The sequence below is a fragment of the Macrosteles quadrilineatus genome, unplaced genomic scaffold, assembly GCF_028750875.1.
Source record: "Macrosteles quadrilineatus isolate MER2022 unplaced genomic scaffold, UCM_ALF_1.0 Scaffold_16__1_contigs__length_3527350, whole genome shotgun sequence".
Classification (NCBI taxonomy): domain Eukaryota; kingdom Metazoa; phylum Arthropoda; class Insecta; order Hemiptera; family Cicadellidae; genus Macrosteles; species Macrosteles quadrilineatus.
This window is the reverse complement of record NW_026542609.1, coordinates 2,201,869-2,323,764: the sequence shown is the minus strand read 5'-3', so window position 1 is coordinate 2,323,764 and position 121,896 is coordinate 2,201,869. Positions and strand designations below refer to the sequence as shown.

At 35.5% G+C, this 121,896-nt stretch overlaps 3 protein-coding genes across 3 annotated transcripts; 1 reads left to right on the top strand and 2 right to left on the bottom strand.

The window, feature by feature from the left end:
* Positions 1-3,610: 3,610 nt before the first annotated feature.
* LOC129005150 (dyslexia-associated protein KIAA0319-like) lies at positions 3,611-51,233 on the top strand. The gene is made up of 20 exons (XM_054433968.1): positions 3,611-3,651; positions 4,502-4,771; positions 12,837-12,985; positions 16,132-16,310; positions 18,443-18,516; positions 19,095-19,227; positions 20,332-20,403; positions 20,784-20,903; positions 21,695-21,923; positions 34,248-34,476; positions 35,324-35,468; positions 38,781-38,892; positions 39,724-39,872; positions 40,480-40,670; positions 43,422-43,521; positions 45,026-45,171; positions 45,965-46,133; positions 47,520-47,621; positions 48,550-48,714; positions 48,910-51,233. Exons 2-20 carry the CDS (start codon positions 4,505-4,507, stop codon positions 49,068-49,070), a joined length of 2,892 nt encoding a protein of 963 aa, XP_054289943.1. The 5' UTR covers positions 3,611-3,651; positions 4,502-4,504; the 3' UTR covers positions 49,071-51,233.
* Positions 28,153-29,793, bottom strand: LOC129005151 (juvenile hormone esterase-like). The gene has a single exon (XM_054433969.1). It carries the CDS (start codon positions 29,791-29,793, stop codon positions 28,156-28,158), a length of 1,638 nt encoding a protein of 545 aa, XP_054289944.1. The 3' UTR covers positions 28,153-28,155.
* Positions 51,234-52,542: 1,309 nt separating the features above from the next.
* Positions 52,543-87,281, bottom strand: LOC129005116 (eukaryotic translation initiation factor 4 gamma 2-like). Its single transcript, XM_054433927.1, has 17 exons — positions 87,146-87,281; positions 83,783-83,903; positions 81,357-81,471; positions 78,675-78,785; positions 77,605-77,862; positions 67,763-67,933; positions 65,884-66,045; positions 65,333-65,517; positions 63,213-63,346; positions 62,158-62,307; positions 60,402-60,499; positions 59,142-59,381; positions 58,112-58,354; positions 57,065-57,316; positions 56,531-56,687; positions 55,570-55,691; positions 52,543-53,196 (listed from the first exon to the last, which is right to left on the bottom strand). The coding sequence occupies exons 1-17, from the start codon at positions 87,174-87,176 to the stop codon at positions 53,131-53,133; spliced, it is 2,616 nt and encodes an 871-aa protein (XP_054289902.1). The 5' UTR covers positions 87,177-87,281; the 3' UTR covers positions 52,543-53,130.
* Between the last annotated feature and the right edge of the window lie 34,615 nt (positions 87,282-121,896).

The window sequence follows — 121,896 nt, the reverse complement described above, 5'->3', positions numbered from 1 at the left end:
AAAATCACACTTTGACTGGAATACTCGTCTTTCTAGGTATGAGTTTTATTGATAGGTAAATATCATAGGTTGGATAACCATTAGATGTAACTGGTTTTATTTTGTTGCTGTAAGTTTGTTTCCTTTTTAAAATCAGAACTTTTCTTTAAATGTATGGAAATAAAATTAAGTAACAATTTAGTTCCAGTAACAATTTAACTACTGATTAAATCAGTAATTATCACGAGGAATATAGTAATATTTTTATGTGTTAAATATAGTAGGCTTATACATACAAATGTTAACACTTTTGTTAGTAAAAAATTGACTACAGAGTAAATTACATTCCAGCAGCTTTCAAACTATTTAGGTATGTAGATTTAAAATGAGAAAGAGGAAGGATCTATAAAATCATATGCTTTACCTCTACCGAGTTTCTACGCCCAGCCGTTCTCTCAAAATAGCTGTGACAAAGAAAAACAGTTTCAAATTATATAATTTGAAACGGTTTTTCTTTGTCATAGCTAAATTGAGAGAACGGCTGGGCGTAGAAACTCGGTAGAGGTGTCTAAAGAAAGGTCTTGGTCTGTAGATGAGCCATCAAAAGAGAAACGTGGTAAATTCCCTTGGAGATCTGCCCCAGTGGCCTTTGAATTCCCATCCCATGTTATTCTTATGGAGGAAAAACTGGGTTTTTGTCCCAGCTAATTTGAGAGAACGGCTGGGCGTAGAATCTTGGTAGGGGTCTCTAAAGAAAGGTCTTGGTCTATAGATGAGCCATCAAAAGAGGAACGAGGTAAATTCCCTTGGTGCTCTGCCCGAGAAGCCTTTAAAGTTGCCTCTTCAAATTTGTTTACCGTACCATATGCATAATTCTACACTAATTTTTAATGAAACGGCTGTTAATATTTAAATTGTGATTTATTGAATTTTTCAAAATGAAGTACAGTATTTGCAATGGGTTTTTCTGATTTTAAAATTGATTTTATTCTGCATTGTGTCATGTTTTGCAATATAATGTTCTATTACCAAATCAGTGGATAATCCTAATATCACAGTAACTCTTAAAATTATTTCTTAAGGAGTTAACTTATATCTATTTTGTATGGCTTGGTTTCTGCCTTTTTTTACCACTTCTTGGAGATTGTACGTAGGTGATATTCTTTGGCGTATTGCATCTGTAGACGAAACTTGGGTTGGTGAAATTATTACAATCGAAAAAAGCGAGAAATCCTGGAAATTTGATATAGGCTAAAAATAAAACTGAATTAACAATATGCTACATTTCTTGAGCAATCATTGAAACAACCGATTTGCAAACAATGGAAACATAGAAAAAGTCATAGAAGAACACAACCAAGTAGAAGAAAAGAAATATTTTTTTTCATTTATAATCGTTATTATAGACAACCTAATGCGGCTATGAGAGGGAAAAATTTGTAGAAACACTAAAAAACAAGATCAGCATTTTGAGAAAAGATATAAGATATTTACAAAAGATTTTGATTATATCTAACTGTTGTGTAGATCGTGAGTATTTCCATAATCTTCGTGAGTCGCCTGTAATGCTTCGCAATTGCTCAAATTCGAGCAACAGGTACACTAGTATGGATGAGTTCAAAAAAATCTTATTTTTTAAACACTCAGGCTATTCAATCTCTAGCCCTGGCCCTGGCCCCACTCCTGGGCACTTGGACCATGCCATAAAGAAAATAATTGTGAAGAGGGAGAGAGTTTATGTTAACATTAATAAGATTTTTAAAAGTCTGAAGTCTCCACACATTTAGCAAAAAATATTAAAATGATTTTGCTCTACTTCATCCATCTATGAGCTGCTATACACATTGTGCTTTGTTTCCTTATTATGTTTAAGCAGCTGTCCCTTGATTACAGCTATTCAGAGACTATAAGGCCAGATGTTTGAGACAAAGCATTTTGTAAGGAATTTATTCACAACAATGATGTAGATAACTGATGTTCAAAATATTAAGGCAAAATAATTTAATTCCTTATTCCTACATTCCTTTTACAACCCATTTGAAGACGTTGAGCGTTCATAAAACCAGTAATACCCACCACAGCAAACCTGCAGACTAAGCGAATTTCCATTTGCCTGATTATATTATTTTCACTAAAATATCTTCTTAAAATGTAAAAATCTGTGTTTTTTTCATAAAAGAAATTTTGATAACTTAGTATAAAATAAACAAATTTGAAAAATCAAATCTGTTCCAAACAAGGATACTACAACAATGTATTTATTATTCATAAGAAAAACGTGGGAATTATATTTTATTTCGCCAAAAATTTACTTGGACCACGGCCACCTTTAACTACAGGCCGCGGCCTGGTAGAATTGACAACGTCGCAAGTGGTGTTGTCTAGCGCCAGACGTCCCATAAGATAACATGGCAGACAGGTGACACCAGCTCAATATTTCGCGTAGGTATTATTAATTAATATTAAAATTTATAAACATAAATTTATTGAAAGATTGAAAATAAAATTATATAGAATTGAAAACCAAAACAATATTTAAATTGAAAACCAATTTTTGTACTTTGAAAGTGGAGTCAATATTTTCATAGCCAAGCAACCAAGTTTTCATATTCTTATAAAATTCACAAATTACCATTAGCTGCATTCAAACAAAACAGCTGTTACAACCCTATATGCGATGTTGCCACTTCGAAGGCCGCGGCCTGGAGTCAGTAGCGGATCCAGAGGGGAAGCGACCCGAGCGACCACCCCCCCTTCGGGCATACATATTATTTTTTTGTACTGCATGTAATACAGTAGTGATTACCTATTGCCATTTTTTGAGGGAGTCCTACCACTGAACCCCCCAGACCCCCAGGTTTACCCCCCCCCCTTGAGACTGTTTTAGATCCACCACTGCCTGGAGTTAAAGGTGGCTGTGCTTGGACCCTTTTGGAAAAGAGCTCTTCATAATGCAGTTTTTTTTTTGCTTTCCCCGTATTGTTAGGGGTATACAACGCTTTAGTGTACTAACTAAATTTCGTTTATTAAGCTGTACAAAATGGTTTGGGAAGAAATTGCAAATTCTTATGTTTCAAAGGTTAAAAATGAGAAAACCATAATTTTTACCCCATAAAACTCCCGTTCCCATTGTCCGATCATGCTGGTTCGAAATAGGTTTTCACGATATTGTACCAATTTCATCAAAATCAAGGTGATTTTACTCAAGTTATCGTGGTAACAGACACACACACGTCATTATATAAGTGATTTTGAACGGACGGTGGGAACATCAAAATTAAAAAGTAAATCGGTCCCGAGTTTAGATCTCACCATGAGAGCCACTGCCTATCTAATTGAAAGTATCCTTAATTCATGACAAAGATTTCATGTTTCGTGCGCCACAAGTTACGTGATGAAAATTAAATAATTATGTAACTTAGTTAAGAATTTGCATGAAGTAATTCAATTAGTATAACAATTAGTTGGAAACTACAATAACCTATAGTATAACAATTAGTTGGACACTAAAAATCCCTTGTCCTCTTTTCAAATAAAAAAAATGTCTAGGCTCTTGTCGGCTGCTATTTTGCAAGGGCTTGCTTAAATTTTGTTTTGAGTTTGAGTCCGTTCCGTGTTTGTGATTGTGTGGTTTGGCATTTGAGATTTGACAGATGGGTTGATGTCAATATTGTAAGTGTTTCACAATTTATCCAAAATATAACATTTTAGATTTTGCTTTCTGACCCGAAATGTAATATAATTATATGAGCATCGTAACCTTTTATTGAAGATTGCATTTATAATCGGTTAGCATCTTAAATTGTGCCTATGTTACCAAATTCCACTTTTTGCTGTGTAAGCAGGTACCTAGCCTAGCTTACTTGCAGTTGTTACTAAACCCAACCCTTTAAAATTAAGTATTTTATTAGAAGCTTATCTAAAGTTAAATAAGGCAACCTGTAATTCTTCAGATTCCTCTATTATTCCTCAAGAGGACTTCTTAAAATTTAGTATGATGTCTAGACTATGGCTTTCTAACATGTTTATATGTTGCAGCTTGATGAGTACTGAGTAACCACTCTCATAAAATTAAGTGAAGCCTTATAATAAAATTAAGTTAAAATATATACATATATCCAGTCTTCTCTATAGTGATTAAGCTTTGTATTTTAGTTTAGAGGGCTTGTATCATTGACTATAACACTAGTAAGTGTGTATAGTCGACTAGTGTTGTCCTAGTCAATGCTTTTATGCATGGGATACCCTATGGAGTATCTAACTTACCTGGCTTTAGTTAGCATTGGCCTAACTGATTGAGCATTTCTTACTTAATAACTGCATGGCCATAAAGGCTTTTAAGTTAAATAAGTTAAGCTTACATAGATTTTTACATTCATAGGCAGATGGCCATGTAACTTAACTTACCTGTGGCCCTGAAGGAAAAGTAAGGAAACAAACATATAGGCCTAGTTAACCTACAAAATATATTCAACACCAGCTAATCTCAGCCTCCCTAAGTTTACGATAATTACTGTTCCAGAAGATGAGAGGTAGTGAGCAGCTTCAGTGGTTGCTGGGGTGGAACTTACTATTCTCTGTCGTCTCCCAGCTCGACCTAGACTCACCACAGTGGCGAGAATGTCCTCAGATGCTGCCCAAGGTCCTCGTTGGCTACGCGCCGCGTGGCAACGAGTCAGCTGGCGTCTACAAGAAGAGTCCTGAGGCAGTGACTATATCAAGTTGTGTGGCCCTGTGTTGTGAACAGCCGTCCTGCAACATTGTCTTTATGTTCAAGCAAACTTGTTTCCAAGTAAGATGATTGTTTAAACTTATTCAATATACAATTTTTATCACAAATTCAATAGGCTACCTGTATGATTTTAGTTGACAAAGAGATTCAGTTGAGATGGTCCCAAATACCTAGGTCTATATTGGTTTTTTATGCATACAGAACACACAGCATAGAAAGCTCTGCCTTCGGGTCATAGCATTATCACATAGCATCCTGCCACTGATGATTTTTCGATTTTAAACCCGCATCATCAGGTCAGAAGTCACATGCTTTTACTACAGCCACAGACTGTTTCAAATCTAAGTGTTATTTTTTAATAGCAGTTTAAGACTTTGTTTAGATAGGCTTATCGTAAATTATGGTTTATGAGATCTGTTTATCTGTGTAGCTTAGTACAATTTGTTATTTATTGGCAGAAAATATTGATGCTTAGTGTGAAGAAACTAGCCTATATTTTATTTAGGTAACCAAAATGAACAAATTAGGAACAGTATTTTATCTGATAATTTCAACAACTCATCTAAAAACAAAATGTAGGTAATAATAATAATAAATAATCAATTCATCTGATCTTTTAAACATTAAACATATGGTTAATTAATATCACCACATCTCTCTTTGTACATGCATATTCTTTTAATCGCTTTGTTTTGGTCTTCTTAGGAGTCTCTGACTTCTTTGAGAAGTGTCGTGGTTTAGTTGATCAGGTAGAGGAGGGATTGTTAGGCTGTTCGGTATATACACTTTCTTCTAATGGCAATAGTGTTAGATGCCATCAATTTCTTCTAAGCCGTCTCCCATTATTTAGTGTTACCGTACCCAATATGATCCTATGGGGATAAATGTATAATTTTGATGAGATTTCACTGTTAAAAAAAGGAAATATGAAATCTGTTGTTCAGTTTTCTTTATTTTTCAGGTCTCTAATCCAGACCTTATCTTCTTTTTCCAGAGGTTTTAGTTCACTTGCCATCTCCACATCTCCTGCTGTCAAAATTCCTCTTCATTCTCTCTTTTATGTGTTGTTGTTTTGTCAAAACCCAACCAAATCATTAGTTAGGGGCCTGTTGAATTTTTCAAAATCTTTCAATGATGGATGATTTGAACTCAATTTTCTCCCAGAAAGCAACTCTGCTGGAGACAGTCCCGATTCTAGCTTTGTTTTCAGGTAAAAACTAATAGGCTAACCCTATATTTGGATCTTTATTTTTCAACAATATTCTTTTGGCTATTGACACTGCAACCTCAGCACCTCCGTTTGCCTGAGGAAAGTACGGACTAGTGGTCTTTGCTTCAAACACATACTCTTTTGCAAAATCCTTGAACTCTTGTGATGTGAAATCTTGAAAATAGGTTTGAACTACCAAGTAGGCCTACCACTTTCTATTACGGTACACAATAGATCTGCGGAAAGATAAATCCAAGGACCTTTTAGAAGTTCTGTGGGCATCAAAGGCTCTTTGTTCACTTGACTTTGTTCTATACACAGTTTTCTACTTCAGACTTCACATCTCTCGAACAACCTGGCCACCAGACTGATTCTTTTGCTCTTGAACAACATTTCACTATACTTAAATGTCCTTCGTGAATAAACAATAATTTCTTTCCGTAAACTTCTAGGTATGAAAATTTGTGTTCCTTTTACTATCAAGCCATCTTCCAAAACAAGTTCATCTTTATATTTCCAAAATATTGAGTTCTTACACCATTTATTCTCCAAAATCGACGATAAGATTTCACGGCTCTCGGGATCATACCTTGAGCTTGTTTAATTTCTTCTAGACGTTTATCTGAACACGGGAAAGTTTCTACAATGCTCCTGATGAATAGCGTATCGTCTACTGTCAGTTCATAGATTTTGTCTTTGACAAAGTCTTCTTTGAGGTTTCAAGGGCTTCGAGACAAACAATCTGCCGTGAAGTTTTCTTTCCCAGGTAGATAAGTTGCCTTATAATCGAACACTAAAAGTCTCATTCTAAATCTTTGAAGTCTAGACAAAAGCTCTGAAATAGGCTTTGACCCTAGAATTTCTACTAATGGTTTGTGGTCTATGTGCTCTTGGAATTGATTTCCCAACACATACATTGAAAACTTGTCACATGCCCAAGTCACAAAAATGCTTCCTTTTCTATTTGTGCATAGCAAGTTTCAACATCATTCAAACTTCTGGAAAATGTAGTAAGAGATAGAGCTACCGGTAGCGACATATCAATTGCAATTTAGCCAAGAGGAAGTTGGAGCCGTTAGCAATAAAGTAGATTCCATGTTGATGGCCCCTGGATTACTTTATATGACTATAATAATGGTACTATACCTCGTCAAGTAATCCAAATGTTGTTTGAGGTTAACAACCTACATGTTTCGCCGTAAATACGGCATCGTCAGGGTTACAAAAACGAAGACATCGATGTCACACGCACACAATAAATACACGAATACGAACATTTAATTACGGAAAGACAAAGTAAACATTTAATTGACATTGATAGGCCTATCACACGCACACGACACGGACGGTCCCGGTGCAGGTAGTAGACTGCAGTGTCAGACTCCTTCCTCGTTGTTGTCCATGTTATCAGTAGGACAAAGGTCAGGTGGCCGGTTATTTTGGTGAATTAGCACATTGAAAATAGAGTGTGACTGGAACTGCAATTTTTCGTTGAGGATATGTCCATTGGCAGTGTTGTCGTGGTACAATTTGTAAATTTCAAACTCCTCTAACGTGTTTAGTTTACTACCTTTACTGCATTTATGTAGCACCTCAAGACCGTCAGTAATCTCACTCATGTTATGGTTTAGGTCGATTAAATGCTGGGCAAACGCTGAATTTTGTTTGATTAAACGTGGTTTGGGCCTGTGTTCGTTGTAGCGAGTAGCGAACCCACGACCTGTTTGCCCAACATATTGGCTCGGACAATCTTGGCATTTAATTTTGTAAACACCTGTCATTTCCATTTTATCTCTTGATCGGTCAATTTGTGACAGGGTGTTACGAGTACGGTTTGTAGTTTTGAATGTTAATTCGATTCCCTGCCTACGAAGCTCTTTGGATAGGCAATTTTGTAGTGTGTGGGAATATTCAATACATACGTACTTCTTACGTTCGTCCTTTTGTTTGACCTCTCTATTACGGTGTTTGTATGATATCTATGGTTTTATCTACGGGCACATTCGTGTATAAATTCACTATGTCGAATGAGGCAAGCAAATGATGGTTTTGTATGCGCCAATCTTTAGTTTTGTCAATTAAATCATAGGAATTCCTTAGGCTGTGGTTGTTATCTAGCACTATATTATCCTTTAGGATTCTTTCTAGTCGTTTAGCGATATTGTATGTGGGTGCGTTTGTGTAGTCGACTAGTGGCCTGATGGGAACACCTGTTTTATGAACTTTAGGAAGCCCCCGTAGTATTGGGGCTGATGGGTTCATGATACGTAGATAGCGGATATCGTTATCAGTGAATAACACTTTACTCGAATTTATCAGAGTTTTGATTTTTGTTTGATAATTTTTAGTAGGGTCTTTTTTTAGTTCAATAACTTCGTTGGCAGTGATAAACTCATCAACTTTAGCGATGTAATCTTGTTTGTACATGATAACAGTGGTATTACCCTTGTCGGCTTTGCAAAGCATAGCATCATGTTCAGACAATTTGTTTTTTATGTTTTTTAGAACATTAATTTGGTGTTTTTGTGACATCGTTAGACTAGCAGAATTAGCACTTTGTTTGTATTTAGCTTTTAATTTTCGTGATAAACATAACCTGGCTTCATTCCTGCTGTCGTTGTCGGAAATTGATTTGATAGCTACTTCGGCGTTAATTAGTTCACTGAACATGCCTCGCTTACCAGTCATTGGGAGGTTATGTTTGAGACCTTTGTCTAATAAAGACATTTCTTCAGTGTCAAAAGGGATGTCGGTATTGTTTATTGTACTAGGATAGAAATCAAAATCAAACATAATAGCAGTTTCCTTGTTCTTTTGATCATTAACTAGTTGTGTGAGTTTCTTTCGTGTTGTGGACTTCTTTTTCCTCATGACTCTAGAAACACCTGATTCAGCATGTCGAACTAGGCACTCCAGTTCAGCAGAATGGGCTGTATTAGCTAATTCTAGATACTTTTTCATGAGCAAAGTGTTTAGTAGAGACTTCTTAAAATACAAATGTTTGATTTCATTTTTTATCCATATTTTCTCTGCCATATTCTTAGTTTTCTTTGCAGCGTAAGACTGATTTTTAATTTTTATCTGTGCGTATTTAGGGATGACATTTAGTTTTAAACAGTCTTTATTAAATTTTATGTTTTGTGTTGCGTTTGCCAACTTCATCTTAATGTTTTTGTATTGTGTGGCCAAAATTGCCTGACAGGCTGAACTATTAAATTCCATGTTGATGGCCCCTGGATTACTTTATATGACTATAATAATGGTACTATACCTCGTCAAGTAATCCAAATGTTGTTTGAGGTTAACAACCTACATGTTTCGCCGTAAATACGGCATCGTCAGGGTTACAAAAACGAAGACATCGTTCAATTAAATGTTTACTTTGTCTTTCCGTAATTAAATGTTCGTATTCGTGTATTTATTGTGTGCGTGTGACATCGATGTCTTCGTTTTTGTAACCCTGACGATGCCGTATTTACGGCAAAACTGGAAAAAATTCCAGCCTTTATCCAAAGGCACTGGACGTGAAAACAAATAAACATCAAAATTGATGAGTCCGTCCACAATAATTTAAGAACAATGGGGAAAACATGTAGGTTGTTAACCTCAAACAACATTTGGATTACTTGACGAGGTATAGTACCATTATTATAGTCATATAAAGTAATCCAGGGGCCATCAACATGGAATTTAATAGTTCAGCCTGTCAGGCAATTTTGGCCACACAATACAAAAACATTAAGATGAAGTTGGCAAACGCAACACAAAACATAAAATTTAATAAAGACTGTTTAAAACTAAATGTCATCCCTAAATACGCACAGATAAAAATTAAAAATCAGTCTTACGCTGCAAAGAAAACTAAGAATATGGCAGAGAAAATATGGATAAAAAATGAAATCAAACATTTGTATTTTAAGAAGTCTCTACTAAACACTTTGCTCATGAAAAAGTATCTAGAATTAGCTAATACAGCCCATTCTGCTGAACTGGAGTGCCTAGTTCGACATGCTGAATCAGGTGTTTCTAGAGTCATGAGGAAAAAGAAGTCCACAACACGAAAGAAACTCACACAACTAGTTAATGATCAAAAGAACAAGGAAACTGCTATTATGTTTGATTTTGATTTCTATCCTAGTACAATAAACAATACCGACATCCCTTTTGACACTGAAGAAATGTCTTTATTAGACAAAGGTCTCAAACATAACCTCCCAATGACTGGTAAGCGAGGCATGTTCAGTGAACTAATTAACGCCGAAGTAGCTATCAAATCAATTTCCGACAACGACAGCAGGAATGAAGCCAGGTTATGTTTATCACGAAAATTAAAAGCTAAATACAAACAAAGTGCTAATTCTGCTAGTCTAACGATGTCACAAAAACACCAAATTAATGTTCTAAAAAACATAAAAAACAAATTGTCTGAACATGATGCTATGCTTTGCAAAGCCGACAAGGGTAATACCACTGTTATCATGTACAAACAAGATTACATCGCTAAAGTTGATGAGTTTATCACTGCCAACGAAGTTATTGAACTAAAAAAAGACCCTACTAAAAATTATCAAACAAAAATCAAAACTCTGATAAATTCGAGTAAAGTGTTATTCACTGATAACGATATCCGCTATCTACGTATCATGAACCCATCAGCCCCAATACTACGGGGGCTTCCTAAAGTTCATAAAACAGGTGTTCCCATCAGGCCACTAGTCGACTACACAAACGCACCCACATACAATATCGCTAAACGACTAGAAAGAATCCTAAAGGATAATATAGTGCTAGATAACAACCACAGCCTAAGGAATTCCTATGATTTAATTGACAAAACTAAAGATTGGCGCATACAAAACCATCATTTGCTTGCCTCATTCGACATAGTGAATTTATACACGAATGTGCCCGTAGATAAAACCATAGATATCATACAAACAAACTTAACAAACAAATCAGCTATGTTACCAGAGGCAATAAAAGAGATTATTGACCTGTTAAGAGAGATTTTGAGGCAAAACTATTTTGCATTTAATGGGAAATATTATTCTCAAACTGATGGTCTGGCAATGGGCTCCCCACTCTCTGGAATTTTATCTGATATATACTTAAATTACATTGAAAATGAGTACATTTTATCTGACAAGAACAAATATCATTCTAAAATAGTATTATACAATAGATATGTCGATGATACAATTGTCTTGTTTGATGGCAGTAAAAGGCAGTTGGATCTACTTCTAAATTATCTAAACAAAATAGCCCCGAGATTAAAGTTCACATTAGAAACAGAAGAAGACAACGCAATACATTTCCTAGATTTAACCATCACTAAAATTAACAATAAATTTGATTATAAAATCTACAGGAAACCCACTTTTTCAGTTCAGACCATCCACGCAACCTCATATCATCCACATTCTCAAAAAATTGCAGCATACAGTTCTATGGTACACAGACTTTTAACGGTCCCCTTAAGTCCTACAAATTACAATAATGAATACAATATCATCAAACATATAGCCATATCCAACGGCTATAATAGCGGGCTTGTAGACAGACTTATAATCAAACACCGTAATAGAGAGGTCAAACAAAAGGACGAACGTAAGAAGTACGTATGTATTGAATATTCCCACACACTACAAAATTGCCTATCCAAAGAGCTTCGTAGGCAGGGAATCGAATTAACATTCAAAACTACAAACCGTACTCGTAACACCCTGTCACAAATTGACCGATCAAGAGATAAAATGGAAATGACAGGTGTTTACAAAATTAAATGCCAAGATTGTCCGAGCCAATATGTTGGGCAAACAGGTCGTGGGTTCGCTACTCGCTACAACGAACACAGGCCCAAACCACGTTTAATCAAACAAAATTCAGCGTTTGCCCAGCATTTAATCGACCTAAACCATAACATGAGTGAGATTACTGACGGTCTTGAGGTGCTACATAAATGCAGTAAAGGTAGTAAACTAAACACGTTAGAGGAGTTTGAAATTTACAAATTGTACCACGACAACACTGCCAATGGACATATCCTCAACGAAAAATTGCAGTTCCAGTCACACTCTATTTTCAATGTGCTAATTCACCAAAATAACCGGCCACCTGACCTTTGTCCTACTGATAACATGGACAACAACGAGGAAGGAGTCTGACACTGCAGTCTACTACCTGCGCCGGGACCGTCCGTGTCGTGTGCGTGTGATAGGCCTATCAATGTCAATTAAATGTTTACTTTGTCTTTCCGTAATTAAATGTTCGTATTCGTGTATTTATTGTGTGCGTGTGACATCGATGTCTTCGTTTTTGTAACCCTGACGATGCCGTATTTACGGCGAAACATGTAGGTTGTTAACCTCAAACAACATTTGGATTACTTGACGAGGTATAGTACCATTATTATAGTCAATAAAGTAGACTCTTTCAGAAACAAGTTGTAATAAATGTTGCCTATTTCATAAGTATAGGGAGTGCCCGGTGTATGAAGTTTAGTGTCTTAGTTGTGGTGTCAAGGGACATTTTGTTAGGTGTTGTACAAAACAAGGACAGAAAACAATACGGGAAGTTGAGGACAACAAGGAAAATGAAACTTCAAATTTTTCTCTAGGTGAAATTCTAGTTATGAAATATGTCAAAGAATGTCCTGTAGTGGAAATGGAAATCAATAAACAAATTAGGAACAGTATTTTATCTAATAATTTCAACAACTCGTCTAAAAACAAAATGTAATAATAATAATAAATAATCAGTTCATCACATATGGTTAATAACACCACAAGGACATATCTCTGAGCCCTTGGACATTTAAATAGAGACTTGTTACCTTGCTTAACTTTATAAAAACCCTATAATGGAATTTTAAAGATATTCCAGTTCTCTCATTAACTTGTATTGTTGTTTTGTCAGATTGAGTGTGAGAGCGATTCTCTATGTGAGCCAGTGTATAGAGAAGGTTCCCAGTTTGGCAACAACGTCCGGATGGTCTTAGTCCGTCCTGTCATCGGTGGAAGTTGGGGGGACATCACCGATGTTATGGCTCCTGTTGATTATAACAGGTGAGTAATGTATTAACAGTGTGTGAATAAAAGCGTATTAATTTGATCTCCGATGGTCCAGCACTGTCAATAATCCAAAATTGGTCTGAGAGGCTAATGGTCTATTTTTTAAATGCTGTTTCAAGTCATACCACGTTCATCAGAGTTTGGAGCAATTGACAAAAAGAGAAAGCACAATAAAATGTTGAATTGTGGGCTGTGGTCCCAGCTAACAGTTTCCCTTTGCCACTCTAAAATTAGCCATATTTCCATTAATTTTGCAATGACAGCTGTTTTTAGAAGGTGATCAATAGGGTGTTTAGCGAATTTTCCATATAGGGAATAAGCTATTACCGTAGGTCTCATGGTAAGACCTGGACCCAGGACCGATTTAGCCTACTTTTTTGTTTTGAGGTCGCCAGAGGCCAAAAACACCATCCGTTCAAATGCATATACATGTACACAGTCTAACCTTGGAACCTCGATATAACGAATTCCTTGATATAACAAATTTGTATAAATCCCCTGGAACTTTCCATAAGACACAATGTATATTTTACCTCTACATAACGAACAAACCATAACAATGACCTTGATTTAACGATATTTTCGTGATTCCGGCTAAAATAAAACACCTCAGTATAACGAATTTATCATTGTCAGAACCTCTACATATCGAATTTAAAGTCTACTTATTGAATTGTCTACGTCTTTCCCTCGATATAACAACCCCCCCCCCCATTATTGTTTTTGAAAGATCTGTTTCTTCATCAAATGAAATGGAAAGGTGATGTCATCGCTTGCGCTAACATTTGTCTGTTCCGTTTTACACATCTCTGTCTGCTGTCGCTGCGCGCTATGATACATACTGAGGACTGATTTCATTGGGGTGAAAAGTAACTATGGTGAATTGTACAATTTTTGGATGAAGAGAAACCTAAGAATGAATAGAAAAACAAAAGCTAAGAGAAAGAATAGCTACATAGTTATCTTAACATTCCTCTTACGAGTGTTTCTTTAAGTTGGCTTATCTAATATTTTTATTGTTTTGATTTTCTCTTCATATATTTTGTTGTTATTTTGTCACCAGTATGGCAAACCATAAGGCCCATGTTAATTTTGAAATTCATGTTTTCTGTTTATTGTTCAGCCTAGCGCTATTTTAATTTATAAAGGGATTCTACACATCTACAGGAAAATATCTTTCTAAAAGTACCGTAGGCTATGTGTAGATTTTCCCTGCAATGGACTTGAGCTGAAAAAAAAGTTTTTCAAGAAACATGCTTGCCTAATATATAGGACTAGCTGACCCGACAGACGTCGTCCTGTCCTAATGTGGTTTTATGTCAAATGCTCGTTCATTTTCCAAGATGAGCTTGTTCGCATGGCTCAATCATGTCCTGGTTGAAGTTCGTTTGCTACACTCACTCACCTTAAGGTTGGAGCTTGTTCGCTGCGCTCACTTGCTTTCAGGTTAGCTCGTTCGCTACGCTAACTCGCCTCCAGGTTGAAGTTCGTTCGCTACGCTCACTCACCTTTTGGTTGCAAATAAGCTGTTGTCATAAATAAAAAAATAATAATAGTGCTGCGCCCTAACCTATTAAGGTCGTTGGTAAACCTATTAACTTTTTAATGCTCTTGAACATCACAGAATCAACTTGTTTAGTTGAACCAGCTGTTAAGATTCTTTAATTCCATTTAAATATGAGTACTCAATGTTAACATGGGAATCTCCAGAGCCACTGCGGCGCAGCCCTTTTGATGGATCTGCACCAAACTTCACACAAACCATCCTTGAATAATGCTAAATAATGCCTCAAAGTTTCATTACAATCTGTCGAGCGGTTTCGGAGTCCATAAAGGACAAACAAACAAACATACATTGGATTTTATATATAGACTAGCTGACCCGGCGAACTTCGTATCGCCTAAGTTATAGGTTTCCCCTAAGACAGACCGATGGAAAGAAAGTACCGTTACGTTTAATTTTCAAGATGATCTCGTTCGCATCGCTCAATCACGTCCTGGTTGAAGTTCGTTCACTACGCTCACTCACCTTTGGGTTGGAGCTCGTTCGCTACACTCACTCACCTTTAGGTTGGAGCTCGTTCGCTGCGCTCACTTGCCTTCAGGTTAGCTCGTTCGCTACGCTAACTCGCCTCCAGGTTGAAGTTCGTTCGCTACGCTCACTCACCTTTGGGTTGGAGCTCGTTCGCTACGCTCACTCACCTTTAGGTTGGAGTTCGTTCGCTGCGCTCACTTGCCTTCAGGTTAGCTCGTTCGCTACGCTAACTCGCCTCCAGGTTGAAGTTCGTTCGCTACGCTCACTCACCTTTTGGTTGCAAATTAGCTGTTGTCATAAATGTAAAAGAAATAATAGTGCTGCACCCTGTTGGTAATCCTTGTAACTTTAATGCTATTGAACATCATAGAACAGAACCAACTTGTTTAATTGAAACAGCAGTTAAGATTCATTAATTCCATTTCTCATAAGGTTAACATGGGAAACTCCAGAGCCACTGGGGCGGAGCCCTTTTAAGAATTTCGAAACGGGAAATAGTTTACGTCCGATTCGCATACCTACAGAATTTACACACCAAATTTCATAACGATCGGTGAAGTCGTTCCGGAGGAGTTTGCAGACAAACACTGTGACACGAGAATTTTATATATTAGATTAGGCCTACCTTTGTTTTTGTTGCCTGTGTTCTTGAGTAGGTAATATGTTTGTGTCACCCTAGATGGCCTAGATACATTTAATTACCAGCTTGTGTGGTATATTCAGGGGTTTTCTTCATTAATTTATCTTCTTGTCACTAACACCATAGTCTATATGGACAAAAATATTTATATGGGGACTCTGCTGCGTGTTTGTTGTGGGGTTGTCCGATCAACCCAATGTACAATACACAATACTACTCACCTCGTATGTGAAAATATTTAGGATAACCTTAGAATTGGTTAAACAAGTTACTCTGTAGGTAACTATAATATTTTTTTAATGATTTTAAAATTTACCGTTTTTTCCCACATTTTATTTTCCTGTGAGATTTTTGAGAGGGAATGGAGACTTTAAATTCCTACAGAAGTGAATATACTTTTTCACAAACACCTTTTGTCTAACAATACTCAATACATGTATTACTTTTAATATGTGGTTTTTTCAGAGACAAGTTGTGGTTCGGCACCAATCTACAAGACTTAGATATGGCCGAGAGCAACGTCAACGCAGACAAAGTGTGCGTGATGGATTGTCCGGAACACGAGCACTGCAGTGTGGCGACGACCGAGTGTGTTTGTGATGTGGGATACCTGCGCAACAGACAGGGTGACTGTATATCTGCTGGTCAGTTTTATGTAGCCTACTAGAGTCTGCTAATGTAAAATTGGTTAATCCTTGCTAAAACAATTTTTATAGGTAGCTAATTGGTTATAGCATTGACTATTGGACTACCTTATTTTTTTCATTCATTTCATTTCAAACAATCTTTATTCTTTAAGTACATATTTACAGTACATTGAACAGTGTCGAAAAGTGATTCTTTCTTTATTATAACTTAAAACTGTTTTCTAACTTATTTCTACCATTTTTTACTATAAAAAGAAGGCTATTTATACTATTACAATAGAGATTCTCAACAAAGCAAATAACAATCATAAATAAAATAAGAAAGCAGTAAAATATTCCAAACATCCAAAAGCCCTTCAAGTCCCAGAAGGTTTTGAATTAAACTCTGGGTCAAGAAATTCTTGTATATTATACAATGCTTTAGTCGTTATAAAATCTTTAAGTTTCCTTCTTAATATTCTTTGATTCGGCTCTTGTCTTAAGGTTAATGGTAATTTGGAAAAAAATAACGCTCCAGCATAAGTAGGTTTCTTTTTAAATAGTTCCAAATTATGTATGGGTATTGCAATATTGTTCCTATTTCTAGTATTATATTCATGATTACTTCCTAACGGTTTTAGAGTATGTTCCCTTTCCTTGAAGTGGATGATAGTTTGATATATATACATCCCATAGACTGTCATTATTTTAAGTGAAATAAAATATTCTTTTACATGTGTTTTTTGTGGAAGTTTCAATATACGCCTCACCGCTTTTTTTTATATTTAAGAATTGTATACATATTATTTAAGCTTGTACAACCATATAAGGAGATGCCATAAGATATTATTGAATGTATATATGAAAAATAAACTAGTTTTAAGGTTTCAGTTTCACAGAAATACTGCAATCTGCTAAGGGCAAAGACACCTGAAGATATTTTAGCAATTAATTCTTGTACATGGGAGTTCCAGTTTAGATTTTGATCTATTGTTAGACCTAAAAATTTTGTTTTGTTTGTTTTACTAATTACTTGATTTGTTCCGATATTTAGACTATCAGATGGATATTTTGCAGCCTGTGGGGTTTTAAAATTGATGAAAGTTGTTTTTTCTTTATTTATTGCTAAATTATTCTGAGTGAAGTAACTAGACAAAGTGGTCATATTATTCTTAACTGATAGTTCTGTCTCACTAAAAGTTTTATCTGATATTTTTAAAGTGGCATCATCAGCAAATAGAACTAATTTACTTGTGCCAGTCGGTGTTGGTATATCTGCCAAATAACAGTTGAAAAACAAAGTTGAGAGTATTGATCCCTGTGGTATGCCATTTTTAATTTCTAAAAGTTGAGAGTTGTAATAATGTTTGAAGTTGTTAGAAAGTTTAGAAAGTTTAGTGTTAGAAAGTTTTGTTGCTGACATAGTTAATGGTAGGGAAGTAGGTTTGCAAATAAATAAGTTATGGGTGAAAAACAGATTTTGTACATTTAGCGTTAGCTAAGAATGCATAGCCTAACCATAGCTAGGAATCTGGCGGATAATATACATCAATATCACTACCTACTTCTTCAGGATCATCAACCAGCCCTTCAAAATCACTTAAATCTTCTTATAATGCACCACGTATATCACTACTTTTTATTTTTAACACTAAAAACAATGATAAACGTAATTAAACACATCAGTCATCGGTGCGAGGTTAACCAAGTTGTTTACAAATACGCACGTCATCTGTCTGCTACAATATTTTCGGAACTAAAATGAAAAGCCTCTAGAAACAGACATCAGGAGAAAGTTTAGAATCTGCTGAAAACAACGATACCAATCTCGATCCAGTTCAATCTGATTCAGTCAGTCCCAGAGCGTTCGCCATAAACAATGTTTGTATGTCGCAAAAGCGATGGCGGGTGTGTTGTGCGTCGATTACGCGACGCTTAACACTCGGAGGGCTATAAGTTTGCAAACAAATTTTTATGCAACATAAAATTTAGGCTTGAGTATGCATAACAGGTAGCCTCCTACTGGTTGTCTTACAGTACCTACCTAACTTTAAAGCATAGATTTTAAAAATAAAAATATACTTATTTTCAGTATAAGTTGTCTGTTAATTTTATTAATACACCTTAGGTCTAATTTAAATTTTTTTTAGGAAACATGACAGCTGTATCTGCCTTGCTGTTATCACCTTCAAGGGAATCTACGGAATCTCCTTCCTCTTCTAAGGTATGCTGAAAGAAGGGTATAAATGGTTTTAAGGGTTATTAAGTACCAAAGTATAAATTAAGTAAAAGTTCCTTGGTTTTTGTTATCACTTTGTATCGCAATAATGTTATAAAAAGTGTTCTACTTTATGTAACAAATATTTCTTTCACTGTCCAAAATCATACTCAACATGTTTCTTACCTTTCCTTAATTCTGTCTCTACATTAAAAATTTAATTGTGAAAATTATTTACCCGAACTTAGTCATGTTCTAAATAGTTGAATAACTGAGGTCTACATTATATTTAGTGACCTACACACTTCACATTATTTTACTAAATGCTATGTAAAAATCTATCAATAACTGTACTGTGTTGACAAATATTTGCTACTACTACTCAAACCTTGTAAAAGAATCAATGTCATCCATTTAACAATTTAAACCACGCTCACTGTTTCACAATCACACTCACACAATCGTTCAGTCAGTTTTAAAAGCTCCTCTGAGTAATCACCAAAGTGTTGTTATCTGTATTAAGTGTCAGCTGATAACAGGTTGTGATGTTGCTTACAGCTGTCTGTGTTTTGTTGTGTCTCCAGGTGTCTGATGGAATTGATTCCAGTTCCAAAGTTCCTGTCCAAACGCTCCATGTTTCGGTGTTGTCCAAAGTTGTTCGGTTGCCTGAAAACGGAGCAGCGTTGTCTGCATACACCATCCCAGCACAGTTATCTGGTTGGTGTTTTGTTTTGTGGATTGGGACGTTGAAATTGTGTGTTCTTGTGTTGATGTTCAGGGATAGTAAATAGGAGTTTATGGAGGGATTTCTTAATATGGGTATCCTCCTTACCTAACAGAGTTTTATTCTAAATTGGATAGATATTTAAAATTTTTAAAAAGTCATTTGACTGGTTAACAATTTTTAGTTCATCTATCTTACCTGTGGAAATTTCAGACCAGAGGCTAAAAAATTTATGATAAAATAACACAAAACTTACAACTGATATTTTGTCCTAATGTAGGACTTCTTTAGAGACCCAATTATAAATGTCAATACTCTCAGACCTAAGGACTTTATGACAAAAGGCACACGCTAACAATTAGACTTACCAGGTCTAACCTAGATTGTTAATAACTTCTAAGGGTGTTTGGTCTTCTTAACACAGTACAAAAGGCACTCATATTTTTACTTGTCTAACAACAATAAATAAAAATAATGTGTGTTGTGATTTCCCTACTTTTGATTTCCCACTGCTAACTATATTTATAATATAATTTTGAAAATAACAGTTAATTGGGTTAAGTCTTTCTAACAAGTTAAAAAGGTCAACATTAATTATATGATCTGGGTTTGATATATCACTCGAAACCCTTTACAGAATACCATTAGAGTAAATATAACCGTAATCAGCGAAGTGAAATAAGTGCATGAACAAAATTATATACAGTGCAAAATACACAAGTAAAAATTAACATGGATTTTTTTACTTTTTAAAATAAATCATTAACTGTTTATTTATTTATCTACTATCACTGTTGATGTAGTTGTATCAATTATTGTGGTGGAAACCTTGCTTCATATAGGCCAACTGATTTTTTACCTCAAAACCAATACAATTTTCGATTTACAGTCAGAAATGTTAGATTATTGTTACAATTCAAATACATATTTTAGTTGTTAAACCATTTTGAAGGGGGTTTCATTCAGTTTCCCATGCTGCAGGCTTTCAGATGTCTTATCTAGAATTACTTATCTGTTTCCTACTCCTATCTCTGTGGCCCTGACCTATAAAACACAATTTGCAATTTTACCAAAATTCATCAAGTTTTAATTTCCAGACGGAGGAAAGTACAACTACGAATGGACCTTAATTTCCCAACCAGAGGGAAGTAGCAAGGGCACGATGACAGGTAATAAAACGCCATCTTGCAGTCAGTCAATAACTTACAAAAAAACTTTTTACATGATAAAAAAAAGTTGTATATTTTTACAAATTTTATTACAAAGTCATTGGTCATGTCAGAATGTTCATCACAGTGTGTGGTGTAAATTGTGAACTTATATTTACTTAAAACAACAAAACTAATAATTTCATGACAACAGTAAAATAATTAGTCTTAATCTTGTACGTACGCCTTTGATTAGTGAAAAATACAATCAAAGGTGTATTCATAAAGTTATAGTAAAGCATGTTTGGATTCAACTCAGTCAAACTTTCTCACATAGCTTTGAAGAGTAACTCTGTTAATCAGGATTTTGATCTAATGTTGTCAAACGTAAATGTTTTCAGATAAGAACGGGGAAACACTGAAGCTAAGTAACCTAAGCGAAGGAGTTTACGAGTTCAAGGTGGCTGTATCGGGTCCTGGAGTTTACGGAGAAGCTTTCGCTAACGTCACTGTCATGCCTCGTAAGTGTTGTTTGCCTGTTACTTTATGTAGTGTGTTAGTAAAATTTTGAAAAAAAATCTTCAAATACTAGACTGTAGAGTATGTCTCCAAACAAACAGGATTTGAATGTTTTCACAATCTTTCCTTTTGAAGAACTTTAATAAACTGTAGGCTAATTTGTTTTATTTTCAACCTCCTTAATAAAAGAAATAAACAAAAACCATGATTTTCATTTCCTTATAATCTCAAATGAAATCTAACTCGGTAGGTATAGAAATGCTTAATGCTTGATATTGTTTAAACCTTAAAAGTAGTATGACTTATACTGTAGTATACAATTTTGAGAAAGACGGAATAGTTCCTTCACCAAGCAAAAAATAGTGATTTAAAAATGTTAATCAAACAACAAATTATCTGGGTAAGTGTAAATTGATATCAGTGTAGTTTATATAATTGTTAAACACAGGCTCATGTTATTTAAACCTTATTTGCATATTTTGTCAAACCAAACCTCAACCAATCGTTCACCGTACTCAACATAAAATCTTTGCTTAAATTCATTTTTAATATCACAAGCTACAATTCTCTTGTTTAAAAGGTTTATATATTGTGGTTTTTTAAATAAGCTAACTTTAATCTAAGATTTTAGATGTGTTAGACAGTAAAATGTGATAGACAGACATTTTTTACATTTTTTTCTCGTAACAACAATCACTCAGATACATTGCTTTGACTGGTGTAGGCCAAGTAAAATTTCAAATATTCATTTTGAAAAGAAGTAATAATCTGAAGTACTGCTTTGTTTTACCAGCTAAGAGGATCAACAAACCACCAGTGGCCATAGTGAAGCCGGCGTCCAAAACGGTAAAGCTGCCGAACACGGGAGCCGTGCTGGACGGGTCGTCTAGCTACGATGACGCAGCCATCATAGCTTGGCATTGGGAACTGCAGAAAGGACCTCTCGGCTACCAGCCGACTCTGCAGGACAGTCCTACGCTGGTGCTGAATAATCTCAACATCACTGGCAACTACACCTTCACGTGAGTAGCTATATAAAACATAACAGGTGTAGTTCTGTTTTGTTGCTCAAGGGTCCAGCTGATCGGAAAACTGGGAATTATAAATGTATTTCGATGACTGGGAAAAGTCTGTAAATATTTTATGAGACTGGGAAATTTGGAATATCTAATAGCCTATGGTTGGAAAATTATTAATTAACAATGTTACGTTGGTATTTTGACTTCTTGATCTTGGAAAATGATAGATGTTGCCATGATTGCTACGATATCACCACATGACCAAAAAAAGCTTATTTGAGAGCTTTCTAATCTATTTAATTCCAACATCATTGCACATTTTTATACAGGAGGAATCAACAGTGTACATAGATCACCAAAAATATGTATGTATAAGCTAAGCTTTAATGTACGTAGAACTACAATATAAAATATATACAATAGAATGAGAAAAACAATCAAAATAACATTTAAACATCTAAGAAGAGCTGATAATTTTAACATTAGTACTAATAAATACACAATAAAACCTTTGTCAAGAATTAACTAACGGTTGTCCATCACGGACATCATGATTGTCAAGACAAGTCGGCAAAAACTATTTTCTGGTTTATACTAGAAACTCCTAACAAAAATGTTTGTTTTCCTTTGAAATCTTCTTCTTGTTAACTAATCTATTACTGGAAAACTTAACTATAAACAAATATTGTATTAAAATAATAAACAACTTGTTATACAGTTGTATAAATAAATACAATTTTACACAACCAATTTGTAAATACATATTTATTCTTGGTTTGGTAATACCTTCAGCTTCAACAACACTTTTTAAAACTGTTAAAATCCATTTAACATTTTATTAGTCACCTGAGCACACAACGATAAACATAAAATCCAAACATTTTAATTTGATAATAATAGGCTTGAAGACATTTCTAATATGCCCAACACTTAAATAATTTCATCTGCTTATTATGACTTTAATATAATAAAATAATAAATAGATTCCTGTAAAAGTATAAAGAGTTCATATATTTAATGTTAAAACGTAAAAATAGTAACATTTTGACTTCCAACTTTGTTTAAATTTGTTTAGAGACTAAAATTGTAACTAAAATCAGTGTTATTTATTGTATCTTTTGCCAACCCGTAAGAAATATTGAATTATTTTATGATTTGGATACTTTTAATCAAATATAATGTTTTCACTAGTATTTCTCAAGAAAATAAAACTGAATAAGATAATTACATAAATATTTAAGATTTTAATACTCCTACCGTATTTCATGCTCTCATTCTACTCTGTGAAATTCGACTCGTCTCCAAAACCTCATCCTCTCCGGGAATAGATTGGTCTCCATTGACAATTTGTTGGTTTGAATATGGAAAAACGTCGGATCAGAGTTCCCGGACTCGGTCCATGTTATATTCTCGGCAGAGTCGTCTTGAGGGTTACTGCTAACTGGGGTTGGTGTCGGGCTACCATTTGTCGCAAAGTTGACCCATAGGTCCACAATCAGCTCTGATATGTTCAAATCTTCTCCAGTCAATGGTGGAAAAGTACCGTTCTGAGTGAACAACATGAGTAACTCATCGGTGTGAATCGCTCCTCTATGTATTGGCTCTATGTGGTACATTTGTGAGTAAGTGTACCTCGCTACATGGTCGTACAAGTAGTAGTACAACGGACCTTGGTGGTGTGTAATCGCCAACTCTGTCGGCCATGCAAACCAGGTGTCTGTTGTCAATTGTTCCAGAGACATTGCTAAATCTTCCGTCGATTTGGGGTTTTCAAAATAAAACTGATAAGTTTGATTCATTATTTCATCTAAGTTTGAATACAAATCTGCAAATTGGGTCATGAACGGACCAAAGTTTTCAAAGTCGGTTTCGATGTAGTTGATTGTATTGTTCACCCGCTGATCTACCCTCCAAAGTCCTTCTTTAGCGTTCAGACCAACAAGCCACGGTTTGTGAGTGGTGAACGTTTGTGGATGTTTGGTCAAAAAAGCATGTTCGGTGTTTACTTCGACAACAGGGCGGAATAATTTATCAGATTGACCGTATTTGGATTTGAGAAGTTTTAAAAACTGTTGGAGCAATTCAGTCGCTGTTTTGTCCTGTAGGCAGTTAAGAATTTCTTCTGAACTGGTGCTAAAACAGTTTAACTTGTCTGCTAGCTTTTCTGTGTCTCTTTTTGCTTTACCTTTTCCAATCAGTGCAAAACTACTTACAGCTGTTCCACTCTGGCTGATAGCTCTAGAGAACAGTGATTGACTTGTCGGAGACATCATATGGTAATGTACAGAAGCACTGCCCGCGCTGTTACCAAATATTGTCACTTTGTCTTTGTCACCTCCGAATGATTCTACGTTGTCCCGAACCCATTGTAACGCCTTCACTTGGTCTTTCAAACCCATGTTGCCAGGAACCACTGCGTCTTCAGTACTCAAAAAGCCAAATGGTCCGAGTCTATATTGTATGATCACCAGCAAAATATCTTTCTCCATCAGGTATTCTGGGCCTGTCCAGCCTAAAGAGGAAGAACCCATGAAAAATCCTCCACCATGGATAAATACCATTACTGGGAATGAACTGGAGGAGTTTGTGCTGTGAGTGAACACATTTAGATAAAGACAATCTTCAGAACCACCCGGTTCTTTTTGCAAACATTTGTCACTTTCTTCTGTGCAATCTTTTACACCTTCCCAAGATGTCGGGGAGAGAGGAGGCATAAAACGCAGTTTTCCAATTGGAGGAGCTGCATAAGGTATTCCCAAAAAGGCACAGAATTCTCTTCCATTCCGAGATGTCATAGGTTTTCCTCTTACTAACCCATATTGAGTCGTTGTTGTGCACCTATCACTGGAAGCTGCCAGCTGGAAAATCCTCGCTGCAAAAACCGCACTCAAAATAACAGTCACTTTCATTTCAAATGTAGGCATTGGGGTCGGTGATAAATTATGTACGTTTACTATTTGATATTTTTTTGTTAATGTCTTTAGATTTACTAACTCTCTACCATTGTATTCATTCACAAACACTAGTACACAGAATGGTACACTTACAACTCAAGCCTAGTGTAACATCTGTCAATCTCAGTGTTTTATGATAATGGAGTGATAATTAAGGGGTCATAGTATTGTTTAGCTTTACTTTACTGACTCGGCTGGTTTGATGTTTTGAATGCAGTTCTATCTTTGTGAGTTTATATATAGTTGATTGAGAATTCAAACTTATTGTGAAGTTTACAAACACTTGAATTTGATTGAATTTCTACCTATAATAATACTTTATTTATTGGTAGCCTGTCTAGGACAATTTTGTATCTTTAGTATTTAGTTTACTAAGTGTATTAATTTAATTTACATTTTTTTCTGCTGCTTGGATGAAATTGGCTACTCAATTGAACACTCAGATAATGTTAATTATACTTTAGAAACTTTTATTTTACAATTTTGAGGATATCCCAGCTTCATTTCAATACAATTGGAATTGAACACCGAATTCCATTATCATGTATAATCTCAATCGGACGCTAAAATACTGAATCATATGTGACTCTTGTCCGAGTGTGAAATGAACATTTGATACATTTTTCTACTACATCGGCCATTATAAGACTTGAGAAATTAAAAACCGTATGTCAAATTGGATGTTAGGAATGGATTTATTGATTCTTATAATAGTTTTTATGACACATCAGTTGGAATGCACACAAGTAGATACAAATACTCTATGTGAAACTTGGACAGATAATGGCGGATTGGGGGGTAAAGTGATGGTGTCACGGAGTGGAAAACAGTTTTGTGCATTTTTAGGAATTCCGTACGCAGCTGCACCAGTCGGAAAACTAAGATTCTTTCCTCCAGAACCAGTCCAAGCATGGGAAGGTGTTAGGAACTCGGAGGAAAGCGATGAATGTATACAAACCGTCGTAAGAGGTTCTGAAGATTGCTTGTATTTGAACGTTTTCACTCAAAACTTAACTCAGGATGCAAGGACTGTAATGGTGTACATCCACGGCGGTGGTTTTAGAATTGGTTCGTCATCTACAAAAGTTCTTGGACCTCATTACCTAATGGATAAAGACATTGTGTTGGTGACGATACAATATAGACTCGGACCACTAGGATTTCTAAGCACTGAAGATGAAGTTATCCCTGGTAACATGGGGATGAAAGACCAAGTGAAAGCTTTGCAGTGGATACAAAAAAACATCAAATATTTCGGTGGCGACGAGGGAAAAGTGACATTATTCGGCAATAGCGCTGGAGGTGCTTCGGTTCATCTTCACATGCTTTCCCCCATCAGTAGAGATCTGTTCGCTAAAGGCATATCTCAAAGTGGAACAGCACTAAGTGGATTCGCACTAGCTACTAAAGGTGTTAACAAAAACATTACAAATATCATTGCCTCGAAATTGAACTGCTCAAGCTTGAACTCAAGTGAAATTATCTCTTGTTTACAAAATAAAACTGTAGACGAGATAACAACTGCTCACGCTGAGATAGTACAAACCAGAACCAACAGAATTTTACTCAGACCTGTTGTTGAAGTGGAATCTGAACATGCTTTTTTGACGTCTCACCCTTTAGAATATGTTACAAATAAACCATGGATGGTCGGGGTGGTTGCAAATGAAGGAATAATTTTTATACCAAAAGCTAGATTGAATTCCCTTTTACATCTTGTCAATTCAAGTTTTCGTACTGTAGGACCTGAGTTGATGTTCTTACATAACTGTAAAAACTTAGAGGAAGTAAGTAAAATCTATGATTTTTACATGAGGAATGTTACGTCAACAAATGACGCAATAAAGTCTCTCGAAAAGTTAATTGCAGATTCATGGTTCATTTGGCCGACAGAGCGTGCGGTTTCAAAGTACAACGGAACGTTTTACTTCTACTTGTACGACCATTTGGGTGAACATTCAATGGTGGAGTATTACGGTTCACCTCAAGGATTCGGTGTTGCACACACCGATGAGCTTATTTCACTCTTTTCCAATGATGTTTTCCCTCCTCTTAACAATCAAGATGCAAATATTTCAAAACTCATGGTGGATCTTTGGGTAAATTTTGCAATTGAGGGCAATCCAACGCCACACCCCATCAGTGAAAACCCCCAAAATCTTGAACCAGGTAATTTTACATGGGAAAGATCAAATAGTGTAGATCGTAAATATCTTTATATAAAAACAGATGGTTTGGAATTAAAGCATGGATTGTTTTCCCACCGGATGGCGTTTTGGCAAGAACTTAATATGGAGACAAATTGTGGTGCTTAAGTAATTTCTGGGTTTAAGATCGTGCTTTTTTTATTTATTAATTGATAAACATTATATGTCCGAAAAAAATATTTACCTTTTGAAATGAAATTCCATATATGATTTACCGGAACAACTAAATCCCTTGTAGCCCTATTAGATATCGTAAAGCCCATTTTGGCTTCAACAAAATTATTCAAAACTGTCATTTTTCTTATAGGATGAAGTGGTTCTTCTTTTTCAATAGGACACCTGTATTTTTATTGCCTGTAAATGTATTGTAATTTTTGTTGACTTGTGATCTATACACATTCAATGTCTTATGTAAACTTTCCAGTGTTTTTTAATTAAGTAGCAATTTAGACATTGTATACACAAACTATCTTCTAGTTTATGACACATTCTGTGATTTAAAAGTAAGAAAATATAATCAAAAGGTAAAATTTTATCAATTATAATGTAGTCAGCTATAATGTAATAACTATGATATCTGAAGGAAGAAAAGGGTTTTGTCAAAAGTCTATACCTACGTTAACAAAACAAAATCACTGATTTATGTTGAAAGACTTACTTTGTGTACATGCCATTTCAATGAAAAGTTTTAAAGTACTATATAAGTTCATTATGATTAAAAGAATGCTAATGAATTGTTTTGTACATTTTTAAGACCTTAAAAATATGACATACTATCATAATCATCCTTTGTTCAATACCAAAAAATTTGTATGACCATTATTGACCGAAAAGAAAGAAAAACTTTGAGGTAATTTGTCTTCATTAATATTGTTAGGATTAATTTTGATTTCGTTTTAGAACTATGTTGTTACTAGCAAGACTGATGAAATCAATTATACTAGAATATACACAATCAGAATAATTTTATTTTGCTTTATTCTTGCTGGGTCTAGGTAAGATAACATTTGATCAAGATTCAGTTTTTTCATTTATTTAAGTTACAACTTTATGAAAAATGACCTTACTCAATACTTACTGCATTTTATCCCATATAGGTAATTGTTTCCAAAAGTTCATCCTCTGAGGAAACACATTTTTCACCATGGATAAAGCATTGGTTTGTATTTTCAAAAACTTGAGTTCACCACTCACTGATGGTTCCCATGTGATTTGTTTATCTTTAACAGTCTGTGGGCTCTGGCTGATTGCTGTAGGAGTCGGGTTGCCTTCCTTCGCAAAGTTCACCCAAAGTTTGATTAAAAGATTTGAAATATTGGTGTCTTCTTGGTTCATTTCCCTTGGAAAAAATAGTTTCCTCGGGAACAAATAGAGTAGTTCATCCATGTGACTCACTCCGAATCCCTTTGGTGCTTGGAACAGTTCTGTGATAGAATGTTGTCCAACGTGATCAAACAAGTAGCAATACGTCAATCCTTCGTGTCGCTCCAGTGCTTGAAATGTAGGCCAGAAAAAATATGAATCCGTTATAACATGCTCTAGTGATATCACAAAATCATTCTCTGTCGTGGAGTTTTTAAAATAAAAGTCGTAAATTTTATCAGCAATTTCATTTGGCTGTGAAGTAGTGTCTTCAAAAAATAAAATGCTTTGGAGAAACTTTTTATGTTCGCTTTTTATAAATTGTATTGTTTCGTTCAGTGATGGCATGTGTATCTTCCAAAGACCTTCGTTTTGAACAATTCCAACCATCCAGGGTTTATTAGAAAATGTAGTTAGTGGATTTTCAGTTAAAAACGCATGTGAGCTTCCAACTTCGACTATTGGACGAAATAATGCTTTCCTCATTTTGTAACTGCTGTGTTGAAGTTTGCTATATTCTCTTTGAATCGAGTCTACACTTTTGTTTTGAAGACAGTGTAGTATTTCTGCTGAAGAATTTGTTGGACATTGCAGTGTGTGGGCCAAAAGTAGGGTAATATTTCTAGATGTTCCTTTTCCTGAGAAAGCAAATGCACTAAAAGCAGTCCCACTTTGAGAAATAGCTCTAGAAAACAAATCTTTACTCCCAAGAGATATCATGTGCAAATGAACGGAAGCAGAACCCGCGCTGTTACCAAAGATAGTAACTTTTGTAGGATCCCCACCGAAAGTTTTGATATTTTCTTGTACCCACTGGAGCGCCAACCGCTGATCTTTTAAACCTTGGTTGCCAGGCATCACATTGTCTTCAATACTTAGAAATCCAAACACTCCAAGGCGGTACTGAATAGTGACTAAAACAATGTCTTCATCCATGAATTTTTCGGGGCCGTAAGAATCGATAGAGGCCGAACCGCCATAAAATCCTCCACCGTGAATGTACACCATGACTGGAAGTGATCGGTTCTTTGATTCTTCTGTCGTAAAAACATTTAGGTACAAACAATCTTCATCTCCCCCAGGCTTGAGTTGCACACACATCTTACCTTCTTCTATAGCGTCTCTTATTCCATCCCACTTAGCTTGAGGTTGTGGGGGCATGAAGCGAAGAGGTCCAGTGGGCGGCGCAGCAAACGGAACTCCAAGAAAGGCTTGGAATATTCTTCCATTTTCCGATGTCATATATTTTCCCCGTAGTAAACCGTTTGTAGTACGCACAGTTGGAATCTCATCTGAGTTTATCGCCCCAATTACATTAAGAGAAACAATTAAAATGATCAGCCTTATCATCATGTATAAAATTTGAAATGAGCAAACAAATTGTGAAATAATGAACACAATGGTTGGCTGCAAGTCAGTGTTTCACTTCATTAGAGTTTGAGCACAGAAACAACGATAAAAATATGTAAATGAAAGTCGATCTAATGCCATGTAATCAGTTCAGGGTGAACCCTTGGTGATTGAGATGGTCGGATAAAACATTATGTATGCATGGTCAATAGGAGGAAGTTAATGCAAGTATGGAAAATAATATGTCTGAAATTCCACTAGTTAAATTATGAGTATTTTAGCGAGTAGCTATAGTCACACTCACACAGAAGTTGCTAGTAGATCTACATAAAACTAAAAAGCTCTCCGATTTTAATGAAATTTTGATAAACCAGTTAAAAAACATATATTTGGATGACTTTGTACTTTTCTTCCCCACATTTCAACAACATTTACTAACCTTTGTTTCCTTTTTAAATAAGCTAAACACATTTTACTATTACATTCTATGTCTTTTCTATGTCCAGTAGATTTCCAAAGATGCTTGGTTATAAATACTTTAAATCTGTAATTTTTTCACTTTAGGCTATTTATTCTATGAATACAATTTTTTTTTTAGGATGAAAATAAAATACCGTACTCCTTTCTCATTATCTAAGCTGGGCATGGATCTAAATGTTATTCCTAGTATTATACACACTTTGAATAAACACAGTTAACAAGACAACTAGGAACTTATGAACTGTACTATATTTACTATATGTTAAAATTGACATCATTAAAATAAAATATGGAGATGAAAAAGTCAGGAATAGTTCAAGATGTTTTTTACCTAGTCAACAATTTTTTATATCACTCATCAATATAAATTATGGTTGATTATGCCACCCAATCGTCATAAGAACACTTTTAATAGAATATTCTGTGCCTCGTAATGAATATATTTTTTCCTTTGTTCGGTTCTGTAATGTTTTTTGTTCAAACACTAAAATAAACCCAACTTTCTTTACAAATGTAGACACCTGCAGTAATTATGCAGTATTTTGCTAGCAGCTTGAGGCGAAAGAAAATAAGTCGGTGTGAATAATACAGTCTAACATAAGCCGGAATGTAACAGTTTTATTAGATCGAAATAGGCATTGCTTGCATTCTATTTCTCACAGAACTCTACAACAATATAAAACGTTAAGTTACAATAAGACAATTTTATAATGGATTGCTTTATAGGGCCTAGCCTAAAAGTGGATTTTAGCACTTTAATTTGGTGTTTTCTTTGTGCCTTGAAAAATAAGTTATGTAATATGGTAGATCCATATTCCTCACCTATCATAGCATTCTAGTGTGTATATATATTATATATATATATGTGTACATGTGTAAATCTAAAACAGTGTAAATATAGCGGATTATTCATAATGAGTGAACATATTCATACATAGGCATCAGTAAAAACAATTTCTAGTCTCTTCAGCTGTATTGGCAACCCTGACAAGGTGTAATAGATTACAATTGCAACTGCCATTGCCATTTCTCCAGTGAAATTTTCTACTTTTGTGTTGTATATTTTATGTGTCTCTATGGACTTATTTGGTAAGCCTGCTTTCCTGTCAATTTCCTTAATAATTCCTGGCAAATGTCCTATCTTTTTATCAGATAACATTTATGTAATATGGTTATTTTTTGTACATTGATTAATAAACTACATACAAATAGAAGATGGTTTTGTTTGTGTTACTAAGTTTGCAAATTTTACATTTAAACAGATTACCGTAAAGTATTTTTACTCTTTCTATACATAATTATTTTGGTTAGTTCATAAATTTTAAATGTTATAAACCATAACAAGATTTCTCCAAAATTGTAACCGGCTTGTAAATATATCGTTGTTAGAGAGAAACTCAGTTCTAATATGAATACAACTAGAGCGATTCTTGTCTGATTTTTCCCATTTAAAATCCTTGCTGCCAGGTGCTTGTGGATTTCTACTGATAGAAAAAGGAGTTGGGTCTCCATAAGTGGCAAAATTTACCCACAAGTCTACCATCAGTTCAGATATAGTTTTGTCAACTGTATTTAAATCTCCAAAGTATTTAGAATGTTTGAATAGTGAAATAAGATCATCGAGATGACTCACCCCAAAACCACGAGGACTATTATAAATGTCTACATAAGAAAATTCACCAAGATGGTCGTAAATGTAGCAGTACAATGTTCCGTTGTGTCTCCTCGCTGACTCCTCCAGAGGCCACAGGTACCACCAATCAGTATACATCTTCTCCATCGAAGCAACTGTTTCATGTCTTGTTGTAGAGTTTTTGAAAAAGAACTTGTGGATTTCTTTTTCAATATCACTAGCGTTTAAAAACAAATCCTCAAAAAGTAAAGCTTTACTGAGGTAGTTCGTAGGATCACTTTGAATCTTTTCTATGGTGTAATTCAAATACTTTATTGGAATATCTAATATTCCCTCATTTGAAGTAACACCCAAGATCCAGGATTTATGAGTTGTTGCGAGAAATGGATTTTGTGTAATGAAAGCGTTGTCATGATCTATTTCGACAACTGGACGAAAAATGCTCTTCATCATAGCATATCTAGAATTTTGCAGCACTCTGTGTGCGTCTTCAATTTCTTGAGTATTTTTTAGTTGTAAACAAATGATAAGTTCCCTCAAATCGGTGCAGTTTAATTGTTCGGCAAATTGTAACATGGATCTTTTAGCAGTGCCTTTCCCAGTAAGTGCAAAAGCAGTCAGGGCTGTTCCGCTTTGAGAGATTCCTTTTGCAAACAAATGCTGGCTCATCGGTGATTGCATATGTAAATGGACAGAAGAAGCTCCAACGCTGCTTCCAAACAAGGTCACTCTCTCGGGGTCACCTCCAAAAAACCGAATGTTGTCTCGCACCCATGTCAACGCCATCACCTGGTCTTTCAAGCCCATATTGCCAGGAATCACAGAGTCTCCGGAACTCAAGAATCCGAACGGCCCGAGACGATATTGCACTGTTACCAACACTATATCTTTGTCCATGAAGTATTCTGGTCCTGTCAACCCTAATGTCGAGGAACCCATGTAGAAAGCTCCTCCGTGGATAAAAAACATGACAGGCATTAGAGTTCCGTTTGTCATTAGATGGCTGAAAACGTTAACAAAAAGGCAATCTTCTTTACCTCCATATTTACCCTGTGAGCAGATTTTTTCTTCTTCTATGGCGTCCTTAACTCCTTCCCATCTTGTTGGAGGTTCTGGTGGCTTAAAGCGAAGATTTCCTATCGGTGGTGCTGCGTAGGGAATTCCGAGAAACGATGAAAACTCTCTTCCACTTCGAGAAGTATTGTATTTCCCCTTGATGTAACCATAGTTTGTTTTGACTATGGGAAAATCACAGGTCACTAATGAAAAATAGGTCACCAATGTTAACACACGACTCCAGGTGAACATTTTTCCACCATAAACAAAAGTTCAATCTTCAAAATTAGAAAATAATAGCTAGTCAGAAACTTTGATGAGGAACAAAATTAGGTGTGTAACATCAACATTGTATGTAGATACGTATGATTCGACACTTTTAAGTTGACTGTTTAAACTAGTTACATTTTAAATTTTCAATTCGTGATTTTCTTAAAACATTCAGGGTTGGACATTAACTATTAACTTTTGAACTAATCTGTCTACTAACACCATTTTCATGAGTGTTTCAAAATATAACAATTTTGTAAAGGTTCTCACTTTTTAAATAATACACATGTTTTGGCTTTTTATCATTCTAGGCCTACTTTATATTATTGATGAACGGACATCATAGTTATGTATTTTATGCAATTTGTTATGAGAATACATCTTAATGAAATATACCCCCCTGCAGGAAACCTGCAGACTAAGCAAATTTCCTTTTGCCTGATTGGATTTTCACTAAAATATTTCCTGAAAGATGTCAGATTTAACTCCAGTTTCAATGCAATTCGGTTTAACAAGTACTTAGGTTTGGTGCTACAGGTAAGGGAAGAAGCCTTTTTTGATAAAATGTCAATAGTAGTATGAAATAAATGCATTTTTCAAATTTGATCAAAATATATCTATGAACAACAACAACTGTTTACTTTTTTCCCATAAGAATAACATGATAATTCTTCCTGTAACCATTATTGTAAGACAACACTTCAATATACAAAACTGTTTGTTTTTAAGCTCTAAACAAAAATGTTATTAAGTATTTGTGAAATATTTTGTTTTGAGCGTGAAAAGATTTGAAACACATTTTTTATAACCCAATAATTCTAGTTCTCAAACTTGTTGATGGTGTTTTTTGCCTCTGAGAACATAAAATTGTTTTTTAATTGATCCGTATCTAGGTATTACTATGAGACAATAGCTTATCACTATGTATGAATTTCGCTAATAACAAGGTCAGATCTGTTCACCAACAAACCAAACCTTGATATTAAAGACGATTAAAGTGACCTCTTTCCTGTAGGCTGACAGTGGAAGATTCTGACCATGAGAAGAACTCTACAGTAGCCAACATCACAGTACTGCAGATGCCAGATTATCCTCCAGTGGCCAATGCAGGCCAAGACGTGATACTCTACCTGCCTCACAATAATGTCACTCTCAACGGCAGTCTCAGTTCAGACGACAAGGCCATCGTCAGCTGGGAGTGGACGAAAAGCCCGTCTGACCAGGATAAAGCTGTTGACATGCAGGTTAGTTCAATTGTAAAACTTTGAATTTTAAAAACTTTATTCTCTGTTTTTCTAGAGTGTATTTTTATTTTTTCTTAATATTAAAATATTATTTTCAAAATATTGTTATACTTTAAAATGGTTTAAATAACTGTGTAAAGTAATCCTTACTTGCTGTGGTGACTTTATGCAGGTATTTAAACCATTTTAAAGTATAAAAAATCAGTAATCCAGAGGCTACTCAACTGAAAATATTCTCCTACTGTCAAAAGAAAATATTTCTCAGTATTGTTAAAAACTATTTTGAATTTATTTATTATGATTTTGCTAGAGGAGTAGCCTACAGATCACCGAGATATACTAAAAGTAGTTTAAATACCTGTATTATCAGTAATCCTATTGGTTTTACCTTTAAAACCAGTCCAACCGGTTGCAGTGGTAACTAGTTTTGGCTTGCTTTGCAGCCATCATCTGCATTTCGAGGATGGGAACATTAAAAACACACACTCATTAAAAACAAACACGCGTGACTAGAACCCGACCGGCAGGAGTTTATGTTGTTGTACAACTGTTGTCATACATGTTGAGTGTTTGTTTTTAATGCGTGTGGAATATGACTACCTTAAGAAGAAACGATGCTCCGACAAAATAAAAAAAAATTCTAATGTCATTATTTATGTCTTAGTTATTAAGTGTTAGATTGTGACTCCCTCTCGATTATCTTTAACTCTGTTTTGTTGATGACTATTTTGTTATATTCTACTTATCTTGTAGAGCCAAATGAAAAATGATTCTTCGTGTAATTTTGACACCACTACACCGTTTAAGTAATGGTAAAGATTTAGTTTTTCTTTATCTTTTGCCATAGAAAACACGCACCCCTTACCTCGAGCTGTCCAATCTGGAGGAGGGGATGTACACGTTCATATTGAAAGTGACTGATGAAGCCGATCAGTCGGACACTTCAACTGTTCATGTGTTTGTCAAACCTCCCACCAACAAACCACCGTCTGGTGAGTGAACCATATTCATATTAAAATGTAATATGGTGTAAAATTAAAATGTGTAAAATTAATCTTTGTTTGAGTTTAACTTGAACTATACTTGACATGATCATGTCAATATTAAAACATTGTAATGAAAATCGCTGTCAAAACGCGATAGGAGCTGGCAATACCCGAGCAGAAATGCTACTGATTTTTTGACGTTCTGCAGACGACTCATCCACCTTACCAATAGTTACCGGCCAACCTAGTACTGTGTGTGATTTTCATTTTCTAAGTTATTGTAGATCATTAGTATGTTAAAACAATATCTGTGATCATTAATTATTATATAAAGTATTAATTTGAGAAATCCCAAATTGCATGATATTATTACTTTAACTTCAACAGAAATATCATAAAAATAAAATCATTGTTTCCTGACCGTATTTAGGCCTAAAATGACCTCGGGTGACCCGAGAGCTCCGATAACCGGGTCTCGGATAGTCGAGAGTGTACTGTACCTTGGTGAAAGATTACTGAGGTCTGAGAATACAATCAGTGGCGTTGCTTGGTTAAATTCCAGGGGGGGAGAAGCCTCAAATTTCCCAACTGCTTAACATAGATTTCCCAACTATGTTTTTTTTCTTTAGAAATAAATTTCTGTACTATTTTTAAAAATCTACAAATTATTATACTACACTGCAGTAACATTCAATTCAGTATTTATAAACTTGCATTAACAAAATATAGCTAATTTTACATATATACAAAATTACTCAATTTCTAAAACTTCTACCAATTCATAATGAAATTTTATGACTTCAAAAAACTTGAACAAGTAATCTTTCAAATCCAAAAAACTTTACAAACCATTGTGGTTGCAGACGTAGCAGTGTAAAATTTTAGGGATATAAAAAAAGCCTCAGAGTACAAATTAGTATAGAAAAAATATTTTATTACAAAATAATGAAATTAAAATACTTTTAGACGTTAAGATCAACATTTTAACTTTCATAAAACTTACAACTAGGGTAGGCCTAAACAAGTTTGTAATGATGAAATATTAGTATAAGTGTTGTGAATAATATTATTCTAGTCTAAAAAAGAATAAACCTAAAATAAGACTCGTATAAAATAAAAACGTTTTACTTGGTTGATAATAAACTTATACATACAATAAAAATGTTAACCTTCATCTTCATCAAACTAGAACCATAGACAAAAAGAATGAAATATTTAATTCTTTTTGTCTATGCTAGAAAAAGTCAAAAATCAAACTTAGAGTGAAAGTCAAACATCAAATTTTAGGTTATGTTTTAAAAGTCCACGTAGATCTGTTTCAGAGTGATTAGTCGATTAATTTTTGTAAATCCTTAATTAGGAATGATAAATAACTTGTGTAGAGAATAAATATTCCATTTAGGTTATTAAAAAATAAGAGTTTTAAAGGTAATACCGATACACAAAACCTATCTTTAATGTTATTTTAATCTGCTTATTAGCAAGTACTCCGGTCAGTTAGCCTGCTCCAAATACCACAAAAAAGGCATAAAATATGTTTCATTTGACTGACGTGAAAAATATTTTTGAATTTCTTGCTAACACTAACAAACAACATAATTGAACAGAAGAGCTACATTGCTTGCACTTTCAAAATTCAAACTCGCAGTCTCGCTGACGAAATCATTCACAATCATCAACACAGGACAGGATCAAGGTGGCCAACATACGTCCAATAAGGAACAAAATTTCTCGTAAACGAAATTCCAACAAGCTATACCGCTAATTGATTATTGATTTCTTAAAATAAGGCGTGTTTAGCCATGGTTTAGCCTTGTTTTAATCAAAGTTAAATGAAATAAAAGTTTATTTGTCCGAGTCAAAGAAATTTTTATCTTTGATGGATTTTTGCAAATATTTAAATTTTGTTTTGTTTAAATATATATTTTTCTTGTATCTGACTTCCCAACTGTCCCAACTCGTGGCAATGAAATTCCCAACTTTTCTCTTTCCCAGATTATAGGGGGAGAGGCTCCCCCCATGACGACCCCCCCCATGACGACGCCCCTGAATACAATTATTATAACGTTATCTGAACAGTTAGAATGAACGAGTGAAATAACATTGAAAGTATCTTCTAATAAACGGGGAGCATTACGAAATAATATAACCATCCCGCTGATCGTGTCTTCTTATTGACAGCGAACATCACAAAATAATATAATACCTTGGTGAAAGATTACTGAGAATACGATTATATTATTAAGTCGTCTTAACAGTTAGAACAAGTGAATTAAAAAATACCCCCGCCGCAGCAAACCTGCAGACTAAGCGAATTTCAACTTGTCTGATTACATTTTTACTCAAATATTTCCATAAATAAGACATATTTATTCCCTATTTAAATAACATTAGATTTAACAAGTGCTTAGGTTTGCTGCTACGGGGAAGGTAAAAAGTGTTTTTTGATCATACGTGAATAGTATGGGATGAAATAAATAAATTTGCCAAATTTTATCAATATATATCCATAAACAAGTAAACTACAACAATTTTTATTTTCTCCATAAGAATAACATGGGAATTTTAATAAATTAAACTATTTTTGAATTTTCTCCGTGACCGTTAGGCATACAACAGCGCTTCAATATACTAAATTATTTATTTTTTTAAGCTCTACAAAACGGTTTAGAAAGAAATTGCAAAATTTTTTGTTTTTAGGGTAAAAAATGGGAAAAACACATTTTTACCCCATAAAACCCCCCATAAACCCCTGTTCCCATGGTCCGATTATGCTGGATCGCGAACTCGTTTGAATAAACGTAGGTTTACACGTTTGTACCAAATTTCATCAAAATCGGATCATTTTTGCTCGAGTTATCGCGCTAACGGACACATATATATATATATATATATATATATAAATATATATATAAATATATATATATATATATATGAATTTGAACGGATGGTGTTTTTGGCCTCTAGGGACCTCAAAATGAAAAATTAGATCGGTCTCGGGTCCAGGTCTTACCATGAGTACTACGGTAATAGCTTATTCCCTATATGGGAAATTCGCTAAAACCTAATAACAGCAACCAATACTTTCTTGATAAGGAAGTAATAGTGACAAAAATAATAGTATTGCCAAAAATCCAAGGAACGTTCCTGTTATTGCAAAGTAACGTAGTTTCTTACCTCTATTGACCTACAGAAGTTTTTATTAAATCCCAAGGCAAAGTTTTAATTTTTTTAAATCCATGTTAAAAAATCACTTTGAAACTACACAACACTTTACTCTGAATGATTCTTTTCTATCTCCGATCTTCTTGTTTTCAGCTAATGCCGGAACAAACATAACTGTCTCACTGCCTCAAACTACCGTACTATTGGATGGAAGCAAAAGTTCTGATGATATTAAAATTGTCTCTTGGAGTTGGGAAATGGTCAGGTAGGGGTTTGAATGTGCAATTTAAAAATATATTTTAGCTAGGCATCGAATATTTTTGTTATGTTTAAAATGTCATGACAAATGACATGAACCATCTCCACAAATAAAAAAATCTGCAAAAAAATCAATCATCAGATCATTATTAAGTATTTTTGTGGTGATAACTGAATAAAGTGTCAAATTATGAGCTATGTCAGTTGAAATTAGTTGTAAATAAAGAAAATATGGGCATCTATATACAAACAAGTAGGCCATTTAGAAAATAATCAAATTAAGTTTTTGTTTTTTACATGTCATTTTAATGATTTAGCTTTAATCATACTACTTGTCTAACTTTTGCTTCTAATGTGTTTAATCCTAATTAAAATAAACTACTGTCTTCTGTTTTGTCTGCTCCATAACCATAACCTTTGGGTAATCGACTCCCCATAGAGAACTTTAGAAGATTCACCATGCTTATTGAACTCTTTTAACTAGACATTGCAACATTGTTTAAATGGTTTGGAGATGTGCAAACCTTTTAGGTTGAAGATCTAACAATCTTATCAAAATGTTGGATTTGACATTTTCTCTCCCTCCATTGACTCCAAAATCTCAAAATCAGTAGTCAAATATGAGAGGATATAATGGCTACCACCTCAGCGTAGTAAATAAAAATAACAATTATTATCACTTTTACAAAATCTATTTTCCATCAAAGCGATGACGTTGACTCATATGGCATAGCCTAGATCAAAGGTGTGGTCTTAATCTCTAGAAATACTTCTCAAAAGCTCATTATTTCATAAACTCAATGTAAAAACTTTAATTTTGTATACTTTCATTTAACAGTGGTCCAGGCAATGTGGAGTTCAGTGCGCACAACGAGAGTGTTACCAACGTGACCGGACTCACTAAGGGGCAGTACGTGTTCAAACTGACGGTGACGGACGGTAACGGCAACATCGCCACTAACACTGTCGGAGTCACTGTCACCCAGAGTGAGTAAATCTTGTTTCTCTTACGAGTGATTTGAGATTATAGTTTCAACCCTAGAAGCACTAAGCCTTTTTCTGCCATAAACGCTAAAGGGTTGTAAAGGTTGGCTTTACTTCGTTTTAAGTTAAAATATTTGTACTAACCTACCAACATCTTACTGTGTGCGGTTATTATTTTACCTCTATCTGTAATGCAAGGGGATTATGAAAAATTTAAGATATCAAAGAATTTAAGATATTAAGGTTCCAGTTATTGAGGTGCTTCTCTACAACTAATGGCACAAATTTCTTGATACTGGATTGTCTGTATAAATGGTCGGATAACTGAAGAACATGTAGCTACTACCCTGTGTATTACCATCCATTTTAAGATGAATATTATACTATCCATTTAAAGTTGCATCAGGAAGCAAGTTGGTCTGGTACAGCACAACGCGGGACTTTGGTCCCTGTGTCCTAGGTTCAAATCCTGTCAATAAACAATGCATTTTTATCTAATAATACTGTGAACAACTAGGCCTAAGTAACGTGAAAATAGTTCCAATTAGAGCCTGGCGTACTAGAACAAGAAGGTGCAACGGCAAAAGATGAAGTTGTATTTTTTCCGCAGACAGTAACTCCCCGCCCAAGGCCAATGCAGGAGGAGACCACACTGTAGAACTGCCTGTAGACGTGCTCGTACTCAACGGGTCTCAGTCCCGGGACGACCTGGCTATAGCCAAGTGGCTGTGGACCCGGGAACCCACCAGCCTCGCTATCGGCACCATCATAGCCGGCACCGACACTTCACCAACCCTCATGGTGAGTACTTAAATTTTATACAGTTGTATTTTCAAGCAATACTTAAAGTATTTTTGACTACTCTAGGGGCCACGAGAGTCTGCAGTTGGCAGCAGCCAATAGCAAGACTGGACTAGCGCGACGTTGCATCATTGCCCGTTCACTAATTTTCGACTTTAAATAAAATATACTAAACAATATTTTCAAATCAGCTGGTATTATTAGATTTGGCAACACCGCACTGTCCTCATTGGCTCCTTCAAAGTCACGTGGTAAATAGGCTCCTCCCTCAACTGCAGACTCTCGTGGACCATACTCGTACTGTAGGCCTACTGCCTACAGTTTTGATACAAAGTGACATTTGGTTCACTTCAATTAGTTTGCAATACAGCTGATTGCTCAACATTTTACTTTGTCCACTAAATGCTCACTAATTATCCTCACACTGGACAACTGAGCAAAACAAACTTTAGGCTATGTTTATTAATTGTATGGTTATCAATAGAAAATGGGTTGTATAAAGATTAAATTAATTCATGCTTGTAAAATGTAATAAAGGAACAAACAAACGTTTTATTAGTTAAACAATGAAGTAATTATTATTTACTAGCTTTTGTACCCGTGCTTTGCAACGGGAAGAGGACCTGAAATAGAAACATTTTGATCTTAAAATCTGTTGTATAAAATATACACATCCACCAACGCTTTTACAAACAAAATTCAACCCTAATGGCCTTAGTGCTCAATGTGGAAAGGGACCAGGTTTCTGCACTGTATGTAACAACAGGCCTAATTAGAGTTTTGTATACCTTCATCTTTGTCTTGGGGGTCATCAGATTGGATTTGAGGTTAGCGTAATATGCTCTGTTACCAGCCATGATTCAGTTTGTGATTTTTTGTGTGCAACAGTGTTTTTGCTATTCAGCTCTGCCCCAAAGTAAACAAACCTATCCACACTCTTAACACATTTGTTTTATATCTTTAGTACATATTATTTAATTTACAAATGAAATTGAGCATTTAAGATGGCAGACAAAAATAATTATTATCAAAACATCGGAGGACAAAAAAATTAATAGTAATAGGCATTAGGTATATGTTTCATTGCATCCATTATTTTACTCTAAAAAAATTCAACAAACAACATAATATAGAAACCAGTTCTTTTATTTAGTTCCATAGTCTACTGCCTTTACATTTTCATACTTACCATTAAGTAAACATAATAACAAATATTTCATTGATTTTAGAAACAAAAGAACACTGTGTACAGCTAAGTTTTATGATATTTTCCTTAGTTTGATTTCATCAGTGGTGTAGTAAAACACAACTACTAAAATTACCTAAATATAAAAAAAATCTACGTGAAGTGCAAGTTGTTTATCCAACACATTTTAAGCAGTTTGAATTTATAAAAAAAAAATCCTCCAAACTCATACAAACCATCTATACACTGTAATTTTCTTACTGTTTCCATGAAAACATACCAATAACATTATTTTCATAACTTAAGACGCTTTAAAAAATCCAAAGCAGAGCCGGAGTTCATACAGCAACGGTTATAGAATCTTTTCTTATAATCATTGACATAGTTTTAGAATAAATAATCCATGATAAAACTTAAGATTAAAATATACTCATATATAGTTATGGAAAATATTATATTTAATTTCTTTGTATCAGCTGTCTGAAATTGTGAAATGTGCAATTTAGCAGTTCTTCTTGTTTAAATTGAAATGTCAAAGCAAATGTAAACAAACATTATTAGTGTTCTCATCGCAGCCATGGAGACAAATCAATATTTACTTTTAAAATCCTCACCTCAGAAGTTTTAAAGCCAAAGGGGCAAAGCCCACGGTCAGTATCAAAGTGTGAATAGTCCTATAATGGTCCTTGGTATGGTAGCTATATTATTGTAAAATTTAAGCCCAGTCGGTTCAGTAGTTTTTGAGCCTATTAGTAATACACATACAGACAGACACCATTAGATTTTTATATAATAGTAAGTATAAGTATAGATGAAGTTAACAGTTTGTAAAAGAAGAGTATCTTAGTATTAGTAGTACAGTAGAACCTCTTTAATCCGAATCCCCGTAATCCGAACGTCCACTAATCCGAACCCCTCATTGCTGTACTCTTACACAGTACAGCAGTTCTTTATTGTATACTGTATTTAATGTACAGTACTGTTTATTCACCATGTTTACTACTGTATTAAATAAACACTGTATTTTAATTTATAAAACATTTTTTTCACTTTTCCAAAAATAATTTAGATCAATTTTAGCCATGTTTTAGCTATTGTTATGTAAAAACAACAATATGTTCTGTAATCCGAACTATTCACTAGTCCGAACTACCCCTGGTCCCAATTAGTTCGGATTAAAGAGGTTCTACTGTAGTTGAAAAGTTGTTAATTACATTGTTTGTTACGTTGCCTCAAAAATACAGCTTAGCTAAATATCCTTACCTCAATGGTGTAAGAACCTTTTTGAGCACAATTATTTTGTTGCTTTCACATTCAAAACTGTTTACAAAATAATGTGCAATTGAAGATGAAAGTTTCTTTTATTAACTCAATAAAATTACCGGCAAGTCTTGTGCGTCTCAAAAAATGTTTCTCGTTTAAAAAAGTGCCACTTTGCGTAAATAACTTGACTCTGGTATTTTCCCTCTAAGCTATTTGATACTTTTATCCTTTATTTATACATAGTTTGAATGTACAAACCAGTACGACTTTGGTTAGGGCTTGATTCTTTTCTTGCCTTCCAGTTGACCAACGTTGTGGCTGGGCGTTACTTGTTCCGTCTGAGAGTTACGGATGAACAAGGAGAATGGGACGAAGACACTGTCTCTGTCATTGTTAAACCAGGTCAGCAAACCATCAATATTTATAAGGAATGACCATGTGTGTGTTTATTTTCAAAATCTAATTGATGTTTTTAATCTGTAGTAGCAAGGCAACGTAAGTTATTACATGAAGTTTAAACTAACGTATTTGTTTGGCTATCTTTTCTGAATTTACGTATTTTCCTCACAGCTTGGATTGAAAAATTATTCATTTTCTAAAATCTCTTTGTAGTTTTTGAATTTTACTTTCTTGTGTACACTAAAACCTTCTGAATATGACTAATTTGTTGTTGTCAGATATGGTAGTATAAAAAATATAGCCTATATGTATTCTTGAAAAACATTATTCCAAGGCTTGTATGTTTGTTCTTAGTTAGGCCTAGTTTATATTAATAGTAGAGTGAAAACTCACTAACTTGACAGTCAACATGTGACAGGAAGGACACACATAAAAAAGTTTTTTATCAGAGCATTTAGTTTCAATTGTTGAAAGTTTGACATTTCTTTGAAGGTTTGCTTACTCAATATGTGAAAATATGCAGGTTTTTTTTTACTTTATTTAATTTACAATCTGTTCAAGTTGAACAATAAGCAAATTATATAAATAGTAATACAAAAATAACTTGAAGAACATGAGCTAGTGATTGACCACTGTCAACACTAGCTAACAAAGAGAATTTTGATAACACTTAGCCGAATCTGAATGGTAGGTCCAATATCGTATGTCGCTTCAGTCTGTAAATGGTGTTGTGATTGTCCAATAAATTAAGTGCAAGATGATTTGAATGATTTTCCAATTTTATAATGTATTTTTCACTAGATTTTGTAATTTCTTCTTTGACTGTTCGAATTTGTAGATCATTGTGAAGTGTTCTGTTGGTACACTTTGACGACACCTATTGTATACTGCATATTTAATGGTGAATAAATTCTTGATTCTTGATTCTTGATTCTTGAACAAACCAAGGAGCGTTGACAATTTTACGTAATAATTTTGATTGGTAACGTTGAATAATTTCAATGTTTGAGGTACTTGCTGATCCCCAAAGCTGAATACCATAAGTCCAAATTGGTTTTAGAACTGTTTAAAACCCCATTATGAACTACAATGTTCTGGATAACTCAACAAAATCTGGGTCCACAAATAGTTGAGTTGAGTTAGTGAGGTTTTGCTGTACCATTAACCCTTTAGAGGTGACCTCACAAAGTTTTCACATGGTAACATATATATTCAAACTGTTTGTCCATGAATTCATTACCCAAGAAAAAACTCTGTGAGTGTTCACTGTTTCAAAATCAATGTAAGGTGTGGAGGGTTAAAATATAAATTAATGAGTAAAATCCTATATTCACATAACATGAGTATATATTAGTATATAATTTCTATATACAAATAAACCTATAGAATCAGGATCGAGAATCAATATCACAGAATCGTAACTGGAATCGTTATTGAAAAACGGGAATCCGCCCATCCATAATTTAATCATAACCTAGAGATAAATAAAGCTGGTATGTGTTGACAGATCCCCATCTGTACCACCTGGTAGAGTTGACTCTCAACATTGAGTCTAGTCAGCTGACCAAGTCCCGCAGTGACTCTGTTGTCATGAAGCTGGGACTGCTGCTGCGGGATGCAGCTAGTCTGGTTGTTAGAGCTCTGCAGACTGAGGTAATTGTCTGCAATATTGTGATTAAGGCCGAGGAATTGGAATATAACAATGTTGTCTTGTGACCAGTTTTTGTTGTTTTGTGTATGTAATCATGTTGTTAATTTTGTAAGGTACTTTCTCTATGTTTGTTGTTTTTATATTAAACTCTATGACGAGTTGGATTTTTGTAAACAAAAAACAATTGTGTGACAGAGTACAGTAGATGGTAGGAATGTAAATATTTAATGTAGAAGAAGAGTTCAAGATTGAAAGTGAACTGTAAAGTTTTATATCCATTACAAGCAAAATACTGGCTTAAGTGAAGGAATAATGGATAAAATGTGTCTTCCAACATTATCCGACATATATACACTTAGACTGTTAACAATTAAGACGGTAAATATATGTAATAGTATATTACGTTACTAGTCCGCGAAATAGGTGTTCACCGTGTGAGTATGGTCGACTTGACTTTGTCTCGCCCAGGATTACCATCCTCAAAAATGTTTCAAGAAACATTTTAGGTATAACTAAAAAAACACAAAATGGTGTATATCTAGCTGAAAAAAGTGTATTCTTGTTTTTAGTTTTATTTTGACTTATCAAACCTATTCCTTAATTTATTGGTACATATGGTACATATCTAAGGGACACCCTGTACTGTATACATTTAATTTTGTGTTCTCATTGTGCTGATATTCTGTTATCTTATATGAAAGTTATTTCTTACCTTTTTTTTTAAATACTAGCATGTATTATATTGGTAGTGATTTGCAAGTATGGGTTTTATCAGTCTTCTTCTTCGGTCCCCAGGCAGCGACTGGTAGAGCAGTCCTGGTGTTCTATGTGACAACCTCCCACGGCGCTCTGCCCGGTCCCTCGGTGGTTCGAACGCTGCGGAACAAGTTGGCGCAAGACTCTGTGTTGTTACAGCTCAGTGTCGCCAACATCCAGACAACAGTCTGCCAAAACAATTGTTCAGGTCGGTTAGACAGTTTGCCTGATTACTCAAACCTGTTTTAAATACAATGACTTACTTTTACTTTCTCCCCCTATACATAGTATATGGAGACAGCATTGTTTCCGTCAAAATTTTTTAGTTGAGTTTTGGGGGATATACATTTTTGCTGTAATTTTGGATCCCTCTGAACCCAAAATGTAGTTTTCAAAGTGTGTCTGTGTGTGTAGATGTGTACAGAGATTTGGTACAGTAAGTGAGTACTAAACCATCGTATCTCCAGGCAATATTTTCATTTTTTTAATGGCATTTCTTAAGGACCCTATACACTTGGTCACTAGGCGACGTCACCGGTGACCAGACTAGTTGGTGGGCACTGGTTCTTACGGCGCCTATTACACTAGGGTCACCGGTTGCGTCACCAGCCTTTGGTGACTGACTGGTGACTCTGCCCCGTGATCAGACGAGTCGCCACTGGTGGTGCCACTGGTGACCAAGATTTGTCGCTGGGTATTGAACCAAATGGAACATATTACACAAAGTCACCGCTGTTGCGTCACCACTGTATTTTTGTGTTCTGCAAGTTCAGATTGTTGCCAGTGTAGTGGGTGGACGTACTGATGGAAAAATATGAAGAAATGCTACTTCTTGCTCTTTTATTGAGGAAAAGGAGGAGACAAGCAAGGAAAATGTACGTGCACCCCCAAGGATCATTTTCACCACTACATTTCACACTAGACTGGCTTACTTTCACTGAGTCGTCTTTCCCTTTTCCTTTCCCTGCATCTCTTTCCCGTTTATTGACTAATGTTTGTTCAATGAATATTTTTTAATCTGAAGAGGTATGACGCGGATAACAGAATACTTTGTCCTTCAATGAGGTGACTGCGCTGAATGTATGTAGACACTGGAGTGGAGGAACTTTGGGGGTTTCACTCCTGGTGACTTCTCTGGTGTTGAGCTGGCTGTTGGTACAGTAACTGGTGACGTCGCCTGGTGACGAAGTTTAATAGGGCCCTAATAGTAATTTTTCCATAAAAAAACAATTTTGATTAATGTGTTATGGCCCTTTGAACTCTAATGGTACAACCACCAATGCTGTAAAAATCACAATTGTAAATGTTGCAATTTTACTTATGAAATGTCACATAGTTACTCCAACCACTTACCAATAATTAGTTTTTGACAAGCTAATGAGAGAACATGTCATTTTGTCATTTTATGAGATTTTAAAATCTAGCACCATAACATCACAAAAATATGCCTTTTGTGGTGGGTATAAAAGAATGTCTCTCATTTAGAAAAACAATTATTCCCCGTCTAATATATATAAAAGTTAACTTCAATAGTTTACAGCCAAACAAACACATACTTCCTTTGCATATTTAACAGATAGTGTGTTTGTTGCAGGTCACGGTGTGTGTGACCAGGCCACTAGACAATGTATGTGCGAGGCTTTCTGGATGCAGGATTTGTTCCGGAAACATTTTGGAGACGGTGACTCCAACTGTGGTAAAAATTGTAGTATTTTTTATCTACGAAAAAATCTCTATCTTAAAACTTTATTGGTGCTAATTTAGTAATTATTTTTAGTTCAAAATGTTGTTAAACTGAAACTCCTGCCCTTCTTATTGAAAAAAGGTGTTCCAAAATTTTACCAAAACACTCCTTATGTTTTTATTATGTGTAAAGTTAAAAACTAAATATTTTGTCAAAAACACGAAAACATTTTTTTTTTTTAGTATTTAGTATTTACTTGACTGTAAATTGTATTTTACTTTTACAGTAATACGGTAAGGGTATTCTCTGTAACATCCCTTTTCTAGCTGTCCTATTTAACTGATTTTTACGATGAGGTGTCATTTTAAAGCTTATTACCTAGCGGAGAGACGAATGGTAACTAAAAAGGTAGTTTTCTTCAGGGCCTCACCCTCTTGCGTTTGATTTATTTCTAGAGATTTATTTATTAGAGTTAACTTTAAATATTTCTGACTTTTATATAAAGGTTTAATTATGAATTATAATTTAATAGCTTATCGTTCTGTTGAGTGTCTAACCACAATCAGAATGTAAACAAGAGACCAAACAGTTTATGTACCTATGTATTTTAAATATTTTTTTTATTTAATTGTGTTGTCACAGTGGTAGGTAAATCAATCTTTACAGTGTAGATCTAAAATAAAAAAGTAATTTAATTGATCGTAGGTTAGTAGTTTTATTCATCTAATGTCTTACAGCAAACCACTTAATACAGTATTTGATCATTTAAAGGGTATTGCATTATTGATTTTGCCTCAGAAACCAGTTTTGACTTTTCTCAGAATTGAACCGGCTTACCGATTGTTATGCAAACATTTTATCCACTCAGCTACCCCAGCTAAGTTGTTATTTATGATGTATTAATATGATTTATTTTCTATTACTGAATCTCATTTTCCAGACTGGAGTATCCTGTACGTAGTGATTGCACTGTTCACATGTTTCGTATGTGTGGTTGGCTGTGTTTGGGGCCTCGTGTGTGTCTGCTCTAGACTCTGCCTCTGTTGCCAACGTCCTTCCAAGAGGCAGCGTTACGCCTTACTAGACAATAACGAAGACTCACGCTGTAAGATTTTAGTTACGCTTTTCTTGACAATAATGAAGAATCAAATTAACTTCATGTTATATTATTTTGTGTGACTATTTCACCTGTTTCCCAGCTTTTTCTGGTTATATTTATGTTGTGTGAAAAAGTGTCTTCAGTTAAGTACAAACATAAGTGAAACAACTATACTATTAGCAATGTTTAATTATGTTACAGTGCCTTTGGGGAAAGTGATGGTGTCGGAAAGCGAGTCGGACTCAGATATTTTATTCGAGAGCCGCAAACCGAACAAATTGACGAACGGAGATGCCCGCAACGGGGTGAAGAACAATCGACCAATGACAGGGTTCAAGATGGAGAGGAGAGTAAAGACCTAACTATTTGTGATACAAATTTTTAATGTGATGGAAGTAGTTTTAAGCCTAAGAATATTTATTGACTTGTTTAACAGTACTCTCTTTCAAAAGGATGCACAATAATGTTTTAACTTGTTTTTCATCTACTTATTAAAAGATAGTATTTTAATTTTATACTGAGTTGGTAGGCTAGTACGATTTATTTATTCCAGAAAGGAATAAAATAATTATTGGTAAATCCATTTTAAGTTTCACTTTTAGCTTGTTTCACCTTGGTCGTTAAGCTAGAGCTCGGGCCAAAACAAGTCACTTGAAGCCCTTGTCATCAAATTATTTTTAGTTTTTAATAATGATTGTAACTGAGAGTTTAACTCAAACCATCAATTATTAATATTTAGTGACTTTAATGAACTAATCATTACAACAATTTCTTTTTATCGAAAGGCGTGGAGGTTTAGTGATTTAGGCTGACAAGGTGAATGTCGTGCGGGTGTTATAGGCACTGATCTCCCTTGCTGGATTTGGCCGCCAGGATAACACATTGTGTATTAATTGGTGTCGATAAATGCAGCCGTAATAGAACAGCTAGAATAACCTGCACACAAGATTAGGTTAGATCAATCGAACAGAGATATTGATTGTAAAACGAGTGTATTTTGTTCAACTTCAGTTAGCTGCGACTTCAAATAGGGAAGATAACCAAACTGACGTAAAAATAGTTACCTACAAAAAAACAAGGCCCCACTAGAAAAACAGGCCATGCTGCAGCGCAGGCAGCACAATAATATGTCTCAGTGGTGGATAGTTGTACTAAAATATTGCCGTTAAAATTTGACAAATCGAGCTCATTTACCTAAAACATATGGTATATGGCAGTGAATCTATCAGGGTAGCAGATTTTTATCTCCTTGGGCAAAAATTAACGTCACAAACCAGGGGGTAAAATTCCGGCCACAAACTTGAGTTGCACATCAGTTCGATGGATTAAAGGTGGAATTAAATTTATATTTTCACGGTTGTGAATATAATCAGAACACACCAAATTATAAAAACCTAGAGTGGCACGGATTTTTTAGTGGCCCCTGGCATATAGAATTAAGTGAGAATGATTAATTTTCTTTTTTAGTTTTATTTTAATAGTAAACATTTTATTATTAAGTAGCTTATCTTAATTTATTTCTAACTTTAACTAAACAAACAGGTTTTGAATTTTAATTTTAATATTCGAGTTTTGGGATTTGACTTTTGGGGCCAACTGCTGGTTAATATGTATATACAAACATTTGGGTTTCCTTGCAGTTTAGTCAACACAATAATCGGTCAAATACTTTGTACCGCATGCCTACAACTACATTTTACAACAGGTATTTCGATCACCTTTCTCAGTACAAACCATAAATAGCTCACGACCCCTGAAGGAAGGGCCTGAAGAAACAAAAAGGCATATTGTGCCATCATTCAACAGAAACTAAATAAATTGTTTTTTCACGGTTGTATAATAAATCGTTTAAGAAATGTTCAACCAATTATCATTTTAATGAGATACTCAGTTTATTATACATACATATTAAAAAACAGTTGGTCCCAAACCGAAATCCCGAATATCGAAATTAAACAGCGAAACCTGTTTACTTAGTTGAGGTTACAAATAGGCTACTTAATAATAAAATGTTTACTATTAAATTAAAACTGACGAAAAGACTTCCAAATCCGCGGGGGTAAAATTCCGCCCTCAACAGTCATAGTGACGTAAGCTTTGCCCAGGGGGATGAAATTCCGGGGACCCAATCTATTCAAAAGTGTGACGTCATGGATCCTGTGCAGGATGGCCTGTTTTTCTAGTGGAGCCTTGCCAAAACTTAAGAGGAGTGACATCTATGTTTAAGTAATTAGTTTATATGATGGATAACACTCTGGACGTGTAGTATTTTTACATCTTAAAAGTATTATATTATTTATATCACAATATTTGTGTCCTTGGTAAATTTTATTGCATTTATATTTTGTTTGTTTCACCTTAGTTAAGATTTGTATTAATTTGAATACAATATCAACTGTGCTAGTCATGACATACCAGGTGTATTTTGCTGTAGCCTACTTACGGTAACCAACGAATGGTGTGTGATTCATTTACATTATGTAAACTATGTATATAAATTATTGATTTGTAATAAATGTGATGTATATATGGCTAAAATGTGTTTTGTTTCACCACAAATATTTTTCATTTAAGTCTACTAGTGAAGGTCTCTAGACCTAGATCGGCTTGACTCCATATGCAAACAAATACAGTAAACCCTAATTTTTCATTGACAAGCCTGTGGATCCCAACAGCTGAAGAAGAACTTCACCAAGGAAAAAGCAATCAATAGACAGTAGTGAGTGATGTGTCAAAACCGAATCTCAAATCTCAAAACCATCAAAACTTTGAAAAAGTTTCGGTTTTGAGATTCGAGATTCAAAAGTTTTGAAATTTTGCTGACATATTTTGCGTCATTATTATTGTCTCCAACACTGTTTCCACTTTCCACACAAGCTGGTAGCAATAGATACAACTAATCACCATTAACAGTAATGCAAACAGTAAATTGTATTCTGATTCTGAACTTCAAAAGACATGTTAAATACTATAACTGGAAAAACATACAACTCAGATGTTATTATGTCAGTGTCAGAAGACCTCTTTCAATTTGATTGCATACAGTACTTAACATTTTATTATTACCTGTATTTTTTTTGTAACCTTAACCCTTGTAACCAGCAAACTAGCAAAGTAAAAGTTTCGCGTTTAGGTTTTGAGATTCGAGATTCGATTTTTTTAAGTTTCGGTTTTGAGATTAGAAAATTCTGGTTTTGACCATCCCTAATAGACAGAACAAATTATGTTCGACTATTGAAACAGGTTAATTACATCCTATCCACATGGTGAAACTGATTGGTAAACTGCAAACTACCATTAAAGTTTTACAGTATGTCTCCTCTTGAGAGGGTTCCACCAGCCGGCTGCTACCGCGTAAACATTGTCCCTCAAAATAGAACCTCATGGCATTAATAAAGTGTTTATCGAGTTGAAATGAACTGTAAAATATTCACAAAAATCCAAACTATGTACTTGGCTGAACAGAAACTTTGTAATTGATTCTTTAAGTATTTTCAAATTCATTATGAAAATCCATAAATTAATTTATCCCCATACATTGCAAGCTCTGATATGTTAAGGGCACACAAAAAAACAATCATTGGAAACAAATTTGTTTTAGAATGTTGGGAGCTTTTACGATACGAGGCATGTTCAATCACGAACTATATTTCAATCCATATAATCCGCCATCTTGAATTGAAATTCAGGCTGCTGGGTAGAACCCACTTAATAAAACTCATTGGGGTGTTCAATACTTCGACAAATTAACTCTTTGTGGCTTTTACAGGCCCCTTTCAGAAAAATAACAAACTACAAGGAATCAGAAGTGTGTATAGAGAAAAAATGACACAATTGTAGTTTTCCAATTTTTTTGCATTTTTTATTATTTTATCAATAAATTCGTTATATTTTCTAGCATACATCCAAAATACTTAATAAGAAACTTAACACACGTTGCATAGGAATTGAAATTGTCTACATTTAACCAGAAGTTCAACTTAGTTAGCTTAGTTTAGTTTACAAAGAATAATAAATTACGAGGAGAAAACAATAGTTTTAGAAACAGATTTCATATTAATACAAGACAACACCAACTAAATGCACTCGACCTCACACTAATCAGAATTTCACCTTAAAAAAATTACAAAAAGATATATGTTTCAGGACAGTTAAAGATCATCTATAACAAATCACAGAAGTAAAAGTTGCAACCTAAAAGTCACAATTAAAATGGTTTATTTATTACTGTGTACAGAACTACAATTGGAGACACTAAATCGGTACAACAATATAATAGAAAAAATTAAAATTATTTGTATAATTAAGATATAACGACTATAATTAATACATAAGTTTTTTATAAAAAATGAGTGGTTGTTCTATTTGTTTTCATACTCCATCATTTATTTGTTATAATTAATACTGCCATGCAATCATTCTTCAAGCGTCCTCTTCGTCTTCCTCTTCTGAGGAGACTGTTTCCAGCCATGTCAGCCAAGAGTTCACCTGGGACACAAAACATCACACATCAGTCTCCTTTTTCTATTTTTCTATTTCTTTAGCCTACTTTTTACCATATCTCCAAGTTCTAGCTCGGAGTCTTCCACATTAATTCAGGCTATGTCTACAGGGGGTCGCAGCCTTATCACTTAGATAAAATGCATTGGTGATTGGCGGGATTTGAACCCAGGGCCTCAGAACATAAAGTTCCACACTCTACCACTAGACTAGTTCGCTTCCCTAACCAAACCATCAACCATCTTAGGGTGTCCACTAAGAGGTTAAAAAAAAAATTGGATTCATATTACTTGCCAATTTTTGTAGGGATGAACATTGAACATGTCCTGAAATTTTGTGAAATTTTCGGGAAAAAATATTCCCGATTTTTGGGACTGGATTTGATCCGGTTGTCAGCGAGTTTGCCACTTCGCAAGTGACAGTGACGCCGCTATCGCGAGATATATTCACGATAGTCCCATGAACGCAGGAGGCGAAATCATTTCAACGATCGGTCAGTGACCGCGAGTCATACCGACGATCAAGCCGTGACCGCAAGTCATACCGACGATCACCCCGTGACCGCGGAGTCATACCAACAATCACGCAGTGACCATGAGTCATATATACCAACAATCACGCAGTAACCATGAGTCAAACCAATGATCACGCCGTGACCGCGGAGTCATACCGACGTGAGCGCGAGTCACAAATTTCTATACCTGTAATTTTTTTATTTTTGTAGATCAGTGCCACAAATGGTAAAAATTGATTTTGTTTGTCTTTCTTGGTAACTGCAACTGCAATAGGTACTCGAAGACTTTCTTTCTATGCACAGGAAAAAATCACGTCCGTCCCGAAAATGGGAAGGAAATAAAAATCACGTCCCATTCCAAACTAAATTACAATCCCGTCCATCCCTAAATTTTTGTACAGAAAGTTATGAATATTTGTACGATTTTTTTTGTGGGCAACTGCAAATTTTACTGGTTTGCTTCTAATAAAAATCTATTATATTATTAAAGTGATAAAATAACATTTTATGTAAACGGTTAAGGCCATTTACCCAATAAAAATATAGGCATATGGCATATCAAAATGAAGCTTAAAGTGTGTAGATTTACCAAAAATGTTTGATATGGACGAACTCCCTAAGGGCTCTGCCCCACAGGCTGATTTCCAAAGGGCTACGCCTTGCATGTTTTGGAAGTTATTATTATTCGATTAATTTAGTTAACAACAGCTGGCCAATGCAATTGCCAATATAGTTTGTTTGTTTACATTTTTGTTTACTTATTTTATTATTTACTTTTATGTTCTTAAAAGAAGTGCGGCGAATGGACAGTGAAGCTATTTCTAGCTGTTTGATACAAGTGAGTGAATAAAGGTGTTCAAAACACAACGAATATGAGATTAACAAACCATGTATGTTCTTCGTTCCTAGAGGTTGTCACCGATCTTTAACAGGTCGCAATTTCATTGATAAGGTAACAAAGTATTAAGGTATTAAAGACGTCGTGAAAGAGAGCTGCGTGTTCAGGTACAACCTCGGCCAACCTAGGATGTAAGGTATGAAGGTTCCACTGCTTTTCACATAATTTCAGATGACAATTTCTCGAACTTGGGCCCTTTAAATGAAATATAAAGTCAAAGTTGATTAAATTAATTTAATGGTGGCTTCTGTTCACCCGTGAATTCGCGGGTAGAACCTCTTGTAACTTTTTAAGTTGTCTGATTTGTATGAACAGTATTGCAAAAATGAAAAAATTTTTCCCCTTAGTTTATTATTGGATTACAGGGTGGGTAATTCTGGGTAGGCAACCTAAAATTGTATAAATATTTCTATTACCAAAAGCACAACCCTTCACTTTCGGCCCATAAAACTTCATACCCCAATCTTAAATTTCAGTAAAGCTATGCGTGCACTAGGGAGGCACGGCGCGGAGGACGGGACGGGACAACCACACATCAGCAATTTAGTACTTGTCTTCGAGCTAAAACTGTGAGTCCGACTTTGACGGAGACCGTGAGAACAGTGGAGAATGGCGGAAGTCCCGTGCCGTTCGCTCGGTTGATGCGCAGCGTCTGGTCGGTACAGCAGCTTGGGAACGTCCTACAGTTCTGTCTCTCAAACTTTTTAACAAACAGCGGAAGCTGCCGTCCGTGCTGTGCTGCCCTAGTTTGTTCGTAGCTTATAACTGCAGTAGGGAAGATTAGTTTATGTTTTTATGGTTCAAGCAAGATTCTTCAGCTGATTAATGGTAAGAAACTGTTAACAGATAGTTTAGATTAAGCCAAGTTAATCTACTTACTAACACTAAAATTTGTATTTTCTTCATAAAAGTGATTTATTTTTTATGACTCTTAATTTTAATTAATTACCTGAAAGAGAGCCTTTCCTTTTCCTGGATAAGCGTCTGTTATGTCTTCACGCCACTTCAGGAAAGCATCTTCTTCAATCACTTCCAAATCGTACAAATAGACAAACCACTTTAGCAGCATACCTGTAAAATAATACGTAATATTTTACCAAATTACTACTAACAGGTAATGTTTTAACAAAGTGCTTTATGAACTTCTTTGAGTATGGTTAAGACTTTTTAGGGAGTTGCGTATACTACTTTACCTACGACCGTTTTTTTATTACTAACAATCACTGACCGTTTTTTAATTAGGTACCAACAATCACTACTCATAACTTCTAATAGAGGTTATGTTTTTGTTTATAACCTCTCATTGTCATACTGACAGTTATGCAACGACTCATTGTACCAAATACTGATTGCACAGATTATTAACAATTAAATTGGTATCAGCTGATTAGTTGAAGTTCGAAGCTTTACAATTTAACTTCTTTCTCTCAAACCTCATTGCTACTCGTGGTACTTGTGGTGTTATGTAATACAATGCTATTAAGATTAAGTGAATCATTCAAACAACCCTCATAGTAATAACCATCACTACAGACAGCGCCTCAAAGCCCAACAACATTTTGTGCTATTATATAATTAAATCTCTGTAATGTTTGGCGCCTATTCTGTACTCTATGTTCAAGAATAAAGTATTCTGATTCTGATTTTCCAATTCTAATAACTAAATTGAAACAGTTTTTTACTTCATCATAATATTTTAACAGAATATGTCATACGTTTTTCCTCCGGTTACCCACTGTAATTGTTCAAATCATTTCCTCATACGACTTCCAATTTTAACGTCAAGCCAATGGGAGATAGTAATTGTCAGTTTATTGGCTATAGCTAATACAGTATTTTTATTCTTCAAGTTGCTTTAACCAACTGCTCATTTTCTGGTCCCTTCTTCTCTGTGAGGATACAAGACTTACCCTTAGGAAAGTCCAGTGAGAAGCAGTAGGTCTGCAGGGCGTAGACTGCCACCACCTGAAGTTCAGTGCGGTTGTTGAGGAAGTGCTCCAACACTGGCTTGAACTTCTCCAAGAGTGCTTTCTCTTTCTCCTGCACCTTGTCTGTTCCACTGGCCTCCTAAAACAAAACACAAACATTCATGAAGATAAGATTTTTGTTATTAAAACATAATGATTATTTCTCTTCCAAGAATTACTGCTGTCGGTGACAGAGAAGGATTATAACTTTTGTGTACATTGTGAAGTTTAGGTTTTCTCATGCTGAAGTGGACACTTTCCCTTTCAGATAAAAAGAGAAAAAATTGGACTCCTGACCCTGACATAATAACATAAATTCTCTACTACACTTTAAATCTAAAAACATAATTTTTTATATCATGAAATAAATCCAACTCCAAACACGAATGTGAGATCAATACCTAGTTTTACAATACTTTTTTGCCAAATTTTGGCGATTTTCGGATTTGACACAACAATAGTGGTTACACTGCCTACCTGATGAATGTACTTGACGACGACGGTGACCAGGGCAGATATGAAGCCTGTGTCTGTGTGGTGAGCAACCTCCAAGTTCTCCTTGATCCACTTGTAGAGTGCCGAGGGGTTCTGGTCTGCCTCTAACTGCTTCCACAGCTCCGCCTGGATGCGCAACAGTGGACACAGGAAGCCGAGGCCGCGGTCGTCCAGCAGCTCCGACAGACGCTCCTTGGTCCGATCACCCTCGGGGAGTGTCTGCAGTAGGTTCACCTACAAAGGAAACACATGCTGTAGTTTTTCTGATCATGTTATTGTAAAATAATATCAAATAAACAAATCATTTACCATACATTATACCATTAACTATTTGATTAATAGTCAAAGATTATACATAAAAAGTGTAGACTAAACAAAATTTATTTGCAACGTTAGCAGCACTAACTAATAAAAACCATTTAAATATATTTATAAAATTAACTGTCAACTACTAGGGATGAGTCAGTTGTTAATATCGGTGGTCAGTTTTAACAGTTTTTTTTTTTAATTGAAATAAAAAGTCCTTCGGTTATCGGCTGTTGTACAATAATTTATTCCTGCGATCATGGTTGGTTAGGAGCACTCTAAATGTTTATAAAAATTTCTTACACTTAAGGTTTTAAAAATGTTATTCCTGATATCCTCTTTAAATGCCTCATTATATCTAAATCCTCATTAAATAGTGAATTAACTCCTACATAAATTGTTATATCAGCTACCTTACCTTTAGAGGATTAAATACACTTGACAGTCTCCCCAGAGGACTAAATACTAGCTGCTATCCTCCCTTTATCCCACAATTCAAAATCCTGACCTAGAGCCTTTCTTTGTACTAAACTAATCAAAGTTTTGGTTATCCGTCTATCAGAAATGACATTTCTTACTTTATTTCAAGTAATAGAAGAGGTTCTACTGTACTTCCCTTTTCAAGCTTTAATATTGTTATGCCTTATTCTGTTTGGTTTTTTTTTTCATGAGAGGTTTTAAGGTCATAAACATCTATGGTTGAGAAGTGCAAAGGCCTACTACCTTGCTTTCATTGAAGAGCTGGGTGATCGGCTGTTTGCCAAGTGAACGATGCAAGTTCTGCAGAGTAAGCATGAACAGAGGGTAGTGGTTTCCTCCGTCGGCCATGTCTGCCACCTCGGCCAGTGCGACCAGGGACTCGGCCACGGCCAGGGCTGCCAACCCGGCCACAACACTGTGAATCTTGGGCACTGCGGCCTCCCTCTCTGGTATGGAGTTGACAATGTTACGCAAACTGTCCACGACCTGTAAAAGACATTATGTTTTCAGAGATTCCATTTCAATCAAAATTACTTGAATGTTATGCAATATAGCCTACATGACATTTTACACATGCATTGAAACTTAAGACGTTACGTCAAAAGTAGGGAGAACAGGGTTTTGTTTCCTTTCTAATTTTCAAGATGAGAATTTCCTTCTCATGCAACAAAGGAAATTTAAGTTAGGAAGCTTAAAAAATCTTCAGTAAAAATTCTTATAAATGGCAAATTACAAACAAAACCAATATTCAGTCTTCATTGAACTGCTGTATCATCTATGATTGCAGAATCATCATCATTGTAACCCACCAAAGCAGAGAAATTGTGATAGTCTCCCGGAATAGCTAAAGTTTTTCCATGTAATAAAACAAATAAACTACTAAGAGTTTTTGAGAATATAGCAGGCTTACCTGAATGGGAAAGAGTCCAAACGTCAGTCATGTTACAAAAAAATCCTAAAAACCTAGGCCCCTGTGCTCTATGTTACACCCTGAAATATACTACTAAGATCACTTAAAATATTGATTAGGCCTAAATTCAAAATTTAATTTGAGCAGTGATTAGATTTGTAAAAAGTGAGGTGCTGGAACTGTAACCTATTTAATGTGATTTGTACCTATTTATGTACCTTTTTATACTAATATTTTTATCTTTCCGAAAGAGAGGAACCGGAACTCTGTTCCACCTTGTTCCCCCACAAATCGAGCACAGGATTTGACCTAACCTAAGCCGTTACCGAGATTTTTAACCGATTGAAGATAAGTGATCAATACCTGTGTACAGGTGGCGACTCCCTCCTTGCGCAAAGCTGCCACAAAGCTGACGGCCAGCTCTCTGTCAGCCTCTGTCTTGTCTAGTGTTGTAGTCAAGACACACACAACTGCCTCCGACACGAGTCTCTCTGGCACTCGTTGCTCCTTCCACCCGGACACAGCAGACTCCACACTGCGCTCCTTCAACAGCTCCTCAGTGAGTGTCCCGACCTTGCGCAGAACCTCCTCCTTGCTGGGACCCTGGACAGCACATGTCACTTGTAAATCTTGCCTACATAGCCTAGTAGCTTATATTCAGGGATGGACGGAATCACAGAATTATGAGAAACTTTTAAGGGTAAATATAACTGGTGTTTCAAAATTAATATAGGGGTTTGTAACGCTTAAAACTTTTATTACACATCAAATGTTTTCACACATCAAATGTAAAAGCAACTTAAAACGTTTTACAAAAAAGCCTACAAGTGTTCAATGTTAGCACTATTCGTCACACAGCACATGTAAAGGCGATTGTTTACTGATCTTCTAGTCTTGAGGCAATTTTTGGCTGCTTTAATTGAGTATTTTAAAGTTGGGCAATAGTAGTTGGTAGAACATTTGATTCACTTTGAGAATATTACCTTCCACTTTGGTCGATTTCCTCACCACTTAAAAGTTACTTGCAAAAAACTTAAAACAATCACCGAATTTATAAAGCGTTAGAACCTGATATTCATTTTGAAACACACGATCTCTGATCTTTAGAGCCTACATTTAATTTGAGAATTTCTTGGGTAGGTTTTTATTTCAACACAATCGCTGAAGAATTTCTATCAGCCTTTTGACTTTACTTTAAAATATGGCCTGAAGTCTTTACTTAGAATTTTGTACATGATTATTCCTTTAACAATTTTTATCTAAATTGTTTAATATGTAAAGCTAGCTTAAGGACAAAAAAAAGCAAATAATCTACTCAAATATTATTTTTTTTAGATTTACATTTAGGCCTACACAGAGAAAAATCAAACTGTCTTCTTTAAGAGTCCTTGGAGCCTAGACATTCTAACTCATAAAACAATTCAAAAACAACAAAGAAAATTTCCTATCTCACAGTATCGTAGATATTTAAATTATAATCACTTTATAGTGTTTGAAAAAATATTTTTGGATGATAATTAACTCTTCAGAAGCTGTTTGAAATTATCCAAGATGGCCGTTAACAAACATAAGATCAACGACTAAGTAATGTTTTCCAAGTAGGCCTACTCTACTATTCCTCACCTTTTCTTTCTTGTTGCTCTTGTTTTTATCCACAGGGGCAGGTTTGATGACCACCACGTTCTCCTTCACGGGGTGAGGAGTCGGCATGTGATTGTTAACTGAAAAAAGATTAAAAGCCGATTAACACATTTATTCAAGCACCATTGCACTGCTAATTTTTGTAATCTAATCATGAGATAAATAAAATAACACTACCAAAAGGTATAAAGTGTAACAAAATTTGTTATAGATCAGATAGTGTTGGAAAGCTTGCATAAAAAATATTATCGTAGAATTCTAAGAATGTGCCAATGATGTGGAAGCTTTCCATGTCTAAAAGTGTAGATTTTTAGTATTACATTTTATACTGTAATATGGCATTGTCTTTCATTAGTAAAAAAAACCCTGATATACATCAAATAACTATTTAATAAAATGTCTCAAGAATTAAAGAACAAAATACAGTCCAAGCATTTCAAACGCACCCTTGCTAATTTTCTTTAAAAAAAACCTTATAACAGTATGCCTTCTTAACTGATCAGGATGTGTAAAAGTAAATTTGCTTTTAACAAAACTTTTTAATTGATACATTTTGTTTAAACCACTTTTATTTTTATATTTTCAGTTTATTTTAGTCTTGCATAGGCCTAACTCCTTAGTCTTAAGGTAGCCTATTTGTATTTCAACAAAGTAACCAGTTTTACCCAACCCGCCATGTTAAACTTCCCTATCCCAAGCGTGACGTATACTACTTCTTTACTTCACGAGTAATGTAAAGTTAAAAAAACTCACTCGGTGAGGTAATGAAACCCATTTAAATAACATTGAGTGCTTGACTTAAAAAAAATATACCTCTATGGAGCCAATGATGTTCAACGCTAGAAATCAGCTGTGCGCTTGAATTTTATTGTTATGCTTTGAAGAATTTTCCTAACCTAGCTTTTGTTTGTAAATGAATTGTTACTGTTAGAAGATGAGTGAAATGGATAATGAAATTTATTGTTCGTAACCCCCTGTATATTGTCGGGTCAGGTAAAATCTTGTACGTTACAGCATTGCTATATTATGTTAACATTGTGACAATAAAGATTCATTTATTTATTTACTAACAGCGTAAAAAGTTTTATTTTCAAACCTTACACAGTTGCAGTTAACATTTAGGTTAATGATTCAGAAATATTTGTTTTTACAACGTGGAAGTAGTAGGAGTATTGTAGACTTAAGTGCATTGTACAATGTTTGACATAAAAACGTTTTTAAACTCAGGAATTGTCACTAAACCAATTATTTATGTTTTAATGGGTGTAATGTCCTAGTAAAATAACTCATTTGGCCGTTTATGTTGATATTACAACATGTAATACCTTTTACCGAACTAATAATGATTAATCAAACATATGTTTAACCTCACGATTAATGTAGTTTCAACTAGGTTGGGTTCTTAGGTTGAACCATCAGACATAAAAAAAAAATCACTTCATTTGAAGATCACCAACAAACTAACACATAATTATGTTGACCACTTAATATATTGATTTCTAGTAATAGTTTTTCATTGAACTTGTATGACTTTTAATAACTAACCTATGTACCTTTAAGAGATGTTTTTGACTGTTTGTTCAGCGTGTTCAGGTCTGATGGTTCAGCATAGCAACTGAAAATAGCTGCCCCTACACCAACCAAGGATTGCTTTATGCAAGTACTGTAGGCCTAATTGATCCCCCACAATTGTATAGACTTTTATACATGTAGGCTAGTTATAAGTTGCACTGTGTACCTGGTGGAATGGTATTGATCTGAGGTTTAGTGTTGAGAGGTTTAAACACCATAGAGTTGCTGGGCGGCCTCAGAGATATCTCGTCCAGGTTGGTGGAGGCCTGCTGATGGTTCATCATCTTCTTGAAGCGAGGCGCTAGTTCCTTAGCTCCTGTAATAGTTAGAACTTTATTGTCAATGGTTCCGTAAAACTATTGTAAAATTTTAAGCCAGTTTAATTAAAAAAGATCCTATTTAAAACATTAAATATACATACATATATAAATGATTGAAATAATGTGATTCACATCTAGGAATTATTCAAAGGTAAAACTAATTTACTTTAACAGGAAAACGTCATGAATATTTGACTGACATTGTTACATGGAAACAAAGTAGTACAACTTTTTGTTTGTTTATTTTTGTATCAAAATTGATTTTTGGTTGAACTAAGAGTTTTTAGAATCACAGGTACTTTTGTATTATACCGACCACGTCTAAAAAAGAAACTGTTCCAAACTAACCTAACCAAACTTGCAGTAAAATTTCAAAATCTCGTTTGATAGCAGAAATGACATGTAGGGAATGTCAAACATTGAGTTTGGTGTTAGGTTGGTTTAGAACAATTTCATTTTTATCGGTGTGGTCAGTATAATACAAAAGTACTGAATTACGTATTAAGTGAAGTTAAATGATGTTCCAAAACACAGTTCGTCCAAAACTAATGATCGGTCTTTTTATAGTAAAGATTCTGTCATTCATTCATTATGTTTCACCTACGAATATAATAAAAAAGTACAATATAGCCTATGTGTTTAAAAACGATCAGGAGAAAAGTAAATAAAAACATCAAAGGAACAACAGTTGTCAATCTTTCATTGTTGTTAACAGCCATGCAATGTTACTTAACAACATCCGAGAAATATTTGCTTTTAAAGAAAGACTAATGATAAACATAGAAGGGCCTAGATTTTTGCTATTTTTGAAAGCTAGAAAAAATATGTTCTAGCAGAAACAGCCTGAACTAAGTTCATAAGAAAATGATAGGCTCTAGGTTAGGTCTAGATGTGTACCAACCAGAATTATTGTTAGAATTGTTGTTATGCTGGTTGTTGTAGCGGTGGTTGTTTTGCTGGTAGAACTGTTGCTGGTTCTGTTGATGATGATTCTGCCGAGAGTTCTGACGATATCCTGACTGATAACCATTGTAACTGCAAAAATGCATAATCATTCAGAATGTTGATAAGAAATAGGAAACAATAAATAATATTGGTTGCAAGTGATGTTAGTAATTGTACATTAAATAAACTGATTACCCATCCAAGGTGTCTTGCTGACCACAAAACCAGTAATCGCATATGAATTTTATAAAGGCCAGATAAAGCCTGTGACTTCTTGGCAAGCTTCCAATTTCATTGTGTTATGACCAAACTTTTGCCAGCTACATGCACACGTTGTCCAATTTGTTTGTAGTTGTAGCCAAACTTTTTCTTACGACGAATCTTCACAAAATCTAGGTTGAAGATAAGCGACGCTTAAATGTACGTGTAGACTAGACAATGAAGCCATAGTCTTCAAAAACTATGGTAGGTAGTCTTAATATTATTATCATTATTATTATTATTATTATTTCTTTGTCATGAGAGCCGAAGCCCCCTGACTACATACCCGGTACCTGTCGTGAGACTTACCCGGGCCCCATGATGTAGGCCGAAGCTTACGCATCAACCTTTTGCACATCATGGGCGGATGACTTAAGGTCATCAGGCTCACCGGCTGCCGAAGCAGACCCTTCGGAAAGAGGGTTGCCCCTCAATCCTAACCAGGGTTTCCGGCTACTTGTTTAAGCGTCACTCCACCTGGGTTCCACTAGGTCGGGACCTAGAGGACCATGGTAGAGCGCCCCGACGCATTTAGTGCAAGTAACACTCGGGACCTATCTAATCCCTGGCAGGCAAACCCGCCATCAATAGCCAGAAGGAAGGGGACCGTCAGCACGCTGACGGGCCCTCCCATTTACACCACTACCCGATCGAGGCCTTACCCAGTTGCTGGGAAACCAGAGATAACCAGAGCGGTAGATCCCCAGATACCCCTGGCGGGCTCGGACCCAGCACCCGATCTACTTCGTTTGCCCGTCAGACCCAACATCACTGCCAGGCCATCAGGGTTTCCCAAAAGGAGGCAGGTATAGAAGTGGGACCCACCCGGATGAACCTATCCACCAGAGGTGGCGACACCCTTGACTCAATTGAGGTTCCGGGAAGAACCCCCCACACTCAAGATAACCATACCGTCCGTGCTCAGAGACAGGGATTGGTTTGCATAAGTGCCTACAAACCGTTACCCTCACACTGCGGAAAGTTACGTTGCCCTTGAGTGTCCCCGTGAGCTACGGGTACTTGCCCGTTTTCACCTCCAGGAAAGGTTACTTCCAAAGTCGAGGATTTGCCACACTGAATGCTGGTCGCACACAACAAGCAGGCCGAAGCCCAAAGAACCACAGACACAGGTAGGTTAGAGAATATGATGCACTTCCATCTCTCCTAGAGCTAAACACCCCTCCATCCTGGATAAAGGAATGTCACTGGGACCCAATGCCCAGTCGTCTATGTCTGTGGCCTACTTGAAAATGCCGATACCAACACCGAGCAGTTACCTCCCCTTTGGGGGCTAGGTTTTTCACCTCCCAGGACGAGGCTACTTCCAAAGTAGAGGATATGCCTCACAAAATGTCAGTCGAACACAACAGGTAGGACGAGCCCGAAGAACTCAAGTCACAACCACAAGCTACAGGCAGGTGAAAGATCTATGAACTTAATCAACACTAGCAGAGCTGAACACCCCACCACCCTGAATGGAGGGAATGTCACTGGGTACTCTCACTTTGGGTACAACCCAAAGAGGCTGGCTTGTCCAGTCGTCCATAGCTTGTGGCCTACCTGAAGTGCCGGTTCCAACACCGGGCAATTACCTCCCCTCTGGGAGGTAGTCTTAATACAAGAACAGGATTACTTGGCAATAGCACTATGGTAAAAGACTGTAAATTGTCCATGAATTTTAAATTTTACAACACCCCTTATGGCCGAGCGACCATTCATTAACGGTGTTCTGGGCTCTTTACATGTTATCGCATCGATTATAAAAAAAACATTTGTATGATCTACTTTTCTATACACAGCAATAGGCGTACTTACGAGTTGAACTTATCCGATTGAGGATGCAGAGGGCTGGAATGCAGAGACCCTAGAGGACCTCCGAGCATCTCGTCCAACCCGCCTCGGGTTTTGAGGGAGTATCTGTAAAACTCATTGTTCATGTTCGGCCGCCGGTCTGAGTTCCTCGAGAAATTGTTGCGTTGCTCATTCTCTTCTTCACAGAGCTGAAAAATGCAAAATAGACATAAGCAACTAATTTACAGTGGAACTACCTACTACAAAATATCAAAATGTATGAATTTGGCAGCCACTTTTACTTAACCTCTTACAGCACTGCCTATAATGAAAAAAAGTTTCAAAATAAAGGATTTCGTCGAACATAAATCAAATCATAAGCAAAAACGCAATAATACCTAACTTTGTTCACTAGCCAACTGATAACATGTTTCTAACTCAATTGAATAAAAGGATCTGACATTGGTGAGTAATGAAAAAATTACACTAAAAATTAATAACAAATGAGTAAAAGATAAGGCGGAAAGCCGGACATTAAAAAGTTGCACTGAGCTGTAGTTGGGACGTAGACCTACCTGATTCATGGGCATGGGTCCCTCATAGTTGGTGGCTTTGCGGGGAACCCACTTGTCTCGCCGCAGCTCAATGACATCTCGCAGCATGAAGCGGATGCGAGAAGGCAACTCCTCGTTCTTCGCAAGGATCTGCATGCGGTTGAAGTATTGCTCCATCAGTTTCTGTAAAGATCGATATTTTAATGGTGACCAATTCAACTATCTAAAATAGCACTTTTTGTTCTAAAATATCAGACTTACCTGAATAGGAATGAGCCCACTCCATGACGAGAAACACAAAATACTTAACACTATAGCCGCGGTCACACTAGGCTGTTTAGTAGCCGCTTCTAACCAGCCGCTGGTAATATTGCTGAATATTGCCAGCAAGCAGCCTAGTCTGACCCAGAACCAGCGGCCGGCGAATGCCAGCGCGCTAGTGTTTACTAGCCACGATCAGAAGTTGAACATGTTTAACTTTTGAGCGCTGCCTACCCTCCGCTGGCAGTCACGTGATCTCCTCACTGGCACCAGCTAGCCAATGTGAACCCCTAGTAGCTAACAAGCGGCTGGTTAATTAACACGTGTCTAGTTTGTTTTGCAGTGTTGGTTTCGTTTACTGTATTTTCTATTTATTTTTGCGATTAACAGTGAATATGGTTGACAGCAACAAGTGGACAGGTAAAGACATAATTACATTTCTAGATATATTTCAAAATTATCCTTGCCTATGGGACCCTTTGACTGCAGACTACATCAACAGAAATGCCAAAGACTCAGCTTACAAGGAGTTACTGGAAAAACTTGAAGAACAAGGACTTAAAGCAGAATTGGCCACATTGAAGAAAAAAATAAAAAGTTTACGCGATACGTATCGAAATGAAGTTTATAAAAAAAGCCAAAGAAGAGTGGTGTCAATAGATGATATGGTGAAAACACATACACAACATAATGCTTTAAAGTCAAAAGCAGCAATTGTACTAGCGGCTAGTAGGTTTATAATGTGAACCCTTCAGATCCAGCTGGCTGCTGGCGATATTGCCAGCGGCTGGTTAGTAGCGGCTGCTAAACAGCCTAGTGTGACCGCGGCTTATACACAAAAGCTGGAATATTACGCCATTACTGACAGTATTTTCAACAAGGGAAGGTAGAGTTGGGACAAGGGACAAACCCTTGACCTGTAACAAACATACGGTAAACCTTATACTAAATCTACTCGTATGTTTCCAGATGAAACTTCTTTCATTGCCAGCAAAATATTCAAACTTTCTGGTATAGTGTTAACGCGTTTAAGTTTATTGTTCTGAAGTAGTGGATTCTTTTGCATTCATGTAAACCTGATATCCTCAAAATAGTTACTACATATAAATCAAATGCAGTGAGAAGCCTACACTGGGGGCTAGTTTACAAGCTACATGTATAAAGCAGCCTGTAAAGAACCTGACTATAATTTTTTTTTTTTTTTATCTGCTATATAGTGTGTTAGTCATAAATATTGACCACTAAATAGATGTCTGAATTAATGTCATGGTCTAATTATTATTTCAGTGTTCGGAGTTGAATTTATTTGTTAGTTGTTTAACAAAACTATGTTTTTGGGATTTTGTTTGCACACTTGAGACGTATTGTGACTTATGTCACATACAGTATTCATGTTAATATGTCAGGGTCAGAAATCCAATTTTATTCACTTTTGATTGGTTAACAAAAATTATATTATATTCTGTACATGTAACTTTAACTTACAAAAAAAGAATCACGTTTAGGCATGAAATTCACATTTGGTTTTGAGATTCAAAATTTCTGGTTTTGACCATACCTTGCGCTACACGCCATCCTTATTGACGCAATCTACGGACATCGGCAAAGGACCTACTAAAAGTAGACGGAGGATACTCACAGAGCCTTTGTCCGTATCCAGGATGCGTCCGCAGGTCCTCATTATCTGACAGAGGCACTCCAAGTCCTCGGCCATTGGCTTGTTGCGATGTGTTGTGCCCAACAGCTGCTGGACACACCTGTGCAGGATGCCTTCCGCCAGGATCTCCAGTTTTCCAAGTTCTCCGATAAACTGAAAGATAATTTTAAATTATTACTCACACCACAAGTTACTGTAGCTTTATAGACATTCAAACACACACACACACACACACACATACGCGTTTGGCAACCAATGTGAGCTCCATGGTATTACACAGTAATGTGAGCTCCGGTAGAAGGAGAGGTTATTTAAAGAAAATATATGTCACTTTTTTAAAAGATGTCTTGTACTTAACTGTGGACACTTAAAACTCAAGGTTTGATTAAAATTTACAACTTGGATTTTGTAATGCAATGTGAGCTCCGGTATGTAAGTCGACCTGAGCTCCGGAAGTGTGTATGGTCAATGTGAGCTCCGGCAGTGTGTATGCTCAATGTGAGCTCCGGCAGTGTGTATGCACAATGTGAGCTCCGGAAGTGTGTATGCTCATTGTGAGCTCCGGTATGGTATATGCTCAATGTGAGCTCCGGGAATGGTAAATTCGAAGCTAACACCAATACTCGTCTTCGTTCTACGGAAAGTTGCTAGTCTTGCCTAGGAACCCAGTTTTGGATCTGTTCAATGTGAGAGGCATTACTAGCTTCATTCCCACTGTTCTTGTAAACTTAACTCTAGATAAGACTGTTGCTTCATCCGCTTCTTCATCAGTTAATTTTTCATCTTAAAATCTATAAAAATATCTTTTTGGTACCTATGTTATCACCCACGGGATCTTTGAATAATTTTAGGCTTAACTGAATCTGAAGTATGTGGTTTGGTGGTTGGTCATTGTAATGAATTATATAAGATTAACCTGCATTACACTATCGACAAATTAACTATCAAATATTTATTAAAACACTGAGGCATACCGGCATACTGCAGCAAAAACAGCCGTATTTAAAGAGCTTAAAGTAGGTCTTTTCACTCTTTTCTCCCTAGGAAGTAAAAATCAGCTGATTTAAACTCAGTTGTGAGCTTCGATATGCAATCGCATGTATTGAAAGTATGTATAAATCTTTTTCCTACAGTCACCCGACAAAGTTGGCTTCCTTGTACTGTTTATAGTACAGAAAGCTGCTAATTGCTGCATATTTATACTTTGCCGTACTGTTTATACTTTGTCGTACGGTTTATACTTTGCCGCACATCAGGATTCCAACAAAACAACACAAAACAGCGTGGTTCTATTATGCACGTAATCCGTGTACGCTTGGAAATAGGTTGGCAACACTTAAAGATAATAATACTATGAGCAGCTGATTGACTATTATAACTACGATTTAACCTGTCATTTTGTGTTTATAGTTTCGGTATTTCTGAACTTTCTGGACTTTTCTTTTAAACGTTTTTAAAACAATCCTACGATCTTAATAAACAAGAAAATACCTTTAAAGCATTTTTTTAGGCGCGGAAACCACTTCAAATTACAAAAACATACGGAACTATATTCTAAAAACACGGAGCACATTTCTTGCCGAGGAAAAATAGCGGAGTGATACGGACCACGGGTACTACTTTCTCTAGGGCACCATTTGTGTTGCCAGCTAAACCTAAAAGCGTGTTGTATAGTGTTTGAAAGACTAATTATTTATATGCTTTATAGTGACTGTAGGAAAAATATAATGTGTAAACATTGCTCTCGTGTGCAGCAAAGTGCCACTTTCACCACTAGTTACACAAATAACTATTTCACCACACTATGATGTTTTAGTGGTTTTACATGCGTTAATTGGTGGCTGAAAGCACAGATAATATAACCCCTACTAGTAGGGGTTATATTATCTGTGCTGAAAGTTACATTTTGCTGGCCATGCCAGCTGTCATCGTTATTTGGGGACCGAGCAGGTCCCTAGGGCCGCAAAATCAGCTGCCCGCTTACTTACTTAAAACATGAATGCATATTAAATACACAATCAGTATCCATAGCATTGCAATAGAATTATTTTATTGTCACCGTTGCCTAGCAACTATTTATTTTTATTTTTGCTGATTCCTCGAATTATTTCTTCGCATAACCTTAAAGTTGTAGTTGTGTTGACCATCAGTGTGCATTATTATAGAGGTGAAAAGTGGCAATAGGGTATAGTGTGGTGCAAAATAGCGTTCGTACCACGAGGTACCACGGACCGAAATGGTTTTGCAGCTCTCGATCAAAACGAAGTCGAGAACTTAAAAACTATCTCGAGCCGGCAAAACCTTATTTTTGGCCCTAGGTACGAAATATACTATTAAATGGGTTGTAGCTTAATCGGGTTTCAACTTTATTTAATTTACAGTCTGTTTCAAAAGTAGAAAAATAGGCAAATACATTAACAATAATACAACATTAAAAGTATAGAGATTTACCACTCTCAACACTAGCTAACAAAGAGAATTTTGATAACACAGCCGAATCTGAATGGGAGGTTTAATATCGTAAGTAGCTTCAGTCTGTAAATTGTGTTGTGATTGTCCAATAAATTTAGTGCCAGATGAGAGCTCGCCCTGTGGTCGGAAACTTGACCAAAAGTATGTATTTTTCCAACTTATCTATATTTACCCTATGTTGTAAATAAGACATGTAGGCCTAAATGGAATTTCTTCTATTTGGTTTCATTTTCTGTTTACATTTAGTTGTTATTTCGTTACCTACATGGCAACCCATACGTCCCAAGTTTTTTTTTAAATTTTAAATTCGTTTCTTGTGTTTATTTTTGAGCCTATTTTAATTTATAAAGGGATTCATCACATCTACAGGAAAATATCCTTCATTTTTGAACGATTTTCCAATTTGATAATCTTTTTCCACTAGATTTTGTAATTCTTCTTTGACTTTTCGAATTCTAAGATTATTATGAAGTGTTCTGTTGGTAACAAACCAAGGTGCGTTGACAATTTTACATAACAATTTTGATTGGTATCGTTGAATAATTTCAATGTTTGAGGTACTTGATGTTCCCCAAAGTTGGATCCCATAAGTCCAAATTGGTTTTATAACTTTTCTGCAAAGTAACATTATTTTGTGTACTAAGTTTTGATTTAGATCCAAGAAGACAAAAGCTTAATTATTTTTAAATTTAGATATTGTCTTTTAGTCCAGATATGTGCCTTCCAATTAAGCTTTGCATCTAAGTGCATGCCCAAGTATTTTATTTCTGTTACTAAATAAAATGGTGGTGAATATTGTTCATGGATACTGGAGGACATGTAGCCAGATTTAGGGTAAATTTTCTGATTTATTTTCATTAATTTTGAACCTCCATGTTTTAAACCAATGTGAAATTTTATCCAAGTTTAACTGTAAATTTGCTGTAGTTTGAACCGGTTTGTCGTGGACAGATAAAATGGTCATATCATCCGCAAATGTGGCAACCATAGTGTTAACAATTTCTGGTAGGTCCGATGTATAGGGAATGGTTCGTAATATGGAATGTATATTGAAGTATGGTTCAAGTACGCTTCCTTTGGGGATTCCTGATTCTATAGGGTAAAGGTCAGTTAAATAATTTTGATGTTTAATTTGGAAAGTTCTGTTTGTAAGATATGATTTTTAAATATGAAAAACTGAATGGGGTAGCTAAATGTGGCATCCTTGTCAATAGTTCGACATATCGATAGTAATGTACACTAACACAATCGTTATAAACGAAATAATTTAATTATATTTACTAAACAGATGCTTGTTTGCATTAGCAAAATAAATAACAATTTAGAAGTCATTTTGAGAAGTTATCTAAGTATTTCTGTTAAAGAAATGACATTTCTTCATAATCTTAACATCTCAAATTACTTTAATACTTTCTTCTGAAATGGCTTCCATACTAAATTCAAACTCACATAACAAGAAATTAAATAACATCTGAACATAAATTAAAAAGTTTTACACCACAATTATAAAACAAATGTACGATTGATCTTGCTCATTCTTCATCAGATTAGGCATAGGCACGAGACCCTCCTTCATTGCGCAGTCTGTAGTCTTGGAGATAAGAGAGATATGCGGTAAAGATAAGGGAGAACTGGAACGGTCCTTGCGACCCTTATAAATGTGGTGTTGTGGGTTTGCAATATTTATCTCAAAATCCAGCGCAAGGTTAACTAAATTTTGGAATTAGGGTCTGAATACGTGATTGGTGAAATCCAGGAGGCAATACTGAACTTGCACTACTTATGTTAAATCGCATTTTTTACCTTATATCTACTAAAATTATGCTATTTTAAGCACTTTTTCCTTTGGCGCTTTAGGGGGAAACGACTATTTCACCCTGAAAATCACGTTTGAGAATCGAGAAAAGCTTTAGAAATCGGCGATTATAAGCGCTCGAAAAATATTTTTTTCCTTTTAATGGTAGCATATTTTTATTATTATTCGAGTCATATCAAACTTCTTTTCCTCTTGCACTTTTTTAGCAAACACATATTTCACCACGAAAAACACGTTTGTAAATCGTGAAAAGCGTTATCGTGAAAATAATTAATATCGCCACATTTGACTGGTAAGTGTCAATAAAAGAGTGTAAAAGAGTCCTTGGAGCCTAGACGTTCTAACTCATAAAACAACGAAAGAACTACAAAGACAATTTATAATCTCACAATATACTAGAAATGATATTTAAATTACAATCACTCTGGTGTTTGAAAAACTATTTTTGGACTGTAAATAACTCTCCAGCTGCTGTTTGAAATTAACGTAATTAACATTGCTCTTATGGGGGACAAATCCAAGATGGCCGTTAGCTTTCATTGACTCCCTTGGAGAACAATAAAAAACTACAAAGAACATTTCTAATCTCACAGTATACTCGATGTTAAATTTTAATCACTTTGGTGTTTGAAAAAATATTTTGAACGATAAATCGCTCTTCAGCAGCTGTTTGAAATTATCCAAGATGGCCACTAGCCTCCAAGGACTCCCTAATATAACCTTTAGCTGAGCTCCTCAGCTTAACCTAACCTAAGCTGGGTTTACCCAAAATCGGTAATTTCCGGCACTTTGCTGATCTAAGCATGGGTTAGGTTAGGTTAGGTTAGAGTAAGCTAGGTTGGATTACTTTGGTTTACCCACAAATTGGTAATTTTCGGCACTTTGCTATTTTTTACGAATTTTAAAACCTTGGTTTCTGGGTAAAAATGGCGTTTGCTGGAAAACTGTTAGCAGCAATTTTTTTTTTATGGGTTTAATAATAATAATAACACATTAAAAGTAGGGTAAAAAATTTCAAGCTCCAAATATCTTCGGTTTCCATCGCTTTTTGCTATGTTCAAACGAGATTTTCGAGCGAAGGAAAGATGCGGACAAGGAAAGAAAGTTAGGGACAAATAGGGGTGAGAATGTAGAGATGAGCTGAACTAGGCTCTGAAACGACTCTTTAAAAACGGACCTTTTTCCTTTTTCAGTTCACAGAGAGCTACAATAACGTCATTGACTTCAACATCATAATTTGACTATTTCCAAACAGTAAACTTAAAAATGTTAGTCAGTCAAGTACTGATTTATCCAGGCCTTATCTCCTATGGTTGCTAGCTTCATTTTTACGTATTTTGGATAAGTTAAATATATATTATATAAAATATAAAAGTATTCCATGCAATAATATTACCAAATATAATATAATTACACATTGTTAAGATATGCTGACGTAATTAAGCGTTACAAGTTTAAAATTTTTAATAATCTTGTGATTGTGTAGGCTTGCTATAAACTTTATAAAATTATATTTTCCTACAGTCACCCGACAAAGTTGGCTTCCTTGTACTGTTTATAGTACAGAAAGCTGCTAATTGCTGCATATTTATACTTTGCCGTACGGTTTATACTTTGCCGTACGGTTTATACTTTGCCGCATATCAGGATTCCAACGAAACAACACAAAACAGCGTGGTTCTATTATGCACGTAATCCGCGTACGCTCGGAAATAGGTTGGCAACACTTAAAGATAATAATACTATGAGCAGCTGATTGACTATTATAACTACGATTTAACCTGTCATTTTGTGTTTATAGTTTCGGTATTTCTGAACTTTCTGGACTTTTCTTTTAAACGTTTTTAAAACAATCCTACGATCTTAATAAACAAGAAAATACCTTTAAAGCATTTTTTTAGGCGCGGAAACCACTTCAAATTACAAAAACATACGGAACTATATTCTAAAAACACGGAGCACATTTCTTGCCGAGGAAAAATAGCGGAGTGATACGGACCACGGGTACTACTTTCTCTAGGGCACCATTTGTGTTGCCAGCTAAACCTAAAAGCGTGTTGTATAGTGTTTGAAAGACTAATTATGTATATGCTTTATAGTGACTGTAGGAAAAATATAATGTGTAACACGAGTGAAAAAGGCCTTTGCTGCACTCGAGATCATTCCGCACTCGCCTGCGGCTCGTGCGTAAACATTGCTCTCGTGTGCAGCAAAGTGCCACTTTCACCACTAGTTACACAAATAACTATTTCTTGCACATTGTACCTGTACTTTGGACCGAAAATAATTTTTTCAAACACATGTACACCGACTAGAAAGTTGGTCCTGGTACCAATAGAATGTGTAAAATTGGTCACTAAATTAATTGTACTGCAAGAGATTCCAAAACACGTCACTGATTGTAAATTACTTATAACTGATAAGTGTAAAGTTAGAGTTTGTAGGAGGAACAGATCAACCGATTGACATTTGTTTTCAGACGACGTGTTATCTCGTTACATTATTGGCATGTGGTGAAAAGTTACGTTTGCAGCAAAGAATTGAAGAAAGCGTATCCAATATCATACAAAACAGTGATTTGGATTGTTTTGTATAAAAACATTTTAATGAGTTATAAACTGATGACCAAACAAATTAGGCCTAAATTACCACCACTTTTGAGAATTCAGAAAAAATAGTTTTCGACAGCTGAACCTTAGTTTTATACGGATTAAATTAAGAGTTGTCCTTTTTGCGATTTATTACTACGTAAAACCTAAACAATATTTATAGGTTGGAAATTGGAGGTCAATCACACTCTCGCAATATCACAAAAGTGGACTGACCCGAGTGACCCGACACTGCAATAACTGGGATGGCCTGTTGCAAAGGAAAATCTAAGAAATTGCTTATGAAGTCCATTTGGAGTAACGTGTGAATAACGTGTTAACGGGACATTCCTGTATTCTGCTCACTCATATTTCCTTTACCTGTCCAAGTACTGAATGTTTATGAGTTTGCTTAGATTAAACAATATGTTGAACACTTTATACCAGGTGCCTACGATTATATCTCACTAGAGGTAGCTAGTCGTGGTTTGTTCCCGAATTAAGAATAAGACATATTCTGTTATTGCGTTATAATACAAACGAGAGAAATTCGCCCATGTTCAAGGTTGTATAAAATAAATCGGAGGCTATAAAGTCTACACGAAGTTGAAGCTATTGTTTTGAAAATAGTCAAGTATATTTTGGTAAAATAAGGATTCGCTGCGTCGCGAGTGACGATGATGACACTTCCGTGATTGCGAGAGAATTTCACGATATGGTTCGGCGGACCCAGGAGACGATGATGTATCCGTAATCGCGGGAGATATTTATTCTGGCAAAGTAACCACGAGCACAGAAAACGTTCTTAATATGTTTTCTGTGGCACGAGGTATGTTGAAGTTAGCACCGTGACCACGAGACATGTCAACGATGGCACCGTGAGTGAAAGATACGTTGACGGTTAACGCCATGACCGCAAAAACGTTGACGATAACACTGTAACCACGAGACATGTTGACGTTGGTACCATGACCGCAAAACATGTTGACGATAAATGCCGTGACCGGCGACATAACCGAGACGTGTTGACAATGGCATCGTAACCACAAAACATGTCAATGATTACGCCACGACCGTGAGAAATTTTGACGATGGTACCACAACCGTGAGACATGATGACGATCGCGCCATGAGTGTAGGCAGCGAGGGACATGTTGACGATGGTGCCACGCCCGTGAGACATGTTGACGATGGTACCACAACCATGAGACATGTTGACGATCGCGCCATGAGCGTGGGCAGCGAGGGAAGTGTTTGCGATGGTGCCGTGAACGCGGGTAATGTTGATGATGGCACCGTGCTCACAAGCGATGGTGCTTTGACCGCGGGACATTCGGGGACACGTTGACGATCCGGCCGCGAGCGTGGGGTGTGTTGTGGACATATATATAATACAGATTTGTTGTATTATATAGAGATCTATGGTTATGGATCAGGCGCCGAGATTACGAGATGTGTTGATTGCTGAGACGACTGGACAACTGAATATAGCGCCGCGAACATGGTCACGGTGGCTCCGTCATCACGGGAGATCTTCACAATGATGTCACAATTGAGGATTAAATTCATGCAAAAATAATGACATTGTGATAGGCACATGTTAAAATATTTAGGATTGGGCCTGCCTGATTAAACTCTACTTCTGTTTTACAAGTAACCATATATCAGGCCTTAAGACTTTACTCAAGTTTTTTTTTTATGTAGTTGTATTCGTGTCGTATTCACGTTAAATGTCTATATAAGGTTAGCATGTGGTGTTTTATAATTAGATTTATGTTTCATAGTTAATTGAAACAAAAATTAAATTTGTTTAGTCAACAACAGATCTTGTTACTTGTTTAATTTTTATACAGAATTGTTTTTTAGTACGATGCTTGTTTTCAATATTATTGCTATCTGCAATAATATTTAACCTAGTTGTTTTACCCCAAACAATCGGGAAGGAAATACAAATCACGTCCCGAAATAAAAATTAAAAAAAAAATTAATACTGAAATGAAATGTAAACAGTTAGTTGTGGATACAATTGAGCATTTTAAAGAACAGACGACGGAACAGCTGTTTCAAGATGGCTGACTATTGATTACTGATTTGGAGAATTGGTAGAGCGACTTGAATAATAAATAAGTACCAGGGTACTAAGCTTTGCTCGGGGAAATCATTACTATACCCTCAGAGAAGGCTTTGGTTTATGTAATTTATCCTTATTATAAATTAAAGACTATTTTAAAGATTATTTAAAGATTATTTTTAGCGGTAAACACAGCTGGGGAACGCAACAGACTACAATAATGCTATGCTGATGGCGAAGCTACCTCCCCCCTCCTCAGTGCCTATAAACACGACATGGATATAGTCTGGATCGCGTTCTGGCACTAGAAATTCGAGAATAACGCGCTGAAAACGACTAAATGCGGAGCGGAAGTCAGAACAATAGCGGAACTCACATTGACTGTATGGAACCATGTTGGTGTGCATCGAAGAGTGTAAACGCGATCGTAGCGCGACGTGGTGTCGATTTTATGAAGCTATACACTCGCACACTTTGGTAAAAAGCAGTAAAATGAGCTCCGACCTAGTTCGAGCTATTTCGGGTATTTCTGTGATGCCGAAGTCACTAGGACAACGAATCAGAGGCTTTCTCAATCCGAGCTCCGGAGGGTCGGAGCTCACATTGAAAACGGAGCTCACGTTGTTGGTGTGTAACCATACGTCGGATCTCACAATGTATCATTCCCCAACACACACACACACACATATATATACACACATCAATTCGAAAACCACATTTTGGGTTCAGTAGGACACAAAACGGATATTTCCATTCAAAACTCCGCAAATTTTGACAAAATCAATACGATACTTTTTCCATACTATGTATAGTGAGAGAAAGTAGGTAACATGATCAGCCATTATCAAAAACTCTAAACAGAATTTAGAACACTCACCTTAATGTTGCCGAGCATCTTGCGCTTGGCATTCTGTTTTCGCTCTTCTTCTTCAGGGGTGAGGATCGCATCATCGGGGTAGGCGTCGGTAGCATGCGAGCGGTTCTCAAACTCAGTTTTGCACTTGTTTAGCAACAAGTGGCGGAATGTGCCAAGGCTAGATGGTGGATCAAAGTTGGGAGCTTCTTCTGTCAGGCGCTTGCACAGCTGTGCATACATAGAACTGTACTTCGGCTCATCTAGCGCCTTTTCAAAGATCTGCAATTAGGAAAGTAATTTCAGTTTATCAAACACCTAGTGCACTAATCCTAAAACAAATCTCACAATGGCATTTCTATCATTTTTCAGAGGAATAGAGTTTAGCAAGCTTACCTAAGGAGTTCAAAGTAGTAAACCTTCATTAAGGTTTAAGACAACGATATTGAGATACATAACCAAAAATGTTACAACAAATTTATCAACAAAGAATAGAACAGTTTATATAGCTACTCAACTATAGGTGCTGAGAGCACCACAAGACACCACACTAAAAGAACACTACAAGAGGATTTTCAATATAAATTTAATATAAATTTTTAATACAAATATTCTGTGTATAGTCAATGGTTTTATTAATTTCTTAATTAATCAGCGAAACTGTACATTTTTCTTTGAGACTTATTTACGTTATGATAAGGTTAATTATTTTTCCATCTAAAGTGTTTTTGTGTGAAGCAGTGAATGACAACAAAACCTCTCCCCATACGTCACTTTGGGGGTCTTTTCCATTACTGTATTGTTCTTTTACCCACTATGGTAACATTGTTGAGCGGAGCGAGCGAAGCTCTTTGGGATCAACTTCAATGCAACAAATAAAGAAACATCACTCAATAAAGGCTGAACGCATTTCAGCCAAACTTAACTAAATTACTTAGACCAATAGTTAGATGATTTTTAAACAAAAAAATTTCAATTAGATAATGCCAATGCAATTTAAAACGAACTTAAAATTTCCAATTTTTAACATTAGGCTTATGGGACTAAAGTAGCCATGACAGTTTTTTTGTTTACTAGAAAAATGTAAACCTTACCAACAAGATGACACCTTTGAGAATAACACTTGAATTGAGTTCCGTCTGCAGCAAGTCATCACTCAGCTTCTGAAACTTCTCTGGTGTGAGCTTGTTGAGGATTCCTCGCACCTACAACCAAACCAACAGATAAGGTGTGATCACAAGGATAGGAATTACAGCAGGCTTATCTGAATCTGTAAAAGTCCACTGTGGCATAGGAAACTCAGAAATCTGACACATACTTTCTCCCATTAGTGAGTCAACAACACTTATAATGGACAAGCAGTGGGAGTGATATTTCAAGAGGAAAATCACAAAAGTTGCAATAACTTACAGCATTGAGGGTTGTACCATTTTGTTAAGTGTTAAAAAGACCATAACATACTTAATTTTAATCAAATTAGTTTACAGCCGGTTTTTGAAAATGACATTATTCTGTTATTTTGTTAGTTTTTATGAGAAATCACTGGAAAAATCAAAATTTCAACAAATTAAAAATAATACCTGGAGATGCCATAGATTAGTATCTACATACCGCATTTCATCAAAATAGGATCACAGGTTTAGTGGGTAGGTCTGTACATATCCATACATATAGACATCACTTAAATATTTTTTGACAAAAACAATACATTCTTCATGTATAAGGGGAGAAAGTAAAACGGTAAAATAGTATATTTTATCTTCCCAAAACAAACTTTTCTTGGTTGAAAATGTTGTAAGAGACAGTGAAATATTTAAGTGTTTTGTGAATAGTATAGTGATGTTATTTTTTTTCTTCATTATGCCAGAGAGGACTACTGTATTTTCTAATCTATTAAGCTGGCTAAAACGACAAAAATCCTTCTAACACATTTTTTTTTGTTCCCTAGGGGTGTTGCTCTAGCACTTCTCAAGGTTAAAAAGAGTTTTAATCAAACAGAAAATTTGCCAAATATATTTAATTTTTCCGAAATTAACCATCTCAGTTATTAAAGTTTTGAACTACTTTAGGCCTACATGGTTGCTGTCAAAATTATCCTGATTACTTCTACAAACTAAAAAAATGTGGAAAAATGAGATTGTTGCTTAATGATCATATTAGGCTACAGAAATGTCATGTACACATTTCTAAAATGATCTCCCAAATTACAATCATAATGTCTCTATCACAACTTCTTTCACAGCTCAGTTGAGAAGAAAAGAATGGATGAAAGAATTTGATGTCAGGCAACTATGCAAACATATGTCCCAAAAACAAACATACGTTCTCAAATCACCTAAGTTAGGAGGGAAAAAGCTTAATTAACACATTGAGCGCTGAAAACCTTTTAACAGGCGCTCGCCGAGCCGACTGAATCAGCGATTGCTATTGGCATTGAAAAATCGTAAGAAGAATCACAAATGAGCAGACAGTGGTGATTGTTCTGCGTTACCCCGATAGTGGACGTAGTTCACTGAAACACCCAAAGGTAGCAGCACTGCCTGGATCAATAACCAGAGTCTTTGTAATATGGCTCGAATAGGGAAAATCTCCGAAAACGGGACAAAAGCATTGCCAGACGGGTTTTTATGGGCAATTTTAGTACCAACCTACACCAGAATAAAGCTCGCATTCTAAGCTACAGGCTGGTAACGATTACAACGTTCCCCGGCAATGGCGTCTAGCTCACATTGAAACAAGGTTTTTGCTATGCTAACATGACGCTTGGTGTGCCAACTGAGCATGGCAGGCCGGCCCGCCACTCGCGCTCAATGTGTTAAATACAATATTCCTCAACTGTACACAAATATTGCACGAATCTTTTAAGCATGGTTCCACAAGATGTGCTAACCATTATAGGCCTATTTCAAAAATCTCAAGTAACTGAAATTTACATTCACACCCACAAATCAAGGTGAAATATTTCCTTAAATGCTAAATAAACTTTAGCCTAATCAGTAAACATTAATGGATACAGCAAATCAACAATAGATTGTAAATATCCCAGTTAATTTTGTAGCAACTATATTGTCTCGATCACAACTTCTTCCATAACTCATAAGAGAAAGAAAGAATGGATGAAAGATTTTTATGTCAGGCAACTATGCATACGCTTTGATCCATGTGGAGCAAGTGATCTCAAATTGCCTGATAAGCATTGTAAGTTCAACAATTGAATAAAGAAATGTAAATAGTTTTTGCATCCCCATTCTTTGCATCTCTAACAAACTGTAGGCCTATTTGAACATCTTAAATTATAATAAAATGAAATCCACACCATAGTAGCCTATACAAATCTACTACTCACAAAAAAATTAGTTTGAGTCTCTTTACCACTCTTTCCCTGCTCTCCTAACCTAAAAATATGTTATGGTAGGTACCCGTATGTTTTCTTGCAGCAATATTGTTTCGATCACAACTTCTTCCATAGCTCATGAGAGGGAGAAAGAATGGATGAAAGATTTTGATGTCAGGCAACTATGCATACACTTTGATCCATGAGGAGCAAGTGATCTCAAATTGCCTAATTTTGCTACAGCAATGACGAATGAATTAATCTCTGGATTACATTCTACTGTTATAATGTAGGAATAGGCTATGTTAAGGAAATATTTCGGTTCATGAGTAATATGAGAATTTGGAAGTATGGCGATGAAAATCAATGGCCTAACGCTGCATAGTAAGGAAAGTTGCATGAAAACCAAATTTTTTTGCTAGAGATGTATAAGAGGACTAACCTTGCGGAAGATCTGATCATTTCTGGTTTCAGGGGTCTGTTGTGCAGCATCGCGTCTATAACTTGAAGGAGGAACCCAACGTCTCTTTGACGATTGCAGGGAGCGAGATTCGTCCCTAAAACATCAAATTTACTAATTTTCAAAACACTCATGAAGGTTTAAGAAGAGTTCATTATTGATTTTTAAAACTCTTAAGCTCTTTGCTGTTCTTAAACAACATGCACTAGCAATAACAACAAAATTAATAGGTAAACATCTAATAAAACTGTTATGATATATCAAATCATAGCATGAGTTAACAGATTATTTGTGCAGCTAGTGAGCGAAGTGGCACTTTTTCAAATTAAAATAATCTGCAAGCCTCAGGCAGCAATTTTAAGTTTACAATAAACACTTTGCACACAAATTGTACATACCGTACATTATTTTTTGTCTACAGTTGTTAATGCAAGATTCAGTTGTACAAAATTTAATAAAACGCTAATGTAAAACAACAGTATGAAAACAAACAATGTAAAAGAGTTTGATTGTAAAAAACCTCTTATTCATAAGTACGGTATAAGGTATACTTTACAAAAGAACAATGATGGTAAAAGTAGCATTACTGTATAGCCATAAATAGTTACTGTAATAGTTCATCCATTGTTTGGTCTAAATTTTGTTTTTTCAGTTGTCATTCAGAGTGAGCAAAGCACTGAGCTAATAAAACTGGAGGTAGCACTAAATGAGAGAATTGAGAGACGTTGGCTGCCATAAGTACTAGGGGTACGGTACAGTACATTTGTCTAGATTGAACAGTGAAGCTATGTAAATCAGCTGTTTATTAAATTAGAAGTAACCTGTTTGGATAACTATTTAGGAATCAGCTGTTTTGCAAACTAATTCAAGAGAACAAAATGACACCTTGTTTGACAACTAATTGTAAACAAAACAATATGTTAAAGGATCTAAAAACATGAATTGTTAACATGAGATAGGTAGTTGAAAATTATAAAGAATGGAAACTCACTGGCGAGTTTTATGAGATCTCTATCCAAAAATTAAGGTGAATGAAATCAACACAAAGATCAAACTAAATGTAAACACAAAATTCTGTATAGGCCTACACAGGGAGAGGGGGGAGGGATGGGACACTTTTTGATTATTTATGTTTTTCATTTTTTTAGTTGAGTTAGGTAAACAAACAAAAATATTATTGATTAGTAATAAAATATTATTGATTTAGTAATAAAATAAAGTAGTTTAGATGGTTGAAATTCAATTCATTTTGTAGTTAAGTTAATACTATTACTGTGCAAAGTGTCCCAAACCTCCCTCTATGAGGGAGGCTTGGGACACCAGTTGGGGAGGGTTGGGACATATTGAATTAATGCTTTTTCAAAATAAACAACTGCATTTATTCATTCTTAATAGGTAACAGAACTTGTAGTATAGGCTACAATAAAGGAAGGCATATTGAGTTTGATTACTTTTCAAAAACATTGATTTTTATGAAAATCAAATCTGACCCTATCGCCTTGCGTTGTTATTTCGGGAAACGGTAAAATACCAAGTACATTCCCAACATTAATGAATGACACATTTTCTCTTGCAATAAACACTTTTTTAGTGGCGTCTACAGCTTTTAAGGCCATCATGCTCAGCTCAGCGTCTTCCACTGGTTTAGTACCCTTCAGGACACTGTCCCAACCCTCCCTCATTTTACTGTCCCATGCCTCCCTCAAGCACATGGTTAAACAAATGAGATTACTGAAACATAACCTCAAAAGTTAGCTTCATTTATAAGCAATCAAAATCTTTCTTAATCATTGGAGTATCCAACAAAAATATTGCACTTGCCAACAGTTTTATTTTGGTAGATTTTCATCCAATAAGTTGGGTCGAAATACTAGAGATTTCGTCAAAAAATCAGTTAAACTTTTATAAAAGCTGAACCGTGTCAGGTAGCTCTGCCAAACTTCAGAAGGAGAAAGAAAATGGAGAGAAATATATGCTGTAGAAAAAAGAGAGCAAAGATACCAACTTAAATAGGTTAAAAATGAATGTCCCATCCCTCCCTCTGTCCCAACCCTCCCCACTCTCCCCCTACACACTTTTTATAGTGTAGGTAGGCCTAAGCAATAAGTCAGAATCCCTAAAAGTGCTCCATCCCGATGACCCAATGTAAATAGGCCATGTAAAAAAGTAAATTGTCAGAAAGGACTTAAATATAAAAGTTCAAATAATAGTTATCACTCTGAATATGGTATAAATGATATACGATGAACAATTCTATTAAAACTAAGGTTAGTTGCAGCAAAAACATTCTGATAGCCTAAATCTCAACCTTGTATTTAAGAATGGAGATGGAAGGTATCGCTAATAAATGTTTCAAAATGTTCTCACAAGTTTAAGTTCTAATGAGATGCTATATTCTAGACTCTCACCTTCCTCCCGAGACACGAGAAGCACCCCCCGGTCCTCTGGGGCCGTCCGTTGTGTCTTGTGTGTCGCCGCCCACACAATAAACTGGTTTTATATTGGTTTTCTCAGTAATGGAGGGGGTTGCTGAAAAAAAGATATTCAATTGTAATTCTTAAGCTAATGCGTGGGCTACCTGAAATACAACAATACAAAAAAGTTAAAAGTAAAAAACATTGGTTGTATTAAAAATTGGTTGAAGACACATGTTTCCCGGGCAGAAGAATGTTGTTGATAGCCTACAGAATTGTACCCTATAATAAGATGGGTATGAAAGAACCTTAGGCCAACACATAGGGTCAACAGATGAATCTTGGCTCTATCTAATACAACTAAATTGAAATTGCCTCAAAATCATTTTGTTATAAAAGGGTCATTTTGAGAAAAATATTTTGAAAATTTTAAATAGGCCTATGCATAAAAACAGTTTTTTTTCATATTTAAGAAACGATGGTATCAAAAGACAGCTTATAATATCCTCTTTGGATATTTTTTTTTTTGCTCTTTGGAGGCAATGTCAATTTTTTTCTTAACTCACGGTGGTTTTCATTTAAATAATTGTTTTATCAAAGCATGCCATAAATCACATTTCAGAATAGGGACTTCTTGTGTTATTTTTCCATAAGATAAAAAAAAAGAAAAGCCTACCTCTTGCCAGGACCGCCAAATTTGTGAGATATTTCGTTCCCTGTAAACTGAACTTTGTTGTAGTTCTCTTAATTTCTACTAGAATGCAGTACAATTCATTTTTTGGACTAAGTCTGTTTATAAAGTGAATATTAGAAATGGGACCTCTTGTCGTTATAGCGAAATAACATTGAGGACAAGAGGTTACTTTTCTCAGACCGTGCAGAGGCTAACAAAATGATTTATTTTGACCTTTTAATTCTTCACGATATTTTAACGAATATTGTCCTGTTCTATGTTAAACAAGGTATAACAATCGATAAAAACCTGAATTTAGATATTTTCGACCTTACCTACTTATATCGGCCGTACTGAAAATTTTGCATCGCCTACAAGAGGTTCCTTTTCGCTTTCCACGTCACATATATTTTAAGCTAAGAAGGATCATGAAGAACACCATAAGCCGTGCCCCCTATCAACCACATAGGCCTACTTGAATGAAAGGTCTTGATGTAAAACTACCCCTCAATTAAGGATTGGATTTCATTTAAAAAGATCTTGAATCTTGAATTTATTTAGCCTACACTTTATTAAGTAAATTAAGTCCTGGCTGTTACATTTATTTTTCCTACTTATGGTTTGTTTGTTTGTTCTTTTTCCTGAGTTTAAGTTATTTTTTTATTCACATCATATTGTTTTGTTACGAGAAAATTATTAGGTAGTTTTCATCATGCCCCACAGTTGAATGCAAAAATACAAGTTACACAAGATATTTGCATTAAAACTTAATAAAACAATAAGTACGATTGAGTATGGTACGTATCGGGGAACTTAATCCATTGTAAGTGTAAGTAACGGTGTTAACAGTAGATTTAGAGACCACAATAGGCCTATTCTCTTTTGTGTTTTCTTGCCCTGTGGCGAAGCATGGGCAAAACAACTAGTTGCAATACAGTAAAGAAAATTAAACATGATGACCAGTATGATTTCCAAATGTAAAAGTGGTGACAATCAAGACTCGCGTATCCTATAACCAACAAGTAGGCTACTGGTGACCAAAATATAATGTGATGGTTGAATCAAACAGTAGTATAAATTAAAGAGAAAATGTTGACGACCACGATACCATCTTTGCGTTTGCAGTTATATTTTGCCGAATCCACCCAGATTCCAATAAGTTTAAGTTACAGGGTACATCATCAACCTTTCTACATTTGAATTACCTACATTTAAATAAGTTATAGGTATTTAGAAAAATTGAGCTTATCAATGCGAGTTTTACATAGCCTACTTGTCTATCTTAAGCTAAATTGGGTGATACGAAGCACTTCTTCCTCTAGCATATTTCGGGCAGCATAAGTAAGTATAACTTAAGTTAAGTTAAGTTACACCATTTCATTTCACACTACATCACTCGAGACTGCTATTATTATTCCAGTAGCCTAACAACAACAAAGTAAACGCTGCTGGAATTTGATCTGTCATTCGATACTGGAATAGTAAATCGCTCGCTACCTAATTTATCAAATTCCATCAAGTTAACTCGAATGCGAGCTCGGAATGTAAACGCGCCTTAAGGCCTATGGGGGTTTGTCAGAGTCCAATGTTTATAACAATTAATTAAGTTAACTCATATTTAGTAAAAAAAATATTATTATGAGGTTAGCCTGGAGTATCCTAAGATTGTGCAATAACTTAAGATATTTTTAGAATAAAGTTCAAGTTTTATATCATGATAAATTTAAGTTAAGTTACTGTACTCGTTCTAATGCTAAAATTAATTGGTGTACCAAAACTTATTATTTCCAGCAAAATAAAATGAATTATCATTAGTATCAGCAGGGTTCTAAGTATGAACAAAGAAAATCGCCACTGACGTCGGCACACCACCAAAGGCACTGATTACACAACATGCACCAACTGCTGAGTGGAGAATAGACATAAGAAACTGTACAGAAATATTACTTCGACAATATAACTTATACAATTTTAGTAAAATAGATACGAAATATAAATGGCGTGGCAAGGAAGTCAGTAGCCAGTTTTTCATCCTATGACTGCAGACGCAAGCAATCTAAGAAGGCCTAGGTCGCAACCTGCAAGTAAGTGTATCTTTCCCTTTGTGATTCCTAAGAAAACGTTCTAAAAGTAGGTAATCTTATTTCAATGCAAATTCCCCATGATAAAGGGGTTTTCCCCATAGAAAGCCTAATAGAGGTCATTCACCTCACAGGACTACAAAAACTCACACATGGAAAAACACTTACTAGAGCCTATTGTGGGACTATGAAACTCAATTAAAGAATTAAAATTTCACTTTTGTTCAATAGCAAAATACGATTAAACTTAATCCACTTCACACTATCACCGCGACCACAGATGAGTTTTCACTGACGGCCAGCAGTACGGCAGAAGGGACGAGCAGACGCCATTTTGAAGTGTAGTGACGGTAGAGTACGAGACGCCTAACCTCTAGACGCTGATCGATAAAATGACGTCGGCTGCTACAGATAAAACTGTGCACAAAGTTCACATTGTAATCATGTGACACAACTAACCTAAATCACATTTTCTCGAACATAATAATTGTTGATGAACCTGGAGAATTTCACATCACTGACGTCGTAACACCAACACCACTGTGGAAAGAAACACATTCCCTACATCGCTATGATCAGATCAACTGAAAATTGGCTACTTACTTTGAACATAACCGGGTTCGCGAAATTTCATAAATATAAATTAAACAAACTGAACTGAGAGAGTTTGTGAAACGTGCGGCGGTGTGTGCGTCAAAGCGAACAGTTTTAGAGCTTGTTGTTTAGCCGACGTCCACTCCACACACACACGGACGGACGGACGCGATTCAAAAGAAAAGTGGGGGGGATAGATGAATCACCCCCTCCAAACATTCCGACCCGTCCCTGCCCACTCCCCACTACCCTCCGCGAACCATGGACAAGGTCGTTCACGTTCATCCAGAGATCCACAAAGGAAAATGACCCCACCTGCTAGGTGGAATTGAAATTGTCAAGAAACAGAAATTAAGGGAGGGCTAGGGTCAAAGAGTGCTACAACATCTGACAACGCATTGAAATTTAATCAAGATTTTCCCTAACGTAATTTGAATTTTGTTGGAAGCAAAGGCAAACATGCGATGGAAGATAGAAGTCGAGGCTCAAGGAGACGAAACAACAAGTTCAATGTTTTATGCCAAGGTCTCCACGCAGCGTCTTTTCCCTTGTTACTCCTAACGATGATCATTTGAAAATACCAGGAAACCATTGTTTATTTTTAAAACGCGTCACTGCTCTACATCCCAAAAATTCTATGAAACCGTCCACGTTTCTATAAAATTAACATTATTGTTAATTTAATTCAACATTATTCACGATGGATGGAGAAATCTGCATTAAGTTAGGTATCGCAATCACTTAGTATTATTTCCCGTAATATCAAGGACATTTTAAAATTGAAACTCTTTCATTAGGAATTATATTGGAAGGAGTCATAAGAAATCAAAGGAAACAAACTAAATTAGAATTTGGCGTTTGATTTGGCACACAAGACCAGAGAGCACATGGTTGCGGGCACGGGTACGAGCTACGAAACGTCACGATGACGTCACATAAGTGTAGTAGTGCCAACCGTAGCGTTGAACAACGGAAACAGTGGTGTCAACCTATGGTGAAATTGTCAACCTGAACCTGAGTTTTACCGTTTTACTTGGTTTTGCCTACGCAGAATGCAGATTGCAGAAAGCTCGCAGACACATAGTAAACGACAAACGTATAGTCGGTCCTATGATCAAATCTGAAGGTCGCTAGTTCGATTTTAAGCTAAATTGTAATAATAACAATAAATATTAAACGTAAATTAACTGATTACTCTCAACACGCTTATATTTTAAATTATATAGTTCTGAAAGACGGGTTGTTTAATTTACGCTAAACTGTTACGCAAACAATGGTAATTAGCGGACATTAGGCTACATGTAACGGGGAGTTTTACCGCCAAACCAAAAAATGTGCGAACAAAATCCGCAACCAAAAGCAATAAGAGTTTTCCACACTGCAGGACAGAAATGGTATTGTATGCTGGGACATCAGCTGTTGGGACGCCATTTTGCCCTCGATCGCCCTTTAAACCCTGTCAGAGGGGTATTGTAGTTTCGCCGTTTCACCGTGCAAGCCAGAGACTGTGCAGGTGGCAAAATTGCTCCATCGATCGGGGAAGACTTTTAATAGCCGAGGTACGAATATAAACCGGACAATGGGTAGGCCTACTGATGGGGCAGTGGAAGGGTTAAAATGTAGTTGACGCATCGCACTGATTGCATAATCCTTCCTTTCGTAGGGAGGTGTAAAGGGTATTTTCAAGAAGAGATCACAATTGAAACTTACTGTGAAATAGGTGGTGCAAGAAATCCCAAGGTACATACATACACGTAATAAACCGAAATGATTCGGTTTACTTACAATAGTGAGGGAAACACAAAAATGTACTTTATTCTAACAAGAATGTATGTCCCTCCAGACTATACCCTTAGCAAAATTGCAAAGGCTATCATCAGACTTGCCTAACGCCTTTGACCAACATAAACTCACAGGTATGAATCCTAATTTAGCCGAAACTAACCGAACCCTAATTTCTTGGGTCAAATTTCAATAGTGACGTCACTTTTATTGAAAATGCCGTGAAGATGAAAAATGAACTTTCTGTGTTAAATTTACCTAAAATATATGAGTCAAAGTGCTACTGTACATGGTGTTTTAGGAACGTACACGAGCGCCGATCACTACAATTCCATTAAACAACTTTATTTGAGGAATCCCACAAATGAAAATGGGCTCAACTACTAACGAAAAGCTAATAAATGTAGTTTTCCAATCCCCGAACGAGGCCAGTGGGTCAATTACGCTCGGGGAAACAGTGTTTTCCCACGAAATAGCGAAAGGGAAAGAGTTTTGATTACTGTCAATAACACGCTACTTGCTATTGAAGTATTGATGAGACAATCACAATACATAGGCAGTTGGGGTCCTCGAACCCTCTATAGTCTGTGTGATGGAACCTGTATTCTGACCTTCCGGTCTACCTCGGCATCGTATGCCAGTCCTCAAGTAGACGGAGAGTCAGAAGACAAGTTCGATCACACAAAACTATAACAATGAATAAAGTGCCGTAGTATTCTTTACAGTTTGGATGTCTTTAATTTATATTTAGACGAACAGACGTTTAAAGTGCATTCTACGATCTTACAATATGCATACCTAAAAATATGACTTTGAACAATTGACTATAGGAAAGTTGATGTAGGGTCATAACAGTTGCTCACAACAAGTTATTCCTTATTCCATCAGTTTGACTTGTAAAAAATCATGTATTAGACAGAAATCAGTAATTTAGATCAGCACGGTGGCTCACATCATCCATGACGAATTTGATTCTAAAACTGGCGACAGCTTTACAAGGGGATGGATTGTCTAGTTGTATTAATAGTCAAAGGTTTGAACGATAAAAATATATTTTTGGATTTCTACATGTAAAGTTCATAGATAAGCAAGGACCAGTACGTTGACCATTTTGTGACGCATTTCTTTTACTTTCTCCCCCTATACCCATAGTATATGGAGAAAGTATTGTTTTCGTCAAAATTTTCGAGTTTGAGTTTTGAGTGGATATATTCGTTTTGGGTCCCCCTGGACCCAAAAAAGTGGTTTTCGAAGTGATGTCTGTGTGTGTGTGTGTGTGTGTGTGTGTGTGTCTGTGTGTCTGGATGTGTACAGAGCTAGAGACCACACCTGTGGTCCGATTTCGATGAAATTTGGTATGTAAGTTCTAATCCATGGTATCTCCAGGCGTTTTTTTCATTATTTTGAAATTTTGATTTTTAATGGGGATTTTCCCATAAAAACCCATAAAAAACCGGAAAAATCGGATTTTCTCAAAAATGGCCCGAACGATTTTGATAAAAATTTAGTATGTTGTAGCCCTTTAAATCCTGAATAAAATGGTACAAATCCCATATCTGTAAAAATTATGGTTCAAAAGTTATGGTCAAATATGTTATTTTCCCATAAAAACCCCATAAAATAACGAAAATAGGATTTTAGAAAAAACCCGGTCTTGATTTAACATAGTATGATATAGTCCTTACAGTTTTGATAGTTTTTTTTTTATTTTTTAAAAATTTTTAATTTTTATGGGGATTTCCCCATAAAACCCCATAAAATAACGGAAAAATATGATTTTCCCAAAAATGGCCCGAACGATTTTGATCACAATTTATTATGTTATAGTCCTTTATATCCTGAACAAAATGGTACAAATCCCATTTCTGTAAAAATTACTGTTCGAAAGTTATTGTAAATTATGTCATTTTCCCTTAAAACCCCCATAAAATAACAGAAAAATCGGATTTTTCCAAAAATGGCTCGAATGATTCGTTGATTTTGATAAAAATGTTTCATGTTATAGTCCTTTAAATTCTGAACTAAATTGTACAAATCTCATTTGCGTATATTTACTCTCACCACTTACACATGATAAAGGTTGTTGACAAACTTATGGGAGAAAGTATGTGTCAGAATGCTGATACCGTTTATTTGTATCTCGATGACCATGCGTCACGTACGTCAACATAAGCTTGTTGTTTACCTCCCACCAGTCACACAACAGACAATAGAACCATTCTACTCGTGTTTACTGTGATTTCGTCATGTTAAACAATCGACTGCGTAGTTTATGTGAATAGACTTGTTGTAAACTATGACTAAGAGAGAAACTGGAGTTAAACAAATAAGAGGAATTTCGTTGCTAGAGCCGATATTTGTTACACTTTAGGCTAAAATGCACTTTTCAAGGTTTTCAGGGGGGGACTAGTTTGAAATATTGACTATGCGAAAAGCGTAAGGGGGTTTTAGTTAGTACACAACTAAACTAAAAATAAGTAAGGGAATCAGTAACGACGATGTAACACAAGTTTGGTGTTTCACATTAGCGATTGATTACGGTCAGTCTAAAAGTGAAAAGTTCGAAGCCTTAAAAAATTAGATGCCTGTAAAACGTAAAAAAACTGGCGATTGGTTTACTAGCAGACACTGACTAATTTGTGTCACATCTGCACCTCGCGTGTGTATAGTTTATCATACGTGTAACTGTCACACCAATTTGTAAAAATGATGTAATTTGATAAGATACATTTTGAAATTGAAGATCTGCGATCGTGTAATTTTATGTTACTTCAGCTGCAATTTGGCGATAATGCCTACACTTAGGTTGCATGTGGAAGCTGTAAAAGTCTCAGACAAAGAGAGGTGATGACGTCACCCCCATGACTCAGTATGACTCATCGTTGTTGTCACCTGGTAGCCTATGTACCAGAGAGTATATACTATATACTATATAGTAGCCTGGCATAGTTATAAAGTAGCATGTGGTAGTCAATATTGAGGAATCTACCAACGTTCGCTATCTTGACCTATCTTTTCCATGATAATAATATGTTCTCGAAAGATAAATAGGTGCTAGGACGTTAAGAAGGTTTTTGTGATTTTTTCATAAAATGTTCGTATAAGGTTACGATGTGTCCGCTGTGTCGTATAGGTAACTTTTCTAGAATTTAAAACATCACTCCCAAAAAATTGTGAAAAATTTCCGAAATCTAAAAAAAATGCACAGTATTATATCTCAATTTGTATCATTAGGAAATATTTGTGTCTTAGAAGAGTACAGAGTAATTACAAAAATATTAACCAAAAACGTATGAATTGAAAATTACAATACTGTATTTGTAAATCAATTTTCTTTAAGAATTATATTTCCCACAATGAACACAATTATTATACAATTTTCCACTGTAAATAAGCTTAGTCTATCTAAATACACGTCAATTGTCTACCTAAACAAATATTATTTGGAAATAAACATCAACATAGTATTACAGTAGCCTACAGTGTTGCATTAGCATTATGTATCAGAATAGCGACCAAGGTCAATGTGCAATCTGCTCACATATGATTTACCATGAGACAGCGGCTACCATAACACTTGAGTAACACGTGGAGGTGATAAGAATAATCAGTCACCCCGCCTGATAACCGGAAACTGCTCTGCCGTCGCCACTACTTCCGCCCGTCATGGCGGGAAAACAGTTTGAAAATATTGCGTGAGTGTTGCAGTGATGAAAGAAAATCCTCAAGTTATCCATAACACTCAATAGTGAATACCATGACAAAAAGAGTACAGTACACTGTTTGTATAGTTAAACCATAAATAAAATATACTCCCTTCTTCCCTTGGTAGATTAATCATATTTATGGAACAGCTGATGGCAATGTTATTGTTAGTTCTGTCCGGTGCACTGTAGAGTCGTGTTTTGTTTACCACTCTTTTCTTGTTATTTCAGTCATTTAATACCTCGTTTATAGACTTTGGGTACCACAAGTAGACTTTAATAGTATATAAAGTCAATGATAGTAGTGTTTGTTGTAAAATCTTTAGCTTTTTACGGATAGAAACACATGCTTTATAATGTCTATGAGGACGGTTAACCTCTAAAGGGAATAGTTATTTGTGCAACTAGTGAGAAAAGTGAGCAATTGACTCACTCGAGAGAAATCCTTGAGGAATGGTTTCTCGAGTGAGGCAATTGTACTTTGAACTCGAGTTGCACATTATACTTTTCCTACAGTTACCATAAAACAAATAAATTGGTGAAGAAACATAACCTATTTTTACACAGAAGTGAACTTTTAACGTAACATTTAATGTGAAGTGACATTTTTAAAGAAATTCTACCCTGTACAAAGTATGCCCAGATGCTCAAGGACGCTAACTGCCCTTAGTTGATGTTTAATGCCCATTACACGGCTGTTCGTTGTATTATAACCGCAACCCTGCGTAATGATATTGCCTTTAAGTGGCGGTTTTATAACTGCTAAAACTCCTTGAACTTTTGTTAATGAGAGAATTACCTCTGTTGCGAATAATAAGATATAAGATGCTCCTTTGTTGCCAAAAATTTCGGAACACGACTAGTCAGTGAGCATTTTAATATCAGTTAATATTATGATTAAGGGTAGTTGGGCCAAGATAGTTAAACGTCGGTCCTCTATAATTTTAATTTTTTATTTTAGATTTATAATATAATGTTTCATACTATTATGGGTTTTAAGCATGGTTTCTCGAGTGAGGCAATTGTACTTTGAACTCGAGTTGCACATTATACTTTTCCTACAGTTACCATAAAATAAATAAATTGGCGAAGAAACATAACCTATTTTTACACAGAAGTGAACTTTTAATATAACATTTAATGTGAAGTGACAAATACAACAGTAAAACAGCTGACCAGCTGATTTACAGCCAGTGCTGCCAACGTATTTCGCGCGCATACGACGTTGCCTGCATGTTACGCGCTCACTATTTCGTGCCTTCACGTTGCAAATCTGGAGTGAGACAAAGTAATTAGAGTGAGACAAAGTTAACATTGTCTCACTGATGAGCGAATTGGCCACTTTGCTTTCTCAAATTAGTGAGAGAACATGTACATTATTAGGTAACTGTAGGAAAATGTCTATTTAAGAAGTAATGTCGCGGAAGAAACTAAGTATTCGTCAAAAAACCTGAATTATACCTGCTGGAAACAGACAGCAGAACGCGTCCAACATTTTCAGTACGAATAGACGCATTGTAGCGGATACATGTCTGCGTCTGCGGACGACGTGCAAACGTCATCGCAATATATATGGCAGTGTGTTGATGGGGGAGGGGAGGGGAGTCTTTCCAAAACTGCCTACACATTACAATTGTACACAAAGTAGCCCGTAATGTGATTAAAACCTACGCAGCGGGACAAAATGTACCATGTTCGAACCTAAGTCCGCGTGTCTACGACAAAATAGTCCTGAAGATTATGAGAGTACAGTACGTTGAAAACTACGAAGATTCTAGCACTCATACCCAATAGAAAAACACATCTTTGTTTCCATTCTTGGTCATGATTTCACAATCTGCAAAACTGTGTGTAAATTTATTTCATCCATATATAAATCCCAACGTACCCATGAAATTTTGATAAAACTATAAAAGTCACACCCCCATAAACCATACATACACTTAAAATGTTCGTCATGACGAGAAACCTTGCACAGAACTACCCATTATTTCATAAATTGCCCTTTAATGTCGTAATTCCTTTCTAAAGGTGTGAATTTTTCAAAAACCTAATGTTATTAATACCTCAGCTGAACTTATTTTTTTATTCTTTCAATTTATTACTTTATTAAAATCAGGTGTGATTATTTGTTTGTATTACTGTATTCTGTTTATTTATTTCAGCTTAACTTAACCAATCAATAGTTTTATTATCACTAACTTATGAAGTCAAACGGGGTGAAACCCGTGGGTAACAGGTAGTTTAAATAAAGTTTATTTTATTTCACTTGTGATTTATTTTCTACTCTGTCAACAAAACGAATATCTACAATTTCGCCTCATTTATCGATTTAAATATCTACAATGTATAAATGGAGGCTATTTTTTATGTTATAGGATTCCGTATAGAAATTTACCACTTGAACCACTTGAAATGTGGGTATTTTAGCGGTGTCGTACCACAACGGTCATACTTTTTTTGACGTAATCGATTGCGAAATAAAATTATCCGATTGTTGAAATTTATTACACTTTTTTTGCTCGTATAATTATATATAGTATTTATGACTTTCATACAGTTTAATTGTCATTACTTATCAAACAAAATATGCATGATAATGTTGATGATGAGATGAATCGTGGCGTTGGTGTATGGCAACGTCGCACCGGCCGGCCTATTGCCATTGTTACAAACGTGTACAACTTTGCGGAGTACTATTGCAACTACAGTATTGTGAAGTAGTGTAACAGCTGTGGTAGGCCGGGACTGCAACGTTGCCGCGGCCTTGTATTAAGTGGAGGCCATGGATGAATGGGAGCGTTTCATAAACTCCAAATTTCACAAACTCCAACGCTTAAAATATTAAATGAACAGCGCGTTTCATAATGTCCAAATTTCATAAGCTCCAAAACTATAACATTCAAATAATCACTAGTTCACAATGTCCAAGTTTCACAAACTCCAACGTTTAAATATTAAATAAACAGAGCGGTTCATAACCTCCAAATTTCATAAGCTCCAAATCTATAACATTCAAGTAATCACTGTTTCACAATGTCCAAGTTTCACAAACTCCAACGTTAAGATACCAAATAAACAGTGCGGTTCATAATGTCCAAATTTCATAACCTCCAACGGTACAGTCTGGGCCAGAAGTCTCTACAGTGGTTGCCACAGTCAGATAGCAGGCACCGTTCGCCAGCGCTCAACTACGGATTATACGTGCATTTTAATGATTGAAGAATACTCAGCTGTGTGACTCAAATATGTGTTAGCACACAATGTGCAAATCAAATTTACATTTTTATATTTTTAATAGCTTTAATTCACTGAGTTTCTTAACTGTTCCGTCTCTCAATTAAAAAGCCACTACAAATATCGTAAGAGATTTTTTTTACCGATGAAAAATTTTAAAACATATAAATATATTTTATAAGTATATTTTCTAATAGCTGTTAAAATTTCATGATGATTACATCAGTAGTTTTTTTGTTATGGCACGGCAACCTCTGCAGCGACTTCTGGCAGAGACTGTACCGTTGGAGCTTATGAAACTTGGAGGTTATGAACCGCTCTGTTTATTTGATATTTAAACGTTGGAGTTTGTGAAATTTGGACATTGTGAATCGGGGATTATTTGAAAGTTATAGTTTTGGAGTTTATGAAATTTGGAGGTTATGAAACGCACTGTTTATTTAATATATTAACGTTGGAGTTTGTGAAATTTGGACATTGTGAAACTGTTCTTATTTGAAAGTTATAGTTTTGGAGTTTATGAAGTTTGGAGGTTATGAAACGCACTGTTTATTTAATATTTTAGACGTTGGAGTTTGTGAAATTTGGACATTATGAACCTCACCCGGATGAATGTGTCCAACACAAAACAACTGTTTCTCTCCATTTTATATTTAACCTGTCCTAAAATTATCTCTAGGGCAACGTGTGATCCTAGCACAAAGCATAATAGCATTGAGTATAATGTTTATACAGTACTCAATGATAATTGTCTAAGACACTGTTTCTTCAAATAACCGTACGTCTCAGGATGTAATAATATGTTTCAATTGAACGATTACGTAAATGTTAATAACAAAAACAACTGACACAGTGGACTATGACAACTGTGGCGCAACAATGAAACCCCAGTTGATATTCGTAACCGACCCGGCGATCGTCAAGTGACTACCAATTAATAGTAAAATATTCATCCTAATCGACGTTTTTGCAACGCTGTTTCATTTATGAGCGTACAACTTCTGGAATCTACAGTGAGCACGATACAGCTAACACTGTACATATATATATATATACCAACAGAAATAAGATAAGAACTCAATCTTGAACAGTTAAAACTAGAATTCTTGACGAAAATTAAAATAATTTAGTAGCGTTATATTTCAAGAACATTTTTATGGGCTAATATTCAACAGAAATCAGTACTGTAATTTACAACAGCTCAACCTTGCTCAATTCAACTACTCTACGACAATTAGATTCTAAAACAGGCGAAAACACGGGGATAAGATGACTTGATCTAACAAAGGTAAAAGTCAATGATGATGGTCTGCATCGGTAACCGAAAATCAATTTATCGTACCGAATCACTGTAAAATACCTTTGTTGTACAATTATGAAACAGAGCAAGGACTATAACGATTTTTACACGTATGAAATCATCCAATACGCTAGAGGTAGGCAAATTTCCTACATTTACCAACGATTTCAACGATGGTCGTCGTGTACACTCTGGGTGAGGTGGACGCCCGGGACGGATATACACGTGACGTCACTTGGCTCGACCACAACCTCTGTACAACATGATTACGTAACTGCACCAGGTGATCGTGATTTATAACCTTGATAATCTGTCATTTGAAAATTACGCATTTGCTTTCTAAATAACTTGTTAATCAGCGTATTACGTGTTATTAATGTAATGGAAAGTAAATAAAAACACATCTACTATCACTTAACGGATATTTGCATTTATACTCTTTTAAAAAGACGGTAAATATATAAATGGGTCTGATGATCTGTCCAATCGAAATCGATCACCACTACCATCTTTTATGCAGTATGTATCAGTCTTGTTAAAACAGTTTAGTATCAAATTTGGTTAGATATTTACTTAACATTTGTAACTGGCTGGGTAGCTAAGTGGTTATAGGGCTCGCCAAGGAATCAAAAGGTCGCCGGATCGATCCAGAGAAAAAGTCAGTAGCTTTTTGATTGGTTCGAAACTGCAATGATCCTGACTGATGAAACAGCTGATCTTAGTAACAGATCATATCACAACATTGTACACTCATCCTTCGGACACTATCATAGTTCTATGACATTATAGGCTATCTATTATCATATACATAGATCATAGTTGGACTATTATAATAGTTGGTCTAATTGGTATATGTCATAGAACTATGATATTGTAATACCGGCATTCACTAATATTTGAGTTAAAATATGCACCCAGTTGGCGTCCCTTCCCAATTGATAATGATAATTTTCATTCTAACGTAAATATTTAAATAGCATTGCCAGAGTCAGAAAATCTATAGGTTTTTTCCTAGATAGATTTTGGTATCGTTTATCTAAGTCTAATCACAGTTTTCTATTTAATAACAATATGAGACATTATTTTGGAAATGTCTTTAGTATTTCATATTGTTACCAGCCTCGTAAACCTTAAAAGTCGATTTAGTGATGATATTGTAGATGAACTCAACACAGTTAAAGAAAATAACATTTTGTATACAATAAAAAGTCTCAATGTAGACTAAACGAATTTTCCGATAGCACGAAAATGAAGCGAAATACGAGTATATGTTGTCATTTCAAACCTCGATTAGAGTTCTACCTTGATAACAAGTCATATTTAATAATCCTCTTGATAGACTTGTCACCAAGATTCTATTGTAAAAGTGCATGTATAAAGAAGCAATTAAGTGTGTTATCGACGTTCTTAGTAAGGTGTCGCTGTAAACATAATAGCATAGCCTACAAATATCAGACGAAGATCCCACTTATCAGATGGAAAACAGCAACCTTTTACTTTCAAAATTAACAAATAAAAATCACGTGTTATTATCGACAAACGGACACAGAGGAAGCTATTTTGATTAGGATCCAACATATAATTTTTCGGCCACGGAATTTATTCTGAAAATCAATTTCAGGAGGTGTAAATATTGATTCCAATATGGCAGTCAGCTTCGCCCATTAATGTGGGAATCTTCCGACCAATTAACACTCTCTAGTTTTCTTCAGATGCTAACAACGTGAGAACAATTATGTTCACGTGATCCATTCAAACTATACACATCAGTGGAAAAAGTTTAATTTTTAAAGGCACATTAGAAAATGTTCTTGCGTCGCAGATATTTTCTTATGATATCCAACCGTTCCATTAAAACAAATTAAGGCAACAGGATTTGTTTTTATTTATAATTTTGTTAAACTTATTATCATTTATCATTTTGTTAACGAAAATGACTTTTCACAGTTTGTCGCTACTAACCCTAACCTTTCTTTTTGAATAGGACAATAAGGCGTTATGGCGTTTGTAGAAGTAAGTTACAGTATTTAGGGTATTTATTTACTGAGTGGAGAACTCAATGCATAATTATCCTTCCCGATTTATTAGATGAATACAGACCACGTGATTTGCCTATTTTGTCACTAAACATCATTTATAAAATGTGTTACGTGGTACAACAGGTCACAACGAAGCAGAATTACTATAAAACAGTCTTATTTAATCTACTACGCGTTTTATGGTTTCTAGATAAACTAGAGTCACCAACTGTTACAAATTTAAAGACACGTGTTTTAAGCCAATCATTTTAATTAGACTCATTATGCGAACAATTATTTTGCTTTGTAAAACTACTATTTAACACAATTTAGGTTGTTAACAAACATAATTTTTAAACAGCATAAAGAAGTATCGGTGGTACAGGTAATAACCTCAAACTGGCACTTTTTAACGACAAAACCTCTTACAATGTCACCAAATCAATTTTAATTGAATTATAAAAACAAAGAGAAAAAATAATCTATAGGCCAACATAATACAGCTCACTGTAACATATTCAGTACTAATAATTTCCAATTAAAAAAGATCAAATATCAGCAAAACGACCCTTTTAGAACCAACCCCAACCTCTACCAATGTAAACATGTATTCACCGGGTAAGGACCGAGTCCTAATGATACCTTGGTCAAAAGCCCAAAACTGCTTCATTAAATGTACATCCAATTGAGTTCACACTACATCTGAGTCCACTAGGCGGAGTGGAAGGGGGAAAAGGTGGAACAGTGGAAACGGGAGGAAACTTGCGAATCGGAGACGAAATCAACTGGCAACTGGAAGGAAAAATAAAAACAAGCATGGAAGGAAGTAAGGGAGGGGTAGCATGTGTTGCTCTTCCCCTCGATGACGTCAGCATACGCAAGTACACGTGCGCCCCCCCCCTTGTTACGTATGGCCCCCGTTATGTCCTGCTGACATTTTAGTAGTAGGAAAAATTTTATGACATGATTATATTATCCATGAGTTAGTTGAAAGTTGCTACAGTCTAGACACTTTTTTTTAATTAACGTCGTGCTTTCTATGCATTTGAGGGGTTTTAATTTATTTTTTATGATTTTTGTATAGGCATATTGATTATTTTTGTAAATTTTGGGATATTTTCTAATATTACCTTAATGTTTTGTCATACCGTTTTACATTTGATAATTGTCTATTTATCACAGTATACTCAGTATATTGTATATTTTTTATTGGAGTCGGTTTATTTTTTATGGAGTTTTTTTTACTTGGAGGATGTTTACTGATTTTACATCAATTACGTACTGTAGTAAATAACTTTTTTCGATTTTGGGAATTGTTTAGTATTAAAATGCCCATGGATTATTGTTTCTTAAGTTTTAGGGAGTACGTTTTACTAACTTGACGCAGAATAACTGTTTTTGTTGTTGGGGGTTTTTAATATTTCCTTTTGTATGCGATCAGATACACGAACTAATTTTGCCGAAGGTCAATAGGAAATGCAAAAACCACCCTTCACATAAAGGCTAATAATCGAGTTGAATCAGTTAGAAGTTATTTATTCGTCAAACATATATTTATTACCTTAAAAAAAAATATACGTTTAGAAAATGAAACTTGAAACATAAATCTAAAGTTTATCTTATCTCTTGAATAACATCTAAAACCAACCCACCAACAATTTATGACCTTGTGTGGCGTAAACAATACACACAAATTAAATTGGGCTAAGATGGCTGAAACCTCCGTGGCAAACTAAACGATTACTTTTCATTACTAATTTTCTATTAGTTTTAACATTAAGAAAACACACCGACCAATGTAAAATTGTGAACATTAAAACTTGCTGCTTTATTTTGAGAGGGGACCGTCAAAGACCAAAGAACTAATTAGAGCTCAGTAGTCATTGGAACTGTGACGTCACAGCTGACGAGGCACATAAAGGAAATATCTACGTAACTTACTTTCACAACTGATCGTTAAAGTTAGCAATTTGCCATTAATACGATGACGATTCAATTCGCTGTGACTCAAACGTCCTTGTACAGTCAAATAAATATTTTACATGAAAAATAATGAGCGTGAAAGTAATGATTGTGTATAAAGAGTGTAAAATAAAAATATAGTAAAAGAAAAACTACGTTAAAGCATTTTCTGTCCTAGGACGCAGGCTCTAGTCCGGGCTTGTGTTTCTTTTTCACAAAGCCATAGGCCAGGCCTTGGCGTTGCGGCGTTATCTCTTGGATTTATTGGTGATTGGCAGGATTTGAACCCGAGACGACATAAAACTAAAATCAGTAGCGGTTATAAAGGGGGTGGGGGCTATCGGACGATGTAAAATAAATGTTAAAATACTTTCTACCTTAAAAATACCAAAATTGTCTCGAGTAAGACCCCTAATCCGGTCCTTTCTTACGGGATTTCGAACCCCCTGGTAGCCCCCTTGGATAAGGTTAGGACCAGCCACTGGCTAAATTATTTCACTACATTTAACTCATTGCTGTCGTGCTAAATGATATGAAGGGGGCAAGTGCATTATTAGTTAATAATTGTTAATTTAATAATTCAATTGCTACAGTTTCCCGTAAAAAAAATCCGTCTAAAAATTACATCCGTTATCCAACAGTAGACCTAATATAGCCCAAATATAGCATATAGCCCAAAACTTAACTGGACCAGTTTCGGTCCATCAAAATGTAGTTTTATCAAGGTCGAACAGGCATTTTCCGAATGCCGTGTCCTCCTGACTGCGAACATGCGTGGTTTACGTGGGGGTCTGTGGGATGTTTTCCCGATTGCGAACACATTTCGAGAGTCGGGGGTTTCAACCCATTCGTAGAAACCCAGGCCGTTACTAGAACAAATCAACACTGTATACATGCTGGAGCAGGACGATTTTTAGCGTGCTTGAAGACACATATCTGCATGAGACGTAGTAGCATAAGCCGCGTATATAATTAACACAGATTCTTTTAGACTCACAAATCCGCTCTTAAAGTAGCCGTTTTTTAATAAGTTTGGCTAAAATTATAAAATAATCTTAAAATAAAAGCAAAACTATTATTTTATATGAATACTGTTTAGCAGCAGTGACTAAACCATTTTTACAGATTCCAAATACACTGTATTTGTTCGCAGTCTGGGCGACTCATAACTGTTTGAGTGAAGTATACGTCCACTAGGACAATGCGCAGCGCTTGACCATGCACTCTGCACATGCAGTCTATTGTTAGCATTGCATCGGTTCCACACGTCGCACTAGTCCACGCGACATTTAGCACCAAGACCAGGAAGTACGAGTAGGTAGATGAACCGACAAACGATCTATTTTCAAATCTCGGACCTTGCGGCGTTCGACCTCGACTATTTTAACGTTCGACGCAAATCCAGCGAAGATAGCGTATTGGGAATTTGCCACTGGTTTACGGATTGAATAGAATATACGACGAAGGTAATTTTGCACAGTAGTACCACAGAAAACATACTAAATAGGAAAATAGGCACAACTTAATGTGTAGACACTAGCGCAATCTGTGACTGGCTCACACAACTACGTTCTTTTTTAGTAAAAAATTGGCGACAGCTGATCCATATAGAGGGGATGTCTTCTTCTGTATCCAATAGTCAATGGTACAACTTAGCATCCTATACAGTGGAACCTCGATAAGAAGACCCTCGATAACAAGTCACTCTTGACAACAAGTGTATTTTTCAAATCCCCTTAAATCTATTTTACCTCTAAACACATGTTATTGCAAACCTCAATAAGAAGTCAACCTTGATAACCAGACTAATTTTATAATCCCTATGAGAGTCTTGTTATCAAGTTTCTACTGTAGTAGTATGTTTTCTGTAGTAGTACACATGGGAGAGAGTGCATTAGTAGTAGGCCAGAAAGTATGAAGTGACGGGTAGGCCTAATTGTGTTGTTGGGACACTTGTCGTTTACAAATGCAGAAGCAGCTGTATTTCTTATTGTTTCTAGAACACAAAAACACCGTTTGTTCTAACTGTTGTGTCAAAATTCTTCTGTTTTGATAAGCTTTTAAATTGCTGATCTAATTGAATGAGATAGCGAAAACCCAGGATTCAAGATGCCGGTTAAATCATATAATTAACCTGCGGCCCCAACCTTGAGTAGGGGTAGTTTTGCAACAAAACGCAGTCTTATTCATACCGTTAATTCATAAAATGCAAATTCTGTGGACCGCCACAGAATATTTTTTTGTAATTGAGAATATAAAAAATAACCAAAAATGGTATGTGTACCTAATTTTACATATTATTATTCATCCATATCGCGGAAGGTGAGAGGGAGGAAAACGACGAAACGGGTCCAGAAATTATACGTACTTTTCTTGTAACCAATTAATTTTCTCACTGAAGTCACATTTTACATCAAAACCTCTGTACCGGTACCAAAACATAAACTACAGTATAAACAAATTGAATTAAAATCTTAAACACAAAAAGAAAATATCAAAACTACACACGAAGAAAATCGCATTTCACAAAACTCAAAATATCCAAGGTTGTGGCGTAGTAGACGCCGATTTGATAAGTATTCAAATACACTGTTGCAAAATCTGCAGTTTTAATTCACTAATTATTGGATTGTTTTGCACTTTGAGTGATCTAGATAACGTTAGAGTACTTGTTGCTAGCGTCACATCAGCTAACTAGGTTATGTGCAAAACCAGGTCAAAGTCTGTCGCCTCAGCGCCTCACACTCTATGATATTTATTGTTTGCACTAATGGTTTTACCCTGTAGTGTCCGGCTTATCTATCAAGTTGACGGTTAAATATTAAGCGCTTCAGATGCTTTTCAAATGAAGGTTTCCAAGTTTTATAGAGCATACTGGTATGACGATCGAATAATTTCAATTCAAACATTTGTATGATTGTTAGTATTGTAGGGAAACCTTTTGTTTACTTTGTTTAATTTGTACGCTTTGATTTTTAACTATTATATAAATATAGATAATATATACACAGTGGAGCATCAATAACAAGACCATCAAGGCCTCAATAAAAAGGACCTTGATAACAAGAAGGTCGATAAAAGTCACCCTTGATAACAAGTGATTTTTATCCACTTGCATTTATTTTACCACTAATCTTATGTTATTGCAAACCTCGACTTAAAATAAGAAATCACCTTTGATAAAAAGTCTTATTTAATAATCCACATAAGAGTCTTATTGGGGGGGGGGGGGTTCTGCTGTACAGTAATTAGACCTGTTTGTATTGGATTCAGTTATATTTGTACTACGAAATTATTACTGGGTCACAATTTAGTCCAGACTGTTAAGAATATACTAGAGGACCCATGCTGCTCCGCAGCGATAAAATGAATATATATCCGAGATATAGGCCTAACCAAGTTCATGATTTTTGATTGAGTAAAACAGTATCTTGAGCTTAACTGATTCAAACGATCAATAGCTCAAATTAAAGCCTATAATTGACTGATTATTTTGAGTCTAAAACGTATAAAAAACCTAAACATTACTGGAGCTATTGATTGTTACTCATAGAAATACCTTATATAAAAAAAATGTTTGTTGTTCACCTTGCGTTTGCTTGAAACTCGCCCGATTTGAAAAACTAATAGCTTAAATGAAAGCCGGTATTTCTCTGGAGGTTGTTAGACCAAAATATATAGGATTATATAATTATATAACTGGTGAAATACATCTTAAATTGAAGAAAGAATCCGAAAATGAATCAAATTACGTTTTTTGGTCGAACAATACAGTAGGTAAATATATGCCGATGCTTGATGGCAAATCGGTGCGTGCATACCTTCAATTTGAGACCTCAATCATGAAAATCGGTCGGGTAGAAGGGCCAATCGAACTTGGAAAAGAGAAACCAAATTTAACTCCCATAAGAAATACATGGGGAGCAAATTTCTTTTACGTATAAGCCTAGTGGGATTATAGATAAATATATGCCGATGCTTGATGGCAAATCTGTGCGTGCATACCTTCAATTTGAGACCTCAATCATGAAAATCGGTCGGGTAGAAGAGCCAATCGAACTCGGCAAAGATAAACTAAATTTAACTCCCATAGGAAATACATGGGGAGCAAATTTCTTTTACGTATAAGCCGAGTGGGATTATAGATAAATATATGCCGATGCTTGATGGCATATCTGTGCGTGCATACCTTCAATTTGAGACCTCAATCATAAAAATCGGTCGGTTAGAAGAGCCAATCGAACTCGGCAAAGATAAACCAAATTTAACTCCCATAAGAAATACATGGGGAACAAATTTCTTTTACGTATAAGCCGAGTGGGATTATAGATAAATATATGCCGATGCTTGATGGCAAATCTGTGCGTGCATACCTTCAATTTGAGACCTCAATCATGAAAATCGGTCGGGTAGAAGAGCCAATCGAACTCGGCAAAGATAAACCAAATTTAACTCCCATAAGAAATACATGGGGAGCAAATTTCTTTTACGTACCAGCCGAGTGGGATTATAGATAAATATATGCCGGTGCTTGATGGCAAATCTGTGCGTGCATACCTTCAATTTGAGACCTCAATCATGAAAATCGGTCGGGTAGAAGAGCCAATCGAACTCGGCAAAGATAAACCAAATTTAACTCCCATAAGAAATACATGGGGAGCAAATTTCTTTTACGTATCAGCCGAGTGGGATTATAGATAAATATATGCCGATGCTTGATGGCAAATCTGTGCGTGCATACCTTCAATTTGAGACCTCAATCATGAAAATCGGTCCGGTAGAAGAGCCAATCGAACTCGGAAAAGAAAAACCAAATTTTTTTAATATATAAGATATTTACACTTATCAAAAATCTCCAAGGTTAATTATGTTTAATCGCTTGACTTTTGGAGCTTCTGTTATGCATTGAAGTAGCCATTCCATCTATATAGATCAGTTGTCGCCAAGGGAGTATTTCATTTGGTCCAAAATCGTTTGGTCCACAAGTTGTAAAACAGTTCGTTTGGTCCAAAATCGTTTGGTCCACAAGTTTTAAAACAGTTCGTTTGGTCCAAAATCGTTTTATGATCCAGTTGGGGAGTATTTCATTTGGTCCAAAATCGTTTGGTCCACAAGTTGTAAAACAGTTCGTTTGGTCCAAAATCGTTTGGTCCACAAGTTTTAAAACAGTTCGTTTGGTCCAAAATCGTTTGGTCCACAAGTTTTAAAACAGTTCGTTTGGTCCAAAATCGTTTGGTCCAAAAGTACAGGCAAAACCAGAATTACAATTGTGTATTGTGGAGTAAACTTATGAAATAGACTGTACGTTTCACTGTGGACCATTCGATCGGGTCGTTTTATTCAACACTCTATTACGAGTTCGTTTGGTCCAAAAGTATGAACTATTGCGTCCCTCACATAGAAGGCGTTCAAATAATCGCCGTCACGTCGTCAACCCAACCGCCTGCCTTCCGAGGCCTATTATTTGTTGTTTTGTGATATGTTTCTAAATAATATATATGTTTGCATTTCTAAACACGTACATATACATATATTTATTTATATATAATGTGTTTGTGTAATGTTTACTTTTTATCCCCAGTCAATCTTAAAACAACGCGTTTTAATTCCCTAGATTTGTGGATAAATATTGACTTTGCTTTGAGTTTGCATTTAATGTTAAACAGATGGTTTATTTTTTAATCTTACTAATATTATAAATCTAAAAGTTTGTGAGTTTGTGTGTGTGTTTGTGTGTGTGTGTGTTGCTCAATCACGCATAAACTACTGGACGGATTGGGCTTAAATTTGGCATGATAATAGCTCACATTCCCGATTAATATTAAAGCATATTATTATCCCAAAAATCCTTCGGGCTCCGCCCCAGTGGCTCTACTGGCTCAGATGCTACTGCAAACCATCTGTCAAGATATAGGTACTACTGTAATTTAAGGTTTCTGTGTTTGGATGTTATTAGACACGATAAGAACACAATGAGCTTCTTCTGCAGATGAACAATCTGTTGGTTACGAGAAATATAAGCTGAATTAATAAATGCCACAATTCAAGCGCATTAAATTGACTTTGGTCTGAGAAACTGTTTATAGTATGGAGTTTGGGCCTTTTTGATGTCACCATCTGGGTAAGTAACTTTGAGAGATCAATAATTTTTGTTGCTGAGTAGCGCCAGTAAACATGCGCATCACTTCTTTAGTTGAATAACATTCACTGACTCCATTGTGTATTCTTTCACTAAGCTGAATGAATGCATCAAAGTAAACTCTCTAAAAGTATGTAATAAACTGGAATTTAGGATTAATAACTTTCTATAACTTATCATGCATTTATTCATAAAATTATTAAAAATTTTATCCAGTTACTGAAAACCACTATTATTTAAAAAAAAATATGGGCAACGTGCCTGAATGTTTGTCTCAGACAATTACGCATATCACAAAGAGTAGACCTATAATTGATGTACCTTAATGACATGTCTATGATAAATAAAAGTAGCCTATTTAACATTCATTTTCATAGACTGTAAAAGCCTTCTGCACTTTTATTATTCTGTATCGTATTACATAGCCTAATGGGAAATTGTCCAATGATTAAATACACATGTATAACAATAATCTCGTGATGATCTGTCAGTATTGAATAATAAGACAAAATATCGGCAAAAGTAGTCAAAAAGGCAGACACCAACCAGTACAATAGATATAACATAATGCAATAAGAAATGATTGAAAGAGTTACTGTAATATTAAGATTATATAACTGTTCGTAATGGAACGTTATATTGCTAAACATGACATTATACAGAAGAACATCAATTTTAAAATAAGAAAATAAGATCCTTAATTCTGTAAGACAAAATTTTTACCAGGAAATTGTGGACGTCTAGAAAATATGAGTAGGCTAATTAATGTAATTTTCATGTTCTATTTTAACCTTTTGATTAAGAATTATAGACAACCATGATCAATAGTAAACACTCCATTGTAAATAGGTACCGGTACAACAATACAAATTAAGGTGTATGATAAACATTTAAAACACGTTGGTCCACTGAACACTCTGTATATTAGAAGGTCGCCAAATGTGATAAAAACTGTTAATTTATAAGATTTCCAACCGTATGATACACTATTGAGCTTTAAGTTTGTTTATGTACGCTTTAGTGGTTTGAATACAACAAAACATGGCGTCTTTAACGTTAAAAACATAGAAACTCAACATGTTTAAAGCAAAAATTGTATTAATATTATTATTGTATACGACGGCGGATATTTGAACGCCTTCAATGTGAGGGACGCAATAGTTTATACTTTGGACCAAACGATTTTGGACCAAACGAACTGTTTTACAACTGTTGGACCAAACGATTTTGGACCAAATGAACGGCAATATAAACGTACAGTATATTTCATAAGTTTACTCTACAATGCAACATTTTACTTCTAGTTTGGCCTGTACTTTTGGACCAAACGATTTTGGACCAAACGAACGTGTTTTTAACTGTTGGACCAAACGATTTTGGACCAAACGAACGAGTTTTTAACTGTTGGACCAACCGATTTTGGACCAAACGAACGGCAATATAAACTGTGGACCAAACGACTTTGGACCAAATGAAATTGGATAAAACGATTTTGGACCAAACGAACGAGTTTTTAACTGTTGGACCAAACGATTTTGGACCAAACGAACGGCAATATAAACTGTGGACCAAACGACTTTGGACCATTTGAAGATGATCCGTCGCCAATTCTTTTCAATAATTCTGTAAGCAAGTCATACAGTAGATTGCGCTAGTGTCTAAAATTCAATTTTCGTCCATATTTTTTGTTACCGAATTAGTTGATGTGGCATAACATGTGCAAATAGCTTACAATGAGTAGTCCTATTTATTAGTTAAAATTGGTTGAAAAACTCGCATATTCATAAGAAATCAGTGATTTACTATAGCGCAAATCTGTCGGTGTCTCGCGTCAATTACATTCATTTTGAAAACTGGCGACAACTATAACATAAAGATTGTCTAACTCTAGTCAAAGGTTTGATCAAGTAAATAACTTGATAGCAACCTAAAAAACTAATCAGTTTAGTTCTGGAGTGAGGCTTAAATTAACGTTTGTTCATCTCAATACAAAGTATTCTGATAGAATAATAAATAATCTTTGTAGACTAACAATCAAAAACCGCCATGGATTGTGTACGTGTTGGGACCAGACCAAGCATAACTGTTGGTGAGGTGGGTCGGTGACGGATAAGAAGCAAGGAAGTGTCACAACCAATGCCAGCGTCTGGTGGCTTGATATATACACGGCGCGTCACAGTCAAGGTGCTTCCTGTCTATAGTGGGGCCGTGATAACATAGCAGTCACCAGTGGTCCAGTATAGTTCTAGACAGCCTATTGAGGTGTGTTGCTGCTAGCCTAGTGGTTAGCGTCCCGGACTTCGTTGCGGTAGGGACGGGTTCAAATCCCGACACATCCACGAAAACAATTACAGTGATTTTTCACGGCTGGAGAGGACCTGGTCCTACAACAGCCTCGGGTGGGGTTTCGGCTCCATGGACTGAAATCTTTCGATATTATTACAGCCTAGGGTTTGGTTCGTGTTCTACTGGGTATTGTTAAAACCGGTGTGGGCGTCGGTCCTGTGTACTGTTCTCTATAATTGTTGTTGCCCCAGCCAAAAGAATCATCATACAACTAAAATAATGCGATAGTGTGGTTCATCTTTAAAATGTATGTTAGTATTATACTAAATTTCATGCAAATCGGTCAATTTTGCTAACGTTCACAGATTTTATCGTCGCAAATAAAAATATGTAAACTTTGACCGTGATTGAAATTTGGTATCAAATTACCGTAGATTTTAGAAAGTGGTTGGAAATAGACGAATAGAATTTGATGTAGATACAAAACGCTATGGGTACATTGAGTTATGACATACCGTGTAGTCAATAAAACATATCTCAGATTTTACGAGAAAATCCCAATCATCCCGTGCATTGGTGCGTGTGTCGTGGTCGAAGGCTAATTTCTTCACATCATTTTAGTTCCGGGGGTCAGCAGGTAGATTTTGGGGCCGGTCGAAACATCGCTTTTGTTCCGCGGACATCACTCTTGTTGGGAACCGGAGTTTTGCCAACGGGTGTCAGGTAGAGGGGGGGGATGCCGTCGGCCACCTCTTGGTGCGGAGATTTGCCAACGGTGGGGGCGGGAGAAAGAGAGTGTGAGGGATGGAGAGAGAGCGATTGTCAGGGTTGTCTACGCTTGGGGTTGACGACCAGGGTGATCACTGCGTTCATAGGAATGCAGTCGCATTGGGAGGAAATGTATAAGGTTTTTGAGCCAGGAGCACTTATGACACATCGATTCTTGGAGTGATTATTAAAGAGCATCCATCTTTCTCATAACAGGAAAACGTACATATGTCCCCTAATGAGTTGAGTATTTATCCTTGTAAATTAATGTTTTCTTATACATTTTCAACTTTTCAATTTTCAACTACAATTTTCAACTTTTTAGTAGCATACTCAAGCATAGTAGTATACACGTGTCTTTAAACGTCTTATTTATTAGATGCACCAAAAATGTTTTTAAACTCTTCGCCTTAAATAATAAAAATAATTCAATTTATATTTGCACCATTAAGTTCACCTAAACAAATAAATTAGCTCTAAGACGTTGCTATATTTGACAAGAGCTGTGTCTAAAATCCTGTTTTCATGCTGAGATAACGCTTTTTTTATTTATATAATTATTTAAGGCTTGCAGTTATATCTCGCGTTTTCCCATATATTGATAACATTTTGTGTATCAAATCAAATTAAATAAAAATATATATATGGCTTCGTTTGGTTGAGATTTATCCAATATTCGCTTACAAATCCCACTTAGAAGGTCCTCGTAGCAGAAATCCTATCCAACATACTCAATACAACCACATACTTTTGTGAGTTCACGTAGCAACATACTCATATCCCTGTTATCTTTATGGGCAACGAGCAAAATTTAGAAATTGGTATTTAGCCTTATTGTTAGTATATTCAAGCATTCAAAGTTCGCTGAGTATACAGATTTTCTGCAGCAGGGGTATTTTAATTTTATTTAAATTGGTAGCATTAGGATGGCAAATAACAGTAGTGGAATATGTTATTTTAACAGTCATAAAAAGATCGCACTAGCTAATTCGATTTTTTTTTAGTGACCTTACTTTATTAATCTTGAAAATATACTAAACTCCCCTCTTTGCCAGAATCAAATACAGTACTGCATTATCATTTTTATTTTGAAGTAGTATTGAAAAAGTAAGCTTGTTTATGATATTGGCCCAAGATTTTATGTTTGCGACTGAATCAAATTATATTGGAAAATACAAACACTTATAAAAGATAGGAATAAATGAAGTGAAATAGTAAAATAATGTTCAATTAAGATCAAATTAATTAATTTAGTATTACCTATGTCATTGTCTGATTCATTAGAATAGATTCAGTGTTTGTTTAGGCTCCTGTGTTTTATAAACCAAACTCGAATCTTGTTACCTCGGCCTATCGTATAACGTTTTTTTACTGTTTGATACCTGGTAAACTTATCAGAATCCATAAGTGAATTATTAGCAATACAATTTAGCTGTTAATTATAATTTAACTGGGTCAAAGCTCAAAACGTTAGGCTATAATTTCATTGAAAAGTATTAAAAGTATAAAGACTTATCTCGTCATCTCGAGAGTATATAATTCTGTTGACCCCTAACTTGAAACCCTTAAAAGGTGGCCAAACGAAACGTAAATTATCCCAACAGGTTATCATCATATGTATCCCAGACACATCAACTACATTATTCTATTAATATAATGATCGACAATTTTGCAAGAAGATTCAATATTTTAATATTTGCTCATGTTAAATTATTTATTTTTTAAATCAACCATCACTTAATTTGAAGACCATAATTAAATAACAGTTTATTCATAAGTTGATTTGGTATTAGGAATCACGTTTTTATTTCACTGTAAATATTCTCTAATGACCAAGTGATTTTATTAAAGTAAAGTAAGTATATTTAACGATTGGCAATTGAGTATTATTATGTATGTCAGTTTGTTTGTTTTGATTTAACCTCAAAATTTGACACGTATGAACACATGATCGCACTAAAAAGGTTCATCTTCAAAAATATTCCACCACAGCTTAACCACTTCTAGCTAAAAAATCCAATTGCACTGTACTGTTTTCTCTATTTTTCACCCCAAACTGTAAGTTTGCAAAAGCCGTTAGCATGGCAACCCATAAAGCCCATGTTAATTTTTTTTTAATTTCAAATTCATTTTTCGTGTTTTTTTTTAGTCTATTTGAATCTTTAAAGGCATTCTGCACATCTACAGGAAAATATATTTCTAACAGTATGAGTAGATTTTCTCTGCGATGAACACGAGCTAAGAAAAAAGGTTTTAAAGAAACATGCTTGCCTATGTATTATTATATAGAAGATAGATGGTTACAACAATGTAGCTTATAAGCAATGTACTATTAAATATTTGTTGGTATTAAAAATTATTAATTATAAATAGGTGCGGAACATATACTGTGTAAGTTAAACATATATTACAAGGGTAAAGAGTTGATGTTTTGTAAAACTATGCTGTTTCCGATTTTAAATTTCTCAATGACCAACATTTTGAATTGCTTGAACTTATACATGTGGTAGTCAACAAAAAGTAAGATCCTGTTAGTATTCATACATTGATCGACTTTAAAGTTGATTCCAATAATAGTTTAAAAGTTAAGTAGAATTAAATAAAAATAACAAACAAACCGACATGCAGAAAAGTAGCCATTTTAGACCCATGTTTTTTAAATATGTTTTTATTGACATAAAACACAAGTGGACAACATTTTTCCAGGGAGTTTTTATACACCCTGTATAATATATGTACACACATAACAATTAACAGTTATAAACAATCTGGAAACCTCTATCTACTGAAGTTAGCAGTTGTCTCGCACGTGACTTAGAAAATAAAAAAAAACGTCACTAATGAAGTTTGCATTCAAAGTTAAATGATTGCATTCTGTTACGGTTATGTAAACCAACCGTATTTACTATTAACCGTATTTATTAACTGTATTTTGCTGATGCAAAATAATTAATTAATGTGGCCACTGTTAAATGTTTATTTAAAAATATTTTACGCAATGCGGCCAAGGCCAAAATAAGTATGGTTGTATGGCTACTATGCTTGTACCAACTATTATATTAGTTTTCTGAATCTAACCATTTGAATCCCCAGTTAAATTTATGTAAATATTAAAACATATACATATTTTAAATAGCGTATCCTGGAAGATGTTATTACGGAATATGTACGTTTTCATTTTACGGAAAAGGCGGATACACTTAACAATCACACGTCCTTTCCACAAGAAACAGTGTGTCAAGTGTGCTTCCTGGCTCAAAAATTCAATACATTTCCTTTCTCAGTCAGAGGTGCATAACTGCATTCCTTTGAACACAGTCAGCATCCTGCCTGGATTGTCCACCCCTAGCGGAAGCCACCCTCACGGTCACGTGTAATCTCTCTCTCTTCCATCCCCCTCTCGCGCCAACCCCCAACCGTTGGCAAAACTCCGCAGTATAAGGAATTCGCGGATGGGGACCCTTTCTACCTGATACCCGTTGGCAAAACTCCTACACTCACTCTTGTTCCGCGAGAGAGAGGGCTGCACTCTCTCTTCCACAAATCCTCTCTTTCGCTCTCATTGATATTATTAATATTTAAATTATTATTAAGGAGAAAATGATAATTTCAGGAGTTTTAAAGCCCGTATGAAAGAAAGAATTAGGAGGAAGGCGAAAGAGAAGATTTGGGGGAGGAAGAGTACAGGTCTCTCTCTCTCGCGGAATAAGAGAGGTGTCCACGGAACAAAAGCGACGCTTCGACTGGTCTCGAAATCTATATACTGTACCTGCTGACCCTCGGAACTAAAGTGAAGAAATTAGCCTTAAACAGCGGAACAAAAGTGATACGGCCACATTGGTGTGAAGCTCTGACCAGATAATACAATGTGTTTTAACGCAACTCAAATTACAAGTACAAGTACTGTGATGCACCGATAAAACGAGCTCATATTGGTATCCCTGAGTTCTTTACTTCATTGCCGATCAGCTGATATGCACTGTTGCATAGTTATCGTATGGTGTTATTATACTTTCTCCAAACGTCGGACGTAAGTTCACCATGACGACTGGTGACACACGGAGGGTGAACGGTTGCTGCGGAGATCAGTTTTTGACGTCACAACGTCCACCCCCTGAATACAACGAGATAGAAGAAAAAGCACTTTACTCGTGTATCAAAGACTATTTTCATCTTTATGAAAAACCTTGACTTATTTGAAAGGATATTACACACGCCAAAAATAAGTTAAACTAAATTCGCAGTTTAGTAAGGGGAAAGGTAAGTTTTAAATATTAAAACGCGAGAGACAATCATCTAATGTGTGTATCTTGCATACGACCGTCGCACAGTAGTATTGTTCTGAATATAAACCTACACAAAACTGTACCTGAAGTTGTTTGTAAATATGGCATAATAATTTGCGTTTATGAAAAAGTGTATTGAACCATTTTGATGATGTTTTATGGTTTCATATTCGATCCCACTTGATTTTGTGGTAAAACTTGTTATTCCTGATTATAATTCACTTAATTTTACGTTCCCAGATAAGTTTGCTTAATTTTTTAAGTTAATATTCACCTTCTTACAAAATTGGCCCAGTATATTTTAGGTACATACTTAATACATTTTTTATGAGGCTCTAGTTTTTCAATCGCCCTACTTAACCAGTCTTTTTTTAACGATGTGACATTTTCTTATGATGTAGCGCAGAGATGAATAGCTAGTAAAAAAGTTAGTTTCTTTAACTGGCTTAAACAAACTTATTATTTTTATGATGGTTTTCTTCTTGAATTAAAATATTTCAAGTTGCCAATTAATCTTTAAAAGGCAAAAGGGCATGGCTTTGTTAATTTTACCTCGAAATCAGGTTTTGAAACGCACTAAAATAGCTTTTACACTGATCGCCTGGCGACAAGAAATTTGACATAAATCAATTACATTTTTTATACAGATAGCACATGTAATTTACATTATTTATGACTAGAATTAACTAACCTACGTATCAACGTAAACAGTTATACTGTACAGCAACAGCAGGATTTTGACAGTTTCGTATTAAAAAACAGCTTTTAAAACCCCCGTGCGTTAAAAGATACACTATCGGATAGTAAATAAACAGTGTTCGACGCAAAATAAACTGGAGTACAGTACTTGGAAACGAAAACTAACAAAAGCATGAAATTGATTGGAGTCGACGTGTCACCGGGGATTGAATAGCGTTGTGGAAATAGAAAAACGACCCTCGTTCAATGATGTTGGATCCACAACTTCACAGAGTGTAGTTTGTTATGTCCTACTTTTACATCCTAGGACGCTAGTTCTAGCCCGTAACTATTTTACACATTATTTTTAGGCTAGACTTAGTGGGTTGCTGCATTATCACGAAAAACCATTGGTGGTTGGTGGGGTTTGAACCCGGGACCTCGGGAACCGAAGCCCCACGCTCTACCACTAGACCAGCTCGCTCCCCAACAAATTGACAGCGTCTAGTATGTCAGGGCAGACTTTTGCAGATCTATGCACGCGTTTTCCACTAAGTTCAAAGGTTTCTTCACAATGACAATAGCGTGATAGAAATCTTAAGATATCTCAAACCTACTATTGAAAGTATACGAAATGTACCTTCGCATACTAAAATATCCAGTAGTATGAGGAATTTAAGTATAAATGTTGAGCTATAACATTTTAACGGACCTAAATAACTTATTTGAAATGGTGACGAATAACTTATCTTAAATCTTATAGATGCTGATAAATAATCAATTATAATAAAACTTGTATCGAAATAAATAATAGTGGTAACTTTATAGGAAAATTGACAACAGTTTTATTCTTTTGAATTTTAACCTACTTGTAAAATAAATATCAACAACGTGAAGGTTTACCCTAAATTAGTTAATTACTACACCACTAAACAGTGACCACAAAAATATAAGAACTTCTAAACCAAAAGTGCTCATTATTTTTAAACCTGGGTTTTCTTTAACTAAAATAGATATCATGTTAATTTAATACAACATACGTGTAGATATAAAGTCAATGATACTACTAGAAGACTCAAAATAACACAAGGTTTAAGAATATCCTACACTTTAATAAGTTAGCGTAGAACCATCTAAGCCTAAGTATGGCTTACGATAAAAAGTTAAAACTATAAATGAAAAACGATTGAAGCTGTTAATGACCAAACTTCCTTCATACCAGAACTCCAACAAACTACCTTAGAGAGGTGGATTGTTAAATTTAAACGAAACATTGCCAACGGGTCAACGGACTTGGCAAGACTAGCATTCAACACTGTTTAGACTACGAAAAATATAAATGGAATTTCAAATTGTTTTAACGGCTATTACTAAGTGGATTTAAAACATAATCCAAAATAACAGTGTTCCAAGTAGCTTCCATAGTGATTCACAAAATCATTTTAACATCCAAATCAATGAACAATTTCGTTATTTTATATCTAAATCATACAGTATAGTTATTAGATTTCTAAAGGTTTGTAAAAAACAGCTCTTGCCATTTAATTAATAAAATCTTAAACCGAACGGCCATTTTTACGTCGGCGACGATTATTATCTTAAACGTACGAGTATTTAAGATTTTTTAATGACATAACGTAAAAGCAGAATACTGCTGTGGATATTTTATTTAAGTACCGGACACGCATATTTTTATTTTTCTAGAACTGTGACTAAAAATGAATTACTTATTGCTTTAAGGTGGACACTAAGGAAAGAAAGTGGTTCTACCAATTCATGTCGTACTGTATGATTCGTGCATACGCCTCACTCGAGGGGTTAACTATAGTCTGTATGATGTAACCTGTCTCCTGACCGGAGGTCTACCTTGGACTGGCTCGACCATACAGTTTCCATCATACAGACTATTCGACTCTTCCGGCGTTTTAACTTTTAGGTACAGCAATTAAACAAAGATGAAGAATTTGTTTGATGCTCTAAAAAATGTCCTTTTCATAATACGAATGCTATGCAATTTGCATGCAGCTATGCACAATTGATGTTTTAGGTTATGTCTCGGTCCTAACCTAACCAAACCCTAACCATAAAATTGTTACATAAAAACATTTCAGTCGTAAAACTGAAAATATCTCAAAACACTTCATTATTGCAACCAATCGCTTCGAACAAAAATTGTTATACATCACAGTCCAAATATAATTTTTAAATTGCAGATTCCAATTAAAAACCGGCCATTAAAATATAAATTGCATTGCAGAATTTATGGTTCATAAAACATGGGGTGTTTAACTGACAAGGGAATCCTGGAGGAAAACTGGACGACTTTTATCCACCCCACGGGAGAATACTCTGGACAAGCCGGTTGAATAATTGAACATCAGTTCCAAGCTACAGACACCTCACCTACTAATACGTCAAGGTTGAATTTAACTGTAATCCCATAGTAGAATATACCATTTAAAAGAAGCACAATACACCTACGTAGTCTTAACACTACTTTCCTTTATTAGAAATTCCACAGCAAAGTATGATTGGAGGTGAGTGTAGGATAACAATGAATTGATAACTAACGGATATTTTGTCAGCGTTTACTGCCTGCATTATGTTCGCCATTCAACTTTGAGAATAAATAAAACATTCAGTAAGAATAGGAATAAGTCGTAAGAATAATGAATATGATGCAAAGGTGGTGTTTTAATAATTTTAGCGATTCGCCACATTATTTTCAAGGCCCCACATACATTTTGTGGCCGATATAAATTTCGTGGTTTACCCCTTAATTTTTATGGGACCCTCAAACTATTCAGGATTGAGCCCTCAATATTTGGCTTCAATACAAAAATCTCTGTGGTTTATACCATTGTTTGGTTCACCTCTCAATGTTCAGGGAAATGTGCCATAATTTTTTTTATGTGTATCCTTTAACTTTTCTGGTTCATACCATAATTTTCGTGGCTCATCTCATCTTTCGTGGTTAACCCCACAATTTTCGTGTTCCATTTCATTCCATTCCATAATTATCGTGTTTATCCCATGACTATCACAGTTTACTCTATAATTATCGTGGTTTGTCCCATAATTTTCTTGGATAACCCAAAGGATACTATCTCGAAGTTCCGTGGGCTGTTGGTTCGGCACAAAGTTCATCGTCCGAAACTGGCGATTATGTCCACCGTTAGCCCGGACTACTCGACAGTCGACACTACGACCATAACAACTAAAACTGTAGGCTACCTCGTAACTAAAAATACACTACTACGCAGTAACCTACGTAGTACAATTACTCGTATTAAAATCTGTCTACAGCGCAATAAATTGACCTACGTAATTGCCCCTACTCAGTAAAAGTCAGCTGTTGTTAACTCAGTTGTAAACTTAGATTATAAGCAATCGCATGTATCGAAAGTATGTATCGATTGTTTAAATCGGTTGTAGCTTATTGTTGCCTTTTTGTCAATTGTACGACATATCGATAGTTTAATATATACTAGGTGAAACCCGTCGAAATCGACGGTTACTTTCAAGGCTTACGTTAATTCATCTAACTGCGATAAATTGGGTGACATATACATATTTTGAACATTGTTTAAAGAGTAATAAGTGTAAAAACGATAATTGTATTAATTGCGTTAGTTGCCAAATTTGGTTGATCATTCAATGATTAAAATATTTTCTATACTGTACGTCATCGGAGTTATTATTAGTATGTTATATGGTATCTCTTCCTTTGGAAGAACCTTTAAATTGTATTAAAATCGTATTGGTGGATCTTTTGTAGTTAAACACTTCCGTGATTTCATCAGTGTAATATGATTTTATTTGAAAAAAACATATTTTTTGGGAAGACATATTCTAACTTCAAAGGGAGTTATATCCGTTACAGTGTAAGTTTGATTTTTCCTTCGTCACGTCGTGTCAGTTCATATCGTACTTTTGTGCCAATGAATGAACCCTCTAGCATAGTTTTGAGAAATTGATTGTAACTGTTGAAGGTGGAATTCCTTGACATGGGGGATGTCAGTTAGTTGTCTCAGCCTTATCAATAACATAAAGTTGTCAATATTATCTCTCTACGGAATGGTAGGTGTAGTGGAATACTTGAAGTGAAGTTGGCTTTTATTCTTGAACTGTTAGGGGCCTCCTAGTTCATATGGTCTTGGCGGCTTCATTGGTAACAAATAATGCAAATGACATAGCAATGGGACATTTTCAAAAAGCAAAAATACTGTAAATTGGCTGTTACGTATATATTGACGTTTACATATTGTTAATTACCGTATCTTATAAAGGATTATGTGATCTAGTTTGAAAGGAAAATGGCCTTTCTGTCATGATAGTAGCTGCTTAAATAGTATTTTCTCTTTGTATCATATTTTACAGCCAAAATGTTGTGTTATTTTTAATAACGTTACCAACCTGATTCCAAAACCCCGCCAAAGTCCGTAATATAGGCAGGTGCAAATAATTTGTCAAGATGGGTACCATTTTAGGCAAGGTTTCTATGTTTGGATTTTATTAGACACGATAAGAGCAGATATTTCTACATAAATATTTGATATGTGTAGAATAATATGATAAAATGTAGGCAAAAGTGGTGAAAGAGGCAGACACCAACCCGAACATAGATATAAGATAGTTCAATAAGAAATGATTTAAGAATTGCTGTGATAAAAGGATTTTCCACTGATTTCGTAATGGAACGTTATATTGCAAAACATGACATGATAAAGAAGAAAATATAATTTAAAATAAGAAAATAATATTGCAAATACTTATTTGGTAGAATTCAGTAACTCCCAATAAATGTATGTTGTTTGAAATACAATTTAAAAATGAACAGCTGTTTCATTAAAAAGTATTATTCACATGGCCAAAATGTAAACAACTCTGTGGAGGGATCTTTAAAGGCTTCTGGGGCAGAGTCCTAAGGGATTTTGCTTAGTTTTTCTTTTGATAACTCATCTACAGACCAAGACCTTTCTTTGGACACATCTACCAAGTTTCTACGCCCAGCCGTTCTCTCAAATTAGTGGGGACAAAGTTTCCAGTTAAATATTTAGATTCCCCCATGTTAACCTTATGGGAGAAACTCCAACTTTGATGGCCTGTGGGACAAAGCCCGAGGATTTTTATTACAGGAATTGTTGAAAGGGGGCGTCTACACAATAAATACTTTATTTTGACACGTCGTTTGTAAAAATCGGTCCATTATTAACGGAGGAGTAGTGTTTTGTAGAAATCGCCTTCACGTATTAAATACAATAGTAATATAAGTAATGATTGAATAACTTACTAAACAGCTGTTTGTCTCCGTAAACAAAATTGAGAACAATTTGGAAGTAGAATGAAAACTGTATCAGTTTTGTAACATAGTTTGTTCAAATAATGGTGCAATATGACGAAAATTATAGTTCATCACACGGGCATAAAAAATGTCGTTTTAACCCTCGCTCATTTTCCAACCTAGGCTGTCACCTCGATCGTAAAACTTGAGCTCGGAAAGAGTCACTTTACGCCCTAATGATGAAATACCATAATTGAACTAACATGTTGGACAGGAAAACAAGCTAAGCGACGGATTGTCGTTTCCTTACTATTGAGACCTGACTCGTTAATTTCCTTATCCCCTGGTACGAAGTTAATTTGAAGAAACAAGAAAGGTTGTTTCCTCTGGCCCTTTGAATCGTTTTGAGATTGTTTTGTCATACATAGATTATTCTGGCAATTTCAACGAATTAAGAAAATTCTAACTAATCATTAATCAACCACTATACGACTACTCATATTTACATCAGAGAATTACAAACTGTTTTCGTTTCAGACAGTGAAAAACATAAGACATAAACCAGGCAAATGTTGTCTATGAACAGGACCAACTCCCGCCGCAGCAAACCAGCAGACTACGCGAATGTCCATTTGCCTGATTTTATTTTCAGTTTAGTATTTAAATAACATAAGGTTAACGAGTACCTAGGTTTTGCTGCTACAGAGATGCTTGCTAAGTGTAGTCTTAGTAAAATAATAATAGGTTAGTATAAAATAACAAAATTTGCCAAGTTTGATCAAAATATATCCACAAACAAGCAAACTACAATTTACAATATTCTCCATAACAGTAACGTAGGAATTTTGAAATTAAGATCTTTTGAATTTTTCCGTAACTAATAAACGTACAAAAAAAACTTTAATAAACTAAATTATTTGTTTTTTTAAGTTCTTTAAAACGGTCTAGAGAGAAATTAGGAATGTTTTGGGAATGAGAAAAACAAATTTTTACCCCATAAAACCCCGTTCCCATAGCCCGATCATGCAGGTTCGCGAATTCATTCAAGTTTATCCCGCCTTACACCTTCAAGCCAAATTTAATTGAAATCGGACAAAAATTACTCAAGTTATCGCGTTCACGGAAACACATACACGCACATCTTGTACATACAAATTGAACAAATAGTGTTTTTGGCCTCTGGGGAAATGGAAATTAAAAAGTAAATAGGTCCTAGGCCTAGGTCTTACCATGAGACCTACGGTATGTAGCTACTTCCCTATAGGGAAATTGGATAAAAATAAAGTAAAGGGGATTATCTAATATTCATCTGCATC

Excerpts from the sequence above, each read along its gene's own strand:
- LOC129005150 (XM_054433968.1), top strand. The coding sequence starts at position 4,505 with ATGAGAGGTAGTGAGCAGCTTCAGTGGTTGCTGGGGTGGAACTTACTA. Across the intron at positions 21,924-34,247 it reads ACTGGCAACTACACCTTCAC|GCTGACAGTGGAAGATTCTG; the intron begins GTGAGTAGCTAT and ends TCTTTCCTGTAG. Across the intron at positions 40,671-43,421 it reads ACACTTCACCAACCCTCATG|TTGACCAACGTTGTGGCTGG; the intron begins GTGAGTACTTAA and ends CTTGCCTTCCAG.
- LOC129005151 (XM_054433969.1), bottom strand. The coding sequence starts at position 29,793 with ATGATAAGGCTGATCATTTTAATTGTTTCTCTTAATGTAATTGGGGCG.
- LOC129005116 (XM_054433927.1), bottom strand. The coding sequence starts at position 87,176 with ATGAAATTTCGCGAACCCGGTTATGTTCAAA. Across the intron at positions 65,518-65,883 it reads GACCCATGCCCATGAATCAG|CTCTGTGAAGAAGAGAATGA; the intron begins GTAGGTCTACGT and ends TGCATTTTTCAG. Across the intron at positions 53,197-55,569 it reads AAGGAAAGGCTCTCTTTCAG|GTGAACTCTTGGCTGACATG; the intron begins GTAATTAATTAA and ends TTTGTGTCCCAG.